Source organism: Haliotis rubra, unplaced genomic scaffold, assembly GCF_003918875.1.
Source record: "Haliotis rubra isolate DU_JTF1 unplaced genomic scaffold, ASM391887v1 Scf81, whole genome shotgun sequence".
Lineage (NCBI taxonomy): Eukaryota > Metazoa > Mollusca > Gastropoda > Lepetellida > Haliotidae > Haliotis > Haliotis rubra.
Window position 1 is genome coordinate 482,194 of NW_025767535.1, and position 144,179 is coordinate 626,372.

Sequence of the window (144,179 nt, forward strand, 5' to 3'; positions counted from 1 at the left end):
ATTACTTTGAACGCCAATATCCAACCGTTAAATGCGTTTCATTTCAATTCCACACTATTCATGCGGCGTGAGATGATATCGGATCATGACACAGATTCATCAAAACATTACTTCCTATTGTAAAACCAAGCAGACATCCATTTACACAAATGTGAATTACACATGAGGTTTATACTTTCAAAACTTGTACAACCAAAGCAATTTGTAACTTCCTCTGTCACGTATATATGCGGATAAGGCATGAACCGTTCATTCCAGTGCATATTTAGTGCCAGGTTGTACACTTGATGCCTCTGTACATATTCTCACGATTATTTATTTGTATACGACCTACAAGCACTTTGAAAGGTATGAAAACAGACCTACAAGCAACTTAAAAGATGAAAGGTTTGACGAGAACTTAGCATATATAACCAAACTAGATCAACACTAATTATTCTCATGAGTTCGCATGAAGGTCGATATAAGACATCCCTGATATTGTGAAAGGATTGGCGGAATTAGCAAATATCTTCAAGATCCAACCTTAATAAGATGAATAGCACGTGAATCCAGTGAGCTATACAGGTGTCTGAGAAAATGATCCATGAACCATTAGAAATACATGAACCTAACTAGAATTAGCTAAATACTAATTTAGCCGCACAAAAGGGTTGATAATAGATATAGACTTAATTAAACGAGTTTGCATGAAGGTCGAAGTTACACATCCCTAACATGTCCATAATTATTTTCATGTAATGGTGAAACTCTAGGACAAATCAAACTAGCTGTTGGTCATGCCATGTACTGATGACGGCAATAGTTATGAAGAAAGGATTAGTATCTGAATGTCAAACATTTAACATGAACTTCATTTTAAACTTGATACTGATGTATTTGTAAGACCCAGGGCCATTTCATCAGACAATAATAACTTACGACTATCTTAGCGCTAAGAGACCGTCGAAAATCTAGGCCCAGAACCATTAATGAAGTTTCGTCGTCATTATACAGGAGTATGAGTGAGTGAGTTAAAAAAGTCACACCGAAAATATTTCAGCGATATCGTAACTAAAACATTCGCCAAATGGCAGTAAAACAATTAGAACAGCTAGAGATTTAGAAATAGCATGCAACTTAAAATATATCACATAACGATGCATCACCTGACTCTTTTTAATCATCCTATTTGATAATCAGTAAACTGCATTCATGCAAACCTTGTTACCTAACACTCTGACAAATCTTTGGCTTGACATCTAATGAACATTATTACCCATTTTCTTCTGGAGCTGCAAAAGAAACCTTCAACGTGATATCCCTTGGTGCATTGTGTTTATGTTGTGCATTCTATAAAACACCAAGAGAACACTGGAAGCAATACAAATTATCCTAAATACACAAATGCATTCAAGGTCATTTTTGTACATCCTCTTGACTGAATAGGGGATATAAGGATGGCCCTCAGTCACCTACGACGTTATAATTCAATGACGTGTTATATTCCAGGGTCACAAGTTTTCCAAGAAAGTGATCCTGGATTTGTCAGCGACATACCAGTCTTTCCTAAACATTCACAGATTGATCTTCTCAGACTTTCACCAGTGCCTTCACAAATACAGTTAACACACCAACAAGTACCTGAAAAAAATCAATGCAGTGCACAAGTTCGCCCACTCATGAACAACTGTGTTGTCCTTAAATCACGGTTATCTGTATGCCATTATATCGTGTTGCCCTGTGTCGTGTCTATTTTACAAACAACGAGATTGGGAAGAATATCACCTAATCAGAGGACGTGCACCGTAAATACCGGGTCCTCAACTGTCTCCTCTTAACACAAGCGTTAGTACTGGGGATCTATTCTTCTATAGAAACCACGACGCGTCTGACGACATTAAACCTGGAACAATGCATAGTTGGATGTCAGTTATTGATACAGATTGGAAATAGCCTTAATTCTCATCGATGATAAAACACTGAATGTTGTTAGAAGAAAAGCAACATCTGCAGGCGTGGGTTCCATGGCATGTAGCCAACTTTTCCATTAAACTTTGAGAGCTAACTGACCTGTCTTTGTAAATGTTCCAGGTGCTTGGCCTTTCATCCAGTAGTGAAATCCTTTAAGATGTGGAATCAGGATTCAGACAGTTGTAATTGGTTTCACATTCTCAGCATGGTTTCGGCACTGTCTGGCGGAGGTCCAAGGATTATATGAGATGAATAAACAATATTTTATAACAAACTGTCTAGTCTTGCTCTTCCATCTACATCTGCCGGATATAAATACACCGCAGAATTCAATTTTACATCGTCTGTCGTCAGTTTTAGAAAAGTGGAGACACAATAAAGAGCTGAGTGAAAGTGAGGAGATTTACGAGTACACTTCAAAGCACAAACTTTAAAGTTGTACCGGTATGTTGGCAAAAATATCGAAGCCGACATCAAACTAAGCACACCTGACAATGCTAAAGTTTTAATGGCTATGGAAAGGACAAGGTATGATAAAGGCCCTTATTGGCCCACCAAATTTCATGATATTCAAAGTTCTACAACATGATAATTTTAGCATAAAAATGCTAAATAAATTGTTGAAATTACCTCCATATGCCTTTTTTATGTTTTAGTGCTGTTTTTTTCCTCTTTGAAGACCTCGAAAGTTTACCTATTTTACAATATCTTCAAAAAACCTACATTTTCATACTTTCAGAGTGATAAAAATGTGTGAGCAAAAGCCTGACCCATCCCAATTTTTTCACCGCACATGAAGAGAGTAAATTAGAATGCACTCCTAGAAAAATGTGGTGGGTCACGCTTTTGCTCATATCAAAATGTTTTAAAAAGTACATTTTTTCTGTTATATGAAATTGCCCCATACAACATCTCAAAAATAAACAATGGCGTAAAGTAATATCTCTGAAAATTATCCGTCACATTTATACAACTATACCAGATTCATTATTTATTTTGAATGTTTTAGAGCACTAAACTTAACTTATCAAGCATGTTTATTAAAACAAATTGAATATCGTATGGGACTCTCAAGGCTGATTACTGTGAGGTAAACAAAGGGTAGTTTTTTGGAGACACCATGTATCTCGGTTGGAAAAGTAAGAAGACATCAGAAGATTTTTCAAAATATGATCAGGCAGCATTCTAAAGGTGAGAATCTTTGTAATTATGCTAGAATTTTATCATATTTGTTCTATCATCTGTTTAGCAAACCCCTCTTTGTCAACTGGCACTGTCAAATAACACTGGCATTCCACAGGATGTAACTGTGTATAAACATACACATTTGAACAAAAATAATGTACCTTGATGTTTTCTAGGATATATGAGGCTACATTAAATATTGTTAGTATAGGAACATTGTATCAAGGGTCTAACAGATGATGAAAAGCAAGCAGACGCCAAGTGACACATTGTTCCAAATGTAATATATAACCTTTAAGTGACAAGCAATGACAGTAGAATTTGTAGCCTATTGGTTACAGTGATGGATTGTGAAATTTTTTTTTTCTGTTATCAGACATGCAGGTTCAAATCCTGGTGTGTGTTGGTTTTTCTTTTTTTTTCAAAAGTTTGGTCAGCCAATTTACAATGTTTAACTTAACTTGTACACATGAAATCCAAATTTAAAAAAAAAAAAATCTTTTTGGTAATGTAAGTTATACTGTTCAAACCAACTTGAATTAACATCATGTAAATCTTGCTTAAGCCTGAAGACACTGACTTTTCCACACTGTCTCGTTGCCTTTGTTCCCACACAATAAAGAACCTGGAGAAGGTAAGCACTGTTTCAAACTGTTAGTACGGTAATTTCTTTAAGTAAATATTTACAAACTGTCCAAAGCTGTTAATTAGTGGTGTACTGATCAAACAAATAATTAGTTTATGGATAATTTGTGGGCTGCCAGTCAATTACCGATAACCAAACCACAAAAATCGATTAAAGCATTCACTATTTCTTCTTAAAAATGTGTTTACAAAATCAATGACTATTGGTTTCAATTGTCATATTGAAACTGAGAACTGATTACCTATGTTTTCATGTGCTCTAACAGTTGTTTTTATCTTATATCTATAATTGATCAAAAGGTGGCCTCAACAAGTCATTATGCTTTTGGAGGTCAATAATTCCCTTCCCTATATTACTATACCATTGACATATTTAGCATTAGAAAATTAGAAAGCACCAATTTCTTGAACATAATGATAATTCTTTTACGATTTCAAATATTTGTTTTCAGATAAGAGAAATTTGCTTGGACTGATTTCAGGAGTGTTATTTCATGAAGATGACAACTTAAAACTTGAGGCTGAAGGTAAGCATAATATGTGTGTTAAAAAATAATCAATATTATTTTTTTTCAATTTCTAATTTAATGTGACAGAATTTCAGAAATACTGATGCCTCAGTGGTGATTAAATCTGCATAAGCCTTCAAAGCCAGACTACTGACATTTGAAAGTAAATAAGTAATGTTACCCTTGAATAGATTTATAATATCAAAGTTTTTAAAACAGAATTCTCTTTTGATATAAAGTCATCTGTTTTTCAGTTGAGAGAAGATCTGGATATGGCAAACACCAAGACAATATGCCTGTTTCCAGCCACTCTAGTGATACACGGTTGAATGCTGCAGTTTTTGACAGTGATTCAGAAACTGATTCAGAGATTGATGACCATGTGGATGAAGAGTGAAAGTGGATGTTTTATATATCTTTGCAGTGAATGAGTTGTGAATAATTACTTTTTGAAGATTTCTGAATACTGACTTTTAACACTTACATGGTGTCAAAATCATGCTGTGCCAAAAATGTAATTTCACCCGAAATGGGCCCCCTTTCAGGTCAAGACCTGAGTTTTAGTGCAAAATGATTGGTTATTGTAACAACATGTTGTGAATGAGATGTTTACTGTATATTTGCAAGAATGTAGTAAATACTGACTTTTAACACTTACATGGTGTTAAAATCAAGCTGTGTCAAGAATGTAATTTCACCCAAAATGGCCCCCTTTGAGGTCAAGACCTGTGATATTTAGGGAAGCATGATTGGTTATTATAACAACATGTTGTAAATGAGATCTTTACTGTATATTTGCAAGAATGTTGTAAATACTGACTTTAAACACTTACATGGTGTTAAATCAAGCTGTGCCAAGAATGTAATTTCACCTGAAATAGGCCCCTTTGAGGTCAAGACCTGTGACTTTTAGTGGGACATGATTGGTTATCATAAGTACATGTTGTAAAATTGGCCTACAGTTTATATTTGCAAAGAAAATTGTGAATAATGAGGTTTTTTTGTAATCAATTGGCAAGTAATTGAATTACTGTCCACAATGTATTGCAACCCTAATTGGGCCCCTTGAAGTTTAAACCTTGTGATTGATGTTGACATGTTTCTTCATCATGAATACCTGTTGTAAAACTGATACTATTTGCATGTAAATAAACTGATAGTTGTATATAAGTCATTATGGCACACTGATATTTCAGACTTCTTGTTATTTTTCACGAGAACTGATAAAACCCATTTTGGGCCCCCTGCATTGAAATTATGGCCACAGATCATTTAAAAAATAGCTTTTTTATGCAAAGCTATCTTGTCTCTAAAAAAATAACATGTGTTCAGCCAATTCTGTTTGTGGGCCAAAAACCGCCCTTATCATACCTTGTCCTTTGCCTTCTTCAAACACAAACTTACACTCATATCATTCCAACATGGTAGTGGTCATGTGGCTGCAAATTCTTTTCTTATCCCAGTCTTCAATGATTCACTGTATTTTTGTACAACACTATTCAATCACAAATGACTTTTCCCTAGCTGATTGAATGATGGCAAAAAGGCCATAATTATAGTTAAATCTCCAATTACATAAATAACAAAAACAAATCCGGAATGCTTTCATTTGAATCTCAGACTATTTTGAATTGTACCAGCTGCATTTCAAGTTGGGAAAATTACATAGACTGAAGTCATCATGTTAATTCGCAAACATGCAAGCGAATCTTAAGATAATTGTTAAGATTTTGAATTCAAAACACAAACATACGATCATTTTGTGGTCAATACTTGATTTATGAATTCAAATATTTCACATGTGTATTGTATTGTGACGTAACTTTAAAGCAAGTGACAATTGGATTGCGACACTCAGTCATTCCAACAGAATCAAATCAATACATTTCTCAATAATATTTCACAAGACTTGTGTATTGTATTGTGTCATTATGTATTTGGGGCACTCAATAATTTCCACAGACTCAAAGAAAATACATTAAACGGCATCATCATTTGCACTCTCATGCGGATTGGTCTTTACATGACATTAGATGTTGTGTCTGTGTGTGATTGTGTGTGTGTGTGTGTGTGATTGTGTGTGTGTGTGTGTGTGTGTGTGTGTGTGTGTGTGTGTGTGTGTGTGTGTGTGCTGCTTCTCGAACACTGAAGGAACACTCTGGAGTTTCCAAAACCCGAAAAGTGGTAATAAACAAAATCCTCCAAAGAAAAGATGGTTTCAAACTAAGCTAACTGAAACAAGGAAGGATATCTGCCAGATAGACCTTTGCTAAGAATTTTGTTACTCAATGTCAAAACATCAAACATCGACTTGGAAAAAAAATGAAAAAGAAATTAATTAAATTCTTGATTCCTTGAAGGCAAAGATTTGGACAGAAAGAAGAAGTGGAACAAGGAAAATAATATAATTAAACCAAATATACTTTTTAAACTGATGGAAAACAATTCTACGGGCAGCTGAATGCAACCAGTGGTGCCGATGGCATCGTAAACTCTCAATGAATACACTACAGTGACGATTATGATTCTGTCCTGCAGATATTGGTTTTAAAGTCACTTTATTTACCTTCACATTTGTTAACTGACACATGAATATTAGTGTGAGGGAATTGCCTTTTTTATGAATATTTGGACAATATTAGATAATCGAATCACCCTGAAAAGTTACATGTCTCAGTCAAATGAGGTTGGTTTTTGCTTTTGAAATGTAACCAGAAATTTCGACTTTTATGCATTAAGAAACCGATCAAAGATGAGAGGACGAAGGTGTCATTGTTTTTATATCAACTGCGAAGACGCTGGTGAAAATAATATCGAAATGTTGATTTATGAAATGGTGCATGTCTTTGTATAAAAAAAAAAAACATGCAAAAAACAATATAAAATAGAATAATTCCTGTTATAAAAAAATAATTGTATCATTTATAGTTGGACAATATAGTAATTTACACAGTTTCTGTTACGATTTTGTAGAAGTTCTAAACACTTATTTGTTGTCAGGAATGTATTACTATCTAATATATTTTGATGCTTTTTTGAGTCAAGTGGAATCTGCGATTTTCTAGAGTGAGTGAGTGAGTGTGGTTTTACGCCGCTTTTAGCAATATTCCAGCATGGTCATCGCATCCTGTCCAACCAGAGGTCATAAAATAGGCACCCAATACTATTTGGCAGCCAGTGTCCCCATTTCGAAATGAAACATCACGTATATTAATCATTATCTAACTATTCATACCAATTACTCTTTACTGTCGTGTGATCACTTGATGAAGTTAGGTATTACACATGTGTGAGAGAGTGAGTAAGTGATTTAGTTTTACGCCGCTTTTAGCAATATTCCAGCAATATCACGAGGGGGACACCAGAAATGGGCTTCACATTATGTACCCATGTGGGGAATCGAACCCGGGTCTTCGGCGTGACGAGCGAACGCTTTAACCACTAGGCTACCCCACCGCCCGCGATTTTCTATAACCGCTATTGACTTATACAGATGAACCTTTGACTTATTACATGGGATTTTCTAGAAGGTATTTAGACCGTGTATGTGGGCAAGCACCTGATCAAGAATTCTTCAACAATATGCATTTTTCAATGATATATCTCAATAACAGTTTTCATGTTAATTCTTTTGGCAACGTTGTTACTATAAATTCCTCTTCAGCTTATACAGTGTTGAGCGTATATCAGTAATGGGGTCCCACAGTGACACAGGTCTGGATCTTTTCCCCACAATTCTTCTTGGTATGCTGTTGTGCTGGATTGGCTGTGTCGCCTATGCCCTGCATGTTTGTTAACAAATACAAATATGTGTCTTTTTTCTTTATTCCTTTACTTAATCAGGTACTTGTGTGGCATAACACTTAATTTGTCACTTATCAGTGATGTCTCGCTGGCATTTAATGTGTTATCACGTAAATCGTATTACCTCTTAAAGACATTCACTGCTTGAAAAGAATAATGTTGTCTGTTGCATTGTCAGGCTTGTATCAACTTACCACGCTAACTGATCAGTCCCCGAATGCTGTGTTGATTCGTCAGCCTCAGAAGAAGTATGTGATAGAATTGCACGTTATTTGACTTTTGATTTGATGTTTCATGGCTTCCTGATCTTTGGCCAACTGGTGAAAAGTCACAGATACTGTTGAAACGAATAAAGTGAGTAATTATCAGTTAAAAGGTACCTTTCAACGGAACATGAGTGGTCCCCACACTTTGCACACTCCCTTTGTGCAACGGGACCATTTATCCCGTGGCAACAAAAGGGTTTAAACCAGCCAACAGATAATATATGTCCTTTTGTCAATATGCTTTATATGTCATCATCCTTTTGCACCCCTAATGATTTCCTTATTAGGAAGAAATGATATAGTGGTTGTAGTTAAATCATTTGAGAATTAATATGCGTATCTCTGTAACGAACGATTTCCTGGAAAGTGAAAATAATCCTAATATTTGTAGTTCCGTCATCATTATTGTCAAAAACATACCAAATGTGCAGAATGTTAGAGAGTGCTAAAGTTAAACATATGGAATGCAAGACATTGCTAATGAATACAGTCTTACATTCGTTACAAGCTATGATGACAGACAACAAAAATCATCTGTTGCATGATTAAACAAATATCGGTTAGTGTTATCTGTGGTAAATCTCGTTATCATCAATGATGTCAGGAAACGAAAATTATCTGTAGCACAATTAACAAGCTTAATTCCAGGTCGTTGCCATCAACAAAATCATGATGCCTGTCATTACACCTTTGAAAATAACTCATTCCTTATCATTACAGACTGACAGATCATGGCATTAGAATTAAAATACATTTCTGTTGACTTAGCATTAATTGATAAGCGATAAATTGATCGTTCTTAATGTTTAATGAAAAAGAACTTGCATTTACCATTGTAATAATGCCTTACATATCCTTTTGGGTTAATTACAGAATCATAATTCTCAGAAATGAAAACAGACTGGCTTGTTAAGACACGCTACCTGTAGGGAAGGACAAGATCTTTTCACAAACCCCGTTGTCATCAATGATTTTTAGGGATCCGCTTAGCAGTATGACAGCTGTTCGACGATGCCAGGAAAAGAAATTCCAGGGACTGACACCTAGAGATACGATGACAAAGCATGTGTTTATGAATCACGTGTTTCCCAAGCCAATTCTAACATGCTAATCTGAGACATCCCGAATGCGTATTTAAGTTGTTTCAATCCTCACCACATGTCTATATATTGTTGCATGTGTAATCGCTTCAGTCACTATTGGGATATCGAGCGGAATAGGTCCGCAATCCATAATTGTGGTGAGAACGTTAACTGACACTCAGGATCCCAGTATTTCATGTGCATGACCTGAATGTCAACGTGCCCAAGGATAGTTGTTCATACTGCGGACCAATGGTCTTACGTGCTCGGTCTCTACATTGGGATAGCTAAAGGTTTGGCATTACCAATATTTGAGAGTTTCACATGTATACCATTTTTTCAGCGGAGATGATATTGTCACATTCGTTGGAAGTCAACTTTAACTTTGGCAAAATATTTGCAACGAGGAGTATAATGTCAAAATGATGCTGAGCAGTTATCAGTTTGATGAAATCCATGGGTTCATTTGAGACTAACAAATATTATCAGTGCTCTTTTCAGATTCATATGAATGATGAAAGGTTTTTGAATACCCGAGAGACGACTGGTCCAACCTTGAAATTTAACGTAAAGACATGAACTTAGGCTAATATTTAGAGTGTCAACCAAAGGACCTATGAAAGTATTGATCTGAAGAGATTCAGCTCGTATCAAAGGCGTGCGCATTTTGAAATATGAAAAATAACCTTTCACAAATAACTTTTTCAAATATATTTAATTTTTCAAAAGAAAATTATTGTTGATGACAATTTCATTATTTTTCATTATAATTTCATAAGGGCTTTGATGTGGCCAAGTCGCACATCTGGTGCAATATGTGAAACTCATTTTGTGATATTGTTGGGATAAGCAAGGTAAAACCATACTCATTTACTCACGACGTCATAATATCACACAACTGGCATTTCTAGCTGACCTAGCATTTCCCTTGGCAGTCATCGTCATTTATTGTGTGCGACCAACTCAGGGAAGATTCTCACGTCTATTCTAATTAAAACTGCTCGTGGGGAAAATAAAGACTTTGCTAGCGTAAAAATGAGTTTGGAGAAAGTTTAGGATCTATTTAAAATGTGGCGAGTGCAGCCTGTGGTTGATTTCATGATATTTGCTCAATTGTTGCAGTTTACCGTCATAGTTTCGTCCAACAAAGAACAGCAGTTCATCATTCCCCAGAGCACAAAAACGATCATTTCACAGCATTACAATGAAATCTATAATCTCCTTTCACATGTCGATATTATGATAGCATGTGGCTAAAGTGAAGGTCTGATTGACGTAAATATATGTTCAATTCATCATCTGAAACAGCACTAAAACTGAAATATCGAATATGTCCTTCATCACGTAACAATGATCCCTTTTGGAATCTCAAAAGCCATCTCTTACATAAAGAACCTAATCTGTTAGGAACGTTAAGCTCGAATGCATCGATTTGACAATTTTCCCATCATTTTCACATTTGCGTCTGAGGATTTTAAACATTACCTTTGCAAAAGGATAATATCAATGCTATGACCACCCAAGAAGAAAGAATATTTGCAAATACCAGCAGGGCACCAGATTTAATATATTATTTTAAGATTAAATACACATTTCCCAACCAATTTTCACACGAGTTGTGTCTTCTATGATGAAGGATAACACATTTCAACAAAGCAATGATAATTATACCCAAATATTTTCTTTTACTGCGGAAATGTAACGTGGTGGCGTGGCTAATGTTTAAAATAGTAGTTTGTATTGCCCGTTAAGCTGCATCAGGTGCTAGCTTCTCCCCTACATGTATGTCATGCCTCTGGTATTTTCTACACGATTTTATTTCAGTGAATTGATCTGCAGTGGTTGCAGGGTTAGGTATTAACGACATCAAAGAACAACTCTTTGCAACCAGTTGTACACATTCCACTCAAACTGACAGAGACGAGACGTTGAAATCGATATATCGAGTTCATTTCAATGAAATTCCATGCTAAACGTATACAAGAATAAATTTCTATCATGAAGTTAGTCCAAGTTGACCTGAGCCTCGTCTTGTCGGAAACATCATGATTGCGGACAATTATATTTATTGAGTTGAGAAAACGGCAATCCATACCCAACAACATGATTTGTTCCCTCAAATACAGAATAAGTATGTACACAGCTTATGTGTATATTTTTTATGGTCATCCGACCTTCCGCGACTCCTTCCTAAGCTAGGCTAAGATACATCATGATGCGAACTTGTTGCTTCAAAGTGACTGAAAATCTATCATAATACTTTCAAAACTTCAGAAAGTCAATGTATGACATAATTCAACATATAATTATAAAATGTGTGTGAAGGGTTTTGCACAGCACTAAGAATGTAACAGGAGACATGGCCACAGAGAGGAAGAATAATATTCTAAAATAGAACTGCTTAAGTGTTGATTGTCATTTCCTTAACTGTTATGAGATCGTGGTTCATTTGTGTTTTTATACCATGTAAACGTATAGTTTAGTGCTTGGCACTTCTGAGTTGTACCAGGATTTACCTGCTTGTTAAACTTGTGTACCGTGTTATTCTAACTATAACTGGGGATGCATATTACCTTGTCCAGTGGCATTCAAGACCTTTATCCCCCACCAGTGAATCCTAGCATTAGTAATCTTAGCAATTGTGAATGTGAATGCCTGCTCCCGAGATCATTGGGTCACCAATTAACCTGTTATATTACACGAAGAACTAAACAAACAACATGGTTTTACCCTCAAATCCAGGAAAAGTACACAGAATAGCTTATGTTTACCTTCTGTACAGTGAGCAGTGCCATGCTAAGCTAAGTTTTAAGAATGGCGCAGGCAAAGGACAGAAATACCTTTAAACACAGACACAAATTAATGTTGAGTCGTACCCTTTGGGTTAATTGCAAAAGTCAACGTATGTGGAACTGACAACGTGTTTTAATGCCAGGAATGCGGTTCAAGAAGTTATTTCCTCCATGAAAAATGTCACAATATCTAATCAAATGTCAGCGACGACTTTTTCCCACCAGGCCAAATAAGACGATCAATCCAACAGATGTGAAAGAATGAGGTCTCACACATCTGACTGGCCGTCTTAATGGGACTGATACCGAGCTTGTAGTAACAGAACCAATTACTTTTACCTCCACATTTCCAACCGTTAAATGGGTTTCATTTCAATTCCACATCATTTATGCGGCGTGAGATTATATCGGATCATGACTTAGATTCCTCAAAACATTATTTCAAATCTGATTTGATAGGCTAATTGAGTGATCTGACAGCTATTGTAGAACCAAATAGACAACCATTTACACAAATGTGAGTTACAAGAAATGATGAAAATAGGGGAGAATATCTGAAATGTGAAACTTGATACTTCATTTCATCAAGCAATAATTTAATTTGCATGAGGTGATTTATTTGTGAGGTTTCAGGACCATCCTCTCGACTGAATGGGATATAAGGATGGCCCTCAGTCACCTGTGACGTTATAATGCAATAACGTGTTATACTCCAGGGGTCATAAGGTGATCCTGGCTTTGTCAGCTACATACCAGTCTCTGCTAAACATTCACAGATTGATCTTCTCTGACTTTCACCAGTGCCTTCACAAATACAGCTAACACACCAACAAGTAGCTGAAAAAATCAATGCAGTGCACAAGTTCGCCCACTCATGAAAAACTGTGTTGTCCTTAAGTCACGGTTATCTGTATACCATTATATCGTGTCGTGTCTATTTTACAAACAACGAGATTGGGAAGAATATCACCTAATCAGAGGCCGTGCACCGTAAATACCGGGTCCTCAACTGTCTCCTCTTAACACAAGCGGTAGTACTGAGGATATATTCTTCTCTAGAAACCACGAGGCGTCTGACGACATTAAACTTGGAACAATGCATAGTTGGATGTCAGTTATTGATACAGATTGGAAATAGCCTTAATTCTCATTGATGATAAAACACTGAGTGTTGTTAGAAAAAAGCAACATCTGCAGGCCTGGGTTTCCTGGCATGTAGCCAACTTCTCCATTAAACTTTAATTTGAGAGCTAACTGACCTGTCTTTGTAAATGTTCCAGGTGCTTGGCCTTTCATCGAGTAGTGAAATCCTTTAAGACGTGGAATCAGGATTCAGACAGTTGCAATTGGTTTCACATTCTCAGCCTGGTTTCGGCACTGTCTGGCGGAGGTTAAATGGTTATATGAGATGAATAAACAATATTTTATAACAAATTGTCTAATCTTGCTCTTCCAGCTGCATCTGCTGGATATAAATACACCGACAAATTCAATTTTACATCATCTGTTGTCAGTTTTAGAAAAATGGAGACACAATAAATGCTGTTTCAAAGTAAGGATATTTAAGAGTGCTCTTAAAAGCACAAACTTAAAGGTTTTACCGGTATGTTGACAAAAATATCGAAGTAGACACAGAATTAGGCACAAAGTTTTAATAGGTATGGAAGGGGTTTAAAATAAAGATAAAAATAACACACACCACTATAAGAATTCCTCGTCATGATTGAACATTGTTTTTATTTAAACCATTTGAATAGTTTCAATTTGAAAATTTACAATAATTAATTTCTTTGCTTTTTCAGCACAAACGCAGTCTATATCATTTCAACAGTAGTTGTCATGTCGTTGTAAATTCTGTTTTCATCCCAGTCTTTAATAAACCACTTTACCACCGCCGATTGAATGATAGCTAAAAGACCATCGTTAAGGTTACATTTCCAAATACATAAAACACAAATTCGATATATATAGCCACATAAAAAAACTGTGCATTGTCAAAATATTATCACAGTTGATAAGTACGATAACAATATCAAAGGTACATATAAGCTTTAATGGAGGCATCATGAGACCATAACAAGTCGGGAGAATTTCAATTGAAAAGTCAATCACAATGACGTCACGAGTCCACAAGCGGGACAGGGGTCAAACGACAATGTCACAAGCTCAATAACGGGTATGTCCACCATCGGCATTGAGAACAGCAGTGCATCGGCGACGCATAGAGCCTATCAAACGTGGAAGGAAGGCTTGTGGGATGTGTCACGCCAGATTCTCTCAAGTTCTGTTGCAAGGTCAAGGACGTTATCTTGGATGAGGAAGACGGCGTAGACGTTGATCCATCTCGTTCCAAACATGCTCTATCGGGGAGAGATCCGGTGAATTTGCAGGCCAAGACAGTAAGTCAACGTTGTGGTGTTGCAAGAAATCCATAGCAACCCTTGCCGTATGAGGGCGGGCATTGTCCTGTTGGAATGTTGACCCAGGGCCATGACGTTGCAGAAAGGGAATTGCCACAGGTCAAAGAATCTGATCCCTGTAGCCCACACCAGTTAAGTTGCCCTGAACAATCACCAAAGGAGTTCTTTGGCGTGCTGTTATTCCACCCCAAATCATCACGGAACCACAACCAAAGCGATTTCTCTGCAAGACACAGGCCTGTGCATAACGGTCTCCCACGCGCCTATAGGCACGTTGACGTCGATCACTATGGGAAATGTTAAACCTGGACTCATCTGTAAAAACAACATTTCTCCACCAAAACAAGGGTCTGCGGACATGATTTCGGCACCACATTCGGCGAGCTTGTCGATGACGTTGTGTCAGGATAGGCCGTATGGCGGGACGTCGTGGTCTGATCCCGTGATGACGTAAACGTTGTCGAACTGTGTTTGGGTGGATACGGCGAAGTCCTGGGATGGTTGGGGCAGTCATCACTGCAGTCTGAAACCTGAGGGGAAGATGGGTCACCCTTATCCATCTGTCCTGTCTTGGCGTTGTTACACGTGGACGTCCAGAACGTGGCCGATCGATGACGTCATTTGTGTTCTGGTAGCGTCTCACCAGTGCAGAAATGGTGTTCCGGTGGCAGTGGAAATGTGCAGCCACTTGTCGTTGAGACATTACCCCACGTACCATCCCAATGGCCTCATGACGTTGTGCAGACGTGAGCCTTGGCATGCTATGCGTTTCAATAGCCGTTTAACTTTTTGAACGATCGCAAGGGCAGGGGTTGAGCTTTCCAAAGTGACAGTATTGTGTGGCATTCATTTGCTCTGTTTCTCTTTCCCGGAATGCACGTGCAACAACGTATTGCACGCCTCGAGGACGAACCCACTGACGTCACGGAACGTGGCACGTGCATGCATGTTGGATACATGTCACTAATCTCTGAATTTAAATCCTTATGTGTCTACACAGGTTTGATAAATTCAGATTTTAATTTTTTGTATGCACAGTTTCTTTATGTGCCTAGTATACTTTCATTTGAATCTCGGACTATTTCGAATTGTACCTTCTGTGAAAATTACAGACACCGAAGCCATCATGTTAAAAGCCTATGTATATATGTAAGTGAATCTTAAGATTAACAGCAGCCGCGAGAAAAGCTGCCAACATCTACGTACACAGTACAACCAGAAATTATTGGGAATTCAAAGATGGTAATTTTTTATTGTTTTCACTCATTACTCACGTATTAAATGTGAATATTAGCAGAACATAACTCCAGATTCAAAGACAGGTGAACAGTTAGTATTTTGTCAAGTCACCATGGGCAGCAATGCAGGCTTCAATGCGGCGGGGCATACTACTGATCAAAGAAGTTAGAAAGTCGTGGTCCATGCTGTCCCAATATCGGACCACCTCTTCTTTCATTTCAGCAATATTTCTCAGATTTGTCTTATTGACACTTTCCTTCATTTTCCTTCACTTTTCTGGGCCTACCTGCGCCTCCCTGGTGCTCAATGCCATATCCATTTGCAATAATTTTCAAAACACGATAAACAGTGGACAAAGGGTTGCCTGTTCTACTTGAAATCACTTTAGCTGATAAAATCAACTTCCTCTTCTCTAAATCATCCATACTGAGGATCACTGAAAATGTCGTCTGCTAGCATGTAAACAAAGGGGGATAACTCTTCACAAACTAATGAAAAAGGATTAATGGAGTTGTTTCTCTTGAATGAAACCAAGCACTTGATAGCTGGTCAAGGTTGTTTATACTAGAAATCCAATTAAACATATTCCTAAAATTCGCAATAATTTCTGGTCATACCTTATATGTAGGTAACTATAATATTCAAGCAAATGCACCTTGAGCGTTCTATTCTAACTACAATATAGAACACAACCTAGACTGTCTTGAGATCTAGATTGTGTGACTGCCGCTGATCATCAAGGCTGGAAGGCAATTGAGAAATGAAAGACTGATTGTTTCCGTCCCAATACACCTGTCAGTCATCAAGTGATATTCTAGGAACCATTACTAGATTCCCAAATAAATGTTGGTTGTCAATAACGTTAGAGGAGTTGTAATTAGATTATCCTAAAGACATAGAAGCTGTTTGGATTGCTGTTATGTACTACTGAGGGTGTAATGGTGTATATATCGCCGCTTCTAACAGTATCCCTGTTACGGGTTAGTAAATTGTGGAAGGAAAGTAGACAATTACTCAGATCGAAGACATAGGTCAACAGCATGATCAGGTGCAAGCCAACGAAATGATCATTGGAATTAATGTCGGCCCTGGTATCTCTTGGAGAAAACTTAGTCTGTTTTGCCGACTTAGACGGCTTGCCCGCATGGCCTTAGTAATAAATATTTTAATAAATGGAGACATCTTCGAATGGAAGCTATTAAATAAACGTGTTATCAATGACGACACTTTTAAAATAATCCAATTAGAATCAATCTAATGAAATATATTGCCACATCGTGTTTGTACTTGAATAAGGATACGTAAGGATCATTCAATTTGTTTTTGGAGAGAACATTGAGAAATCCGATACAGTGCTTACGTGATGACGTAGACATGGTCAGTCGCACACCCACACAACCACACACCAAAACCATCCATCCAACACCCGCACACCCACTAAGCATCATGATGTTGTGTATATCGCCGTATCTAACAGTATCCCTATGACGGGTTAGTAAATTGTGGAAGGAAAGTAGACAATTACTCAGATGTCAAAGGCATGATCATTGCAGCTAATGTGGGTTCTGTATATCTTGGGAAGAGACCTTTTGTCTGTTTTGTCGACTTAGATAGCTTGCCCACATCACCTTAGTGATATATATTTGAAATAAATGAAATAATTGCTTCATTTGATAAAGTAATTAAGAATGGGATTTATTTAATAAACTTATTATCATGACAATAATTTGAAAGGAATCAGGCAGGATCAATCAATACAAATAAATGGCCACATGGTGTTTGTTTAATTTGTTTGTTTTTTTAACGCCGCACTCAGCAATAGTCTTACTGTATGGTGGGGTCTGTAAAGAATCAAATCTGGATCACACAACCTATTGATCAACAGCCTGAACATCGATCCACGCAACTGGGACACGATGACATGTGTCAACCAAGTCTGACCACCCGATTCTGTTATTCGCCTCTTACGACAAGCATGAGTTACTGAACACCAACTCTAACCCCTGATCTTCGCGGGTTGCCACATAGTGTATTTATCGGTAAGACGATAACTAAGGATCAATCATTCTTTGTAGAGACCATTGAATAATACGATACAATACGTACTGTACTTTAAAACCATCCATCCCACACAATCCACCCACCAAACATGCATAACAAATCAATAAATCATTGCAGGCTATTGTAACATGAATCACATTCCACTCCAACATCAAACCGACGACGCTAAAATGAATGGTTCATGCAACGTATTTAAAACTATGAAAGAGGCGTTGAACATGAAGATTGCCTTGGAGTTACAGCAACGCTGCTGGAGTGTTTGCGTCTAAGATAGAATAGCTCTCACTCCATAAACACTGATTTTGATTTACGAAGAGCCAAAAGTTCAATACTTTAATTGTATCTCAATATTTAACCCATATTGATCATCCGTTTTCCGTTACCAAGACAGAGTTAAGGATGCTGATATATTTTGACGACGACGATAATTTAGAGCAAAATAATCTGTCGTGATCGATGTTTAATTCCTGACAAGATTATTTACAAGTAGACAAAAGGATTTCATTTTAATGTCTCTAGATATTTAGCGGTATTGTGGATATAAGAGTATCAAAAGCGTCTCTTTACCAATCCTCCAAGACATCGACCCTCATCGTACAATGATTCAATCAATGAAGAAATCTTCAAACTGTCTGGTTTCATGCCCATTTATCAACTGAGCTGTATTTCTCATGGCTAAGTGGTTACATATAGCAGTGAAATAGCTTTGATGGGTCCTGAGAAGTGACTCTTCTAACGCCTTCTCGAGGTCTACATGGGTTAATCACATGCTCTTTCCAAAACCTCATTTTACTGATACCTACATGACATTAGCTGTTGCGCGTATGCCGCCTGAAGAACACACACTTCCCACACACACACACACACACACGAATACTGGCAATTAACAAATTCATCCAAAGTAAAACCGGCTTCAAAATGACTGAAACAAGGAATGATATCTGCTTTAGTGAACCTTGCAAAAAAAATTCATTCTTGAGGGCAATATAAGTTGTTCACTGGTCACGAGGGGGGCATGGATTGATGTACCCTCGATGTTTGTTTATGTTCCCTGTGCCCGAAACCCGTGGGCCCCAAGGGACCAGTGAACAATGTATTTATATTACCGAACACCTCAATGTTAATTTTGAATTGTTTGAAGCACGGGTACAAATCTTGTTGCAGCCATCGCTAGAGTTTGCTGACAAGAAAACAGATTTAGAGGTATCTCCCTTCCATCGATTTCCATTCGCAAAACATCGGTAATTTCCGGATATCATACGTGATTCAATGTTATTCGAGATAAAGAATTACTACCACGAAGTACCAAATTAGCTGCCATTGACAGCGGGGTACATTGAAATGTTACTCGCTTGTAAGCGGGGTACATTGAAATTAATAGATGAGCGCTCAGCCATTCACAAAACCACATTTATGTGCGAGGTACGAAGATCAATGATATAACTACAAGGGACTGGTATATTTCTGTACTGCAGGAATGGATGTTAAAGTCACTTGACTATAGCGATTACTTGTCATACTCAAAACATAATGAATTCTGGTGAACTTAACCTGGAAGACAAACACCAACTTGCCAGCGAAATGTCACGCTTGCATCCAAGTTATCCGACTCCCTATTCATTAGGTTTGGTACCTCCAAATCCGTTGACAGACATATCCTTACGATACTGTTTTCAATATTTACAACAGTTAAAGCATTTTGTATAAAGTTGTTCTTCACCTTCAGGCCGTTAATTGTATGCGATTCAAAAATAAAGATAATATTTTCACTCTGTATATCCAGCCTGTGTCGATATTTGCAAGCTTGATCACTGTGCTTGTAAGTTGAATGTCATCATCACTGACTTAATTGCTGTTGACGTTGCTAATGTATTTTTCCCAACATTGAATGTTAGAATCCAACTCAATTGTGAACTTCATGCCAGATGTTTTATTGCTTTCCAAATGTAGCTAAGTCTATATAACAATTGTTAATTGTATAACATTACTTTGATACTTCTGGTTTCACACTGAATTCTTTTGTGTCTAGATTTCTTGGTTAACTGGTTGTTTTAGTCTGGAAGTCGAATCGTAAAAAGATTAATACTTAACGCCATCATTCGTACATAAGTCATCCTTCTTAGAACTGTATTCGACACATGCTGGATCAGACACGAAAACTGTTAAAGAAAACTTTCCCACTCCTTGAAATATGGTTGTAATTCGTTCACAATAATGCATTCCGAGCACTCGTTGCATATTTCAGGCTTAGACTAAAATATGAGAATTTAAAATCTTCATGGCACGTTGTTTTTGGTCGCCGTGACCTGCTTCGACAATGTGACGTCTAAATGCTATTATGGTGACATTTATTCTGACTTGGAGACGTAAGACTTTCCCTCACCTTATCGATCGCTACTTACTCCAAACAATCAGAGAGGGTTATTGACGTCACAATCAAATCAAAGCAGCGCAAGCTCACCTGATGTATATACATTTGTTGCAAATACTTGGTCTTTTGTGGTATAACAACTTCTGTCCCTCAAGGGCTTTACCTCAGGTTCCTGAAACCGACTTGAGTTACGGCCGTTAATCCGACATTATCTGGAATGAATGCACGCGATCTTATACTTAAGGTACAGGATCTGTAGACCACTTGGGACAAGCCAGTGTTGTTTGGTAAAAATAAACGCCAACCAATAAGCCGCATGGATGTGAAACAGACATATCTCTTGACTTGTTGTCTTCATTAAAGACTTTTGGTGACTTGCCTTTCCCTAACAACCTGCTGTGCCACACGCATGTGAAACAGCGATCGTCCCAGAATGAATCACATTTACATCAATGTAAAATTCGACTCCAGCTTCTACAATTTTAAGCGTATTTTAGTAGTATTATGGCGTATCAGTTTCCCAAGCTGACATAGGTCTAGACCTTTCCCTCACAACTTTGCATGGTACGTTGAAATAGCTCAGACGGCTGTGTTGTCTGTGATATTGGAATTTTGTGTCTCATTGTTTTATTCCTTCACTTAATCAGATATTTGTATGACATAACACTTGCTGTGCCACCGATTTGATCTTTTCAAACAGAGAACCGATTGAACAGACATGCAATGATGCCTTGTTGATATTTGATTTAATTTCTTAAATATGCCATGCTATGCCACACGCATGTGAATATAAATTGCTATTCATGTGTAATTGCATTCAACATGCATTATAATCACTGACTCTGCTGGGCATGAATTACAAACTTCCATTGATTTCTTTATGTAAATCCTGTTCTTGTATGTTGACGTAATTGAACTCTTTGTTTATGCAAATCCTTTGAGATGCTGACAATCCACAGTGTAATAATTTGGCAGGTCTTAAATGCTTTCTGTGATTAGTAAAGAGAGTTATCGATTGTACCAAATGCTTTTAGTTAATTTTTGTGAAAGAGAAGTTCCCTTCAATACATCTTTCTTTGTACAGAGAGTCATGTTGATCACACTTCACCCAACGGCTACTTTTAACAACTTAGATTCAATGTAGAAATTATTAAGAATATGACTGATACGAATGCTGTTTTGACAATGTTTCGTCTTTGAGCAATTACATATTTTGATGTTCAATCCATTTTGACGTAGAAAAGAAATTGTACACCACTGATTTTAGAAAATATAACATCACATGAACACTCCCTTTGTGTCAACAGTTTGTCAGTTCAAAGCCTCATGTTTTCAGTGATCTAAGTTATCATTGATTTAGCGCCTGTCGCTTGTAAATACAGCAGAAACAGGAAACTGAACAGATCACTAAAATAGTTGAATGGGTGCATAAACTCATTTGTCATGTTTTCATCCATCTCTACATTTGGACTCGCTATAAACCAATGTTGCCCACTACAGTCCATTACAAAATACATGGTCATCTAAATGTGTATACAACATTTGCGAAAGGTACGGGACATGTTAATATCATAAGTTGATTGTTTCCTGTTTGTACGTGCAAGTCCTGGAGTAATAGCCCGATCAAGGACATAAATATGACAGAAAAGATTAAAAAGGGTCATAACTTCTGGGAGAAATCTTCTTATGGGCATGTTTATGAGGAAAGGTTACGTTTTGAATCATGCTGATGTTAAAGTATCAAGAGTAAACTCGCAGAGATGAAAGCGAATAATTCACATGTACAGGTGAAAGGTTCATCACGACCATAAAACATCACGAGAAAATCGATAAATCGAATGAAGCGAATAACTACGTTAAAAGTACATTTTCACGAACCCTAATAATTTCAGTATTAAAACTCATATGGTGTTAATAGCACTTATTGGCGCCTGAATGAGTCAGCATGCTGTTTCAAATGTTAACGTATCATTTCAAATAATAGTAGCATATATCGCTATTGCTTGTACATTGTGACCTGTGATTATCTCTTGGCAAGCATAGTCCAGTGCATAAAACACAAATAGTCCTTTTTGAATAGTGTTCAGTGGAACTATCGTTAATAATGTGTTGATGAAAACATTGAGTATTATTGAACATATCTCTGTAACGATGGAATTTCCGGAAAGTGAAAATAACCCCAATATTTATAGTTTTGCCTTTCGTAATCTTCATTGACAAAGATCTGCCAAATGTGCAGAATGTCAGTGAGTGCTACTGTTAAATATATGGACTTTTGTTGATGAATACAGTCTTACTAATGACGACACACAAGTGTTAAGTAGCGCAACTGTAGGCTGATGTAATCTTTTCTAACAGAATGACAAGTCAAGCGACATCTACATGACAACTCACATTACAATCTGTGATGTCAGGAAACGACAATCAGCTGTGGCACGATAAACAAGCTCAATCCCAGGTCCTTGTAATCAGCTAAAACATGACGCCTGTCATTACGTCTTTGAAAACAACTGTTTCCTCATCATTACTGACGGACATCCAATGATCGAGGGAAAATATACCAGCGCCTTGAGCATGTACTCATTGCGTGGATATGTGCGCTATATAAATATTCTATATGTACATATATGTTATGGTGTTGATAATTAAGTATATTTCTGTTGACTTAGGACTGATTGATAAGTAATGAATTTATCGTTTCGAATGTTGAAGGAAAAAGTGGAGAAAGCACTTGCTTCATCACTTTATTACCAAATCCCCTAAATACTAATATCCTTTTGGGTTAATTGTTGAATCATAATTCGCAGAAATGAAAACAGGTAGACATATTACAGAGTGTTTGAGTTCAAGACATGTTAAGATATGCTACCTGTAGGGAAGGAGAAGATGAACCATTTTCTCAAACCACTGATGTCATCACTTATTTTTAAGGATCCATTCATATAATGTCACTGCTTTTAGACTGATTGGTGGATAATCACATCTCTCTAACAAAAAAAGTCCGGATATGTATTCAAAGGTCAATAACGTCAATACCCCACTTGGCCTGTCTACATAAATTCTGCTGGAAGAAGGATGGCCTTGCAGAGTTCAATGACCGTTTTCAGGAGAACTCTACACGAATCTTTTGGTTATAAAAGGTTGAACCAATTACTTTGAATACGAAAATCCTCAACGTAAATGGGTTGTCATTTTAATTCCCCACTAATCATGTCGTATGAAAGGATTTAAGATTATGCCTCTGATTTATTAATATAAAATTTCAAGATCTGATTTGATGTGTGCTTTCACAGATGACGTTTAATGTTGAATGATACGACCATATAATTATGTGAGGGCGAGTTACAGATTCCAGGGTTAAATGAACCTTAAACTTTAATCGTATCTCTTTTTCTTTATTTAGAAAGATTTGTGATTGCTAAGACCGAATGGAAAGACCAACTGTCAAAGCCTTTAGAACTAGTTCTGTCAGTTCACTATCCGCGTGTTTTACATATCAGGTTGGAATATGAAAGTTCGTATTAGTGCGTTCGTATTGGACTGTTGATACTTTTGTTCACAGCTTGCGCCCTGATTATCGGCACACGCCTGATTTGGATGTTCATGTTTGATGAAGGTTGAATTACTCATATTTCTTCACAATTGTACCAGTACGTGCCTACTTAATATTTGGCTATTTGGCGCGTGGTCCTGTGCTCAAAGCTCAGGTCACAAATCGGTGAAGTTAAGCAGCGTCGAGCTCGGAGAGTCCTTGGATGGGTGACCGTGTTTGGCAGCTTGACTCCTGAGAGTTTCTAGGACTTAAGTCCTGCCCCACAACGAACCACATGTGACACATGTGGTCTCACCTTAGGCAAGTGAGTTTGTTCAACGTTGTCTCTGTTCACTCAGCCGGAAAATGGGTACCCTGAGGAAAAATTCATATGACTATAACCTTCTAGCGCCTAACAGGCATCTTGGGTTATCCGGGGTAATAATGTGCTGTGCCTTGATTGTTAGCGCTATGAGCATACCTAGTGTGGAGTTTGGCGCTATATAAATGGACACATTATTATCATTAATTACCATGATGACCGGCAAGGAAAACCATCGGTCAAGAGCACTTACGACCGTCGGGAACGATGACACAGTCGGGTACGCAATAATTACTGGATCTTCATCTGTCAGCTTTCACCACATGTACAGGTAGAGAGGACCTTTTCCGCTATGATGCCCTGTGAATTTAAGAGATTAAACTGCTATTGCAAACAGGCACGTTTTGGGCACTGAATCCATAAAAATACTTATCGGGCAAACTTCAAATGCCGTCAATAATAATATGCTAGACAGTTTAGAATGAAAAAAGATCTCTAAGCATAGTGCGGGACAAGTAGCCAACATTTCCATCAGACATTGGAAATGCCGCAGGTGTAAAATCATGATTCAAGCAGTTGTAATTGGACTTGGTTACCCTCGTCAGCAATAGTCCCGGATAGTATAGGTCAATGAATTAATTATATGGGATGAGAAAAATATATTGTTATAAATCATTTCATGTTGTTCTGTACCAACGGAAATTTAGGATAACAAAATTAAGATTACAAATACGAATCATTATTTGATATTAGGAGAGTGTATATTTGGTTCATGTGTTTGCTTTATAGCATTTTTCTCAGTTTCCCTGACACATAAAAACGATGGACACTGACAATGGTTTAACACGTGATTGTTGAATAGTACCATGTAATAAAGGGTTTTCTGAATCAGTGTATACTCTCAGTACAATTCTGACTATATCATGAGTATGTGTTTGTTTTCCGCTGCATTTAGCAGTATTACAGCAGTACGACACGCCTGGAAAAGAAAATCCAGTGATTGGCAGCATGCAGTACGATGACAGAGCATGTGTTTATGAATCACTATGAAAACGTGATGTTACCAGGTGTTTGCGAAAAGGTGAGGGTATCCTTCCACCATTGCATCCATCATAAGCATGCACTGGCTGGATAACACCACGGTTAACGTCTTTTGATAAGGGCAGGTGATCGGAAAATTGTTGTGTCCAAAACACAGTGAAGGTAGTGTCGCAGTACAGAATTAATCGCTCAAAGTGATATGAAGTTGTGTTTTCCCTCATATGAACAATGATATGATAGTTACACGGCTAGCCCTGTGGATCATGCCCGCTCGATGAGTTGCTGACTATTTTTTATTTCAACAAATCTTAATATACACGAAAAATGAAAACAGTTTGAACTCATGTTTTACAGATATATTTTCTAGTTATATCTTTGTAACTGAACAATATCTTTCCTCTGATGAAAAGACAAAACCAGATTTCATGACACACCTGCATTTATATCAGGCAACAGTAAAGGTTTATCTGCAGGCAATATCCCAAAGCCTTATGTTGACAGCTATCCAGTAGCATCTGATCGTTGATTGAGAACCCGTCACTGGTTAAGACAATAAAAGTAGTATCTGAGTAGATCAATATAATGTTGCAAATCTCAGTTGATTTGCTCACAAATCGCGTTCTGAATATAGGCAACAAGAGGCTATGGAAACGAGTAGTATAGAGTAAACACTGAAAACACTGCAAAACTATGAAATATGCATAAGTATTAGTATACATATATAGACAATAATACCTTGGTATGTGTAAGGTAGTGTGTCTATTGACACTTTTCAATGTTGTTTTGGCTGCAGACTACAGTTCTACCATATATGTAGTAGATGCAGGAACACCATTAGACAAGTTATTGTGATAGATATTTGTTATTTCATTTGTCCCTGAAATCCAACAAGCGGCGTCGAAACCGGGCTGAGGATATAGTAAACTAATCACTAGTATCTGAAGCGTGATTCCTCATCTTAAAACATTTTACAACCGGAACACAGATCTGTAACGTGTTCAATGTGTGATTGAAATCTTGGCTTTAAGCCAGGAAACCAAGTCCTGGTTTCCCACGTCAATTTAAACATGCTAATGGTTTATCACTGTAGAAATCTAAAATGTCCCCAATGTGTATTTATGTTGCTTTAATGCCCAACACCTGTCCGTGCATTGTTGCGTGTGCAATCTCTTCAGTCACCATTGGTATTACGAGCGGAATAGGCCCACAATCCAGGCTTGTGGTGAGAACGTTAACTGATTAGTAAGGATCCCAGTATTTCATGTACATGACCTGAGCGTCAACGTGCCCAAAGTTAGTTGCTCATGCTGTGGACCAATGGTTTGACGTGCCTTTTCGATAATTCATGGTACCTTTTGATAGCTAAATATTAGACATTACAAGGATTTGTGCCACAGTTTTGTGAGCCAACATTGACATTTTACTTAACAACGACGATCAGGATGTTTATTAGTTGGATAAATCCACGAGTTTAGTTCAAACTGACAAAGATAATCAGAGCCCATTTCGGATTCAAACCAATGATGAAAGGTCTTTGAACACACGAGAGACAACTGGGCCACCATTTAATTACAGTCGAGAACCGTTATGTCGAACTCTGATAACTCGATATCTCGGTTGTCTTGATATAACATCTCGGTCCCGGCAAAATCCTTTATAATTTATCATTATTCAAGCTCATTTAACTCGATACGGATGTCTCGATATTTCTGATATCTCCATATAATTTCATGGTCCCAACAGGCAAACTTACCCTTTTAACTCGATATTTGCAAAGAAACTTTCAACATGTAAAAGGACTGAACATTGGATAATGTTTTTAGTTTCAACCAATGGACCTTTGAAGCAGATCCTTGTGAGTATCTATCTGAGGAGAATCAGCTTGTATCAATGGCCTATGCTGAAACATGAAAAATAACCTTTCACAAATAATCTCTTCAAATAGTCTTAATTTCTTTTAAGAAAATCATTGTAGATGACAGGACGTTAAAAAATATTATGATTTCGTACCAGAGATCTATGAAATGTTGATGCAGCCAAGTTGGAATAAGACGTCCATATCATTCATGCAGAAGTGCAGAGTTCGATAACAGAGATCTGGTGAAATCGTGTCAAAGTTGCCCATTTCGTGATCTTGTTTGAATAAGCAAGGTAATACCATTCTCAATGACATAACATCATACAAATGACATTTATAGTTGACCATTGCAAGCCGTAAGCTTAGCAGACATCTTCTTTTCTTGCGAACAACTCAGGACAGATTCTCACATCTATTCTCATCAAAACTGCTTACGGGGGAAATAAAGACTGGCCAGCGTAAAATTGGTTTGGAGAAAGAAGTATGGCATCTCTATAAAACGCAGACTGCAGCCTGCGTTCGATTTTATGATATTTGCTCAATTATTGTTGCAGTTTACCTTCATAGTTTCGTCCAACAAAGAATCATTTCTCAGAGCACAAAAACGACCATTCTACAGTATCACAATTAAATCTAAAATCTCCTTCACACTTCGATATCATGATAGTGTGTGGATATAATAAAGTTCTGATTGACGTAAATATTCATCATCTGAAACAGCAATAAAACGGCAATATCGAATACGTCTTTTATCACGTAACAATGGTCCTTTTGGAATCTCATAAGCCATTTCTTACTTAATAATGTAATCTTTTAGCAACAATAAGCCCGAATGCGTCAATTTGACAATTTTCGCATCATTTCACATTTGCTTCCGAGGATTTTAAACATTATCTTTGCAAAAGGATAATATCAAGGCTATAACCACCCAAGAAGAAAGAATAATTGGAAAATACCAGCAGGGCATCAGAGGTAATATATTATTTTAAGATTAAATACACATTTCCCAACCAATTTTCACACGAGGTATGTCTTATGTGATGGTGGATAACACATTTCAACAAAGCAATGATAATTAAACCCAAATATTTTCTTTTATTAAGGGAATGAAATCCTATGGGATGGCTAATGTTTAAGATTAGTTTTTAGTTTTTATTGCACTTTAAACTGCATAAGGTACTACCATTCTTCCCTACAAGTATGTCATGCCTCTTGTATTTTCAACATGAATCTGTTTCAGGATGTGAATTGATCTGCAGTCTTTAGAGCATTAGGGGTCAAGAACATCAAAGAACAACCGCACGGACTCTTTGTAACCAGTTTTACACATTCCACTCAAACTGACAGACGTTGAAATCGATATATCGAGCCCATTTCAATGAAATTCCATGCACAACATCTACAAGAATAAACTTCCACCATGAAGTTAGTCCAAGTTGATCTGAACCTCGTTTTATCGGAAACATCACTCTTGCGGACGGTTATGCGGACGTTATGTTCATATTACTTTGTTAATACAAGTTTTAGTAAATGAATAAACGTGCAAATAGTTTGTTTAACTGATTGCATTTAGCTATAATTGAATTGGTCTGTATATATCCACCCAACAGTGAACCCTGGCATTGCTACATGTAAGCTAAGCCATTTTGAAAATTGAATGCTAGCTCCTGAGATCATTGGGACACCCATTAACCAGTTAAATTGCACCAAGATTTAAAGGTTAACAGTATTTCAGTTGATCATAGCTCTGTGAGTTGAAAACACATCCATGCCATTTAATAGGCATACAGCGTGTACACTGACGACTCACCTCCTCCGAAAACTATTGAGCTTGTGCACAGCATGATGAATGTCGCAGGCAAAGAACTCAAATATCTTAGATTAATGTTGAATCGTACCCTTTGGGTTAATTGCAGAATTCATCGTATGTAGAACTGACAACGTGTTGTAATGCCAGGAAAGCATTAGATTTTCAACAAATGATATATTCCATGAAAAATATAGTTCTAAAAAAATGTCACTATATCTAATCAAAGGTCAGTAATGACTCTTTTTCCTACAAGTCCTGTAAAACGATCAATCAGCTGATGTGGAAGGACAGAGGTCTCACAGATCTGATTGGCCGTCTTATTAGGACTGAAGACCAAGCTTATGGTATCAAAACGCATAACCAATTACTTTGACCGCCACATTTGTCACCGTTAAAGGCGTTTCATTTCAATTTCACACCATTCACACGGCATGGGGTGATATCAGATTAGGATATTGGATTTATCAAAATATTTAAAAATCACTGATTTAGTGATATGGCACCCACTGTAGAACCAAAGAGACATCCATTTACACAAATGTGTGTTACATATACCAAGTTTACTAGAAGTTTATGTTTTGAAAACTTGCACTTCCAAATTAAATTTGCAACTTTCTCTGTTATTTACATATATTTTGAGGCATGAAAGTTCACTTTAGTGCATATTTAGTCCAAGGTGTTATTTCGATGTCTATGTACATATTTTCCAGATTATATTTATCTGTATATGATATACATGTTCAAAGCTTTTAAAGATGAAAGGTTTGATGAAATTAGCAAATATTTCACAGCTGCACGCTCAAAGTTTCAAAAGATAAAAAGCACGCGAATTCAGTGAACTATACCATACGAGAAACTGATCCATTAAAGAAGCATTTGAAATATATTAACCCACTTTAATAGATACTAATTAGATAAAATACTAATCTATTTAAAAAGGGTTGATAATAGACATAGACTAAAATGAACGGATGTGCACTGAGGTCGAGATAACATATCCCTAACATTGTGTATAATTATTTTCATGTTTTTTTATGGAAATTCTGAGACAATTGAAACTAGTTGTTAGTCATGTCATCCACCGATGGCAGAGAAAAGGAAATATGTTTGAAGAAAATCTGAAATGCCATGTGTTAAGCTTGAACGGTCATTTATCAAGGAATAATTTTGATAGACTAAGGTATTTGTGAGGTCATAAACAATTGATGAAGCTAACACACCAACAAAGAGCTGAAAAAATGTCAATGCAATGCGATACCACTAATTCGCCCACTCAACAAAAAACAAAACAAAAAACAAACAAAAACAAACTGTGTTGTCCTTAACTCGCGGTTATATGTATATCACTGTATCGTGTCGCCCTCTGTGATGTCTAGATTATAAACAACGAGCTTGGGAAGAATGTCACCTAATCAGAGAGGTCGTACAGCATAAATACCGGGTTCTCGTTTGACTACTCGTAACACAAGCGTTTGTATAGGGGGCCAATTCTTTTCCCGAATCCTCGCGTCTGACGACATTGAACCTGGAACAATGTATAGTTGGATGTCAGTTACAGATACAGATGGGAAAAAAGCCTTACATTTCATCAATGATAAAACAAATGAATGTTGTGAGAAGACCCCAACATCTACAGGCGTGTGTTTCCTGTCATGTAGCCAACTTTTCCATTTAAGTTTGAGAGCTAACGGACATGTCTTTGGAAATGTTACAGGTGCATGGCCTTTCATCGGGAAGTGAAATCCTTTAAGATGTGGAATCAGGATTCAGACAGCTGTAATTGGCTTCACATTCTGAACATGGGTTCGGCACTGTATGGCGAAGGTCCAAGGATTATATGAGATCTATATCTGCCGGATATAAATACACAGAGAAATTCGTTTTTACAGTGTCTGTCGTCAGTTTAAGAAAGGCGCAGACACAATAAATGTTTCAAAGAGCTACGTGAAAGTAAAGAGATTTACGACTACTGTTGAAAACACAAACCAAAATGGTTTGCCGTTATGTTGACAAAAATATCGAAGTCGACATAATATAGAATTAGGCACAATGTTTTTATTGGGTATGGAAAGGGTTTTGAATATAAATAGAAATAACACACACACCACTATAAGAATTCCTTTGCATGATTGAAAATTGTTTTGATTTAATCATTTGAATATTTTGAATTTGAAAAAATACAATAATTAATGACTTTGCATTTTTCAGCACAAATTTGCAACCATGTTATCCAACAAAGTAGTGGTCAGGTGATTGCCAAATCAGTTCTTATCCCAGTCTTTAGGTAACCACTTTACCACCGCCGACTGAATGATGGATATGGTTAAGGTTACATTTCCAAGTACATAAAACACAAATTCGATATACTTTCATTTGAATATCAGACTATTTCGAATTGTACCAGCTGAGAAAAGTACATAAACTGAAGCCATCATGTTAAAAGCCTATGCAAATATGCAAGTGAATCCTAAGATTAACAGTAGCGGCGAGAAAACGTGCCAACATCTACGCATATGTAGGCAACTATAACATGCAAGCAAATACACATTCAGCGTTCTATTCTAATTCCGATAGAACACAACACAGACTGTCTTGAGATCTAGATTGTGTGACTTCCGCTGAAGGCTGGAAGGCAACTGAGAATTGAAAGACTGATTTTGGCTCCGTACCAATACACCTGTCAGTCACCAAGTGATATTCTTAGAACCATTACTAGATTCCCAAATAAATATTGGTTATCAATAACGTTAGAGATGTTGTAATCAGATTAAGCTAAAGATATAGAAGCTGTTTGGATTGCTGTTATCTACTACTGAGTGTGTGAGAGTAATGTATATATTGCAGCTTCTAAAAGTATCACTGTAACGGGTTAGTAAATTGTGGAAGGAAAGTAGACAGTTACTCAGATGTCAACGGCATGATCAGGTGCAAGCCAACGAAATGATCATTGGAACTCATCTGGGCTCTGGTATCTTTTGGACTAAACTTACAGTCTATTGTGTCGCCTTAGACAGCTTGCCCACATGGCCTTAGTAATATATATCTAGATAGATTACGATGTATCTTCATTTGATTCAGTAACCCCAAATGAGATCTCTTAAATATACATGTTCGACTTAGAAAGCTTGCCTTAGTAATATGTATTTAAATAAATGAAGACATCTCCGAAGGGATCTATTAAATAAAGGTGTTATCACGACAACGCTTTTAAAATAATCCAATCAATCAAAAAATATATATTGCCACATCGTGTTTATACTTGTATATGGATATATAAGGATCAATAATTTTTTGTAGAGACCATTGAGTAATACGATACAGTGCACCAAAACCATCTATCCGACACCACGCACACCAAACATGCACCAAACTCCATAAACACTGTCTTTGATTATCGCCGTTTCAAACGTCCCTTACATAAAATATACCTGAATATTTAACCTATATTGATCATCCGTCTGACGTTACCAGGACGGAGTTAAGGATGCTGATATATTTTGACAACGACGATAATTTAGTGCAAATTAATCTGTCGCGATCGATGTGTAATTCCCGACAAGCTTATTTACAAGTAGACAAATGGATTTCTTTTTAATGTCTCTAGATATTCAGCGGTATTGAGGATTTATGAGTATCAACAGCGTCTCTTTTACCAATCCTCCAAGACATCACCAGTCTTCGTAAAATGGATTCACTCGTACATGCACCTGACAAATAACTCGAGGTTATATACCTATCGGTCATGAAGGTATAAAGAAACACACGGGCAAAGTTACTTGGTACATATTCAGATAAAGGTGGTATCTTGTCGCAGGCTCTATAAATAGCTGTCGAGGAAATATATATATATATATATATATATATATATATATATATATATATATATATATATATATATATATACTTTTATCGTTTCAATCAATTCAGATGCTGCGTATAATTTGTTCTTACTACTATTTACGAAATATTCAAACTTTAAATATTAGAGAGAACGAAGAAGAAAGTAGGACAAGGAAAATAATATAATTAAACCAAACACACCTTTCGAAACTGACGAAAAACAATTTACAGGTTCCTAAACGTAACCATTGGAATCGTAATCTCTTAATGGATAAACTACAGGAACGATTATAATTCTGTACTGCAGGAATGGATTTTAAAGACACTTGAAATAGCGATTAGTTGTTTTACTCAAGTCATAATGAATTCTGGTGAACGTAACATAGGAGAAAGTAACCTTGCATACTAAATGTCATACTTGCATCCCAAGTACCAAGTTGTCAGACTCCCCTTTGTTGATCAATGGGTTTTGTACCTCCCAATCTATTGACTGACATATGTATATCAGTGACAGAGAGTTGCCCTCTTTGTCAATCTTTGGACAACATCAGACGATCGATACATCTGAAACGTAAGTGTTTGAATAAATATATCAAATAGCTAAACTATTCTACAGAACTACCCGATAGCCTATGTTTGATAGTAATAGCCGCGGTGGCTGAGCAGGTTAGGCATTTGACTTTGTGTGCTGCCGATAAGGTTTCTGACTCTGAGGATGTGGGTTCGAATCCCGGATCAGACGCAAACCAACAAAGGTACTAGAATATATACTTTACTAAGAAAATGAAATCCCAAATATAACATATGTTACATTAGACAACTTTCTAAATGACATTGTGTATTCGTACCGATAACCATGAATCTTGAAAAATATCAAACCACAACTCAATCAAAGGAACCAGGTTTCGCTTCAGTATCAGACTTGTCTCGTATTTAGGTCATCTGGTTATATTATCTAATGATACCATGTATATGTATATTTAACAGTCAAGTTTCATGAGAGGACTTACTGATGCTGCTGACTTAAATGGAATTATATGCTTAGAATTTGAAAGGTTGTAAACTTGTGAGCCCAAGCAGCCGAGTTTTCCTGATACTCTGTCTGGTACAGCTACTGTTTGTTATCATAATCCCCAGAAGACTGACAACACAGTTCAATCTTTCAGCTTCGTCTTTATCAGGAACTTCAGTTTATGACCTGCTGACAATAAATGGATTTGTTTGTACACCATAACAAGATTTTGCCCAAGACACCATGACGGAAATCTTCAAAATGTCAAAGATGTGTAGGGGCAACATATAAAGTTCATCATGATACGAGGTTAATTATCGTCTTTGAGAACGAGTTGGCCCGTCTCCAGATGCACATAAAACACACGAAAAATCGCATTCATTCAAAATCCATTCCGCTGACATTTAGGGAGTATATAGAAAGTACAAAGTGAACTGAAGACAAAGAATTTATTTCCATATTAGTTAAACCTACATGGGTTGTACGACACAACATATGGATGCCACTTTACGATATGGCCACAGTGTATACTTACGAATATCAGCTTAAAACAGATTAGGATTTCTTGACTGTGTGGACTTAACAATTATAAGGGATTAACATCATCAGGTCGTGTGATGGTGTTTTAAATTGCATATAATATTGTGGAAGGATGTAGATCAAGAAATTTCTTCTGAATATAGCTTTGAATTTACAATGGACATGTGTTTATATGTAACCTTGGTGTCGTCGCTGTATGGCGAGATATTTTAACTCCCTCCCTCATTATGCATGCAAATATTACTTCCTATAAGTATTTTCCCCATATTCCCAGAACCGTGAATGCCCATGTGATTTTTAAGGGATACCAACGATATTCAAGGGACACTGTTAGCTTATCCATAAGTTATTGGGTTTCTTTTGGAATACTTACAATAGTTACATCGGTTTTTAAAATCTATAAACGAATTTGTAAAGTTAGTTTTCACCTTTAGGCCGTTAATTGTATGCGATTCAAAAATAAAGATAATATTTTCACTCTGTATATCCAGCCTGTGCTAATATTTGCAAGCTTGATCAATGTGCCTCTCAGTTGAATGTCACCATCATTGACTTTATTGCTGTTGACACTGCTAATGTATATTTTCCAGCATTGAATTTTAGAATCCCACTTTATTTAACATATATTGTAATCATATTGCAGATGCTTTATTGTTTTCCAAATGTAGCTAAGTCTTTATGACAATTGTTAATTGTATAACATTACTTTGATACTTCTGGTTTCACACTGAATTCTTTTGTATCTATATTTCTTAGTTAGCTGGCTGTTTCAGTCTTAACATCGATTCGTAAGAACACAGATCCGGAACGCCATCTCAGTACTTCTAAGAACTGTATTCGACACACAGCAGGTCAGACTCTTGAGGAAAACTTAACCACTTCTTGAATTATGGTTGTAATTCGTTCCCGATAATGCATTCCAAGCACTCGTTGCATATTTCAGGCTTATACGAGAATTTAAAACTTTTGTTGTTTGTGGTCGCCGTGACCTGCATCGACAATGTGACTTCTAAATGCTATTATGGTGACATTTATTCTGATTTGGAGACGTAAGACCTTTCCTTACCTTAACGATCGCTACTTACTCCAAACAATCAAAGAGGGTTCTGGACGTCACAATCAAATCAAAGCAGTGTACACTCACCTAATGTATATGCATTTGTTGTCCCTCAGATGCCTGAAACCGACTTGACTTACGTCCGTTGATCCGACATTATCTAGAATGAATGCACGCGATCTTAAAATTAAACTACAGAATCTGTAGACCATTTGGGATAAGCCAGTGTCGTTTGGTAAAAGTAAACCTCAACCAATAAGCCGCAGAGATGTGAAACAGACATATATCTTGACTCGGTGTCTACAGTTAAGTCTCTTGTTGACTTGCCTTTCCCTAACAACCTGCTGTGCCACACGCATGTGAAACAGTGATCGTCCCAGAATGAGTCACACTTACATCAATGTACAATTCGACCCGATCTTATATAGTTTCAAGGGTAGTTCAGTAATATTATGGCGTATCAGTTTCCGAAGTTGACATAGGTCTTGACCTTTCCCTCGCAACTTTGCATGGTGCGTTGAAATAGCTCGGACGACCATGTTGTCTATGCTGTTGGAGTTATGTGTCTCAGTGTTTATTCCTTCACTTAATCAGGGATTTGTATGCATAGCACTTGCTATGCTACCGACTTGTTTCTTTCAAACAGTGAACAGATTGAACAGAAACGCAATGATGCCTCGCTGATATTTCTTAAAGACATTCCTGCTATGCCACACGCATGTGAAGCAGTGTTCGTCCCATGATGAATCCCATTCACAACAATCTTTAGGTTCATGTAATTGTAGACATTCACCATTGTTTATTCATAGCGTTAACGTTATGGGTTAATGTTATAGTGCGAAAAATGCAACGTTTCTGCTTTAAATTCGAATCCAGCTTATACAGTTGTAAACATATTTCAGTAATATTATGGTGTATCAGTGTCCCACATTGACAAAGGTCTGGACTTGTTTGGCTGTGTCGTCTATGCCCAGCAAATGGAATTACGTGTCTCACGTCTTGATTCCTTATCTTAATCAGGGATTTCTATGAGAGAACATGGGTTTGTCACTTATTTGTTCCCTTCAAACAGGGAAAAGATGACACGCAATGATGCCTCGCTGACATTTAATGTTCGATTATCGTATCAGCTCTTAAAGACATTTACTGCTGGAAAAGAAGAGGTTGTCTGTTGCATTGTCAGGGGTTTATCAGCTTACTACAGTGAACTTAATTCAAAGTCCCCGAATGATGTATTGATTCGTCAGCCTCAGAAGAAGTATGTGTTAGAATTTCAAATGAGATGACCTCTGATTTAATGAATACGACTCCCATTAACGTCATCATATTTCAAATATAAATTGCTATTCATATGTAATTGCGTTTAACATGCATTATAATCACTGACTCTGCTGGGCATGAATTACAAACTTCCACTGATTTCTTTATGTAAATCCTGTTCTTGTATGTTGAGGTAATTGAACTCTTTGTTTATGCAAATCCTTTGAGATGATTTCGCTGGTCCTAAATGCTTTCTGTGAATTCAATTGTACCAAAGGATTTTAGTTAATCTGTGTGACAGAGAAGTTCCCTTCAATGCATATTTCTTTGTACAGAGAGTCATGTTGATCACACCTCACCCAACAGCATTTTTGAACAATTTAGATTCAAGGTAGGAATTACTAAGAACATGGTTGATATGAACGCTGTTTAACAATGTTTCGTCAATGAGTAATTACATATTTTGATGATCAATCATGTTTTACGGATGAAAGAAATTTTACACTAGTGATTTTAGGAAATATAACATCACATGAACACTCCCTTTGTGTCAACAGTTTGTCAGTTCAAAGCCTCATGTTTTCAGTGATCTAAGTTATCATTGATTTAGCGCCTGTCGTTTGTAAAGCCAACAGAAACAGGAAACTGAGCAGATCAATAAATAGTTGAATGGGACTCGCTATAAACAAATGTAGCCCACAACAGTCCATTACAAAATACATAGTCATCTAAATGTGTATACAACATTTGCGAAAGGTACGGGACATGTTAATATCACAAGTTGATTGTTTCCTGTTTGTACGTGCAAGTCCTGGTGTAATAGCACGATCAAGGACATAAATATGACAGAAAAGATTTTAAAAGGGTCATTACTTCTTGGAGAAATCTTCTTATGGACATGTTTATGAGGGAAGGTTACGTTTTGAATCATGCTGATGTTAAAGTATCAAGAGTTAACTCGCAGAGACTGTTGAAAAGATGAAAGCGAATAATTCACATGTACAGGTGAAAGGTTCATCACGACCATAAAACATCAGGAGAAAATCGATAAATCGAATAACGGGAATAATTACCAGTTGAAAGGAACATTTTCACGAACCCTAATAATTTCAGTATTTAATCTCATATGGTGTAAATAGCACTTATTGGCGCCTGAATGAGTCAGCATGCTGTTTCAAATGTTAACGTATCATTTCAAATAATAGTAGCATATACCGCTATGGCTTGCACATTGTTACCTGTGATTATCTCTTGGCAAGCACAGTCCCCTGCATAAAACACAAATAGTCTTTTGTGAATAGTGTTTAGTGGAACAATCGTTAATAATGTGTTGATGAAAACATTATCTCTGTAACGATGGGATTTCTGGAAAGTGAAAATAACCCCAATATTTATAGTTTTGCCTTCATTGACAAAGATCTACCAAATGTGCAGAATGTCAGAGAGTGCCACTGTTAAATATATGGACTTTAAACATTGTTGATGATTACAGTCTTACTAATGACGACACAAGTTAAGTAGCGCAACTGTAGGCTGATGTCATCTTTCCTAATAGAATGACAAGCACAACGACATCTATTATTCTCATTACAATCTGTGATGTCAGGAAACGAACATCAGCTGTAGCACAATTAAGACGTTCAATTCCAGTTCGTTGTAATCAGCAACAACATGACGCCTGTCACTACACCTTTAAAATAATTGTTTCTTCATCATTACTGACAGATAGATTATGTCGCTGATAATTAAATATGTTTCTGTTGACTTAATTGATAAGTAATGAATTTATCGTTTCGAATATTTAAAGAAAATGAGGAGAAAACACTTGCATTTATTACTCACCGGTTGAAGATATCACTGTTTAATAATTTTACAATGTTATTACACATTGTGTTATAACATCGCGTGATGCCGTTCGTATGACGTCAAAGTGGTTTTCAGTTATGACGTCACAATGCTAATACCTCTGTCACAATAGTATTAGACCTAGCTTGACTCGCGGAAAGCCGAGAGTCATCACACTCGTTGAATTCTTAGGAAGGAAGTACATTGTTCGATATTATTTTGCTAATATTGGGTGAGTAATAAATAAAATACTAAATTATGTCCCGTGTAATACCATATTTATGAAACTCGTGAATGGTATTGGTATGTAACTCGCTTTTGCTCGTTAGATACCAAACCATTCACTCGTTTCATAAATATGGTGTAACAAGGCACATCGTTTAGTTTTCTCTATTTATCTCTTTATTAACAAATCTTCTAAATATCCTTTTGGGTTGATTGCTGAATCATGAGTGAGTGAGTGAGCTAGAATTTAACGTCACCTCGGCAATATTTCAGCCATATAGTGACGAGAAATGTTTTACATAAACAATGAATTAAAGTTGCTAATAATCAGTCATCGAAGCTGAATCATGATTCGCAGACATTTTAAGATATGTAGGGAAGGACAGGAAGAACCATTTACTCAAACCACCGATGTCATGTCAGAGAGTGCTGCTGTTAAAAATATGGACTTGAAAACATTGTTGATGAATACAGTTTTACAGTTAAAAAGCACAGCTGTATGCTTATGTATTTGCTACTTTTTGATAGCCCCTTCTACATGACACGTTTTTTATGGATAACAACTTCTTTTTATTCCGTTCAATTTAAAGAAAAAAAAGAAGTTGTTCTCCGTAAAAACGTGTCATGTATTCAAACTATGTTGGATTACGTATTGCCACTGTGTAAGTCATACTTAAGTGAGATGTTATGAAGGTATGGGAACATTGCCATGAACCCATGATAATTCATATAACACTGCTAAAAATAACTTAAAAGACATTCTTCTGACATTCCCAGCCTAAGTGTGGTAGTATGCTGAGTTGCAGTTTTGTGTGTACTGTAGAGCATTGAGTGGTAGTGTCGTGTGTACTGTGGAGCATTGATAACGTGAACAATTACAATTCTTCTGACAGCTTCTGTCAACTGGCTCAGTTTTACTGCTGTACACGAGTGTATTCTTTATTTGGAACAAGATTTAGTAAATATTGGTAATCTCTTTTGGCCAGGGCTCTTTTGGCAGGAAAGTGGTCTAACCTTAACTTTCATATTTCCTGATAAAGGTTCCCTTGCCTACATTGATCACTACCTACATCACACTACCAGGGAGCATTTTTGACCTCACAATCGGAGCACACACACTCAGTCCATGTGAATGTATTTATTACAAATGTTTGAGGCGTCTTGGTATAACAGCTTGTACTTCGAGGACGTATTACGTGGTCTGGAATGATTGTAAGGGATCTTACACCAATGTTACACAATTTCACCAGTGTAGACAATTATTAACAAGGCAATGTATAGGACCTGATCAACAGGTATGTAAAACATGCCTTCACTCGATGTATATATCAGCGTCTCATTCTGCCATTACGTATCCATTAACAACTTTTTTATGCCACAACCCATGCATGTCAAACAGAGATCGCCCCACGATGGGTCACTTCCACGACTGAGTTATGTTCTTTGGTAGACAGTCTTCCTGCTTCATACGCGTTGTTGTTGCAGTGCAGGAAGGCAACACTAGTATCTTTTATTCCCGCTTATAGTTTGAACATTATTTCAGTGACAGTGCCGTTTCAGGTAGGGATGCTCACAGTGTCCTAACGCATAAACCGTTTCCTCAAACGCTGAATAGCGCATGGCAGTGCTTTAGATGCCACCCTGCCCTCAGTGTTATTGGCAAATAGAAATACAACTCTCAGAACAAACCTGTCGTGATGTCTATATCTGGAATGGTATAATGAATGTATATCAGCCTTTGATTTGTCTCTCATTAGTTTCTTTCAAGCTAGGTCTATTTCGAACTGTCATGCAGTGATGACTCGCTGACAGTTTCTGTGATGAGGTTATTGGCCTCGTGAAGGAAATGATTAACAAGGTTATCATTACAGTTTTTTTACCAAAGCATTTCTTTTGCATTTCAGTGTTATGTTGACTAAGAGTCAACTGACAATACATTTGTCTCAGAAAAATGTATTAAAATAGCATTGTACAGTTTAGAAGGTTTTGTTTCACAAAAAAGATTCCTTGTGGTGTCAAAAATATTTCACCAATGCATTGCTGTTCACCTGTAATTGTAATATTGTGGAATAATGTTAAAAGCGTTCTACACTTCCTTACCAGTTGTATGTGAAATGATGTTCTGATCTTGATGTACCATACACTGACTGACTGACTGAGTTTGGTTTTACGCCGCTTTTAGCAATATTCCAGCAACGGCGGGGGACACCAGAAATGGGCTTCACACATTGTACCCATGTGGGGATTCGAACCCGGGTCTTCGGCGTGACGAGCCAACGCTTTAACCATTAGGCTACCCCACCGCCCCTACCATACACAGCAATGTCTTTGTGTATAGGTTTTCTTGAATCAGGATATGTAAGAAGATGCTGATAGGAAACATTGATTGTACACTGGTAATTTAGATTACGAGGGCTGGATGAAATGTTCTGAAATTATGTCTGGACCCACCTGTCAACCGTGCTTGAGTGCCTTGATCAAACAGGTGCAGATGACTTCCTCGTGAACAAATACCTCTAGCAGCAAAAAGGGCGTCATCATCAGTTGCATCAAGCCTGCTAGACACATTCTCCTCCAACATTGGGAAGATGTGGAAATTGACAAATACAAAGGATTGTCAAAGTATAATACCAAGTCATAGTCCCGCATTGCAGCTATTGCAACAACAGACCTGTGCACATGTGCTTCCGAAATATTCAACAATGTTTACAGTGCAACTGCCAACTAATGAAGATAATCTGTCTTTAGCAACCAAAGTTTCTACCATCCTAGGGACCGGTGGGGACTTACTATACCTCTCCTCTCTGAATGATTAGCCAGCAGGATCTATATCACCCCTTCAGCTCCAACCGGTTTATTTAAAATGTACAAACATACTACGTGCACAAAAGGTGACAGGTGTGAACCCCATGAATTCATCCATTCATGTCAAGTGGCGTTTTAGAAACTGGGTGGCTTCCACATCGTCGTTCGTCCAATAGAACGGTCTGAAATCGCCTTAAATCAGACGGGTGTAGAGCTTGATGTCACGTTCGACGCCACGTCATGGCGATAGATCCGAAAGTCGATCTTTTCTTTTCTTGTCCCCGCTGAAACATTACATATGCCCGACGGAATGTGGAGGAAGTACCGTTTGACCGGGGTTCATTAGGGTGCCTCTCAAATGACTACTAATTTAGCCATTCGTAACCAATATGGAAAATGGGTTTGGAGATGTTTAGGAGTATACATTGTATAACAGGCCAGACAATCACACGTTTTAAGTGTCGAGTTTCTTTTATTGATGTTTTAGTGTCGTTTCAGCTTGTCTTTTACTAATGTCAAGGAGACTTTTGGAACAGTGATATATAGCAGCGGTGGTTCAGTGACCCTGACGTCAGGCCTGTGGGCTGTGAATGAAGTGGCGGTATCAATTTATCCTCACTCGGCAGATAATGATTTATATTTCACTGCTAGATTGGCCAGTTATATAACAAATACCTGATCATGGAAGAGGCTCTTGTTTCCTCTTCAAATAGATTAATATCCAGTAGACCGCACAAAGCCCCAAGACATCACTTATGAGAATATGTATAGTTTATCACTTCTGTTTTTTGTACTGTTCATAACTATCATTGTTGGAAACATATATATTATTTACCATGTCTTTCGGGACTTTATTCCACATTCCTACACATGACATAAATTTATCTTTTCAAAAGACCCTGACGGGAACAACTTTGGTTAGTCGTCTGTCTGGTTCTCTCAAGTTTTCGATCGACTCATTCAGAGACCCTGTACTCACACCAAAACCCTTGGGACAGAATGACTGTATTAAATGTAATTCTCTGCTTTTGAAGATCGCAGTTCAAAGGGAAGTGTGTCTCTTCCAAATCCATCATCCCTAAGCATTTGGACAGACCTTCTAAACAGTCATCTGAGGATAAAAGGATACACAGGGACTTTAGTTAAAAGGATATCCCGTGTTGATCCCCTGCTGTCTATCAGCGTATGTGATTATGAATTGACAACGATTCGGTTGTTCAATTAGTCTTTCACAGTCGTTGTGACGGTGAACCCGTCAGTTCTTACACAAACCGCGTCTGAACTCTACTCCTGTGACGCGTACACCACATTACATTTCATGTGCTTATTTAAAAATAATAATAATAATAATGCATTTGTTTAAGCGCCTAATTTCCAACCAGTGCTGTTCAGTGGCGCTGTGCAGAGAAAGTGGAGAAACTAGTAGGTAGCTAGAAAGAAATGAGTTTTTTGTTTTTATCACCAAACATGTGAACATATGGCAATGTACGTTGTGTTGTCTATTTGTGGTGTCATTGTAATGGAGTTCGACTGTGATTGTATGATGTTCAGAAATTTTTGTTTTATCCTTCAGAGAAGTAATCCTGATCATTCTTTTGACCAATAGGTTGGATACAAGAGAACGATACTTATCAGTTCAAGTGCAATCAGATGGTATGGATATTTGTAGAAAAAAACATTTTGCCAATCAAAATTCTTGCAACATGAACAGAGAACAGAGGAGCACTGAACTGTTATCAAGAGAACTTCACAGACACTTCACAGATACACAACCCCTTTCGTCTGGGTTGTCCGCGCTCTCCTCTCCTCGACTCTCTCCCCTATTTGCTTGTCCTGCCTGCTTTTAAAGGCAGATGAACGACTAACATCTGCAGTCTTCATGGACGTAAACTGCGTAGGTCGGCAGTTGTCATGGACATACTCTGCTTTGACAAGCTCGACATATGCCCGACAAGCCTGCACACCAATAGTTTAACACATTTAATCACTAAGTGGTTTATGATTATATCTTTCGTAGCAGAGGAAATCTCAAACATATTTCATGCAAATAGTTTATACTGTCAAACCACCAGGGAGCTTTTATTCTTTGGAGAATAGAATATCCATGAAAAATGTTAACATCTACGTTTAGATATGTTTATAATATGGTAAGGAAAGTGCATTCATTCGCACTGAGGAGAGCCATGTGTTTGTCAGTATTGTGTCCGTGTTCGTGGAAAACCTCTAAAATGTAAAGTGTTGAAAGCAGAATTAAAGTACTGCCACAAACATGTATCCGAGTAGAAGCAAACAGACAGACCTCTTTAATATATTTGATAAAGATAGCCATAAGCTTGTGTGCGTGGATTGAATTGAATCTCATCGCTCTATATTGAAGGCCACAATTCGTTGGAAGCCTCTACACACATGTTGAGATGTTTTCATGGAGGTTGTATGCTATAACTGGGTATTTAGCAGATAATAGGCTTTTCGGATGACATATAAAACGTGTAGTTAGATCAAAATGTGATTTGTTGTTCGATAAACTTGACATTAATGGATGATAATGTTTTTGATATTTCTTTCATTTGTCAGGAGAGGCTTTCACTTGATTACGAAATACAGTAGCCAACTGCTCATAAAGTAATTCGCACTGATAATTCGACATTTAACAGTCCCGAAACCGTGGTTATGCTCTATAAATGACTACAGCACTATCGTTACACTTTTTGTTCTCTGCCTGCAATCAGACCATTTAACAGTTAAAGCAATTTATTTTGTCCTTATCATTATGTTGAAGTCAGAACTATCTTTGCAAAACATGTCAGTTTCGGTATAAATTGTTTCCCAAATGAGCAGATAGAAATGAAGGGCATTTATTACAATGTTTACCACAAACCACCACTTAAAATAGAATAAGGAATTCAGGTTACATAAATTATTCCCTTTAAAGATGAAGGAGAACTATAACATTGTTGAGGAATATTGGCCTCTACTGGAAGTTATCTTTTACACACGGGAATCAAATGGGTTCCTCCAAATGATGTCAAGGTGAAGTGATGAATAATGCTACTAAGTTTGGCATTTGGAGGTGTTATTGACTTAACACTTAACATTCAGGGGACGGATCAGTGACAGTGGAGCCTTTTTATCATGTTCATAGCTCATTGATTTGGGAGAGTATTTTCAGCAATACAACAGACCAAATATGTGATAGCAGGAAAAACAGGTAATGATACTTTTGCGATATCTCAAACATTTGTCACGGTCGACTGTCTTGAAAGTCCTTGTGCTTCATTCTTCCAGCCAGGAAGCAATGTTGAAAGCAGACCAAAAGAAAGAACATAACAGGTTCTGTATGCACTGAGCCATTGTCTCTCTAATATATCAATGACTTGCTGAAACTACTAAATCAAAGCGTATGAATAAAAACAAACTGTAAAACAAGCTCTTTGTACCCGGTGGGTAACGACTGTGCGGTGCGGAGTTTGAACTTTAGACACTAAAGGAGGTCACTCTAAATTAATAACTATCATTACCTCTCATGGATATTTTATAAGCGCCTGAATCGATTTTCTGCCACTCCCATTCAAAACTGCTGCCACTGACAAATTACTACATACCACATACTAATTTGAAAGCATTATTGTGATTAAGAGCTACACAGTCCTACTTGACCAGTGTTAGCAAAAAGTGTGAATCCCATTTCTGGTGTCCCCCGTAGTGATATTGCTAAAACCATACTCACTCACTCCTTCTGTTAACAAAAGTGCCAATTCCAGTATTGAGAGAAAAACAATGTTGAGGCAAAAGGTACTTATTTGGTACACTAAAATGAGTACCTATTATTATTGCTACATATTCCAAAGTTTGTCGTGCACCCACACGTGCAAGTACTCTGCCCCGCCAGTTACTACATTACACACTTTGGAATTGGAAACTGTTAAATTTTCTAAAACTGTGACTATATACTCCAAGATTTGATGATCAAGAATGGCATTGAAAGTGTGAATGAAAAACAATCACATTGTATCACAAGATTGTATGTACATCGAAACTAAATATTTCAGTTCAGACCATCTCTACATTGAAAACTGGTAGTGCCTGGCCACAGAAGAAAGGAGGTGAGGTGAGTTGAAATTGGGTTTTACGTCGTACTTGTGAATATTTCGCTCATATGACGACGTGCATGCGTGTGTATGTGTATGTACGGCTGCTTGTACTAGCCAAGACTTAAGCTGTGTTTATAGTGCTAGCCCACTGAGATACCATGCCGCAGTGAAGCATGAATATCCCACTCAGACACATTATACTGACTCCGAGCCGACCAGTCCTTGTTGTACCCATTAATGCCGAGCGCCAAGCAGGGACCAACAAGTACCATATTTTAACGTCTTTTGGTATGACGCGGTCGGGGATCGAACCCACGACCTTCCGCTCTCCGGGCGGACGCTCTAACCACTACACCACGGAGGCGGTCTGGGAAGAGTGGAGGCTGATAGAACTGTTTGATGGAAATACAGTGAAACCTGTCTAAACCAGCACTCCACGGGACCGAAATAAAATGCCGGTTTAGACAGGGTGCCGGATTAGACAGTGACGCTCATTTTCCAACATGGCTGCCATTTACGCTTATCAATCTCTCAATCTAGCGTGGACACTCTTAAAAAAAGAACCGCAGAAGCAATTTTTAGAAGAATTTATTGCGTCAGTTAAAGAGCAATTATTTCATGTAATTTCAATGGTAAAAAGGTGGCAATTCACACGTCTATAGACAAAGGGCTCGCCAAAACAACAGCTGCCTTTGTTGTTTCCGCTTACTTGAGTGCACAAGATGGCGTCAAAGTCAATACTTATGGTTTTGGTGTGTGGATTTGTCGGTGTTTGACTGAGTATGTCTACATTACATGTAATATGCATGTTGGTGTGTGTGTGTGGTGTGGGATGGATGGTTTAAGTGTGTGGTTGTGTGGGTGTATGACTGAGTATTATGTCTACATTACATGTAATATGCATGTTGGGTGTGTGTGTGGTGTGGGATGGATGGTTTTGGTGTGTGGATTTGTCGGTGTTTGACTGAGTATGTCTACATTACATGTAATATGCATGTTGGGTGTGTGTGTGGTGTGGGATGGATGGTTTTGGTGTGTGGATTTGTCGGTGTTTGACTGAGTATGTCTACATTACATGTAATATGCATGTTGGGTGTGTGTGTGGTGTGGGATGGATGGTTTTGGTGTGTGGATTTGTCGGTGTTTGACTGAGTATGTCTACATTACATGTAATATGCATGTTGGGTGTGTGTGTGGTGTGGGATGGATGGTTTTGGTGTGTGGATTTGTCGGTGTTTGACTGAGTATGTCTACATTACATGTAATATGCATGTTGGGTGTGTGTGTGGTGTGGGATGGATGGTTTTGGTGTGTGGATTTGTCGGTGTTTGACTGAGTATGTCTACATTACATGTAATATGCATGTTGGGTGTGTGTGTGGTGTGGGATGGATGGTTTTGGTGTGTGGATTTGTCGGTGTTTGACTGAGTATGTCTACATTACATGTAATATGCATGTTGGGTGTGTGTGTGGTGTGGGATGGATGGTTTTGGTGTGTGGATTTGTCGGTGTTTGACTGAGTATGTCTACATTACATGTAATATGCATGTTGGGTGTGTGTGTGGTGTGGGATGGATGGTTTTGGTGTGTGGATTTGTCGGTGTTTGACTGAGTATGTCTACATTACATGTAATATGCATGTTGGGTGTGTGTGTGGTGTGGGATGGATGGTTTTGGTGTGTGGATTTGTCGGTGTTTGACTGAGTATGTCTACATTACATGTAATATGCATGTTGGGTGTGTGTGTGGTGTGGGATGGATGGTTTTGGTGTGTGGATTTGTCGGTGTTTGACTGAGTATGTCTACATTACATGTAATATGCATGTTGGGTGTGTGTGTGGTGTGGGATGGATGGTTTTGGTGTGTGGATTTGTCGGTGTTTGACTGAGTATGTCTACATTACATGTAATATGCATGTTGGGTGTGTGTGTGGTGTGGGATGGATGGTTTTGGTGTGTGGATTTGTCGGTGTTTGACTGAGTATGTCTACATTACATGTAATATGCATGTTGGGTGTGTGTGTGGTGTGGGATGGATGGTTTTGGTGTGTGGATTTGTCGGTGTTTGACTGAGTATGTCTACATTACATGTAATATGCATGTTGGGTGTGTGTGTGGTGTGGGATGGATGGTTTTGGTGTGTGGATTTGTCGGTGTTTGACTGAGTATGTCTACATTACATGTAATATGCATGTTGGGTGTGTGTGTGGTGTGGGATGGATGGTTTTGGTGTGTGGATTTGTCGGTGTTTGACTGAGTATGTCTACATTACATGTAATATGCATGTTGGGTGTGTGTGTGGTGTGGGATGGATGGTTTTGGTGTGTGGATTTGTCGGTGTTTGACTGAGTATGTCTACATTACATGTAATATGCATGTTGGGTGTGTGTGTGGTGTGGGATGGATGGTTTTGGTGTGTGGATTTGTCGGTGTTTGACTGAGTATGTCTACATTACATGTAATATGCATGTTGGGTGTGTGTGTGGTGTGGGATGGATGGTTTTGGTGTGTGGATTTGTCGGTGTTTGACTGAGTATGTCTACATTACATGTAATATGCATGTTGGGTGTGTGTGTGGTGTGGGATGGATGGTTTTGGTGTGTGGATTTGTCGGTGTTTGACTGAGTATGTCTACATTACATGTAATATGCATGTTGGGTGTGTGTGTGGTGTGGGATGGATGGTTTTGGTGTGTGGATTTGTCGGTGTTTGACTGAGTATGTCTACATTACATGTAATATGCATGTTGGGTGTGTGTGTGGTGTGGGATGGATGGTTTTGGTGTGTGGATTTGTCGGTGTTTGACTGAGTATGTCTACATTACATGTAATATGCATGTTGGGTGTGTGTGTGGTGTGGGATGGATGGTTTTGGTGTGTGGATTTGTCGGTGTTTGACTGAGTATGTCTACATTACATGTAATATGCATGTTGGGTGTGTGTGTGGTGTGGGATGGATGGTTTTGGTGTGTGGATTTGTCGGTGTTTGACTGAGTATGTCTACATTACATGTAATATGCATGTTGGGTGTGTGTGTGGTGTGGGATGGATGGTTTTGGTGTGTGGATTTGTCGGTGTTTGACTGAGTATGTCTACATTACATGTAATATGCATGTTGGGTGTGTGTGTGGTGTGGGATGGATGGTTTTGGTGTGTGGATTTGTCGGTGTTTGACTGAGTATGTCTACATTACATGTAATATGCATGTTGGGTGTGTGTGTGGTGTGGGATGGATGGTTTTGGTGTGTGGATTTGTCGGTGTTTGACTGAGTATGTCTACATTACATGTAATATGCATGTTGGGTGTGTGTGTGGTGTGGGATGGATGGTTTTGGTGTGTGGATTTGTCGGTGTTTGACTGAGTATGTCTACATTACATGGGATGAGAGTCGTTACTGACATTTGATTAGATATTCTGACATTTTGTTAGAAACACATTTTTCATTCAGGAAGTAATTTCTTAAAAAGCTAATGCTTTCCTTACACTACATGTTGTCTTTACGTTGAATTCTGCAATTAACCCAAAGGGTACGGCTCGACATTAATCTGTGACTTTGTATGAAAGGTATTGCAGTTCTTTGCCTGCTACATTCATCATGCTGTGCGCAAGTTGAATAGTTTTCTGAGGAGTTGAATCGTGAGTGTACACGTTGTATGAGTGCCTATTACATGGCATGCCTGTGTTGACAAATTACAGGGATGTGATCAACTGACATGCTATTTCCCTTTAGTGTGATTCAGCAGGCTAATGGGTGACCCAATGATCTCAGGAGCGGGCTATCAATTTTCAAAATTGCTTAGCTTAGCAGTGATAGGATCCACTGGTGGGGAACTTGTATATTGTTATGGAAACGTTTATTTACTAATAATTGTGTGAATCAAGATTGCCGTGGTCCAAAATAAAAGTGCAACTTCTTTTTCACATTAAGGATATATTCATGAATTTGTGTCAATCAGATTCAGTCAACAAAAACATATCTCAAAGAGTAAACCACTTAACAGACAAGTGGTAAGTAGGTATACCTATGAAGTGCCATCTAAGCACTAAACTATATCTTTGCATGATCAATGGTCATTTATGGAAATGACAACAAACATTTAAGTACTCTCCGAAAAAAAAGCATAGGTGATTTTGAGAATATTGGACTCGTGTAGCTGCGGCAAAAACAATACATATACTAGTATACTGTTTCTTTCCAAAACGTCATCTTTGTGTTATTGTAAACCACTTTGGCGCCAAAACTGTTTCCCTTGTTTTAGAAGCGTTTGAAGAAATATTCACTAAAACGTCACGAAGAAAACATGGAAGAAAGCGGAAAAGCATGCGGTAGCGATCACTATTCAAGGTAAACGTTGTGTTTAATTTTGTCGTCCGTTTTTGCCTGGAAAAGTGGAAATCATCATGCCAGGACTGAGTGTTGCCAATCGAAACATCGCCATAGACCGCCTTGAAGCTGGGAAGTCGCAGTCTGCAGTTCACTTCAACGTTCATCAGAGAACCCAATAAAGCCGTTGGGATCGTTTCCTGCAGACCAATTTCTCTCGAGAAGAAGCTGTCCAAGAGTCACCACCCAAGCCACACCCGGGCTGCTCACTTACGTCACTTGCTACAGCCGTGGAGGCTGCACAACGCATCCCTGGTTTGAGAAGAATTTCCTACCAAAATGTCAGGAATCAACTGCGTGAAGTGGGGATTCGACCAAAATGGCCAGTTGTCGTCCCTGTTTGGAGAGACTTCCATCAGCGCAATCACGATTTCTTCCTCACCGGCGAGATGGAAGACAGCATGTTTACCGTCGGAGAAATGAACATTTTGCCCCTACATGGATTCGACATGGTAGGGGTTGAGATATCCATCACAGAAAGAAGCATTAGGCCTTGCACGTCACATTCTTCCGGTTATGGACCGACAGAGGGAGTTGTTCCAGCATGACAACGCTACAGCATGCGTTACGGTCCGCTTCCTTGCCAATTCTAACGTCAATGTCTTGCCATGGCCTTCCTTTTCACCAGATCTAAACCCGATAGAACATCTATGGGATAAACTCGATCGACGTGTACGTCAACATCAAAACAGGCATCAGGCACTTCCACAAATGGCCATGGCATTGCAGGAAGAGTGGGGAAGAATACCGCAAGAGCGATTTCGTCGATTATCCAGTCTGTGCCGAGCAGTAATTACTGCCAATGGTGGCCATACTGATATTGACGCAATCGTGTGGATTCAAGTGAACAGAAACAAAATAACAAAGGCGGCGGTTGTGTTGGCGAACTCTTTGTCTGTAGAAGTGTGAATTTTCATCTTTTTCCCATTGACATTACATGAAATATGTCCTCTTAAACTAACACAATAAATTCTTTAAAAATGGCTCATGCGTTTCGTTTTTCGTAAATAGTGTACATATGTCAGTCAAAAGAATGGGAGGTACCAGACCTGGTGAAGAACAAGAGGGAGTGGGACAGCTTGGTACTTGGGATGCAAGCGTGATATTTCGTTGGCAAGGTTGTTCTGTTTTAAGTTAAGTTGACCAGAATTTCATTGTGAACTTGAGTAAAATATATAATCGCTGTATTTAAGTGACTTGAAAAGGTTCTTTGTTTTTGAAAAGTGTATGTGTATTGCATTTATATTGCGTTTTCTGCAATGAACAAGAAAGTAAGTTTGGAAGTGATATTTTCTGTAACTGTCAATGTGTGATGAAGGACAACTGCAACACATTTGAAGAATAACAGAAAAATGTTTTTGTCGGTGTTCTTATCGTCGTTTTGCAGTGTATCAGGTTGCAGTGAATGTAATGATCTGAATTTGAGCGCAATGGCGATGGAGGCCAAATCTTCAAAATCAGCATTAAATCATAATATGAGCTCATGATATTAAGTGTTTATGACATGTACAATCTGTCATACTTAGGGGATCATTTGTGTCAGCGATGTTTTGATGTATTCAATAATCAACCCCCATCTTCAACAAATAGTTAGATTTACTAGTTTCATTACATTTATATCTTGCCAGAAATTGATTGTGGTCTTGTTTGCTCTTTGAAATATGAAGGCTCCAAAAAGATGAATGTATCATGTAAGGATGACAATCAATCACTTCTCTGTAAAGAACATCAGCATCAATACTATTGTCGGTGTATTCAAAGGACGATTTTTGAGTAATTGCTCACGTTTGTATCCAGATAAAGACACGAACACTTAATCCAGTTCTTTATATATTAATGACAACATTCATAACAATAATATCCTCTGTATAGAAACGTAACTACATCAAACAGAATACGACTTTGAAATAAATAGATGAATTGTAAACATATTCATTTCACGTATCTAAATACAAAGTTACTATTTGATTATACCTGTTTTGTTGCATGCAGCTCAATGCGTCCTATAATTTAAACAATGTAATCTTTGGTTTTATTGTTCAAGTTACATTCATTTGTTCCTCAGAATTCAATTGAAGTCACATTCACGAAATGACTACTGTCCTCACCCGTTTGATTCAAAGGGTTTACGTAATGTATAAACAGATATTGGCGTATGAGTAAGTGCTATTTCATAAATGAAATATTAGAAAACAGCATGTGGCAACACGGAATAACTTTTATTGCTGACAATGAACGATCATAAGCTCAGTTTAGATGATTTTGGAGATGAAACAGATAACAGTAAAATATATCATTTATAATCCTTAACGACCAAACTTGTTTTTGAGTGTAACCTTGTGTAATAATGGATTAGTGTATATATGTGAATTTGGTCTCGTCGCTATGTGGCTGAAACAACGCCGATGCGACGTTAAAACTAAACTCACTCACTCATTCCGCGATCGTCTTTGAAAGCAGCAATTAGGCTGCACTTGCAGCCAACATCATTTGGATCATTGCGTTATCACTCTTTGCGCTGCATATGTAAAGACCCGTGAAAAACTTTCAGATTGGTCTTCAGTAACCTGTGCTTGCTACGACTAACGGGGTCGGCTCGCTGACTTCGTTGACATATATCATCGCATCCAAATTAAATAGATGGATGCTCATGCTGTTGATCACTGGATTGCCTGGTCCTTGTTACAGACCGCCAAATAGCTGGAACTTTGCTGAGTGCGGCGTTAAACAACCGTGACGCTGATGGCTGTCACCGACGTCTCATTTTACGGTATTTGTACGAACATTGTGACTCTCTCATTACATAGAACGCCCCCGATGATGCATCATGAACATAGTAGTCCCGCATTTCATTAAATGCTATAACCGATTATCACAAAAGGTACAGAAAACAACATCACCACAATGCATTTCGTGGTAATACCTTGATACAACTGCTCATAATGATTATTGTTTCAAGTTACGCTCAATCACCGCTAATGAAACATTCTACCATGACTTAAGTAAATACTGGATTGTGATTGGTTAATTAAAGTCAACCAGAGGTATATAACCACGTTATCGGTATCTTTTTAAAATCTTTAAAAACGCGGTTATGGTAGAATGGAGATAAACATTATGTGTTGGAAAATCAGAGGTATATAACTAAATTATAATCGCTCTAATTTTTTTGTTTGAAACCTCATTCAACGCGTTCGGTTTTAAATAAATTTAGAACTATTATAATTTTGTTATATACCTCTGATTATCCAACACAGTATATGTTTAGCTCCTAATTGTAGAAACAAAATACAATGTGTAGAAAAATTACAAATACAAGTAAAGTTTCAGGTTACGAAATAAGGATTACACATCAGGAGGGATGTTGATACGTTATGGAGAAATATTGTATCCTGTTTCCCCCCCCAATTTAAAAAATATATTGTATCTATACCCTGTAAATTATAGTTATTTATTAATTATTTGAGGCGGAGTGGCGTGATGGTTAAGGCGTTCGCTTGCCATGCTTACCATACTGAGTTCGATTCTCCACATTTGCAATATGTGCAGCTTATAATCTTATAGATACCCAGGGCGGTGGGGTAGCCTAATGGTTTAAGCGTTGGCTCGACACGCCGAAGACCCGGGTTCAAATCCCCACATGTGTACAATGTGTGAAGGTCATTTCTGGTGTCCCCCCGCCGTGATGTTGCTGGAATATTGCTAAAAGCGGCGTAAAACCAAACTCAGTCAGTCAGTCAGTATAGATACCCTGATACTGATGTTGTCTTTGTTACTAATGCCTATTTATGAGATCTGATGCTGATAGGAAAAATGTGAACCTTAATCGTGAAGTTCTAGTTTTACACCTTTGAGTTCAGTCAGTGTAGAAAAGAATTTACACAGATACAGAGTTGATGTGAGGGATAAATTGTATAGGTATAACAAGTGCTCTCGTCCTTTAGCGTTCACAAGATGAAACGTTATCCAACTCCGCGAACGTCGCTGATAATTGCAGTTTATTTCATGACTCCCTGTTGTCTACTTACGTGAGACTGTGTTGCCAAACTGTGCACTTTTATGGGATAGGCCAGTCACTGAGCAGTAATTAAGGAAGAAATCATTCCCTTGGGACAGTTTATATTATTTGCTAAAACATCTGATTGCCAACCACTTTAAAGCCAAAAAATGTTTCATTCGGTTAGAAAACACATACGTTAAAACGATCTGATGTAGACAATTTATAAATGGCGATGGTTCTAGTGGTATCAGGCCAACTATCTCCCGAAGACTGTCTCAGATCACTCTTAAAGGAAAAGAGATAGCATTTTCAAAGGTGGTGTGTGCTGGTGAGAAGATAAGGTGAAGCTGTTGTTTTGAGATATTAAAACTGTGAATCTACTTCTATGAAGTACTGGTGTTTACACTCTAGAAAAGAATTTACCAAATACACATAGTTAGGGTAAGGTAAATATTGTACAGGTATAAGTGAGAGCGTTTCTTTTGTTGTACAGCCGCTATCTTACACAGCGGACGCCTCGGTAGTTGATGATTGCAGTCTATTTAATGACTCCCTATGGTCTACTTGCATTGACACAAATGTGAAACTGTGTTGCCAGCATGTGTACACATATGTGATAGGCCAATTACTGAGCAGCAATTAAGAATGAAATCATTCCCCTAGGTCAGCTTATATGACTTTGCTAAATATCTGATTACCAAATATTTCAAAGCCCTTCATTCTGTTAAAACGCTGATACGTTCAAACGATCCGAGGAAGAGACTTTTGTATAAATGACGATGACGTCCCCGGACAACTGTCCCAGATCACCCTTGAAAGAAACGACAGAGCATTCCCAAACGTGGTATAGTGATGACATGACCAAAATCATGAAATCTTCATGATTATCTTACATACGCCACAAACAGATGGGATACGGTACGCTACGTTTACAACGACCTGGCGGATATAACAAACTGACGGATATAACGAACTGGCAGATATAACAAACTGACAGACATAACAAACTGACAGATATAACGACCTGACGGATATAAGGAACTGACGGATATAACAAACTGACAGATATAACGAACTGACGGATATAACAAACTGACGGATATAACAAACTGATGATATAACGACTTGGCGGATATAACGACCTGACGGATATAACAAACTGACGGATGTAAGGAACTGACGGATATAACAAACTGACAGATATAATGAACTGACGGATATAACGAGCTGACGGATATAACGAACTGACAGATACAACGAACTGACAGATATAACAAACTGACGGATATAACGAACTGACGGATATAACAAACTGACATACATAACGAACTGACGGATATTACGAACGGACGGATATAACGAACTATCTAATATAACGAACGGGCGGATATAACGAACTGACAGATATAACGAACTGACGGATATAACAAACTGACGGATATTACGAACGGACGGATATAACGAACTGACTAATATAACGAACTGACGGATATTACGAACGGACGGATATAACGAACTGACTAATATAACGAACTGACGGATATTACGAACGGACGGATATAACGAACTGACTAATATAACGAACGGACGGATATAACGAACTGACGGATATAACAAACTGACGATATAACGAACTGGCGGATATAACGAACTGACGGGTGTAAGGAACTGACGGATATAACAAACTGAGAGACATAACGAACTGACAGATATAACAAGCTGAGGGATATAACGAACTGACAGATATAACGAGCTGACGGATATAACAAACGGACATACATAACGAACTGACGGATATTACGAACGGACGGATATAACGAGCTGACTAATATAACGAACGGGCGGATATAACGAACGGACGGATATAACGAACGGACTAATATAACGAACTGACGGATATAACGAACGGACTAATATAACGAACGGACGGATATAACGGACAGACGGATATAACGAACTGACAAATATAACGGACTGACGGATATAACGAACTGACGGATAAACGAACTAACGGATATAACGAACTGGCTTTCCCCAGCTACTTGCTGTATATTTTAGTCGAGATGCGTGTAATGGAATTAGTGGACCCTTTGAGTTCGTTATAGACGTAGTTAATTGTGTATGATGAAAGCGAGCAGGGTTTGGACCAACAAGGGTTTCGCTGACAGAAATATGTAAATTCAAAGGAAAACGATTTTGTCATAAATCTATTAAAATACATACGGTTTCAGATGTTTCATTTCGAGCGCACAAAGTCGATTAGAAGTATATACTGTTTTAGATGTTTCATTTCGAGCCCATATTGTAGTATCGTTTTCTAGGTCTATATGTAACTCCCTTATTTCCATTGTCACTCTGAAAAATCAGATCCATACACAATGAACCCAAGAATTAGAATCTACCGCAGATCTGAAATCGATTCGGTCTGTATCTTTCATTTCAAGATTATTATCAAACTAAAACGAAATGATGATACCCCATGTTCACCCCTGAATCTTTCTTCCTGCGTTTTAGCAGCACATAAATTCCCGGACACCAACATTTCCTGAACTGACAAGAGGTAACATTGCTCAATATAATGCTTACTTGGAGTAACTGATTGACTCTTTTTGAGGCGCTACAGTCACATAGAAAGAATAGAATGAAACTAAATTAACATCTCGTGGACACATATTCAAACCCAGAAGATGAATGAAAAACCACATATTTTTTGGTGTACATTTAAGCTGTACGTAAAGTAAGGGATTCAAACATATCTCTGATCAATTGACCAGAAGAGACCTTTGGAAGAGAATGCTGACTTGGCAGAACTGATTGAATCTCTTCACACGCGGCAGTCAATTTTAAATATGAGTCTAGGTTTCCGTAGAAGGTAGCATGATGATTATTGGCTTGACCTGAGTAAGAACTATGCCGGTCGAGTAGCATTAAGGATTCGTATTGAATACGATGTACGAAATCAAGACGCCGTCTAAATAAGAAGGCCAAAAGAAAGCGCCAGCAACGCGAGGTACGAATAATATTCAAACTGACATGCGTCTGTCTGACCACATCTGAACTTTGTGAATCAGTGCAGAAAGCTACGTATCACGTTTAATAAAATACGTCTGTGGACAATTCAAATATACTCATGCCAATAATGGTTATCACCCCTCCCCCACCCCAACCGCCCACACACCCCACCCCCTCTCCAATTAGAAAAAATGAAGGGGGTGACAACCATTATTGGCATAAGTATAGTTTTGAAGGGCGGTGGGTAGCTAATTGGTTAAAGCGCACGCTCGTCACCACGAAGACCCAGGTTCGATTCCCCATGTGAGTACAATGTGTGAAGTCCTTTTCTGGTGACCGTCTGTGACTCTTAACTCACTCAATCACTCTGGTGTCCCCCGCCTGGATATTGCTAGAATATTACATAAAGTGGCGTAAACTTTAACCCCCCCTCTCTTAAATAGTTTTGAATGTGTTCTTTACCTATTCCAAATTGAAAATGAATGACTACCTAAAAGTAACTGTTCACGAATTCCTTGGCATTGTTGTAAAATTCATTGGCATTGTTGTGGAGCAAACGTACATCAATTCTTTTGGAAGAATCATGTATGTCATATCCAGACGGAATTGTCACAAACGTGTTAAAATCTCTATTACCACATACCATCCAATTAGGACCAGAATGTGATTGGGCGTATAATGCTGCTTTGAATTGTATATGGTATATCACAATAGCTTAACATGGTAATAAATCAAAATGACAATGATCTTTTATCTTTACCATGATCTCAGAATATTGGACCACGTAGGACTCGGTCATTATACAGACATTGTATGGAAATTGAATAATTATTAACTGCGATACTGACATGCGTGATAGAATGTCACTCACCAGACAAACGATTTGTCCCACCAAGCACTGAATCAACTTCCTATGTCTCCTACTCTTATCCATGTAACGGAACTCAACTACATAATGGTTTTGAGAAATGGAGATGGGAACCGTATAACACACAGACGAGGATCTATATATTTTCACATGCATCCTCATTTGTTCTGTGTTCAGTGCTTTTGATAATCAATCACTTTACAGAAGCAATATAACTTCTGTCTTGTTTTGTCTCCAGCCATTTTCATCACCTGATTACGGCATGTCGCTGTGCAGAATAAATGCCACCCATAATACATTGATTTAAATGCTGATGACTGATGAGCAGTGATATTTAGATGGCATTTTCGACGTATACTCCGTGCAGAGTGTTGAGAATAGCTTTCTTGATCTTGCAAATTAGATTCATTTAGAAACCTTTAAGATTTTGATTGAATGTTATCAGTTTGTATGGCTGATGTGTGACTGATCAAGTCGGATGTCTTATAAATGATACATGCATATGGATTCACAATTACGTGAAATGATGAATAATAATGGTGTTGCACAATATTGACCAACTAATACAAAGGAAGTTACAGCTGTCACAGTGGTACCTTTTGTAATTGCCACCGTTCAAGTGAAGAAGAAGTATGATTACTTTCGCAGAGAATAAAGTACACCGTCAAAGTATATCATTCCTTGTAACTGTCACAAGCTATAATACATGAGCAGAACACAGGGAAGAGCTCCCGAGAGATATAGAACTGTTTTCTCTGTGTATCCAACCGTATATCAGCAGTTCAAAGGCTCGTGAATTGTTCAGTTGATAAATAAGGTAACGTGTGATACTTATCAGCAAAAATAAGCAATTGCACAGGATACAGTTTTTGCTATTGATACAGAAACTTTGGAAACGACTTCCACAAAGGTTTTGAAAGGTTTACTGACTCTTTGGTCACTTCGATTTGTCACGTTGATCATTACTATGACGCTCCTTGAAATCTTGGTATAAAGAGCATGTGCGGTTTAGGCTAACGCTTAATCTCTGAATATATATATTTTGATTGTAACACGTAAACACATGTTAATTGAAAAGTAGCCCCAGGGATCAGGTGCTGTGAATCGAAGACGCCGAAGTCTGGAACTGTATGAAAAACATATAACCACATTTGTCTGAATCAAATAATGTTTTCCGTGAACGTCTTCAACGTACAATCCCAAGTCTACGAGGCAATCCATGATATATGTTTGTGTATATATTCATGGGATACTGAAGAATCGCATTCATCCAATACAACTACATTCATAGTTTGAAACCTCATCTCAACACACACACATCTCATCCACTGACCTTGGCAATTGCTATCTGGGCATCTGTGTGACAATCTATCAAGCTTTTGCTACAAAAGGAACAAATAAAATGGCGTCACCGATTGACGAAAACAAGAAGTTTTATTCATCGTTCATAAGAACTATTTTACAACTCACGCCTTGAGACATCGTTCAAATGATCAAACATTGGTGCCAGCGAGGTATCGTTGCACGACAGCTCGATCCACATCCTGCTCCAAAGACTCAAAGGGGACAAATCAATTCCTTTGACATACAAATCAATTATTAACAATGCCAGACTAGGTTCAATTAAATGGCATCATAAAAAGGTATAAGTTTTGAAACTTTTCAAATCTGAAAACAATTCCAACGTTGATCTTCACATTTTATCTTTCCTATTACCTAGTGAATGTAAAACGCCTATTCAAGAGAATAACCAGTCGCGAGTTTCCAAGAAGAAAAGGTTACATAGGCGTGAGAGGTTTTGTGGTTAACATGCATGAGGCGTTAAAACATCAAAGATACCAATCCGATAGAATATGAGCGTTCAACCTTTGGATTCTAACAAACGAGGGACACTGCTCCTTTAATCTTTATTAATGACAGTAACACCTCTTAAACACAGCTTTTTTAAGAAGATTATATACAACACCAACAAACAGTTCATATCAGAATGCAATAGTTCATGTCAGAATTCAATTAATGGCCTTACACGAAATGCAAACTTGTTTGAAGCATGAAAAGAGGACGTCGACTGATAACGATAGACGTCCAATGTTCTGTCACATATGTTATGCTCTTCATTTCTCCAATTATTCACCAGCAGATGCTCTCACCTCGAAATTTAACAGTCGTATTCTTTGTAAAATAAATTCAGATTTACACGTTAGCTACTTCCATATGTGTTATGTGTAACGTACTGCACAGCTAAATTATGAAAGAAAATGTACTCTTCTGTAAATTATACATCAAGAAGTATAAAGCTGTTGTGGGGTATGTTCTGTTTCACTCATTTAGTCCCTTTCTTCACGACTGATTATGGTATGTGAACTGATCATGAAGACTGACACTTGCAGGTCTACATAACGAGACGGTCAAGAATATGATAACGAGACTTGATGTGCAAAAATGACATTACAAGAAGCACCTGCGATATATTTTGTCTGGTTATTGCAATTGAAAGGACAGCAAGCAAGTGCATATTGTCACTTGCATCACTTGCCAAAAAAGTAGAAACAAGAGCTTCAGCCAAAACCTCGTGACTCTTTTGAGCTCTTGACAGTTTGTGTCTTGCCCATTCATGGCGGAAGCATCATAATTGGAGTTTCAAACTCAAATACATTTTGGCAGATCAATTAACGTAAAACATGTAAGGTATATGCTATGCTATATAGAAAAATTCAATTTTTACCAGACCAAATTCAGAAGATAACATACGTTTTGGGTTGGGTCATTTGTCTTTCGTATTTATGAAACGCCTTTATATTTCGCAAGAACAAATATTTAAAAAAACAAACAGACACAGGATTCCTGTGTAACACGCCCGACCCTGCAACCACATTGCAGAAATGAAGTGGCATGTGCCAACTTTTACTACAATACTTTAAATGCCTGTTGGTTGGAATAAATCTGATAATCCCGTGTAATAATGAAAAACCAATCATAGGTGCTGTATTTACTCGAGTGTTTACACTTTGCTTCTTGTACCACAAATGACAATGCCGAAAATCTTCACATAACCGTGCTTTGACGAGCTGGGTGTACCCCAAACCTGAAACTCACCACTTTCAGCAGCTGACATGTAGTGATATAACTGAAATACCCAACGACCGCTAGATCCAGCCTTTTGGACACATCTAGTTCACCTAAATACGTTTGCTTCAATTCCGCTTAATTTGAAAAGCGCTCAAATCTTACATTTCCAGTATGCGAAATGAAGGTCGATATCAGAACTCGTTCTACAGTAGACAAATTACCCGGGAATGGTACATACACTTCTCTTCCGAAACCAATTCCACTTTAGTACCACAGAGAGGTAGAAGATATACTTCACCAAAACTAAGACCAAAACCCAATTTATTTTTTTAAATTTTGTAGCTTTTTTCGCACTTTTGTAGCTTTGAATTTCTGTTAAGTCATTACTCTTAAACACGATACAAATCCAAGTCTGTTGAGGGAACATACATTTAATAGTGGAAGTATTTTATATTGACAACATATTTTTTTTAGCAAGCTGTATCCAACCAAAATATATTTATTAATAACCATCAAATATTCTGTTCAAGCCTCTTCACCATCCTGCACTTCAGTTTCACCTATCAACAAATTATTCATTTACATATTGAACAAACACAGTAGCGTGTTTACTGATTCTGTTGACACTACAAACGACACATTTAACACCCACGAGAGGCTCAGAACAATTGTTCTGCAGTGACAAATGATCAATAAATAATGGTACAAGAGGTATGGTTTACGTCATCGTCATTGTCACAGATCTGTCAAATGCACACATTGTCCCATTTTGTGACCATAAACATTCATGGACCTCTAAACATGGTTGACGTGGTGTTCAGTTAATCCAATAAGCAACGATATCACTAGCGACATTGATGGAAACTTTCCTTGCAATCTATGATGTAAATTAAAATAATCAGGTGTTTCACGATTATAAGGCTTACACCAGGGCGTTGTCATTTGCAAATCATGGCACCTGTCGTTACCATTTTGAGAACAACAATTTCAAACACGATTATGGTTATTTATTTAATGAAAGGGAAGACTGCAAATGTTGGAAAACACACACCTAATAATTTAACTATCTTCCATAACTACTTACAGGGAGATCATCACTTATGTCCTCATAACGTGGGCTCCATTAAAGAACGCAGAATCCGTTTGAAAGATATTTGAGTCAATATAATATGACATCATCATATTTAGTCGGCTGATATAAGACAGATGTATAACTTTGACAGTTAATAAATAACTGATGTTTAAAATGCTTTCCCAACTTTGATCCCCAAGCAGACAGTGCTGACTATTTCTGATACCCTGTCTGGTGGAACTGTCTCTTGTGGTAATCCTCCCTCCTGATGGGATTATGAAACAAAGGGTATACTATCACCGTCAAACTTTAGTCGTATGTCAGTAGATGCAAATGGTCTGCCTGTACAAAATAACATCATTAAGATAAGATCCACCGAACATCCACCACGACAAGGATGCCTTTTCAGAAGCAATTTGTCCTGTCTGGCTATCGTCACATAGCTGAGTTAATTTCGCGTTTATTTAAATTTTATTTGACGTTCTGACCCGGTATTGACTGATTAATGTCCTGGTCGCACGTAATGTACACTAAATAAGTTAATATACAAGACTTTTGTTGCATTGTTGCATCAACTGAAACGTCTGTCAACGTGTGGTATATGGTCGCATTGGGAATTAGCTCATAATTAAGATGAAGTATGCAAAGTTGAGTTGAAGCTTCTTTAGTTACATGACAAACAATATACTAGACATAAATGAGGTGAGCGAAGTACCTGCTCAACCCCAGGGCGTTTCCTACGAGCGGCATTATCCTGCTCGCGGTCGTCCCCACACAGACAGTCGGAATACCGGACTAGTACTCTTTGACAATGTATATGTGAGCATATATATATATATATATACAGTTCTTGACAACAATGGACAGGCGACGACTCAACAATGGACAGATAGAAAAACAATAGCACTTCCTTGACTAGTTGATGTGATTGCAGACACGGCCAAGGGGGATGACCAATAAAGGTTATAAATGTCATATACAGTAATTAATTGCCTGACAATTCAATGTACAATGCGGAAGTGATAAGGATTGCATAGAATACAGATTAGCAACATATAAATACATACAATAAAGTCTCACATGTCCTGAGTACATAGTTTTTACTTTTTAAATATATGGACGATGGCTGTCCTGAATTAGTCCCTATAACAATTCATTAATATGGACTCATTGATCCAGATTAATATGGGCGACTACGGCTATGTGACACTAGTTTACACTGGACAGGAGAAATATCATAAGATCATCTTTATGTGTATTTACGCGATGTAGATGAATACTTATATTACAGAAACAACAACATGCCATTACTTTTCAGGTGACAGAAGCAAAGATACCCTGTCTTTCGAAGCGTGAATATTGTTTGCATTCTTCAGTCTCACAAGGACGATATTTGCTCAGGGAATTATATCTACACTGCCCATTATCCATGGCTAAGTACTTCTGGTAACTTGGAGGGTTTCTACATTAATGTACACAGAAGGCATCGGAATCGCTGGTAAGAGATACTTGACAACGTACTTCCCTCAATGGTTGGTTGGGTTGTTGTTTAACGCCACAATCAGAAATAGTTTAGCAATATGGCGTGGGTTGCATGGCGTGGGAAGCATGGGTTGCTGAAGACCAGTTCTAACGCGGATCTTCACTGCTTACCCTCAGTGGTAAGCCAGTCGATATTATTGATATTCTTTGTTTGTTATTCACTGTAGGTCATTACCCCATTGCAAATGTAGATATTCGAGCTCACATATGCAATTACATAACTTCTAACCTTTAAGGCATGTAATATAATAGTGAAAGTGTTTTCATGGTTTCAATATGGCACACTGTCATCTATATGTTAAATTTACACAATGTGGGATGGACAGTCATTCTATATTTTACACATTAACGCCAAATGTAATAAGTCTTATGATATGTACCGACTTCTCCATTGAGTGTGTGAAAACGACAACGGTTGCATGGCGTGGGAAGCATGGGTTGCTGAAGACCAGTTCTAACGCGGATCTTCACTGCTTACCCTCAGTGGTAAGCCAGTCGATATTATTGATATTCTTTGTTTGTTATTCACTGTAGGTCATTACCCTATTGCAAATGTAGATATTCGAGCTCACATATGCAATTACAGAACTTCTAACCTTTAAGGCATGTAATATAATAGTGAAAGTGTTTTCATGGTTTCAATATGGCACACTGTCATCTATATGTTAAATTTACACAATGTGGGATGGACAGTCATTCTATATTTTACACATTAACGCCAAATGTAATAAGTCTTATGATATGTACCGACTTCTCCATTGAGTGTGTGAAAACGACAACGGACATGGGAGTGCAGTCCGAGGGTGGATACAGGCAGAGATGTCACAATGAGTAGAAGTTGGGTTTCTCGTTGGGTTGGTTTATCTGAGGGTAAGATGCTACAAAGTCATGACTTGTAAATCAGAACATGTGTTTACCGGAGTGTGTCAGATTGGTTTTAAGTAACGTTTAACTGTTTTGTGTAAGAGCATATAAGAACCCTGTGAGCATATCAATGTATCCACAAAACACCCAATCGATCAGATATCGATGTATCTGTTATGTTTATGTCAGACCCAGATTGCGAGACTGGTTCCAGCGGGTCGACGACGAACAGCAATTAAGAAATGATAGACAGACTTGAGACAATTCTAATAAACCTGTCACCTTAGAGGAGCCTACACGAAATAAGCTCACGACTATTACCTAGTTCCGAAAATAGTAATGGTTAATGCCATAAAGCATGAGCCAGGGGTGTAATAATGAGGTTATCTTCAACTGTTGAAAATTACTCTATGAATGACATTTGCGTGAGAAGGAAACGTTTATCAAACAATAACACATTAATGATAATCGGCCAGATCATTAAAGTGTGGACATACTTCATAAATAATGACACACATTTAAGGTAAGGTGCTTGGACAGTTGCATCTGCAGTTACTCATGGCAAGCTTACAGCAAACATGAGAGAGCTAGAAATCTGCAAACTTTGTACAAGACAACGTTGTAAGTATGAATAGTTCGTTCCTTTCATATGGTATATCTACGCCACCGAATAATCAGGTTTGACTATCAGTTGTATCTTTGGTTACTCATGACAAGTTCACGGCACACATAAACGAGCTTGCAATCTGAAAACTATGCCCAATACAATGTTGTAAGTTATCCTTGTATGAATATTTCGTTCCTTTCATGTGGTATATTAATGAACCAGTAATGGAAAACGCCAACGGATAATCAGTCTTGCCCATCTGCCACAACAGGCCCCGTAGAGCGTAAAGCAACATACATGCCCATTGGCAATGTCCACCATTCACCTTATCTAGGCCTTTGATGGTGAAAGCTGGATTGAAAAACGTAGCTCTAGGACAGGTCTATTTGTGTAATTTAGGTCTACTGTGTACATTTATACGCTCTTAAAGACATCGGCAAATGGGAAATGTAGACGTCATAAGCTGGATCTGATGGTATATTGCTCGACATGAAGGGAAATGCACAATGGGAAAATATACGACATCTCGCTTGTCATTCAACTTGGTTCAAAGGTTTCTATTATTTTGACATTTTATGCATAGTCCAGATAGGAATGTGAATATGGTTACTTAGTTGTTTCTTTGAAACTCTGGTAGAAGGATGAGGGATAGTCAGCTATCTTTGTAGACAGAAATAGGGTCATCTCATAGTCTAGATGTGTTGCTTATATATAGGTGATGGAAATAGAGCTATACTAATACAGACTCAGAATTTGGCGATACCAACGGCATTATCGGAACACAGTGGAACAAGATGAAAAGGATTCGAAGAAATTAATGTTCTGTCGAAGAAATTAATGTTCTGATCGAAGAAATTAATGTTCTGTCGAAGAAATTAATGTTCTGATTCTTGAAATATGGTAATGAGCTTATACCAATACCTAAGTGTTATTCTTACCACGATGGAGGGATCAGTTGCAAAACAGGTCTGGGGGTTCTTGTGCGTCATGTTCATCGTTTCCATAACGAGATTCTACCATGAAGTGCGCGAAATCGGTTCGTGTTAGTTCATGAGTATATAGTTTCATGATTTCTAGATGGTCCCAAAATACTTCCCCTTCGATCTACAAGAAGCCATGGTTCCTTCCATAAATGCTTAGATAGATCAGTTTAACTATGTGAGAGAAGGGGGTGAATTCCGGCCTGTGAACCCATAATGGCATAATATTTCGACAAGTTTGTAGAACTTCCTACTTCAGATTTGAGTAGAATAACTGTATATTTGCAAATATTAATATGAACATGCTTTTTCCTGTGAAGTCAAAAGGTGAGAGGTACATTTGTAAACATATTGCCTTGAACTAATTCGTGTCTTTATTACCATCCGTGAGAATCAGCAATCTACCCGAGAGATAATGACCGAATACAGGATCAAGTACATACAGCCATACAATTTAAGCACCGAGGTTAACAATTCCTGAATATGCACAAGCGGGGTCCACCGAGTTTAAACAGTAAATATGACAGTAACTTTAGGGGTGGTGAAACACGCCAGTAGCATTTAGGTAGCTTAAGTGTCTTGGTTTTGGCTATCAAGTATTGTTATTCACAAAAAGCAGTTCTTGAGAATGATGAATCATGTTTGGAGAAACTTCTTGTTTCCTCTACCCATCCAACATCAAAGGGAACTTCTTGTAATCCCTGAGATACCTGTCAAGCAGTAACAAGCCCCAAAGGTAAGCAGATGATGAAAACTTTTCTTGTTGGCATGTGACATTATGTGCTATAGTCATATGCTCGTACAATATCTTATAAGTCATTACTTCAATACCTCCTTGGCTCATGTATTCTTAATGACACTGCTCTAAGACCTGACAACCTCACTAGGCAGAGATAATAGATTTAACAATGGTTTTCTATCAACTAAAGTGGCACGATTTATACAGGTTCGGGCATCTTATAAGCAGAACAAAATGTTTTTCGTGTGATACGGTAATGTGAAGCATTGTACAAACACGTACTCAATCTACTTAAAGCTTACATTAGGTCAGTATGGTCTTCTCGGTGCGAACAGGTGCACTGCGATATAAAACACTAATTGAAGTGGAAGTTCGATATGAACACAAGCATTAGAGAGATGTTTCAGTTGCTATTGTCGTAATTAAAATCCGTTTTAGCCATCCAATTAGTAATATTTCACAAAAAAACAATGTAAAACATTGTACTGGAACTCCAGCTCTCTTTATAAGGGTGTTGCCGCGGACGGGGTAACACAGTGCACATTGTTTTCTATATATTCGCACGTTAGAAGTTGTGTTTAGTAGACACTTACCGAAATCATTATTTTTATGAATTAATTATTCCAACCAAAAGAATGGGGTATTGTTCAACTTGTAAACAGTATTTCAGTTATTTCATGATGTCTCTATTTGAAATGCGAGGAAAGCTCAAGGTATCAGAGGTTTTCAGCATAGGAGGGCAGATAGGACATTATCAATCCTTATTTGTATGTGAATGTTGTCTGACTAGACATGTATATAGTAATGATTGATTGCAGCGTGTGAAGTTCTGTCAGTTTTGCTCAGTCAGCTTTATTCGTCATCAAGGTCTCTTTCAATCAACTGATCCTGGAAATGTTGGTATCCTGGGCTTTGCTGCGTCTACAATGTACAAAGACAGACTCGATCAGTACTTCCTTCATCTCCAGTGTTTGAATACGTGGTAATAAGATGCTATTTCGGTTTCATTGCATCCTTTTCACGTGTGGGATGATTGGTACAAGCTGTCTCTTGGAATTGTATCTTGCAAAGTTTATCTGAGTTCTCTGGTCGCCCTGCGTTGTGCGATTATTGCGGATCATGTCAATTGAGATCCTCGGGTTACCTGTACATGTAGTTTATAGTATCAATAAATGTGTGTTTAAAATAAGATTCCAAACACAGCATACTATTTAATCGATATAGTTCAAAATGGAAAATACGTTTTATTTCAAAATATATCTGCCAAAAGATTTCTGTGGAAAGGTTAAAAAAAGAAAATAAAGAAATTGCATCTTTCTGTTTTTCTGTATTTAAATGGCAAAATTAATGTTATTATGCCCTATTCTGATTGGTCCATTCCAATCACATGCATGTATTGCTATTAAAAGTATATACATGTGTTTGTACGTGTTGACACTTAAACGTTCCTTAGGGTCTTAAATCATATTTGTATAAAAATATTGACTGACATGAATTTGGTAAGTGTTTCCTTCCTCTTTGTGCTGTGCTGTTATATGGGATATTGGTGTTGTTTGAATCTGTTTAATTCCTTTCTTTCCAAAAGTGATACTAAGAATACAAGCAGATACGAGGTCTCGATTGCCGTCACGGTGGATACAGCAAGACGTACATCTCTCTCTAGTTATAGAATCAGCATATGTGTGCACGAAATGAAATATCAAATATCGCAGAAACATTTATTTGAAATAGTAAATAAAACGGCATCTCTATTTTAAAAGATTTCTGTAAAACCCTTTCCAACTGAATGTTCAAGTAAACTACATCTTTATGTATTTCTTTTCGTGTGACCTCTCATTAGGCTTCACCAATGCTACTCTGCCCTTTTGTGACTCCAACGTACATCCATCTATTCCAATTACAGATTTGATTAGATTTGTCCATGAGAAACATGGAGACACAAGAATTATTCGTAATGTTTCAAGAGTTTTGAGATCAAATGAGTAAATTATGACGTCCCATTGAATGTTCTTGTAGACTCCGCGATGTAAATATAATGTATGATAAGTCGATCCCAGAGAGCGAGACTCGACCTTTTACTGCAAGCAATTGTACTCCTTGCGCTAAAGACACAACAGTGACAAAATCATAGGTATCATTGATGGTTCCACACCATAGAGGGTCATTTCGGGGTCAGTTGTCAGGGGACATGTTTTACAGATCTCTCTCTCTCTCTCTCTCTCTCTCTCTCTCTCTCTCTCTCTCTCTCTCCATTACAAAATTCGTTCCCATCCTCAGATAGTGAGTGAGTTGGTTGTACGCCGCTTTTAGCAGTATTCCAGCAATATCAGGGAATCGAATATGTAGGGAATCGAACCTGGGCCTTCGCTGTGACAAGCGAACGCGTTAACCTCTAGGCTACCCAACCGCCCCCTCCCACCAATCCTCAGATACTCAGATCATGTTCACATTATTTTTTGAAGCTCAGCAAAATGAATCAATTTTGAGTTTGGAAGTTGTTGACAATCACAGAGATCAGACGTGTTTTCAAAGTGACATAAGCTGACACAAGGGAATGAGATCCTTCTAAATTGCTGTTCAGTGACAAGACAGGTAACCTATCACATAGGTTTATATAATTTGACATCTCGACTTCGCATCTAAGACGACATAAGTAGACAACAGTCTTTCACCTGACTATCATCGTCAGTCAGCTATGGAGACTTCGCTATGAAGGAGAGAAACGGCTATTACTCCAGATCGATCTTTCCTCTGCGCCACAATCAGCAATGCTCTCAAATCATACCTATGTAAGTGTTTCCTGATAACAAAATCTTCATAGGAACATTTTCATATTTTGCAAAAAGAATAACAGTAATAAATCGCATGAACTCCAACGGACCTCACTTTGATCTCCGCTTTCAATGTGTTCCTTGCATCATGTCTACATGTACATGCCGTTTTTGCTGGGTGAGATCTAATGGAGGTGCAGCCACTGCTCACAGAGGTCTATGTATCAAGCGTGTTCCAGATGGGAGCGAAATCCAGACACCACAGCTCGTCTACCTACGACTGCAAACCAACACAGCTACCACACATGCTTCGGCAACAAGTGCATCAGGTTGATAATATATTACCTAATCGATTATATCTTAATTTACAGAAGTTATCCTTATCACCACAATGGTTTTTCAGTCAAAGTACATACATTATACTGAACAGCAAAAGAAATGCAAGTTTCGAAAGGTATCTCATAAAAGTGAAATGAAATCTCATAAAAATGTTCATATTTATGGAACGTTCAAGGTAAAGTAAGGTAATGATTCCAGATAAGATGATGTCATCCAGTTGGACGTCCATACGAAACATTCTCACAATAACAACCACAGCAAAACCATAATTTAAGCACGTGCATTGAGGGTTCTGGATGGAAAGCATGCATTTCAGTCTGATGTATCCTATATAAAGGTTTGTGTCAAAGACAGTTGAGTGTTGACGCTAGGAGGTGTACACGCCACACAAACGATGCCTAGAGTAACGACTGAGCAGAGGGGAATGGCCATTGGAATGTTGCTAGGGGGTAGCTCTGCAATCGCTGTAGCTAGACAATTGGGCTGTCATCTTACCACCATTACACGACTTGCTAAACATTATCAGCAAACCAGTACTGTTGCTGATTGTCCCCGTACAAGACGGCCACGAGTGACAACTCATGCACAAGATTGGTTCATCCGGGTCACTCATCCAAGGAACCTAACTCAAGCAACAACAGTAACAGAAGCCTTAGTTAATGGGCCAAGGGGAGCAGTGTTCAGCGATACGATTAGACTTCGTCTTCGGGCTGCTGGAATCCAATATGTGGTCAACACTGTCAGCTACGTTTACTGTGGGCCCATGTTTGCTGTACATCCTCAATTACAGTTCTTTCAACAGGACAACGCATGTCCTCACACAGCAAAGGTGTCGATGGGTTATCTGGGGTATGTCCATTTGACAGACTGTGATCAATTTGAACTTATTGGAATGCAATGTCAACAGCAACTTTCAGCTATTAAATTGTTTTCATAGAAAGTGATAAGATATAATTTTGTGTGTTTTCTATTAACAGACTTGGCAATAAGCCAGACTTGCGTTTCTTTGCTGGTCAGTATGTTATAAAATATATTGAAAACAGGCTATCCATGATTTATAACAACTAAAACCCATTCATGTCTGGTGTCTGGAAGTTGCATTTACATATTGTTGGCCCAACAATAAATGGGGAAGTCGGAATGAATTAAAATGTTTTTACAATTTCAAATATGTTATTTTCATATAATGTTAAGTACACAGAAAAATCAGTGGCTTTGACATTTATGATAAATTTTCAATTGTTTTTATTGTCTGCTACATTTCTTTCGACAGTAAGAGATGGTTGTTGAGATTTACACGTATAATATATGACATTAGAATACCTAGTTTGAATAAGTAAAATCTTGTTTTCCCCATTTTCGTTTCTGTGAGTTGAAAACTCACAGTTTTAATGTATCTTCTATGAGAACGTTTGAGAGAAAATCAAGTATCCTCAAAACAGTACTATTTTCAAACACCAAGAATATAGTGAAGAACACAATTTCCCTCGAAATATCCAACTTGTCTTGACTACCTTCGGTAAGAGTCAATAATACTGTGCCGGCTGCATTTTCATGCATTATGTATCGTTGTCAAAGACTTGAAGGTGATTTTCGTTAAATCGCTTTATACAAGGTTAACTACATGCAATCATGTCATTTGAAGCATGGCTCGTATTTGAGCAACATGGGATCAACATGATACTGATATTCAGGAAATACAAAATAGCTGCACAGGTTCAAATAGGCACCCTGTGGTAGTGAGTGAAGAATGCAGAAAAGATAACAGAAACTTAAGGGGAGTGGAAACACGCCATTAGCGGATAGGAAGCTTCAATGTCTTGACTTTGACTATGAAGTTATTCACAAAAGCAATTTTGAAGATTGATGTTTTAACTTTGCTCACAGTTTGGAAAAACTTCTTAGTCTTGTCAGAACGTTGGTCTCCACTCATATAACATCAAAGGGTGTTAGTTATAGTTTCTGAGCTACATCTCCCATAGGAACAAAGCCCAAAGGTACTCGGAGATTAAAACATCGTCCTTTGTTGTCATGCAGCATTACGTGCTATCGGCGTAACATGATAATAATTGTTGCTACTTCAAAATCCCAGTCTCGTGTTCCTATTGATACTGGTCTAAGTAGTGACAACCTCACTAAGTAGAAATTACTGATAGAATAATCGTTTCCTATCAAACTGAAGAGAAAGATAAGTATAGACATCGTATATGCAAAACAAAGGTTTCGTCGGATGATGAATAAGTTAACGAGAAGCATTGTTCAAGCACATACTCAATCTAGTTAAAGTTCGCAGTAAGTCAGTTCGTTCTTCTCAGTTGAGAAAGTGAGTAATGTAGAAGCTCAAACTGGCCACATACATTGTACATAAAATAGGCAGGTATTTCAGTTGCTGTTACTCTAAATAAAAGTCTCTTTAATTATCGAATTGTACTTTCAATACCCTTCCATAATCATAAGAAATAGTGGCGCCACATTCAATGTAATTAAACAAATGAAGTGAAGCTGAAAATGCAGTCTGTCTGTAAAAGGTTTCGCTAATATACACGTCATGTGTGAATTGTTGTTTGAGATTTGGGGTTAAGACTACTTTCGTGAAGGCAAATATTTTGCAAACTGAACTGTTCTTTCACTTAATACGCATATCTGATTTGCATAGTCCATTTCAGAACATCAAGGGCCAGAACATTTACATTGAACAACATTAGCAAAATGTAGGTATCCCCGGGGTACATTTATTCTTGTACCTTTGTTCTTAGTAAATCATGCATATGTTGAAATGGTGCACGCCACTGATGCCTACAGTTTGAAATGTCTCTGCTTTGACAATTTCCAGTTACGCATGAATGGATATCAAGTGTCACGTGAACTGTGTAATATACATCAATCCACGTGTACCTCAAATGTATTTATAACACTTGCTCAAATATGTCTGTTTTGCACACACATGAATGGTGGACCTAACACACAAAGTATGAACTATCGCTACTATTATCTTACGTGTATGTTAGTATGGGAGTTAGGATAACCATATCGCTAACGTTACTTTGTTCAAGGTAGCCCATATCTATTTTTGTCAAGGACGAACTTTGTTGTACACTGCTGGACTAAAGGCAGTGCCAATTAGTATGGGAGTTGTTCTCCATTCACAACAAAGCACATTAATATTTTAGCCAAATAGACTGCGTGGTTGCATAACATTTACATAGAATATTGACCCTGACTAAAATACTTCAAGTCATTACAGCATGTTCACCAACGAAAATAGAAGAACGATGTCAAAATCAATGTAAAGCATATTGTTGAAACACTCCAATACTCTTCATTAGCTTGTTTATTCCTCGTAACCGTGGACAGCATAAAGACAGGATGTCGTGACATGGCATTAGTTCAGAGGACTATAAATATTGACACAAGGCTTGATTAAACATGTATGGCGGACGATGAGTCTCGTTAGAGCATTTTTACCCGTTTTGTCCTGTAGACCTGCCAGAATCTGCCCTCCGGTGGCTTAGCCGTTACGGAAGTAGGGGACAGAATGTCAGGAACGAAACATACTTGGTATTGTTCCACATGTCTTTACCTGTGATGTATTGGGAATTGGTTTTAATGCTCTCTAAAATGGTCAACACAAGAGTGAGGTGTGAAGAGCCAGAACGCCTCACAAAGCATATTTGTTTTAATTGTTAACTTTCCAGGTGAGAAAATTCGCAAAAAGCAACTGGGGAAGTCAAGGAAGTTTATCTCATAGATGATGAAATAGGGTTAAAGCCACATTTCAGTTTGATTGATCTGATGCTTCTATATTTGTTTTTCATGAAACCCTCTAAATGAAACCCTCTTTCTGATGACTATCGAACTATGGACGTATCATTTCATCTTCTTGCTCAGCATCTACAATCGATTGCGTAAAAAGATGAACGTAAAAAGATAGTATATAAATGCATGTAGTTCTCAATGCAAAAACCAGATATATTGTTCATACATTCACATTTCTTTGAAAACATTAATAGTCAGTCAAATTGTCTGATGAGAGATGAACCTCATCTGTCTTACTTGACCGGTTCAAGTCTTATATTCAATATCATTTTTACCTCGGGCCCATAACCATGCAACAAGATATATGAGCGTATCTATACATATGTTTTCGGCATTATGAAAGACTTAATATAAAAATCATATAAACATTATATGGTATTAGACTTCCAAACATCAGCGGTTTTCATAATGAGATACAAAACATGACTAAAAAAGCATACACGGTGTGGAAGGTTCTAACCAAATCTCTCATTGTTAATCATTTATAAGCATAACACTTGATTTATCACTTATTAGTTTCTTTGAAGGAGGAAATGGATCGAGCTGTCGCACAATGATACCTCGCTAACATATCTGTGCAATCATGTGGACAATCTTCCAACAGAAACACAAGCGTGGGTTCAACAAACAGCATGCGAAATGATGAATAAAGCTTTCTTTTACGTCATTGGTGCTGTTTCAGTTCGTGCAATTTGTGGCGCAACTTCATTTGTCCTTGATTGATCAGTATGAAGCGAGGCATTGATTAAGTGTCACACAGACGCACTGCTGACGATGCGTCCTGGTCAAGGGAACAATGCCTCCATCACAAAAGAAGTGCATGTTGAGACTACGCTTAAATGTAATTGTAGGAATGTATCATGACTACTTGTCCATTCATATAAGAGTGAAAAATCCCAAATACTTAATGTATTGAAGATGTTGCTTGGACTGTATAATACTGTATGCTTTTCATAATATTTGGGGCCATATTTCGTGGACCCTTACCGAAAATATGTCTTTTTTTCATTATGTTTGTTCGTTGTGGTATTTGCAGTGGAAACTTACCGGAAATATTGCCGTGGGTTACCTAATGCAACAGAATGACATATTGTATTTGGGGTACCGCTCCAAACAGTACTTTACTTATATCACGATGTCTCAACCTCACTGGAATACAATTCTTGGTATAGCAGAATAGAAATTTCAGAATTCAAAGTTTGTTTGCTGTGATGGAAGTACGTGTACATGTATTAAGTCCGTGGAATGCCACCATGCATGAACAAGTAAAATGTCCACAATTATAGCACGCAGATTACTTGTCCAGTCATTAACTTTTGATAACGATGATAGCACAAAATCAGTGACAACATTCAGTGCAACAATGCAACACTATTTTCAACCGGGAGCCCGTTTATGTGCACAGCCTGCTGCTTTGTTTCATTTATGGACGAACGTAGATGAACTGTTTTTCGTTTAGTTAACCAATCAGAGATATAACCCATTTACTACTATAAACTTCTCCTGTAGCCATAGCTTGCGACAGCTACATGTACAGTAATTCTTTGGAATTATAGAATAAATGACTTACACAATAGAACCTGTTTCATATCTTCCTGGCGTGATTCGCAAAGGGCAGATGTTGGATGGGGCCTGCCGGTCTCAATATTATTCACACCTCACGTCGCTTGCGCCTCCGATAGTCCTAATTGAGGCGCTTTAGTCTTGATTTATTTCACAGCATTCAATACGATTTTTGTATGCAACACAACCAAAATATATCTTACTTAGGTTAAACCAATAATCCCTGAGCAAAATCTTGGACGGATATATCATAATTGATCGCACGCGAGAGGATACTCAGGCAGTTCCGCCTTGTCAGCATTCTCTTCATCAAGGTCTCTTTCTGTCATTTGATCCTGGGAATGTTGGTATCCCTCGCTTTGTCTGCGGCTACAATGTTCAGTGTTAATCTCCATGGTTTGAATACGTGGTAACAAGATGCTACTTCAGTTTCATTGCATCCTTTCCACGTGTGAGATGCAGGCAATTCTATGGAATTATTTCTTGTAAAATTTCGGTTTATCTGAATTCTTCAGTGGCCATGCGTTGAGTTTATCGAGCCAATTGTGATTCTCGGGTTGCATGTATATGTAGTTGATAGATGGGCAAAAATGAGATTCTAAATGTAGCCTACTATCTAATCTGTATAATTCAAAAAGGAAAATATGTTTTATTCCTGTATTCATGCGTTCTATATGCCAAAATTATTTCTCTGGAAAGGTTGAGATGAAAGAATCTTTCTGTATTTATGTATAAAGGACAACATCAAGGTTACTATGTCCTTTCCTGATACAATGGAACAATGTATTTCCATTAAACAGTTTATAGATCTATCTGGAAAGCATGGTGACACTAAAAACGTTTGAGAAACTTTACTATTGTTTTGTAAGATGAGTTGGTGAAACGGAAATATTTTCTTCAAGTTTCATTGAATGTTTTGATGACTCCACGACGTATGTTGATTCAAGATATATAAAATGTAAACTCCATAGAACAATCAGACTCAACAGACTACGCGTAAGAGGCAAAAGAGTGAAGAAGATTTCCTTACTAAAATGTTAAAAAGTTAAAAGTTAAGATGTTCACCAGAATGAAAAAGTTTTGAAAGTTGACAGAGATCATAATGTTTAATCAAGTGAAAGATGCTTACACAAGAGAACAATTCCTTCTTGACTGCTGTTCAGTGACACGACATGTAACGTGAGACGTGTACACAATTTGACTTTACAGTTTCACATCTCATTCGACATAAGTAGACAACAGGGAGACATTGATCTGGCTGTATCAATCAACATTGGAGACTTCGCTCTGTAAGAGAACCGGAATTACTCTAGATCTCTACTATACGTTCACGCAACACAAACTTCGCAACTCTCTCAAATCATACTTGTATAAGCGTTTCCTTACCTCGATTCTGTGTAGTAACAGGGCATTAAGTTCTGTGTGATGGGACTCAAGGGTTTTTAACACGAATACTACAACAAAGTCAGTTTGACATCTGTCATATTTGCAAATAAGGAAACAGCTTCAAATTTCATCGATTTCAAAATATCAGGAAGAAATTCAACATCAAATTGTATAACTATAAAGCACCAGTGACAAAGTGAGTGAATGCGTGAGTGAGTGAGTGCGCGAATGAGTATGAGTATGGATAAAGAGTATGAAGTGTTTTAAATGTCATCTAACAGGATATGGCCGGTGAAGATCCGGGATATAATTGATCTTCAGCAACTCATGTTTGTCGTAAGAAACGAGTAACGGGATCGGGTGGTCAGACTAGCTGACTTGGTTGACACATGTCATCGTATCCCAATTGCGTAGATCGATGCTCATGATGTCATCTACTGAGTTGTCTGGTCCAGACTCGAGTATTTACAGACCGCCGTAATATGGAATATTATTAAATGAGGGGTTAAACTACTAACCAACCAACCAATCTAAACATAAAATCATGTTGGAGACACCACAATAGAGAGATATGTTATTGTACCACTCGCCTTCATTTTCAAGATATGAAGAACATATATTTTATACAATATGAACAGTTTCCTAATTTTCACCAGTATCATTCTATTTACCTTGTGCAGTGTTATTATCAGTAATCGTTCGTAATGCGAAACCTATACCATTACTGCTGTATTGAGTAATGGATACCATAATGCACTAAGAGCCGAGTACAGTAGAATTGGTATCATCAACTCGAAATGTTCACTTCAACACGGACGTCGTTCTTACTGTAACACAAATACATTTTTTCAAACCGCCCAATAAAATCGGACGTTGCTACTGAGATATTCTGTAAACAGTCTCTTTGTCCTGTTTGTAACACTAAGTATGTTTATTATCGGATGAAAGTTGTGTTGGCAGTTCCTTGCAAGTACAGCATAATTGTTGCTTTGAAAGGCGACCAGTGACAATTGGAAAGGATGGTGCATAATTTATTTAATCTTACCTTCATGTGAAATATTTTAATTTCATTGGTCAATGACGCTTTAACAAGTTTCCGTGTCACCCCTCCCAGGAGGGTGACAACTGGAAGAAATATTACCCGCCGCCACGGTAACCGCCAAACTCTCCACCGAGAAGCTGTTTTGCTAACAATCGTATGACCTCATGATATGACGCATGCAGTGTCCGGGGTTCGAAAACCGTTCGATTAGCTGTTTTTGAGTTCACTATGTGCAGATTTATTTTACCGACTTTCACTGCTTTATTTAAACTATTTTATACATTGAATCGTTTGTACACTCAACTTAAACATAATGAACCATTTTTAAAGTAGTGTTAAACCTGTCAGAATATGTTTCACTGATTTAAAAATTCAAGTCGAGGGGCAGACGCCATTTTGTTTACATGTCACATAGTCGGTAGCGATCTTTAAAATAAATATAGCGATAGTTTGTACATTTAACATGGCGGTAAGATAAATACGTTGTATGCTTCTCCCTCGGGTAATACGGTCTGATGTACGCCTCTTTTTCATCGGTCTCATGTACGTCTCTTTGTAGCAGTGTCATCCCTCGCCTATCCCTCATCTACGCCTCTTTGTAGCAGTGTCATCCCTCGCCTACCGGCTCGGGTGACACTGCTACGAAGAGGCGTACATCAAACCGTATTACCCTCGAGAGAAGCATACAACTTATAGTATTGGTGTCTGCTTCGTACCACAAATATAAAGATGTGTTACATGTTGATTTTCTCTCAGGTGAGTAATTCCGTGTTGTGACTTCTCATTTTCAAATTTCATTTATGAAATATCACTTTCAGTATTATGCTTTGAGTAATTACTTTGATTCAAACGAACGAAGGCAGCACTCATTTCACACAAGTGAGACCAAAGACAATGTTTGACGAAAACGAGCTATAAATATTTGTATGAGGTGCATCGACGAACAATAACATTGTTTGGAGATGCATTTATGCAGAGACAGAGATGTCTGCTCCTAAAAGGACATGATGAAATAAGTGTTGTTATGTAAATCTTTAAATAAATGATCTCGATATTACTGCTTATTACAGTTCAAATACTGTTGAATATTGTTGCTACTAATTGCTAATGAATATTTGTATAAATAAGAAGCCATTGATTCACTCGGTTGAATATATCAAATTTCAAAACATATGTTTAATACCACAATGATATTTACTGAAATACTATATTCAATTTGTTACCACATTTAAGCTACATTTATTTATTTGTTCCATTCCACGTCTGAAATAAATAAATGTATTTGTTTATCTTCGATATTGTTTTAGTCGGGGTGCATCACACATTATCCATAAATAAGCTTATCATTGCTTATGATTTCTTTATCTTTTAATGCAGATATGTTGAAACAAGAAACTTACAGAAGAGCGCACTGATTACATTCCAGCATGAGATACGTCTTGTGAGATACATAATGCGAATGCCTCTGGTAGCATGGACTACCTATAATGTTCAAATAAATATATTCAGCTACCTTCTTAACCTGTTTCATTCAGAGTGTACATGAGGATCAACACATCACAATGGCATGGCATTGAACGTTATGTCCATTAGGTAATCTGTCTGGGACTTCATTCATTTATCCCACATCATGGTAATTAATGCCAAGAACATATGTGAATGAGAAATGCGAGCTATAGGTTAATCACATGGGGCGATCCCTGATGGAAGAGGTGACAACGGAAATATATGTAGTCTATGAATGTACATCGGTAATATTAAATGTACACAACTTTCATATTGTCACGAAATTGGAAATGCCGTATCACATATTTCGCTTGCTCCAAATTATAAATACAGATAGAATGGAAAAAATCATTATAAATGAAATTAGGAAAATAGAAATATACGAATGTACAGCCATAATTGCTCTACAGCTCTAGAACTCACCTTCTTTTGTCTTAATGTGAGATAAGAAAGGCCACACAGAGGTAAAGAAGATTCATAAAAACTACTACAGAAGTTCCTCTGCGACAGACATCCCCAAATCCTGTTCAAACCAATCTTTCATCATGACTGCCATGCTACAGATGACAGCCAAATCTCAACGTTACAGCATGCATACACAGAACACATTAATCAGTAAACAGTCCACTGTATTTACATCTCCACAAAATTTCTATCATGTATATGTGTACACTGATTTCACCTATGGTGTGTCGAATACATTTTGAAAGCAAAGTATATATTTGTTACAGGGAATGTGTTAAACCAGGGATTTCACGTAATCCCTAAATGTGTCAGTGATTTCGTGCAAACACTGTGACCCCTAGGGATTTCATGTACATTTCCTTAAAATTTCAATGGATTTCACGAAATTAGTGAAACATTGGCTTAAAACGGTAAAACCATCCAACAAATACAAATACAATTGATTTTGTAACCCACCACACATATATGAGGTCTGTGAATGAAATGACACTTTTTCGGCCTTCTGTGCTAATGCTATTGTGGTCCATACTGTAAATATGGGCCATACTGTAAATATTTGTAATATGACACCACCTTATTCTGAGATTCTTCATTATACCATTTTTCATAATCCCGTAAGTATCTTCCATTTAGAAATATGACAGTTCGAGATATTTTTATGCTGAGAGAGAGTCAGCATTTACCACAAGGACAAATTACAAAGTATGATATGAATACTCATCAACATCAAAGAGGAAGTAGATGTGCATCATCAAGAATACATTAGAGTTTATTGGAGATCGGAGGAAAATCATCACACACGACGTTACCACCGTACAGTTCTGTAGTGAAGATAATAAATGATCATGATATGACTGGAAAGTGCTTATGTTTGCTTTTCAGCTTTGCAGTCATGAACATGTACTTAGACTAATGTATACTGTCATGCTTAATATATTTTATAGAGATTGGAAGAAGGAAATGTCAATATGCATTTGTCACGTGGTATACGTATGTGTATGCTACTTAACGTTGTCCGAGACCTCCTTCATCGTCGTTTGCAAGGCATGAATATATCGCATATGCTGTCAGAACTGTCTAATCACAACTTGGCAGCTACTAATCAGAGGTAAGAAACAGAACAGATCACCCTTTTTCCATGTATGCAATATGGAAAAAACAAATAATTGTACTGAGAATTTAAAGAATGGTAAATGGACTATTTAATGTCTAGCAATATATGGTGTAAAATCAGTTCTTGAGTCCGATCAGATAAAACAATATTCCCTAAAACCTGTAGTTTGTTCTATGAAATTGATAGTCTATGTAAGCATTAACACATACATTTTCATAGTCTAAGTTGCTATACAAAGTGCGCATGTCTGCTTGCAATACCTGATATCAACGTCCATCCAGCTACATCCACCAATCAATCGCTTTTTCACTGCACTCATGTTCCAAAATATTCGTTACTGAAATATTTAGTTTCGAGCTTTGAAATATCACAAATATCGAAACGCGCATAGATCCGGGTAACACTTGTTCTTCAGCAACCCATGCTTGTCGTAAGAGGCGTCTAACGAAACGGCTGGTTAATTTGGTTGACACATGTCATCGTATCCCAGTTGCGTAGTTCCATGCTCATCTTGTCAATCACCGGTCCATTTATCTGGTCCAGACTCGATTATTTACAGTCCGCTGTCATATAGCTGGAATATTGCTGACTGGGGCGTCAAACAGCAAACAAACACACAAACCAAAACACAAACAACGAATCTTTGTCTTTGAAGTATATTGGTTATATTCATTTCTGCGTTATGTTTACTAAATAGCTCGAAAATTTGGCAAATACCTGGATGCAATACTTGTATATGCACACACAAATCCATTACTGGAGACAGTTTGGTCAGCACAACACTCTGCAATGCGTGTAGTGATGAGTGACAAGACGTTAGATCGTATAATGAATTATGTCTTATGTGATACAAATGTAATATTCATAGATATAGGGATATCCATATGTTGCGTGTTTGGCACATTTGCAGATTACACATAAATAGGCCTGTCAGTTTACTACTTTGGGTGGCGTTTGTATGTGCATAATGTAATAGAATATGTGTGACAAACTGACGCTTTTACACTCAGGACAATATGGTCATTTTGGAGATATAGGACAATTGTTCGCAAGAACTGCAATTTACACAATCAAAGTTAAGCATTCATATTTTGCATACATTAACTGTTATGGTTTATGACTGTTCTGTCATTGTATGATATAAAAATAGATATGAGTATATTCAGATGATTACAGATGTGACATTACCTCTCAATTATGATCGTTTCCTGTCATAAATGGTTTGAAGGAAACACGTTTCATTTAATACGGAAACGATATCATCTGAAGAAGCATTGTTGTTTACCAAACATTTCTAAACATTCCAGTTAAATCACCTTTTCTATATTAGAATTATTATTATTATAACCTAATATATGTAAACAAGTCAGATCGATGAATGTCCATCTCTAATGGACATCGTGTTACTAAACGACAGATTCATGCCTCCTGTGTGAACATAGTGGATTTAACTTTTATTGTGTACCGATAACTTACTTTTTGCTACTTGTCACACGATGTTAGGGCATTTCAAAAGCGTGGTATCAAGGAACTTATAAACACTACATTCATGGAAAAGAAACTGTAACCTCCACTGCACTATAATACATTATTTTCCATCACATACTGAAATAGATATCAAAATCAGTGAGCTATTAACCCTTAATGTTGCAGATCAACAACCACGATTGTGATTGGAGTGTCCTGTCAAGTCAGACTTTCATCCCACTTTTCATGGCAAGAACAGTGAGTGCGTGAGTGAATTTAGTTTTAAGCCGCTTTTAGCAATATTCCAGCAATATCACGGTGGTGCACACCAGAAATGATGTGAAACACACATCTGATTGGCTTTCCTCTAGCACTAACATGTCGTCTTACAGCATTTGTAAGAGTACAACCCCTTCACTTACGAACTTACTGTGTCCAGCAAAAAAGCGGGTGAGAGCTGACGCCCTTCGATATGTTGTGTGCAATTTGTACTTTTTCATTAATTTTCAGTTGCATAAACTTTACTTGGGAAATCACTTGCAGTTGTGCATGACCGATCATTAATGAAGAAGTGAACAGAGTTCTAAGAATGGCGCCAGTCCAATTTCATTACGAAATTACAGAATTGTAAGTTAGCGGAGCTTTTTGTATGCAAGTGCAGGCAAACCTGCCCTTGGCAGCTCAATCTCTTGTAAGTTTAAATGAGATTGTCCCTGTTTTTATGAAATAGATACAGTTTGTTGTTAGCTTTCAACACTGTCGTGGTTTTGAAGAAATACAATGCTGTTCAATTTTCTTAGAACAAATTGTCCAGCTGTCTCGGTAATGTCAAACAAAGTGGTGCAATGAACACCCACCCTAAGGTAGGGGTGGACAGACTGACAACCTGAACACAATTAATCACATTTCCGGGATGCCGTTCATAAACACTTCGAAAATGCACAAACGCATCATAACTGGCAGATTATGCCAGAATATGTAAAATTCTGACTGCACTTATCACATATTATTCTTTTCTATTTTTCGAAAGCTGAACATTTCTTGGCTCTCTATTTATGGAAGCACACTGACGCAGACCAAACCTAAATTTGGATACAAACATATTAAAATGACATTTGTTTTGTTGTTTGAAATTCTCTTATGACAAAATAGTACTCTTTTTGTGATATTGTGATTTTATCTTAAAACAATGAATACAAGGATACAAGAACATATGGGGGATTACATTGATCTTTCGAGACCAAAGATAATAATTATTGGCATGATATGTTACAGTGAGACCTTTAAGCCCTATATGCCATCAAATCTGTAAACATTTAACGGTATGGGAAACTGTCGATGACAGACACTATTAGTGTCCCCCTAGGCACATTGAAGTGGGGGACTTCCCTTTAATCTTTCGATTTTTGTTTCGCGCCCTGAACTTTCCAGCTTATTTCCTGTCTTTTTTCTATTGCTGTGCTTGATTTTATAATTACCTTTTTTATGTTCAGGATTTTACCCTATTATAGGGTCGATGAGGATTCTGTTACATCATCTTAAAGGACATACATAGTTCGGTTGTCATTTTACCTCAATTTTAATGCTTGAATTGAAATCTGCCGACACAGCGCTACTGATCATTGCTGCTTAACATGGAAGATGTGTCAGATTATATAAAAATATAGATGAAGCCGAATTGTCCAAATTTCAGCGAGACATACAGATACGTATTGATTCATGAGTTGATATAAATATGCACCTGTGATTATCCGCTGTTATTTCAGTCTGTAATACCTCTGCCTCTTCATATTGCATTGTACTAATGCTAGAAGGTCGATATTCGTATTCTTTGTATTTCTTCAACTACATGATTGGTTCATCTTGATCAGCCTTGAATGGAAACCTGGACGTAAGCTAGTCACCTTGAGAACACTTGGTCAAAAGACTTGCGTTTGAGTAAACAAATTGTACGTGACAACGGCAATATTTCAGCCGTATCGTTACGCCATAAGTTCATACATTAATAATAAATATTATCATGGCCACGTCATTACTCGAGTCTTCTTGACGTTAGTTAAAGAAACTCTGCATTAGATCATTGACAGCTGCCTGTTCGTTTTGTGTTTTCATATAATACCCTGCAAATATCATTCTGTTTTTGTCTGCTTATGTCCTTTTCCTTTGACGTCGACGCTGCTTCATGTTTACAGCTGGTCGATCAGCCTTTTTTGATGCGGTGGCTGTTCTGTTTCAATGCAAATATTCCTTTGCACAAAACACTGTCATGCATTGAACTTCATAACAGTGGTTGCATCTCATATTTGTTTTTACTATATTCCGTTTGTCTTGTATGCAAATTCGAGGTGGAATGGTCCTAAAGTGCTTCTGTTCAAGAACGTCCTTGAGAAGTAACGTCTCTCAAAGTCAGCTTTAATATTACAGTAAACATGGTTCGTAATATGTTCAAATAAACTGCATGCATTCTGAAATGAAACAATGCATCTTTCAATTCTACAATCACTCATGACTTGCTACGGGCCTGTCGTCCAAATGTTGCATCCATATTCGGCTGATGCATCTACAGAATCGATAGAAAACAGCCACATTAACAGCAATGATACACAAAATTATGCTATTTTGCATTATAGTGTAATATAAATATAATGGTCAGGAAAAAGATCCGTATAGTAATCTGTTATCTGGTGAATTCAGGTTTCATCCGGATAGCTCTCATGGGTGTTTAAAAGAAGAACGTATAAGCTACGCTTCCGCTTTTCATTGTCGATAGTTTTGGAGGTGGTATGTGTGTGTGTGTGCGTGCGTCATGTTTGGGGTTCTCGTACAACAAGGAACAACACTGGCCGGTAACGCTTGTTCAATTAGGCCAACATTTACTTTTCATTTGGAACACACCAGATGATTGTCAACAACGTGCCCCGGTTGTTCTCAAACATCTGATGTCTTCAATGCGTCTATAATACATCGCCGTGGCATTGTCTTTATCAACGGAAATAATGGAAATACACGATACTGACATCCTTTAATAGGCTTGTTACAAATCCTCCTGTCTTAAGGCGTCTCATGTTGCCACGTATGACGTTTGTCTATTATTTGTTATTATGAAATATTGATCAGACGAATGCCAAAATAAACATATTTCAACGCCACTTCAGAAGAAGCACAGTTCAGTTTTGTCAGCAAATGAAGCAAAGTACATACTCATGGTTCTCAAATGGGTTGTGTTTCTGACATTGAGAGATTTGGTATTTCCTCTCGTGATGATGAAAATAGCTTCCTTCATTGTCACAGCATTCGGTGTCATCTTCTTCAGTGTTGGCTAATCCTACTTCAACATCATACATGTATGTCCAGTCTCAAGTATCCCTAATGCAGCATAATATGAAAACCCCTCTCGGCAAAATGCATGCTAAAGTAATTATCCAATGAACTTAGCAGTTGTTTTCCATCTAACTGAAGTGGCATGATATATATAGATATGTACCTGCTGCAAATTAGAGGGTTCTTGTAACAGTAAATATGGGGCATTGTTTCCAAGATGTACTCAGTTCTACGTGTTGCTTGAATAGGTCAGCATGTTCTTCTTACTTGTGTCAAATTAACTGAGATAAACGAGACTATTTGAAGTAGAAGCTATAAATGGTATCTTTGTGCAAGTACATGTAAATGCACCTCGCAGGTGTTTAAGTTCCTTTTGGTGTAATTATCATCCTCTCCAGTTATCGAATTAGTATATTTTCAAAGGAATATTTCTTGTGTAATCTTGAGGATCGTTTCGTTCACATTTGAACCCATCATTACGATCTATTTAATCTTCCAGAGGGTAATTGTGAAAACCTTGAGTCAGAGTCAATGAGTTTCTGAACTAAAACGTATAACGAAAGGGGTGAGTTTCATCATTTGTCATGTTAGGTGGATCCAAGAACGACATCGTTCTGGTTAGAAAAGATAAAAAAGACAGTTGGTGCCAGTAGCTGTGCTCAAACTGTTCAAATGGAATCGCGGCTTGCATGTTGCATTGATAAATGATGATGATTGAAAAAGTAATTAATTTTTATTTGTCATTAGACGGTTTCCACCAGAAGATATTATCCTTTTCAACTCTTTACCAGCGTATTTCTTCACCTTATCGTGGAATAAGAACCAAACAGGAAACAAACAATGCATTAGCTGGTCGGGTGTCCTTGTATGTTTCAGCACGTTTTATAGACATGTCATTTCCATCTCATTTCCAGTTGACGTTTCCAGGTGCTTACCTATATTTGTTTGTTTCCGCGTATAAGGAGGTGCATGTGATTTGTGACAAATGGGACTTTGAACTCGTTTAACCATTATTGATTTGTTTAGTTTCTACTCTTGGTCTGCTATACTGGTGACAGGCTCTCAATCAACGATACGCTGCTTATGGACCATTGACAACGTTAGGCTTTGAACCGACACGGGGTGTTTTTGCCAAATACATTTTGCTCGAAGAAATTCATGGATTTAGTAACATCAGTGTGTACAAACAGGGGTGAAACATGTTTTATTTACTTTTTATGTTGCTATTAAATCCACTTACGTCGTCATGAGTTAAGCTAATGGTTTGAGTATCATCAATTTTGCTCATCTCGATGGAGAACCAAGTTCAATTCTGTCAATGTCTCCAAATGAAGAAATCTACACGCCATTGTACTACATGTTGAAATCAAGTGAAATATATATACATATAGGTGCCGCAATACATCATATTGTTTCCATTAAGAAGAGAAAGAGAAGTTAAATTATCGGGATAAATTGACCCTAATGTAAAGCAAATCAAAAGAATGAAAACAGTAGTTTATTCGGAGAAGCAAAAAAGTATTTTGTTGTGCTGATAACTGATGTCTGATGACGTTTACATGGGCGGTCATTTTCATGATTCTGGCATACAATCCTAAAGAAATCACATACGTATCAGTACCCGAGCACAGTGTCAATATCTTGTGCAACCTACGCCAAATGAAAGATAATCTCTGATTTTCCTCGTTATAGAATGACGTTGGGGTATTGCGTTCCATTCTTGATTGATAGCTCGTTTCAATACCTCAGCATTCAGTAATGGAAGATATTCTGCGACGCATAATGAGTGAGTGAGTGAGTTTAGTTTTACGCCGCACTGAACAATATTCCAGCTATATGGGGGCGGTCTGTAAATAATTGGGTCTGGACCAGACAATCCAGTGATCAAAAGCATGAGCATCGATCTTCGCAATTGGGATACGATGTCATGTGTGAACCAAGTCAGCGAGCCTGACCACCCGATCCCGTTAGTCGCCTCTCACGACAAGCATGGGTTACTGAAGATCAATATTCTAACTTGGACCTTCACGGGTCTCCCTGGGATTGCGACTTGGTCCCTGGTAAACCAAGTGAGTGTTTCTACCATTCCTTGAATTAAGACATAGTCAACGGCATGTGCCCTTGCATTGTAGTCCATGAATACTGGCCGTCTGTTCCAAGGATTGTGATGCGGTGGGGTAAGCTACTGGTTAAAGCGTTCGTGTGTCACGCCGAAGGCCCGGGTTCGATTCCCCACATGGGTACAATGTGTGAAGCCCATTTCTGGTGTCCCCCGCCGTAAAATTACTGGAATATTGCTAAAAGCGGCGTAAAACTCAACTCACTCAGAGGATGGTTATCGAAATGTGGTACAACAACCCTGGCTGTGATGTCAGTGATGTACACGCCACATGACATGAATGGATGAATTCGTGTGATTCTGTTAACGGCCCATTCAAAGAATATTCATATATCTTAACTTTTGTACTCGTAGTATATTTGTACATTTTAGATAGATGGCTAACATTACGTAAAATCGCTTGCAACTGAAGGGATGGTATATATCCTGTTGGAGAACCGTGCAGGAAGAACTATTGTAGGGATGAAATATCGCCAATGTCACACTGTATCCACCCTAGGTGTTGTCACTCCTGGTCGACCTGATAGTCGACAGATGACGATCAACATCTCTTACAATAGCCGCAAGTGACATGTCAGCATTTCGCATACCAATAAAGTACCATCGTGGAACAGTTGTCAATGGAGGAGCACGTGTATATCTAAAATAAATGATTGGTGCGTATAGTGAGTGAGTGAGTGAGTGAGTGAGTGAGTGAGTGAGTGAGTTAAGTTTTACGCTGCTTTTAGCAATATTCCGGCAATATCATTGCACTAAGGTTACCTTAGTGACTAAAGATCACCTAGGCGCTTTGTGAAAGGAAGCACAGGGCATAAATCAGTGAAGACGCTTTTAAGAATATTCAACAATATTAATCATTAGACTACCGACGTCAAGTCAACAGGAACAGCAATGCACAGATGAAATACATTTGCAACAGTTTTAATACATGTACTTATGAGACAAATGTACATGTATGGTCTGTTGACACAGAGGCGACTATTGGTCAAGTTTATACTCAGATACCAACCAAATACCGGTATGATTTGGTAAGAATCTGTGATAAAAAAGACAACCGTATTTATTTTTTTCAACACTATTTTCCGAAAATCTCTTTTAGAGAGTCCAATGGGAGTCCATTTACTTGATTACACAAAAAGTCAACGAGTCAAATGAAAGGTTAATAATCACTCATTATAACATACAAATCTCAGGTAAAGAATTCAAGAAAGGGCAGTTTTGAGAGTTGTATTTCAATTTGCTAATAACACGAGGGCATTGACAGCGTCATATTAGGCACTTTAGGTCATGCGCTATTCAGCGTTTGAGGAAAAGGTTAATGAGACATGTCACTGTGGGCATCTCTATGTTGAAAAACGTAAACATAGTACTATAATTAAAATAATGTTCAAACTCTTCTGTAAAAGCGGGAAGAGCACACATAGAAATCCATCGGTCCTGAGTACATAATTAGATGAGTTAATCCTTGCACTGAGGTATGGTTTTAGCCAGGGACCAATCGGTCTTTCGTAAAGATTGATGACATCTTGTCATTAGTAAATACACGAAATTGATATAAGCTTAATCGATACCTGGTAACGTTCAGAAATTTTAGTGAGTTCAGTAACGTTCAGAAATGTTAGTGAGTTACAATGTATAGTCACATCGGCGATATGTCAGGAATATCGTGACTAAAACAGTTTAACGTTAATAATAGACAATGTTATAGTAAAACAACTGTCGGCAAGTGACAGTGAAATAACTGGAATCTCACAATTGAAGACTGAAAACTAGCGTGTACTTTAAACATAATATCACTATTTAGGACAATACAATATAAAAACGGGCCACAGAACGCCATCACTGGGGATAGATTACCATACTAGAGACTATGGTGACTTACAGTACTTTTGCGACCTGCATAAAGCCTGACTGGATTTACATCATTCCTTCGGGTGTTTGCGGTTTTTGTGAGAATAATCTACACATTAAAAAACTATTAAAATCACAGATGATGAACAATACTTTGAATGAGATATGTTGAGAAGGGCGAAAGAACTTAACACTTCAATGCGATGCGGAAAAATATTATATAATCAATCTTTTGACCAAATGTTCTCAAGAAGAACATGTTATGTCCAGCTTTCAGTTCAAGGTCGATCAGATTGAACCAATTACGTAGTTGAAGAAATTCAAAGAACATAAATTACGACTATCGACCTGTTGCATTAGTATAATGCAACATGAAGAGACAGGGGTATTACAGACTGAAACAAAAGCGGATAATAACACAGGTGCATAGATATTAACTCATGAATCAATCAATATGTAATTGTATGTCTCGTTGAAATTGGAAAGTTCAGTTCCCTTTTATCTGAAATCCTCTCAAACGCAGATGCTTCGTCCATGTAAAGTAGCAAGGATCAATAGCGCTGTGTCAGCAGATTTCAATTTCAAACATTAACCGATGTATGTATATCGTTTAAGCTGATGTAACTGAATCCTTATCGACCCTATAATAGGGTAAAATCCGGAAAATAAAGCGGTTTAGTATATAACCAAACACAGCAATAAAAAACGATAGAAAGTGAGATTAAAAGGGCAGAGTCCGAAACAAAGATGCAAGGTGAAAAAATAAAGGTAAGGCCACAACGCCCACCGGAATGTGCCTGAGGGGGACACTACTAGTGTCTATCATTGACAGTTCCCCAAACTGTTAACTGATTACAGATTGAATAGCCCATAGGACTTGGAGGTCGCACTGTAACATAAAATCAAATCATCGCAATAATTTTATGTAAGTGGTCTGGAAAGGTCAATGTAATCCTCATGTATTCTTGTATCTTTCATTTTAAGAAAATATCACGATATCAAAAGAAGAGTATGTAAAAGAACCAATGCGAATTTTTCATAAGAGTGAGTGAGTGAGTGAGTTCAGTTTTACGCCGCTTTTAGCAATATTCCACCAATATCACGCCGGGGACACCAGAAATGTTTTCATAAGAGGATTTCGAACAAACAAATGTCATTTCCATATGTTTGTATCAAAATATATTTCTGTACTGCGTCAGTCTGCTTCCATTCTTATAATCACAGAGCCGAGAGGTGTTATTTTTCGAAAAAAATAAGAATAAATAGCGTTAAAAAGTGCGGTCTGAATTGTACAATATTCATCTCACAAATATGATGCATTTGTGCGTTTTCGCAGTCTATCTGAAAGGCACCCCGGAACTGTGATTAATTGTGTTCAGGTTGTCAGTCTGTCCACCCCTACCTTAGGGTGGGTGTTACAAGACCTAGTTTGTTTTTACCGAGACAGCTGGACAATGTGTTCCAAGAAAATTGAACAGCATTGTATTTCTTCAATAACACGACGGTGTTGGATGCTTCAAGTAAAACTTTATCTATTTCATAAAAAAGGGACAATCTTATTTAAACTTACAAGAGACTGAGCTGCCAAGGGCAGGTTTGCTTGCACTTGCATACGAAAAGCTCCACCAACTTACAATTCTGTAATTCCGTAATGAAATTGGACTGGCGCCATTCTTAGAACTCCGTTCGCTTCTTCATTAATGATCCCTCACGCATAACTACAAGTGATTTCCCAAGATGTGTTTTTACAAATAATAACTAATAATTTAAAAAAAACTACATTAAATGGTATGGTTCTTGGAAAGTGTGACAGACTCCCATTACAGCATTTGTACATGTCAAGAGTGATCAAATTCTGGTGTAGACTTATACATATGCCACAAAATAGACTCCCACATCAATGTTATTTAATGTTAAGATCACTAGATAGCTTAGGCTATAATACCTGGGTAACAAAATTAAGGCACATCCTGTTTCGATATGGATTTGGTTAAGCTTGGCTAGGCTAGACATTGGAAATGTTGAATATTGTGTGTATCTATTCAAGCTACGGCTAGGTGATAACTTAAAACAGCCTTGGTTCTCATCAATTACTGAATCTCCTAAATGTATATTTTACAAGGAGTTCAAAACTTTGTTAGATGTTGAAAGATATTTGTGTTGTGATATCCCTATGCATTTAAGAATTGCTATATCAAGGTTTAGATGCAGTAATTTTAATACGGCTGTTGAATGTGGCATTTGTAATGGAATTGAATATAACGAAAGGCTATGTCCTTTTTTGTAAAACCAGACGCCAGCATTATATAGAAAATGAATATCATGTACCATTTATTTGTAATGCCTATGATATACTTAGAACAAAATATATAACAAAGTTCACTAAAGAACCACTTACTTATTACTCTGTCGTAAATCTTTTGCAAAGCAAAAATGATGCTGTCATATACAATGTTGGCCCCTACTTATACCACGTACAGAAATTGATAAACTCCTTTGTATAGAAGGGCGTGAACTCTTTGTTTGTTGGACACAGTAAGTTCGTAAGTGAGGTGGTTGTACTCTTACACATTTTGTATTTGACAGATGGCATGCTAGTGTTGGAGGAAAACCAATGAGATTTATACGATCTCGGGTATAAAACTAATGAAAGGCAGAATAATTTCAAGGCCTTTCTGAGTTCGAAGTCATGATCATCTGGCCCCGATTTCTCGAATCAAACTTAAGTTTGAGTTTTTACTCAAATTTGAGAAAACAGGAAAATGCATCCCCAAAAATGAACTGATATCGATATTAAACTTAAACATAGTAGACAATTTGAGTTTGGTGGATAGATTGATTCAGTTTGTGTGGGCTTTTTTATTTTAAAAATACAGTTGAGTTGATAATTCAGCTGTTCAATTTGTCAAACTCAGTTTGTAATTTTGTTTCGAGAAATCTGGGCCTGATCCTGGTATGCCTTAAGCACACAACTTTGGCAATGAATTACGTAATTTGAATTACGATCAGGATCGATTCATCGCATCGTTTATCCTTATCAACGAGAAATACACTAATGTAAATGTACTGCAGAAATCTTCTGATGTTTACACACAAGAGATGTTCAGTGTTGTGTCTTGGGCAAGGGTTCAATTCCTATCCTAGATTAGCAGGGATTATGATTAGTTGGATGTCATCATACCAATGCTTGTGGTTTCAGATATATATATATAACTATATAACACTATATATATACTATATATATCTATATATATACTTTCACGAGACACGGAGAATTCTATGTAAAACAGAAGAGAGAGATCTAAAGCATATGCATGTATGCAAAATGTGAATGATTAACGTTGATTGAGTAAATTACGTCTTGCGCTCGATCGTTCTGTATCCCCCAGACGGCTATACAGTCCTGAGTGTAACAAAATCAGTATATCACCCATATATCATTACTTTATGCAGATGCAAACGCTGGGCAAAGTAGTAAACTGACAGGAGTATTGGTGAATAATCTGCATTTGTGTCAAACACGCAAAGTACGCATATCCCCATGAATACTGACGAATGCTGACGAAACGGTCTCCAGTAATTGACTTGTGTGATGCATATACAATTATTCCATCCAGGTATTTCCACAATTCGACATATTGGAGTTAAAAAATGTTGCTTGAAAAACATAGCGCGAAGAGGGAATATGACCAATTTACTTAAAACGCAGAGGTTTTTGTTTGTGTTTTATTTGTCTGTCTTTTGCAGTTTTTCAGCTATGTGACGGCGGTCTGTAAATATTCGAGTCTGTACCAGACAACCTAGTGAATGACATAATGAGTATCGATCTAAGCAATTGGGATATGATGGCATGCGTCATACAAATCAGCGAACCTGTCCAGAATGTATTTCAAACACCATACATACGAACTCTCGGCAGTTTGGGCGTATGAACGAACGCGGTTAACCACATTGCCCTCTCCAGCGAGTCGCACCTTAGGTTTTGTGTTTCTTAAACATGTACATCGTTCGTGGCAAATTCATATTGGCATATCCTTCGTGTAATCTCTGTAAAATATTTACAGCATGTAAGCATACATTAGTCTTAGTGCATGATCATAATGCATTGCTGGAAAGTACATGTAATAGCCCTTCCCATTCATTTTATGATCATGGATTATCTTTACTGCAGATCTGTACGAAGGTAACTTCGTGTGTAAAGAGTTTTCTTAGATCTTTATTCAACTATAATGTATTTCTTGATCATGCAGATTTACTTCCTTGATGTTGTTGAGTATTCAAGTCATTCTTCCTATTAAAACAAGCACATCTTCGACAATAAGTAACAACAGAGAATAATGTCGAACCAACCAGGATAAGTTTCATCTTATCTCCCGTCGTCCTTGCATTCATCATTATGTGGCATTTCCTGTAAAGCCATACGACCTGTATGAAACTGTTGTTGTGCATGAATGATCATAGCGAAGGTGTCGCTTGTATGGTCACGTGGAAGTTACATGTATGTCTTTGAAGATTTCATTTGTCCTCGAACAGAATCAACAAGAAGACTCCCACTGCAGATTATTTGTCTCTGGCTCTCTGTCAGCATAAACATCTAAAATTGTCGTATTTCGAAATGGAGAATAGTTACAAATTTATGAAAAAAATGTATTACATCAAGAATACAGTGGTGTGACATTACAAATATTTAGGATTGGTATTAACACCAAAAGCAGTAAGGACTTAAACCAAAACAGTATTAGTTCCTCAAGCAAAACAGGTGGGTCACAGTATTCATATTATAGGTTCATGCTTGAACTGGGATGTTTTAGAGTTGACGAAGACATTCCGACCTGGATTTGATAATGTTGAAAATGAGTTCATGTCTTACTTTATGTTTAGCATTATTGATTACCGAATCAATATAATCATCCAATGTATCATAAGAATCAGTAACTAATATTATTTGTTAGTTTAATGAATTGGGAATGTTCTAATACTTTGTAAAACTAGCTGAATATATATATTTGGTCACTCCATCAGTGAAACTAGCATATACATATGCATAGTAGAAAATATAGAAATAATTTGAAAACGATAATAGAAATCTGCTTTTTTGAATATTCTATGGAAAATGATGTATGTCCTCTGTGCCTGTTGCCTTTTCACAGAAGAAATCTCTCTCTGTGTGTATGCTATGATCAATAATGTTTTGAGTTTTGCTTCAAGTTGGGGGTTTGGCTGAGCTGTCTTCTGTGACATTCAGTCACGATGTAAGGTTGGTCGTCTATTATGAACTGTGAATAAGATGTTGGGATGTCTGTCGTAGAAAAACTTAGGTAACATTTTTCATGAATCTTCTTTATCTTTGTGTGAGCTATCTTACCTGACGTAAAGGTCAAGACAAAAGAAAGTGGGCTACAGAGCATTCTGGCTCTATAATCTTTCTATTTTCCAACTTCAATTATTATGACTTTTCAATCTATATTTTTGAGTAAAGAAAACAACGAAAAGTGCGATACACTGATTCGTGACAATAATGTTTCTTTTATTTTATATTATTTATGTACATTCAGAGACGACATTTGTAGTCGTTGTCCCCTTTTCCATTAGGGATCATCCCATGTGATTAACCTATAGCTCGCATTTCTCATTCACATATATTCTTGGCACAGATGACTTAAATAACCATGATGTGGGATTTATGCATGAAGTCCCAGACAGACCAGCTGTCACCTTATAGACGTAACAGCCTATTGACTGACAATGCCATTGTGATGTGTTGATCCACCTCTGCAGTGTGAGGAAACTTGGTTAAGAAGGTAGCTGGGCATTTTCATTTGAAACAATATACTAGGTAATACATACTGCCAGAGGCATTTGTATTCTGTATGTCAGATGGCTTATCTCATTCTGGAATGAGTGTGCTCTATTCTAATTTTCTTGTTTTAAACATATCTGCATTAAGGGACAAAGAAATCATAAGAAATGCTAAGCTTGTTTAAGGTTGATGTATGGTGGAGGCTGAAGAAAAGAGATTATTGAAGATAAAAAATTACGTTTATTTCTTTCAGACGTTTTAGTTCTAAAAATAAAACAAACAAATAAATGTAGCTGAAATGTAGCAAAAAAACTAAAAATAGTATTTCAGGAATTATTGTCACAATATTTAAACATACTGTGTTTTGAAACTTGAAATTTCAACCGTGTGAATGAGTGACTTGATAATCAGGCCTGATATTTATACAAAGATCCACTAGCAATTAGTAACAACAATATTCAACAGGATTTGAAATAGTAAGTAGTAATATTTAGAACATAAATTCAATATATACATATCACCAGTTATTTCATCACATCCTTCTACGAGCATACATCTCGGTCGGGATCAATGTATCTTTAAGCAATGCTATTGCATTTCCCTATTAAAGGTCACATGCAACGTAAAACACAACTTTGCAGATTCTGATACCTTTCGGTATGGACTTATCGAAACAAAGCGTCAAAAAATGCAAAATCAACTTATAAAGTTGAAAAATAACGCGATGAAAAAAAACGCGCGAAATCGGAGTTCAAACGTTTCACTAATTTTCCCCAGACTTTTCTGGGGAATACGGGTTTCAACAGCTGGGCTGCGCTCATAGCACGTGCGCAGTGAAATAGGTTCGCGCAACTTGGAAGCGGGCTGTCTGGTGAATACTCGGTGAAGGCTTTGGTGTGAGCTATTTTCATAATGTTTTGTTGATATCTCACAGGCGCGAGCCCTTTATATGTTATGACAGTAAATAAACTGTTTATATAATTTCATTTGTCTATTTCACCACACGTTCTTCTTACCGAGTCACTTTCTCAGTTCGATACTTAAAAGCAATGTCATTATTTAGCGTTGACACAATTTCTAACTGTGATATAGATATGTCGTTGTCACAGACAAAACTCAATGTCTTGTTTTATTGACACCTGTGTGTCTGCCTGCCTGTCTGCTAATGACAATATTCAATACACAACTGCGATTACTGACCACATGCAATTTGAACTTAACACCAATCAGGCTATACACCATAAACAAAACGCATTGATTTATGGCCCGAGTTCGGTCTCTGTCACATTATGTAATTACACAGACAGGCAGGTGTGATACTTGAACACATGACATGTTATGATGTCTGTTGATTGCAAAATGTTATACACCAAAAATGAGCATGTATTTACAAAACCCAACATCTCTATATATACACACACAATGAGCCGTGCAGGCGGCATCTGCTAATGAACCTGCCGTTACACTTGAGTGCACACCCACCCGCTCTGACTGGGCTCGATATCCCGGCTGCTTCGTTTCGAGGGAGGTAAACCCAAGTACAAAATATTGCACTTTTGATTTGCGATTATACGCTTATAATTTTGCTCATTTGTTTTTTTTCATAATCAGCAATGCATATTATATGTCATGAAGAAGTGATAATTGTGTTTTAATTATGTTTGATTTTTTGGTTGCATGTGACCTTTAACAATCTTCATGGCTCGTCTGCCTCATACAATGTTTCTGCGCAAACATGAGGGAAATGACTACTGCCTTTGTTCGTTTGAATCAAAGAATTTATTCAAAGAATAAGTATGAAAAACGCGATAAATGAAATATTTGAAAATGACAAGTCAAAACACGGAATTCCTCATCTGGAAGAAAAACAACATGTAACACGTCTTTTATTTCTGTTTCGAAGCAGAAACCAATACAATAAATTATGTACCATCCTTTCACGCCATTTGCCACTGATCGTCTTTCAAAGCAACAATTAAGCTGTACTTGGAAGGAACGACCAACACAACTTGCATCCGATTACAAATATACTTTGTGTTACCAACAGGACTAAGGGACTGTTTATTTCATATATAAGTAACAGTGAAAAACATCCTCATGTAATTGACAATAATTCGAGTCCCATTTTACAGAGGGGGTTGACAAAGGTATTTGTATTACAATAAGAACAACGAGTTACTGATACCAATTCTAATGTGCTCTGCTCACAGTTCTTCCTATGGGTTCCATCAGTTATGATAAAAGTGAAGAAGAGATAATCACCATAGATCATGCTATTCATAACAATAGACTTGATACAGCTGCAATAGTTTAGGTTTGACGTTAATGATTACCGATATTGAAACGGCATCAAATAAATAGAATATTATTGGTAGGAAATAAAGAAACTGTTAATATTGTGTATATATTATGTTCTTGATATGTTGAAAATAAAGGAGAGTGATACAATATGGGTAAAATGTGTATAACTCTTCTTTATGGTGTCTCCGCCATGATATCATTTTTGAATAGTGCTAAATATTGCAAATGTTGCAATATACATACATGCTCACTTATTGTGTTAATCGCTGAATCAGGAAGTACAGTCCCACTCGAGTTTTATTGATATCATAATTTTGCAGTTTCTGTTTCTGAATTGTTAACATTGATGCGATTTAAAGCTGTTTTCTACTTTGCAAATATGAAAAAAGTCAGACTGACTTTGTTGTAGTATTCGTGTTAAAAGCCTTGGGCCCCGTCACACAGAAACGAATGCCCTGTTACTACACTGATTCGAGGTAAGGAAACACTTATACAAGTACGATTTGAGAGGGTTGCGAATTTTGTGTTGCGTTTAGAGTAATTCCGGTGCTCTTCCAAAGCGAAATCTCCAATGTTGATTGATGAATACATCCAGATCAATGTCTCGCTGTTGTCTACTCATGTCGAATGAAATGTTAAACTGTAATTTCAAATCGTGTACACGTCTGATAGGTTCCATGTCTTGTCACTGAACAGCAGTCAAGAAGGACTTGTTCAATTTTGTAAGCATATATGACATTATTATTACTGACTGTCATCAACTTTCAAATCCAAACGGGTTCATTCTGTTGAATCTCTTAATTTTATAACTAGAAACATCTGAATATGGAAATCTTCTTAACTCTTTTGCGTCTTATGCGTAGTAGAATCTGTTTCGGGAGGGTTGTCAAGTGTGATTGTTCTTTGAGGTTAACATTTTATATATCTTAAATTAACAAGCTTCGTGGACTACAAAAAAACATTCAATGAGACTTTAAGATATTTCGTTTAACCAACTCATCTCACAAAGTAATATTAACGATCCTCAGAAGTTCTTAATGTCACCACTCATATACACTTTTTGATGGAAATACATGCATGTTCCTTTGAACATGGCCCAGTCTAGAAAGGACATATTAACATTGGTGTTGCCCTTTAAATAGAAATACATAAATATGCAGTTTCTTTACTTTCACTTTTCCTTGAATCTGTCCACAGAAATCCTTTGGCCTATATGTTTTGAAATAAAACGTGTTTTCCGTTTTGAAATATATCTATTAAATACTGTATGTTAAATTTGGAATTTCATCTTTAACCCACACGTAGTGATCCTATCAACCAGCTAAACATGTAGGTGTAACGCACCAGTCTCAATTGGCACAATACCACAAGAATCGCTCACCGCAGGGCCACTCAAGAACTCAAATCAACAGAAACTGCAAACTGCAAGAAACAATTCCATGACACTTCTTGTATCATTCATCCCACACGTGGAAAGGATGCAATGAACCCGAAATAACATCTTGTTACCAAGTATTCAAACCCTGGAGATGAAGGAAGTACTGACCGAATCTGCCTTTGTACATTGTACCCGCAGACAAAGCCCAGGATACCAACATGTCCAAGAATAATTGACGGAAAGAGACCTTGATGAAGAGACTGCTGACAAGGCGGAACTGACTGAGTCTCTTCTCGCTCTGCAATCAGTTATCAGTTATATTACAAATATGTCCTTCCGGGATTCTGTAAGATTTTGCATAGGGATTATTGGTTTAAGCAAAGTAAGAAATATGCCGGTTGTGTTGCATACAGAATTCGTTTTGAATACTGTGAAATAGATCAGGAATCAAGCGCCTCAATTAGGACTATCGGAGGCGGTAGCGACATGAGATGTGAATAACATTCAGATTGGTAGGCTCTATCCAGATATGCACTTTGCGAATCACGCCAGGAAGATATGAATTAGGTTTTGTACAGTGAGTCAACGGAAATGTCAAACAGTTACTGCATTTGTCACAAGTTATTGCTATATACGGAATGATGTACTCACGAAAGAGAGTTTTAAAACCACAATGGACAGTAAGTACATAGGGATATTTTGTGCGCGTTTGTTTGATTGATCATTTTAAAAAGTAATATGTTCCATGTCATCAGTAACATTATATTTACCTGTAACGTCAGTACATCGCTCTTTAAGAACCTTTTCAGTAGTAAATGGGCAATGTATGTGATCGGTTAACTAAGCGAAGAACAGTTGAGCTATTTGTCCTCCATAAATGCAGTATGGCTACACACATAAACGGGGTACTGGCGGATAACAGAGTGTCCGTTTCTGCTCTTTTTGTTGACCGTTCACTTCAACATTATTTAGGTTTTCTTTGTGACATTTCACAGACTTTTACGTTCATAGGAAACAACGTTGAATTCTGAAATTTATATTCTGCATTACAAAGAATTGCATTAAAGTTATTCCCAACCAACTCAAAACATCGTAAAGCTTACAATGATATAAAATGCAATTTTAATGCAATGTTTTTTCAACATTAAGAAACAATGATAATTTGCTCCACTTTCACACTAGATTCTGGATTTAAAATAATTCATGTACAAAGGGGTAAGGGGTAGAGTATTTTGTTTTTACTACAGTTTCCTCGCTATAATCATTAAGAAGTTCAGGTTTCCGAGACATATGAGTCCAACACCTAAAGGTTTCAGTGTTCGCCCTGTCGTCCAAGACGGCGCAATTCGCTATGCAGAAGGTTTGCGATAGATCCAGTTCGCGTAGATTTTGTTTCAAGGTTTGTCTACCGTTGCTCCTGGGTTTCACGAAAATGGCCAACTTCTGAGATTCCAATCGTTCCTTGTACTTTCGGTTGAGATTTCTAATATATGCGAAATTATGTTTAAAGCGGCACGCCGATGTGTCATTCTGTAACAATAATTAGCCCACAGATATATCTTCGGTAAGTCACGACTAATACTACCTCCAAATATCATGGAAAAAAAGACAGAAGTTTACAGTACAAGTAACACCTTTAATACATGAAATATTTGTCTTTTTCACTCTAATATCAATCGACATGTATTTATGATATATTGATACAATTACATTTAAACTTAGTCTAAACACGGAGCTCTTTTGTGGTGGTATTATTCGCTTGAATCAGGAATGCATCAGTGTGACACTTAATCAATGTCTCGCTTCGTACTGATCAATCAATGACAAATGAGTGAGTGAGTTAGTTTTACGCAATAAATTCATGGGCTTCACACCAGAAGTGGGCTTCACACATTGTACCCATGTGGGAAATGGAACCCGGCGTGACGGGCGAACGCTCTAATCACTAGGCTACCCCATCGCCCCAGATCAAATTACAAGAACTGAAACATTACCAATGACGTGAAAGAAAGGCTTACTCATCAGTTCGCATACTGTTTGTTGAACACACGCCTTTGTTTATGTTGGAAGAGTGTTCACATGATTGCACAAATATGTCATTGTGGTGTCATTGTTCGACAGCACGATTCATTTCCTCCTCCAAAGAAACTAATAGGTGACAAATCAAGTGTTATGCTTATCAATGATTAACAATGACAGATTAGGTTACAGGCGTCCACATCATGTATGGGTTTTGATTCATGTTTTTGTATCTCTTTATGAAAGCAGCTGATGTTTGGAAATAAAAAACCGGGGTAATGTTCATGTGATTTCGAATTATCTCTTTCATAAATGCTGAATACCTATGTGCGGATGTGCTCAGCTGACAGATGATAAGGTATGGTCATGAGGTGATAATGATATTAAATATGAGATTTGAACCAGAGAAGTCAGATAGCTGAGTGTCACCTCTCAGTAGACACTTTGATAAACTGTTATTTTTTTAATGACGTGTCTATGTGTGAACAAGATATCTGGTATTTGACTTTGAGAACTACCTGCATTAGCATTATGTATCGTTTTATGAACATGTTTTGTATGCAATCGACTTGTTTTCTACAACATCTACATTGTTTAAGGAGAATTCGTCTGGGACAGTTTTCTCTCTCTACAAAGTAACCTATCCTACCACAAGAAGATGAAATGAACAGTCCTTTGCATCAACCGATCTTAGTTTCATAGTCATCAGAAAAAAATATATTTTTATAGTGCTTCAGGAAAAACAAATATAAATAACAAATATTCTCAATGTGTCTCTTAACGGTCATTTATGACATAAACGTAGACAGTTGTGTACTTGTGAATGTTCTCACTTTAAAATTTAACAGCGACATGCTTTGTATTCTGGCTCTGCGCATCTCCCTCGTGTGTTGATGATTATACAGAGCATTAAAACTCATCCTCAATGAGCACAGGTAAAGAAATGCGAAAAAATGTCAAGCATATTTCGTTCCTGACATTCTGTCCCCTTCTTCCGTAACGGCTAAATATGTTTTGCAAACGGAGCACCGATTCTGGCAGGTCTGCAGAACCAAATGCGTCCAAAATGCACTAACGAGACTCATCGTCTGCCATACATGTTTAATCAAGCCTTGCGTCAATATTTGTAAACGTCTGATCTGACGCCAAGCCACCACACCCTGTCTTTATGCTGTCCACGGTCACAACGAATAAACAAACTAATGAAGAGTATTGGAGTGTTTCAACAATATGCTTTACATTGATTTTGTGAAAACATAATTCGCTATATTGGATGTCACCTAAAGTAAATAGGAAAATTGACATCGTTATTCTATTTTTGTTGGTGAACATGCTGTAATGACTTCAAGTATTTCAGCCAGGATCAATATCCTGTGTAAATGTAACGCAGCCCTACTGTCTATTTGATTAAAGTATTTATACACTTTGTTTTGAATGGAGAAAAACTCCCATAATATTTGGTTCTTACTTTTGTACATCAGTGTACAACAAAGTCCGTCATGTAGTGAGTGAGTTAATATTTAACGTCACATCGGCAATATTTCAGCCATATCGTGACGAGAACAATTAATTTTATACATAGTAAGTAATGGTAAACTGTAAAACCTGTCAACGAAGGACAGTAAAATAACTAGATTATCACAGATTCGAATTTAAAACTAGTAATTAAATCTAAAACATTTCAACTATAGGGGACAGCACAATATAAAAATAGGCTATAGATCGCCAACAACTGAAGGTAGATCACCATACTAGGGACCATGGGGACTTACAGTACCTTTGCTACCTCCATGGACCCTAGTTGGATTTACACTCTCCCTTCAGCCATTGGTGATGGAAGAGAAATCTAGCAATAAATTAAAAGCACACATATTCTACGATTAAAAAGGTGACAAGGTCAAATTTACTTCAACCCCCTTTGAGCCTAACACTCTCAGTTACTAATCTAAACTACCAACAATAACATATTTAGCTATTTACAGATCAGTCAACAAATCTAATTCTTTTAAAAAATCAACTATTAAATGATAATGAACATTATAAAAAAGATCCTTCAATGTTTTGACATTGAAATACTTATCCCTTGTGATGGAATATTCAACAAAGTCCGTCATGTAGAAATATAGATATGTGTTAGCTTGAACAAAGACTGTACGCCAATCCTACTTCCAATACTCTAACATACACTGAATATATAAGTAACAATCGTGAGATCGCTTGTGCTCACGCTTTGTGCGTTTGGACCATCGTCGATGTGTGAGCAATCAGAACTGTTTCTGCCAGTGTTAGTGGCGACACTTATGCTACGTTTTTAGTCATTATTCACAACAAAAAATACACCTGAGGTACACGTGGATTGATGTATAATACACAGTTCATGTGACCCCTGGCATCCATTCACGTGTAACGATTTTGTAATATTGTGGAAAGGTTTTAAAAGTATAGTATACTAATTCGATAATTAAAGAGGGTGTTGATTAGAGTAACAGCAACACCAACACCTGCCTATGCACAATGTATCCGTGCAGATGTACCAGTTTAGACTTCTAAGTTTATGTCGTTCTCAAACCGAAAAGAGCGAACTGACATGGTGTCAACTTTAAGTACATTGAGTATGTGTTTGAACAATGCTTCTCGTTAAATTATTGATCATACCATGAAACCTTCGTTTTGCATATAAGATGTCTGCACCTACTATATTTATCTTCAGTTGAATAGTATCAAACGATAATTCCATCAGTTATTTCGGCTTAGTGAGGTTGTCATTACTAAGGCCAGTATCAATGAGAACACACGAGACTGCGATATTGAAGTAGCAACAATTTTGATCATGTACAGGCATACGCCGATAGCAAGTAATGCTACATGACAAGAAAGACCGATGTTTTACTCCCCGAGTACCTTTGGGCTGCGTTCCTGTACGAGATGCAGCACAAAAACTAAGAAACACCCTTTGATGTTGTATGAGTGGAGATCAACATTTTGACAAGAATAAGAAGTTTATCGAAACTGTCAACATAGCTGAAACATCAATCTTCAAAAGTGCTTTTGTGAATAACTTGATAGTCAAAGTCAAGACATTGAAGCTTGCTATCCGCTACAGGCGTGTTTCACCTCCCTTAAGTTGCTGTTGTCTTTACTGTTTTCTTCACCCAGTGCCCCAGGATGCCTATCTGCACCCGTATAGCTGTTGCATACTTCATGAATATCAGTATTATGTTGATCACATGATGCTCAAATACGAGCCATGCTTCAAATGGCAGGATTGCATGTAGTTTACCTTGTATTACCCGATTTGACGAAACTCACTTCAAGCCCTTTACCACTATGTATATTCTTCATGGGGCCGATACGTTATGCATGTATAAAAATGGAGCTAATATTGTTGAATCTCACAGACGGTAGTCATAATAAGTTGGACATTTCGAGTGAAAAGAATGTGTTCCGTGTTTTCCTTAGTTTGTAGACTTAAAATAACTCGTAGTTGTGCCATTCGTAACTCGATTGTGTACTCCATACCTCTACGTTTTCACCTGACTGTCAAAACCTTCCCATAAACAGTTCAAGAAGCAGGAAAAGAGAGAGTTTTCTGAGGTACAAATGTGAAAAATAAGAATTTACTTAATTACAATGGGTTTTCTAATGCCGTTGAAAGCAACGTAACAAAAATTAAAATAGTATCAGTGAAACAAATTGTGTCCTAAAACGTCAGAGCCACTCATTTTCTATGCACTTAATAATTTATGAAAAATACTTGTTTGAAATTGTAAAAATATTAAAAATTCTTTTCCGAGCTATCAATTGTTAGGATATCGCTCCCATCTGGAACATGCTTGATACATAGCCATCTGTGAGCAGCGTCTTGGACTCCATTAGATCTCTCCAATCTATTACAGTATGTACATGTAGGTCTAATACAAAGAGCTCAAAAGCAGGTCCCGTTGGAGTTTATAACTGTTATTCTTATTTGCAAACATGAAAATGTCAACATAACATCGTTAAAGTATTCGTAATAACCCTTGAGTATAGTCACCATGGAACTTAATACCCTGTTCCTATAATGATTTGTTGTAAGGAAACACTTGTACAGGTATGATTTGAGAGCTTTGCGAATTTTGTGTACCGTGGCGTAGAGGAGAGATCGATCTACAGTAATTGCCATTTCCCTCCTTCATAGCGAAGTCTCTATCGTTGGCTGACGATAACTGTCAGTTGAATGACTCCCTCTTGTCTACGTATGTCGACTTAGATGTTAAATCAAGATGTCAAATTATATAATGCATGTGATAGGTTACCTTTCTTGCCACTGAACAGCAATTTAGAAGGGACTCATGTCACTTTGGTAAAACGTCTGATCTCTGTGATTGTCCACCACGTTCAAACTCGAAATTGATTCATTCCGTTGAGCTACAAAAAAATAGCGTTAACGGGATCTGAGTGTCTTAACGGGATCAGATTTTTCTTAATGGAGAGAGATAGTGCTGGTGGTCTCTAGCAGCTTCTTCTTCAAATGTCCCCAGACAACTGACCCCCAAAATGACTCTCTAAGGACACCTACCAGCATTTGCAAACATTGAAGGACATTTTACACAGACCTATGCCAATGAGTCTGCTGTACATCTGTGGTATATGGTGTGGTCTTTGTTCATCTCAGCCAATATTCATATACAAATATCAATGACTCTCAGCAGCTTTTTACTATATCCTCGCTTGTCATGTTCACATAGATGTGTTAATGAAAATACTAACGGGATCGGGTGGTTAGGCTCGCTGACTTGGTTGACGATGTCATCGGTTCCCAATTGCGCAGATCGATGCTCATGCTGTTGATCAATGGATTGTCTGGTCCAGGCTCGATTATTTACATACCGCCGCCATATAGCTGGAATATTGCTGAATGCGGCGTCAAACTAAACTCACCCATGAGGTCCTGATGCAGCAATTTCATTGAATTTGAAACCCGATCTGAACACATCACCCTTTTGTGGAAAAAAACGCATTCACGTAATCTCATCCATCGTCAGCACCTAATCCACCCCTTTCTTTAAACAGCACAAATAGCTCGAATTTAAGTTTCATCAATGACGCAACAACAAGCCTTATTCGTCAGTTCTGAAACTATTTTCGAACACTCGCCTCTGTTACATTAGGGGATTATTTGATCACGAAATGTGATAGAGGGTTATCTAGGTATGTTTTTCAAAACTGCGGCCTGATTCTGGCAGGTCTGTGGAACAAAACATGTCCAACATGCACTATCGAGACTCATCGTCTGCCAAACGTGTGTAATCTTACCTTGGGCCAATATTTCGAAACGTCTGATCTGACGCCAAGCCATAACACACTGTCTTTATGCTAAACAACGTAACACGATAACGACGAGAACTGGGGTGTTACAGCAATAAGTATGCTCACATTGATTTTGTTAAAACAAAAATCGTTGTATGGGAAGCCACCTAAAATAAATATGACAATTGAAAATCTGCATTCTATTTTTGTTGGTGAAGATGATGTAATGACTTGAAGTATTTTAGATAGGATCACGCATAATTGCCGTGAAAGTTCAATGCAACTGCACTATCAATTTGGATTAAATATCTTTGCTCGTTTTAACGGATGGCTTTTCCGATTGATTCTGAAATAAAGCATCCAAAACTTTATACGTTTTAGTACATGTATTATTGCTTTTATGAATATTTATGAACAATTCATAAAATGACCTACTGCATAACAATGAAACATTTTACACGAAACGAAAAATACATCTTCATCTGTTACATTACCAGTATGGGTTTTGAAAAGATTACTAATTTGAACATTGAAGACGAACTTTAACATCTGTCTAATGTTTGTGTTCATATGGAGCAGTTTAAGTCTTAACTAATCTAATAAAGTCATCGAGAGTGTTTCCAATGCTGTTTTGCTATAGCGTAACCATCTGCCGAGATGCATGCAAAATTTCACGAAAATAGTCAAATAGTTTAGGAAATAATCACTTTTAGTGAGCATGGGGTCGGTCTGGCGAAAGGCTTTTACCGCGACCCGTGTTCGTTGCCAAACAATTAGGCTAGAACATATTTATGTGTATATACATAAAAACCATGGGACGACGAGCACCTTTTAACTGCAAGTAGGTGCTTCTCGGCAAAACCGAGACCTGCGGCAGGAAATGCACCACCGACTATTGCGGCATTCACATGATGTCCATCCGAAAGGGTTTCGTCAACTACACGTGCGAAGTATGCGGCAAAGGCGTGAAATGCCATTATCGTCGCTGCAAAGCCCACCGAGCGGACGTTGTCCGAGGCCATCTCATCTACTTGACGAAAAGAGACTACCTCAATGAACATGACCGAAAGCTGAGAATAAAAATCAAAATCCCTTTTATATTTGTTTAAGTCAGTCGAAGTTGAACTATCGAACATATTCAAGGGGTTACTAACATTTAACAGCGAGACATACTTCGCACACCAAACAAAACTACTAGCAGCTGAACATAGCGATGAAAACCCTATTAGAGATTTGAAATCGCTTCTGAACATAGTGAAACTCAAAACCCTATTGGAGATTTGAATTCACATCTGAACATAGCAACAATGCTCACCATCCGTGAACTGAAAAAGATTGCCAAAAAAGGCGGAGTGATCGGTTACTCCTATTTGAGGAAACCTCAGCTGTTGAAATTGCTCGACATTCCTCGCGTCGACGAACCTCCTCAACCCACCGTGAAACAACTCAAGCTCCTATCGAAGGAGCGTGGACTCAGAGGTTATTCCCGGGCGAGGAAAGCCGAGCTACCCGAACTGCTGGAGGAACACAAACCATTAGAACTGGAATTCGTGCCGACATCAAACCGCAAATCGACAACAAAGTCGGCGAGGAACTGATTGATCTGGTAAGCCCAAAATTTCGACTCACGGTGAAAATGTCGCTGGAAAAACAGCAGACGGACGGCACCACCGAGCACGTCCAGCCCTACTTCAGAGGCAGACAAGAAGTCGCGACTCAGCCCGAGTCTGTCGACGCGTCCATCGACACCTCGTTTGCAAAAATACGAGAATCTCTGGAACGCTACACCCACATGGGCTCGGGCTGGGTCGTGGACACGATCGACACGGTCCACCTGGACATAGCAAACTACGTGCCATTCAAAGGAGGGTCGTTCCTGGACCTGCCACCATACTACAAGAAAAAACAAGCCATGGTCAACGTCAAAATCAAAGGCGTCGACTGTTTACCGGTGGCGATCATAGCCGACATACATCCGGCAACCCATCATCCAGACAGACTTTCCAGCTATCCCTCCATCGAGGAATCCGGCCTCAACTTTACGAGGATAGACATGCCTACTCCCATCTCACAATCACTCGAGTGGAAAAACAAAACCCTCTGGCTATTAACGTCTTCGGACATGAAGGGAACACAACTATTGTGAACAGGATAAGCTCCGTCCTAGATAAAACCGTGTGAAGGATCAATTTATTTCTGATCGAAAAAGAGGACAAGTATCACTATGCGACGATTAAAAGTCTCAGCAGACTGTTGTACAATCAATTGAAGCACGCCAGGAAAAAACACGTTTGCGAACGGTGCCTCCACGGCTTCACGCGAGCCGACCTGCTGGAATCGCACTGGAGGATTGCCGAGGCATGGGACAGACGGCCGTCCAAATCGACATGCCCGGCGATAATGACAACGTCTTGAAATTCGTCAACCACAAGCGTCAAATGTCCTTGCCTTACAGCATGTACGCGAAGTGAGAAAATCATCAGGAAAAAGCTGTACACCGTCGTCCCCATGCGCATGACCCAAGACGACTGGTGAAAAGAAAGCTAAGAATTGGCACGTGTGCGACGAACGCCTGAACGGGGATGTCGTGAGAGATCACTGCCACATCACCAGCAAGTACAGAGGTGCCGCTCACAACGCATGCAACTTGAAGCTCAAAATCGATCCCAAAACCATCAAAATCCCTGTCGTGTTTCACAACCTTCGCAGGTAAGATTCCCACTTGATCATGCAGGCCATCGCAAAGGTCGACGGCAAAATAACGTGCATTCCCAACAACATGGAAAAATACATCTCCTTCTCCTTGGACGGTCTGAAATTCATAGACAGCGTTCAGTTCCTGATGTCATCTCTAGACAGTCTTGTCAACGCCAACGACTTGGACGACTTCAACATCACCAATCGATACACCGACGCCGAGACTCGACCTCTGCTGCCGAGGAAAGGAATCTACCCCTACGAATACATGGACGGCTGGTCCAGGTTCAATGAGACGCGATTGCCCCCCATCGATCGCTTTTACAGCAACTTGACCGGCTCGTCCATCACACCGGACGATTACTCGCACGCAATTAATGTGTAGGACAAACTGGCCTGGAAGACTCTGGGCGATTACCACGACCTGTACTTGAAAACGGACGTGCTTCTGTTGGCCGACGTGTTCGAGATATTCAGAAAATCATGCTCGAAACAGTACGGCCTGGATCCCGCGTGGTATTTATCCTCCCCCGGTCTCTCTTGGGACGCCTTGTTGAAAAAGACTGGCGTGGAGCTGAAATTGCTAACAGATTACGACAAGCACCTGTTCGTGGAGAAAGGCTTGCGAGGCGGAAATTCCATGGCCTCCAAACGATACGCCAAAGCCAAAAACAAGTACGTGTAAGGTCACGACCCCAGCAAACCGACCAAACACATACTCTATCTTGACGCCAACAACCTGTACGGCTGGGCCATGAGTCAGTATCTCCCCACCGGGGGATTCAAATGGGTCTCCTCGCCCGAGATGATCAATAGGAAAAGCATTGCGCCGGATTCGAACAAAGGCTACGTGCTCGAAGTGGACTTAGAGTACCCCCGAGATTCACACGATTCGCACAACAGCCATCCGCTGGCTCCCGAACGATTGACAGTGAACCCGGATTGGATGTCCGACTACCAACGAAATTTGCTGGGAAACAAAAAGCCGACAGTCAAAGTCGAAAAAATTGTGCCGAACTTGATAAACAAAACGAAATACTTCGTTCACTATCGCAGCCTGCAGGTGTACACGTCGCTGGCAATTAAACTCACAAAAAGACACAAGGTGCTCGAGTTCGATCAAAGTCCTTGGATGGAGCCTTACATTCGAATGAGCATGGACTTGCCAAAGCTGGCCATCAGCGATTTCGAAAAAAACTTGTACAAACTCATGAACAACTCGGTGTTCGGCAATTGGCAGGGCTACACATGAACAAAAGCCACATCAAATTCAACAGGCCCGTTTACGTGGGGATGAGCATCCTCGACTTATCCAAACACTTGATGTACGATTTCTATTACAATGAGCTGAAGAAACAGTACAGTGACAGGTGCTAAGTGCTGTACACAGACATGCATTCCCAGCTCATGGAAGTCCACACCGAGGACGTGTATGAGGACATTAAGAAACACATGCACCTGTACGACACCAGCGACTACCCCAAAGACCACCCTATGCATAGCCAAGTCAACAAAAAAGTGCCTGGCAAGATGAAGGACGAATGCGCTGGCACGCCGATCGCCGAATACGTCGGCTTGAGAACCAAGATGTATTCCATCAAGAAAGCCGCCGCCGCGGAAATCAGTACGGCGAAAGGCGTGAAAAAACACGTGGTGAAAAAACACATCAAGCACGCCAGATTCAAGGAACCCCTGTACAAGAATAAAACGTTCAAACAACAGATGAACATGCTGAGAAGGGACGGACACAGGATATACGGACTGAGAATGAACAAGACTTCGCTGTCTCCCATGGACACGAAACGATGGATCGCCATCGACGGAGTCACCACTTACGCGTACGGGCACAAACGCGTATCTAATAATTGAACGCTCACGCACACATGCCTACATACATCATGGAGAAAATTTATTACAGCCCGTGTGGGTACTGGAAAGTAGCGAACGCCATCCCGAAACTCGCCAAAGCCGCTCGAAGTCTCGGAAGAGAAGGCCAAAGCCTGGCTTACAAAACAAGCCATCTGGCAAGTCTACCTGCTGGCGCCTTGATACATGCCGAGAAGAAAATTCGACATTTCTCAACGCCGAATCGCGTTCATCAAGCCGACCTCCTTTTTCTCCCTCACGACTGGGTGAGGCATAAAACCTACAAGTACGCCCTGACAGTCGTCAACGTCGCCAGTCGCTACAAGGAAGCCAAACCGTTGACAACCAAAGATTCGAAATGAAGTCGCCAAAGCCTTTGAACGCATTGCAAATGCAGTCGCTTGACCTGGCCTGCCGTATTGCAAGTCGATCCCAGTCTATCCTGGGAGCCATGTCACAACTGCTGGCCAAGCACAAAGTCAAGGTGAGACGAGGTATAGCGGGAGCTCACCATAGCCAAGCCATCGTTGAGAGATTCAATCGCACCCTAGCCGAACGCCTGTTCTCGCACCAATACTCGCAGGATTTAATCGATTTTGGAAACAAAAACATGAAATGGGTTGTACGCTTGCCACGAGTGGTGGATGCCATCAACAACGAAGTCCCCAGACTCGTGGGCAAAGACTCGTCGAAGCCATCAAAATGAAATCAGTCGAATCATCACCAGCGGTGGCGGCACATCACGATAAAACAGAGAAAACATTACCCGACCGTGTCAGTGTTAGGTACTTATACCAGCCGGGCGAATACGAGGGAGACAGCAGAATACGCGTCACCGATCCGATATGGTCCATGAAAACGTACAACATCGACCTGGTCGACATCAAAGACGGCGAACCGAACTTGTACTACTTGAAAGACGGGCAGCCGAGAGCATTCGTCAGAGAGGAGTTGATGATCATACCTCACGACACAGTCCCTTACACATCACCCAACGTGTGATGATAGTTTCTCGTCATGATTTTTTATCAGTCTTGCATTCCTATTTTTCTGCTTAATGTAGCCAGCCACCCGTACACCGAGCCGAGAGAGACACACGCAAACGCGCACGCACTGCGACTCATCCGCCCACAGCGCTCGGAGGAGCAACCATCCCCGAGGCGACCCGAGCCCTTTTCCTGACCGACCCCATGCTCACTTAAAAGTCACTATTTCAGAAACTATTCGACCGATTTTCATCAAATTTTGCTTGCACCTCAGTAGTAGTATACACAATGGTGGAACAGGATTAGGGACTATCCAAGGGTTAATTTGAAAAATTAAGTCTTGGATAAGGACATGGTCCCGTTCCACCATTGTGAAACTACTACACTGGACGCTTTTGAGCAGCAACTAATAAGATATTGTACGGGCATATGACAATAGTCATTGTTTTTATGATCGCCCAAATTTTGGGCTTGTTGCTGTTTGACAGGTAGCTCAGGGATTATAAGAAGCTCTCTTTGATGTTGTATGAGTGGACACCAACATTCTGAGAAGAACAAATAGTTTCTCCAAACATGAAACATCATTCAAAATAACTTCTTCTGTGAATGACAATTCTTGACAGTCAATAACAAGACACTTGAGCTACCTAAACGCTACTGGCGTGTTTCATCAACCTTTAAGTTCCTGCCATCTTTACTGTTTGAACTCAGTGGACCCCATGCAGCTGTTACATATTGAGGAATTGTTAATTCCGATATTATGTACATCCTATGATGCTTAAACTGCATGATTGTATGTACTTGATCATGTATTCGGCCAGTATTTCTCGGGTCGCTTGCTGATAATCAAAGATGGTAATCACGATAAGTTTAGTTCAAGTGATATGTACGCTATTTAAGTCTCACTTCTAAGAATTCACAGGATGTTCACATTAATATTTCCAAATATAGAGTTATATTATTTCTAAAATCGAACGTTTATGCCGTTATGAGTCTACTTTCTCGTCTAAACAGGCCAGAGGTGACCCTCCTTTTCTCACCATGTTCAACGGATCTAACCAGTCATAATGGAAAGGATATGCACTATCAGTAAAACACCATGGCTTCATGTAGACCAAAGGAAAAGTACTCTTGGCCCATCAAGGAATCGTAAAACTATACTCATATTTGCCAACCTAAGCCAGTTTCGCGAACTTAATGAAACTCGTTATTGGCTGAATCCCGTTACTGAAACGATGACCATGACGGGGAAGTAAGGCAAAACCCATCTGACCTATCTCGCAATTAATCCCCACATCGTAGTTACATTCACTGTTAGGTATTCACATATGCTCTTTACTATATTGCAAGAAGTGGAAGCCGAGAAGATCCGTGTTAGAATTGATCTTCAGTAACCCATGCTTGTCGTTAGAGGCCACTAACGGGATTGGACGGTCAGGCTCGCTGACTTGGTTGACGCATGTCATTGTATCCCAATTGCGTAGATCGATGTTCATTCTGTTGACACTGGATTGTCTGATCTAGACACGACTATTTACAGTCCGCCGACATAAAACTGTAATAATGTTAGTGCGGCGTAAAACTAAACTCACTAACTCATTATTTTTACAATATCAAAGACACGATTTACTTGTTTTCAGTAATGCAAATCAGTAGAAATGTTTTAAAAGACTGAAATCATAGGAATGATTATTTTACAATTTTACACACTCTACAACAGTTTTGTCTCGTTTTAATAGTTGAAAATGGTTACTTTCAATGGTTTATCTTTGTCTCAAAGCAGAATTTTATTTCAACCTTTCTTTTGGACATCTAAATCACTGTTATTTTTTTATTTCGGCATGGACAATTTACCTCTTCTGGAAAATATACATTTCACCTAAATATGAATGCATTTGAGAATTTTTTTCGTGATTTGCATAATTTGTGTTGTTAAGATTTCCTGTCAACTAATGCCTTCTAACATATCTTTGATAGTTTTTAGGTAATTCATAAAGGTAGGAAGGTAACGTTTCTTTTGTCAATTAGTGTAGCTATTCCCAGCTACACATCAATGCTACCAATCAATGCCATGAAACAAATACGATCTATCGCTAAACTTTTCACACAAAGTTTACAGTCTGTGTGTAACACAAAAATAGGATACGTCCTGGTGATTTCGGGGTTAACAGGTTTCCAAAGTCAACCATTCCGACAACCTGTTAACGATACAGCCGAAAGAGAGGTGTATCGGTAGCGGGTAAAAGTTTCTTTTCAATTCCCTTCCTTGGATCATCATTTTGTGACTCCAGGATACCCATACCTTGTCGTTAACACCCGGTATCCTCATTTTACATATTGATTAATAAAATGCTTGTGGTTTGATCAGAATCACACAATGGACCATCAAAACGTTATTTCATAGCCTTCAAGAAACTCAATGGATAATGCCATACGTTATTATCAACACCAAGACTGTTCGATGACTCCCATCCACCGTGTATGTGTAATTCCTATAGATAATTTATATCGGTTTCCTAAGCCGGTGCTCTACTTAAGGTCGCTTACTCTTATACAGGTAGTGTCTTTACGGACTTGGCAAAGATATGCATTTCAACAATCTCGCTGATTATAGAATAACTGAAGTAATATCAGCCACTGGGGTAGTCTAGTGCTTAAAGTGTTTGTTCGTCACGTAGTCAAATCGTGAAGTATACTGCAGCCATGGATTATTGTTACTATCATTATTTATATTATTATATATATAAGTATTATTATTATTAGTAGTAGTAGTAGTAGTATTAGTAGCATAATTTACTCAACTCAGATATTCAAATACCCAGATATGAGAGTTCTCGTCTGGCATCATCTTTGACAAATGTGGTGATAGAACATTTAAGCCGGTAGTTGTGACCCTCTTCGAGAACTGTTCATTTTTTCTTTATGTATTGTTTTATTAAAAGAAGATGAAGCACGTTTTGCCAAAACACTGAATCTCATTTATGCAGATGACCGTATTTCCATGGACAAAGATGACCGATTATCTCTCATCTCTGCACCAGAGTTTCAAAGAAACAACTAAGTAATCATATTCAAAGTCCAATCTGGACTATGCATAAAATGTCAAAATAACAGAAAGCTATGAACCAAGCTGAATGACAAGCGAGATGTTTTCAATTTTCCCATTGTGCATTTCCCTTCATGTCTAGCAATATATCACAGATCTAGCTTATGACGTCTACATTTCCCATTTGCTGAAGTCTTTAAGAGCACATGTAGATTTAATTTATGTAAGGAAACCTGTCCTAGAGCTACGTTTTTCAATCCAGCTTTCACCATCAAAGGCCTAGATAAGGTGAATGGTGGACATCGCCAATGGGCATGTATATTGCTTTTACGCTCAATGGGGCCTCTTGGCAGATGTTCAAGGTTGAATATTCGTTGGCGTTTTCATTAATGGTTCATTGATACACCGTATGAAAGGAGCGGTATATTCATACAAAGATAACTTACATTGTCTTGGTAAAGGTTTCCAGAATGTAAGCTCTTACATCTTTCACGTAAGCTTGTCATGAGTAACCAGTGAGATTGCAGTGACTTATCTCAGACGTGTGCAATTATTAATGAAGTATGTAGTATGTACATTCGGGCTCTGGTCTTTCATGTAACAATGGTATGCGGTCATTGTTTAAGCACGAGAAAGAGAGGATGAAGTGTTGGTATGATTGAGTAACATGAATATGTAAATAACGATTGTCTAATAAATCATCTTCAAAATGCCATCTGAAAAGTAATGACATGTACGTATCCATCTACATCACCGGATTACACATCTAGATGATCTTATACTCGTTATATTCTTCATATATATCGGTCATTCTGCCCTGCCCATGTGTAAACTAGTGTCACAGAGCAGAAGTCTTCTACATTGTACGTTTTTGTTTGTTTGTTATTTCACGCCGCACTCAGTAATATTCAGCAATAAGGCGACGGTCTGCAAATAATCGAGTCTGGACCAGGCAATCCAGTGATCAACATCATGAGCATCTATCTACGAATCGGAATACGATGGTCAGTGTCAATCACGTCAGCGAGCCTAACCGCCCGATCCAGTTAGTCGCCTTGTATGACAAGCATTGGTTGCTGGAGACCAATTCACGGGTCACATTAGTCAAGATTAATGCAGTTTCTATTGATGACGACAATGTCACAGGGATGCAGAAGTGCTAAATATTCATGTATTCAGTACACATATACATTCAGTACGACCAGGACATTAATCAGTCAGTACGTATCAGTCAGAATAAAATTTAAGTAAATGCGAACTTACTCCTTCGATGAGACGATAGCTTGTTCTGTAGACAGGACAAACTGGTTCTGAAAAGGCATTCTTGTCTTGGTGGGTGTTCGGTGGGTCTTATCTTAATGATGTTATCGTGTACAGGCAGACCACTTGAATCTACTGGAGTTAGACTAAAGTTAGTATACCCTTTGTTTCATAATCCCATCAAGATGGAGGATTACCACAAGAGGCAGTTCCATCAGACAGGGTATCAGAAATAGTCAGCACAGTCTGCTTGGGGTTCAAAGTTGGGAAATGTTTCCAATAACTGTAAGAATATTAAACATCACAACTATTTATTAACTGCCAATGTTATAAGGTATTTTATGTTAACAGACGAAATAATATGACAATACTTTAAATTGGCTCAAATATCTTTTTATCCCCCGCAACGCGTTTTGCGGGGGGTATTAAAATGGACTCCGTTCATCCGTCCGTGCACATTTGTCTTTTCCGGAGCAGAACTCTAAAACCGTTCAACATTTCTTCTCCAAACTTGGCACATACATGGATCTGGTGGTGTACTGGTGCCTCTTGGTAGTTCTGGAATTCTGAATAAAATATTTTTGGCGTTTCCATGGCAACAAGTTCGACTTAGACTGAAATTGGTGGTTGTGCTCTTTTCTGGAGCAGAACTCTAAAACCGTTCAATGTTTCTTCACCAAACTTGGCACATAGATAGATCTGGTGGTGTACTGGTGCCTTTTGGTAGTTTTGGAATTCTGAATAAAATATTTTTGGCGTTTCCATGGCAACAAGTTCGACTTAGACTGAACTTGGTGGTTGTGCTCTTTTCCGGAGCAGAACTCTAAAACCGTTCAATGTTTCTTCACCAAACTTGGCACATAGATTGGTCTGGTCGTGTACTGGTGCCTTTTGGTAGTTTTGGATTTCTAAATAAAATATTTTTGGCTTTCCAAGGCAACAAGTTTGACTGAAATTGGTGATAGTGCTCCTTTCTGGAGCAGAACTTTAGAAACCTTTCAATACTTTCCTTCCACTTTTCTATATACACACCTAAATATTTGACATAATCATAACTCGTAGACATAATCATGAAGAGTATTTTGCCATTGCGGGGGATATTGATGACTTTGTCTTCTTGTTGAAACAGATTCTGCATTCTTTCGAGATCTCGTTGCAAGAGCGACGTTTGAGGTCACAGGTGATTATCTCCTTCGAGATAGTTATAGAAGATAGTTAATACTTATGTGCCTCTTTCTCAACATATGCAACTTTCCCTTTCATTAAATCAATATCCATAATGGTGTTTGCAATCGTTATTTGCAAAATGATTTGCAAATGACAACGCCAGAATGTGAGCTTTATAATCGTGATACAGCTGCTTATCGTAATATTACGTCATAGATTGCAACCCTGTTTAGAGTTCCATGAATGCTTATGGTAAAAAGCTGTGACAATGTGTGCCTTTGACAGATCTATGACAATAACATTGACGAAAACCATACCTCTTGTACGAATGTTCTGTATTGACTTTCCAGAAATCCGAGTCGTTTATAGTGTCAACAGAATCAGTAAATACGCTACTGTGTTCGGTCAATATGTAAATGAATAATTTGTTTATAAGTGAAAATGAAGTTTAGAACAGGGAGAACCAATGAATAAACTATTCGACGTTAGTTAGTAAACACGTACTGGGTTGGATACAGCTGGCTAAAAAACGTTGTGAGGAAAACAATTCTTTCACCATTAAATGTCCGCTCCCTCACCAGTATTGGATTTGTATTTTTTGTAAAAATAATTAAACAGAAATTTACGGCAAGCAAATTTAAATGTTGGAGTGAAAAAAGTAACAAAATTGCATAAAAACGAAAGGAAACTGCCAAATAGATTTTGTTTCTCGTTGGAAATTCTATCCTCTACCTGTCGGTGCTACTTGAGTGGGATTTGGTTCAGAAGAGTTTTATATGGGCCATTCCCAGGTAGTTTGCTGTGGAACGAGTTTGATATCGACCTTCATTTCGCCTTCTGGAAATCTAAGGTTTGAGAGCCTTTTCAAATTAAGTGGAATTGAAGCATGCTATTTAGGTGAAATGTATGTTTCCTAAAAGCTGGATCTAGCGGCCGATTGGTAATTCAGTTGTATCACGCCATGTCAGCGGCTTTAAGTGGTGAGTTTCAGGTTTGAGGTATACCCAGGTCATCAAGAAGGGAAGACATCCAGCATTGCCATTTGTGGCACTTGAAACAAACCCTTAACACACGAGTAAGTACAGCACTTAAGATCGTACTTTTTATTTCATGTCGACAGTGAGATCCACATGTCCAGACGCTAAATGAATTTACTGCTGCTTTGCATGAGGAATAGAACAAGATTCCTCAGAATCAAATCCGGAGATTGATCCAAGGAATGAGGAGGTTGAATCAGCTCTTCTTGTGCAGGGAGGTTGCACAAGATACTGTTTGAAAGTCAGCATTTAAAACTTGCAAGACATTATTCTTCAATTTCGTGAATGTGTGCATGGTACTGACAGTTAACCCTATTCAAGAAAAGCTAAATTCGTAATGATTTCTTGAAATAAACCAGAATAGGCCATGGTAATCTTTTTCCTTCTCAACACTTTTTTTTCTCTACAAAATTCATACGGCATGGACATCTTTGACACATTTATGCACAAGTTCATTAAAGTTGCTCAGTCTGAGAAAATACGTGTGTTGCTTAATAAATTGCACATGTATATATATCACAGTACATACCACACAGTTTTACGTGAGTTGATTTGTAATATATGTATTTTATGAATTTCAGCTTGAAAACTCCAATTATTTAATTGCGCTTTACTTTCAAGATACAAACTGTCAAGTGCTCAAGACAGAAATGAGGTTTTGCTTTCTTGCTTTGGTTGTACAATATGTTGTTTTTTTGCAGGATGTGCAAGTGGGAAACCTTGAATCTGCTTGCTTGCTGACGTCACAAAAAAAGTGGCCAAAACATCGCCTGTGTTTTTGTTTTGTTTTGTTGTTGTAATTTGATCATTTTAGGTTATGTATCATTTCTGATTCGCTGGTATTGAGTAGAATACTGTAGAATTATATCAGTGTGTGCATAGTCTCTTTAGATGATTTTGCGGGCATTATAACCGCAATGTTTAAGTGAGCATGCTTTTCTTCGAACGAATAAAAACAACCATGTTCAATTCAGTCTCAATATTTTTAAAACTGTGGACATCACTATCACTAGGTAAGGTTGCAGTTCTTTCGTCAGATGTTTATAACAATGAACTGAAAAGTAACTGTCATTTTAGGTTTTCCAAGAAAAAAACATATGAAATGCAGGACTTCTTCACCCATAGCCTTCTTTTGTACAGTCTAGTATAGCGCATTGGAAATTAAAAACAGTCAGTGGCAGTTCAACAACCTAATCCAACGTGAATGTTTGTTAGTATTTCACTGAAAAGTTCATTTTCTTCCTTATTTTTTCTCTGCATTACGTTCGTCAAACTTAACACGTGTAGAAGTGGCGATCGTGAAAAGTTTGAAAAACTACAAATGATATCTTAGTTAAATTTTGATGTGAGGTAAACTGCTAGTAAATAACCCGGGAAATAGCGAAAATTATATCATATGTGACAGAGCATTGGACTTCAGTCGTAGTGAGTAGTTTTGTGGTTGCCTGACCCGTCAGCTGATGTCTCTTTTCATCCAACAAATTTGGTTTTCGTGAAGGGCTATTAAGTTTATTCTGATTGTGAACTGGTTGTTGGTGTCTTATATAATTTTCTTCACAAAAGAAACTATGTTTAAGAGATGTTACTGTCATCCAAAATGTTTTAAGGAGCAGTGCCCCGCGCCTATCACAATTCAAAGGTTTAAAGCTCATGTTCTATTAGATCAGTATTTTTATGTGTTACCGCTATATGAATATATAAAAACAAAAACTCACGCGTATCTGTAACCTGTTTCGTTGGAAAATGCCGACTAGTTATTCTCTTGCATTGACGGATTATATTCAGTAGGTACACATTATGAAAGATAAACTTTGAAAATCAACTTGTTTTAAAATTGAAAGTATTAAATAAAATACCTTGTATAGTGCCATGGAAATTAACCTAATCTCGCATTGTTAATAATTGTATGTCACAGGGCTTGATATGTCCCTTGTTAGTTTCATTGGAGCAGGATGTGGATCGAGCTGTCGTAGAACGATTCCTCGCTGACACTCACGTGTGATCATTTGAACGATCCTCAAGGCGTGTGTTGGAAAATAATGAACAGAAATGACGAATACAACATCCTTTTTTCCGCCGTGTCTTTAGTGTTGCCACTTTATTTGTTCCTGATTGGTTTGTAGCAAAGGGTGGATAGATCGTCACACAGATGCCTAGCTGACAATCGCCGAGGTCAGTGGATGAGATGTGTGTTGAGATCAGGTTTCAAACTATAAATGTAGTTGTATTTGATAAATGTGAATCTCTCTTGCATCATGAATATTCCATGAATATATACACAAATATATTTCATGTATTCATGCTATGACTTCTACTCATTGCTTCGTACGTTGAAGGACGCTCACAGAGAACATTATTTGAAACAGAAAAAGTGATATTTTTTCCATGCAGTTCCAGCCTTTGTGTACCACCGAAAATGCTCTTCCTATCAAGATCAATGGCAAATATGATATCCTGTGTAGTTCCTGTTGTTTTGCTTATACGTACCATAGTTGACTGTCTTTTCAGAAATTTGTTTCTAGACAACCAGAAATGGGGTTCACACACTGTAGTGATGTGGGGAATCGAACCCGGTTCTTCGGCGTGGCGAGCGAAAGCCGTAACCAGTAGGCTACCACGCCAACCCTTAAAACTATTTGAACTCAGATGTATTGTAAAAATATACCCTGATGCATAGCTTTCTGTCGTGATTTATAAGTTCAGATGGTGGTCAGAGGCATGCTCTTTCGTTTGGCCTTTCTTATTTCGACGGAGTCTTGAGTTTTGTACTACGTATTCAATACGTATCTTTTAGGCTACGCAACCGGCATAGTTCTTACTCAGGTCAAGCCAATAACCATCATGCTTCCTCTTACGAAAACTAGACTGACATATTTAAAATTGATTGCAGCGCGTGAAGAGATTCAATCAGTTCTGCCAAGTCAGCATTCTCTTCCAAAGGTCTCTTCTGGTCAATTGATCTGGGATATATTGGTATCCTCCACCTTCTGTACAACTTAAATTCATTTAGTTATAAGATTCATTTAGTTATTCCTTCATCGCGTGAGTTATCCTCGAGTCCACGATGTGTTAATTTAGTTTCATTCTATACTTTCCATGTGATTGTAGCGCTCAAAAAAGACTCAGTCAGTTATTCCCAGTAAGCAGGTTCTTGAGCAAGGTCTCTTCAGTTTAGTCAGGAATTATTGGTATCCTGGGCCTTATGTGCTGCTAAAACGTGGGAGGAATTCTTTTGGCACCGGGTCGTAGGCAAATATGTGGTTAATTCTACTTCTTGGGTTTTCTGTGTATGAATATGATTTTGGTGTGTGACAACAGAAATTGGGGAGTTGCATGTAAACCTGGAAATCGATACTTATAATATGGGCTAGAAATGAGACATCTAAAACAGTACATACTGTTAATTGATATTTTGGTCTCAATATGACACATCTGTACCAGTATAATTTTTTAATTTATTTACTAAAAATATTGTTTTGATTCAAATATAAATATTTATGGGAGCCAAACCCTGCAGGTCCAAACCCAATTGCCTTACATCACATACAATAACGAACTCAAAGGTTCCACTAATTTCGTTGCATTTCGACTAAAATATACGGCAAGTAGCTGGAGAAAAGGGAATTTCGAATTCATTACATCCGTTGTAACCGTGTTCGTTGTAAACGTAGCGTACCGTATCCCATATGTTTGTGGTGTATGCAAGAGGTTCATGAGGGTTTAGTACCACATTTCACATTATTTTGTCAACACCACATACCACGTTTGTAAATTCTCGATCTTTTCCCTTAAGTGTGATCTTGGGCAGTTTTCCGGGGATGTCATCCTCATTTGTAAAACCTTCTCTTCTTCAGATCGTTTTAACGCATCAGTTTTCTTTTAACAGAATAAAGCGTTTTTGGCTTTGAAGTGGTTGGTAATCAGATGTTTTATCAAAGTCATATAGACTGACCCTAGAGAATGGTTTCCTTTTAATTGCTGCTCAGTGATTGACCTGTCACTTAACTGTACACAATTTGGCCACACAGTTTCACATTTGTGTCAATGCAAGTAGACCGTAGGGAGTCATTAAATAAACTGCAATCATCAATCAACTGCTGAGGCGTCCGCTGTGTATGATAGCGGCTGTACAACAAAAGCAACGCTCTCACTTATACCTGTACAATGTTTCCTTACACTAAATATGTGTATTTGGTTAATTCTTTTCTATGATGACTGGACTCAAGTGTGTAAACACAAGTAGACGTAGGTTCATATTTTTCATGTCTGCAACAGCTTTAGATCTCATACATCGGCATTTGTAACAAACATTGGACATCAGTATCTATGACTCCGACTTTCTTGTGGCGAGGGACACTAAATGAGTGAGCGAGTCAGTTAAGCTTTATACCGGTTTAGCAATATTAAGGCACTATCACAGCGGGGGACGACACCGTAAATGACCTACACATATTTCCCGTGTGGGTCCGAATGCCTTAACCATCAGGCTACTCTGCCATCCTTGAGTAGACGGTAAGATAAACAATATCTTGGGCCTGTTGAACATATAACATTGAATCAATTAGGATAGGAACGATAATGGACAAGGTATGTATAATAATAATGATAAGTTTGTTAGACCCCTAGCCGCGCTATTATATATCACATGTATCAGCGAAGACAACTGTGTCTTTCGTCTCTACCAACCTAATTAACATTAAATTTCTGCTCAGTATCAGGATGTTCTCCCCCAAACTTTAGATCTTGCACTTGATAGCTTTCATATTATGTATATGTATGATCTGTGATATTTCTCATTTTTATTTATATGTATGTGCCGTCCAGTGTGTCTCATAGGCCATACTGGTCGGGCACTGTATAATATATTTGTGTATTTTAATTGTCATTGTTTTACAGTGTGTGACACGGAAATAAGCTAATTTTCTTCTTCTATAATATTTCTCTTTAGAGCGAGCGCGCGTGTGTGTGTGTGTGTGTGTGTGTGTGTGTGTGTGTGTGTGTGTGTGTGTGTGTGTGTGTGTGTGTGTGGACTTCACTATATCCTATTAAAATCTCTAATGATGTGTGATTGATGATGATAAGTTACATGACACGGTTTATGGATAACTTTTTTATTCTCCTTCATCATCCAACTTCTTTACACGACGTTTCAGAGCTAATTCTTGCTCCTTCATCACCTGATGAAGCAGCAAGAATTAGCTCTGAAACAGTGATGAAGGAGCAAGAATTAGCTCTGAAACGTAGTGTAAAGAATAGAAAGGAACTTGTTATCCATAAAACGTGTCATGTATTCGGGTCGGGTAATTGACCTGATGAAGGAGCAAGAATTAGGTCTGAAACGTTGTGTAAAAATAAACAAAGAATAAAAAAAGAAGTTGTTATCCATAAAACGAACATGTATTCATATTCATCCAACCTCTAAATGCCATTCAAAAACTTGATTATATGTTCTTTCGTATCGTGAAACTTTAACGTTTCCTTCACTTTGTATTGTTTTTATATAATGATATACTAACAACTATAACCATTACAGTTGTATCAAGGTATTGATACAAAAATACATTACGGGGGTGTTGTTTTCTTTTGCTTTTGTAATAATCGGTTATGGCATTTGATGTCCAGAGCATGAACCGCGAGTCGACTATATTTGCAATACATCATCGGGGCTGTTCCAAGTAATAAAAGTCACAATGTTCGGACAAATACCGTTTTCAATCATTATGCGAAATAGGATGTCAATGATGGCAATATGCGCCAGGGTTTGGCTCGCAGCTGCTTTAGATATGCTTTGTTTTGTTTGTATGTTGTTTAACGCCACTCTCAGCAATATTCCAGCTATATGGCGGCAGTATGTATATAATCGAGTCTGGACCAGACAATCCAGTGATCAACATGAGCATCGATCTATGCCGTTTGGATACGATGACATGTGACAACAAAGTCCATCCGATTCAGTTTGTCACCTCCAGTGACAAGCATGGGTTACTGAAAACCAATTCTAACAATTCTTCACGGGTCTTTAGATATGCAGCCAGATGAGTGTTTAAGCAATGTTCCAACTGGTGTTGGTTGTTCCTTGCAAGTGCAGCCAAATTGTTGTTTTTAAAGAAGACCGCTGAGTGAGAGAGTTTACAGTTAGCGTTGTGTCAGCCATGTAGCGACGAGACTAAATTTACACATATACACAGATGCTTTATTCCACATTGTCACACTCAAAACCAAATTTTGACGACCAGACCACGACTGGTTGGTTAGGTTTATAAATGGTTTATTGTTATGTTATCTGCTGCATCTCCAAAATCGTTTAAACTGTTTCTTTTGATCGTTCATTGTCAGAAATAACATACGTTTTTCATGGTTCAGTAATTCCGCGTTGTCGCATGCTGTTTACTAATATTTCATTTATGAATTATCACTTACTTGTACGTCAATGTCAGCTTAAAATTTACGTAAACCCATGGAATCAAACGGGTAAAGACAGTAGCCATTTCGTGAATGTGACTTCAAAGGAATTCTATGTAAGAAATAAAACGTGAATGTTATTAAACAGCCTCGAACAATAAAAACAAGGATTATATTGTTTAAATTACAAGGCACATTGAGCTGCATGCAAATAAACAGATATAATCAAATAGTAACTGTTATTTAGATACGTGAAATAAATATGTTTACAATCCAACTATTAATTTCAAAGTCGTATTCTGTTTGATGTTGTTACGTTTCTATACAGAGGATTATTGTTATAAATGTTGTCATTAATATATAAAGAACTGGATTAAGTGTTCCTGTCTTGACACTGAAAACCAATCTGGATGAAAACGTTCGCAATAACTCAAAACTCGTCTGTCGATTACACCGGCAAAAGTGGTCATGATGCTGGCGTTTTTACAGAGAAATGATTGATTGTCATCCTTACATGATAAATTCATCTTTTCCAGCCTTCAAATTTCAAAGAGCAAACAAAACCACAATCAATTTCTGGTGAGATATAAATGCAAGGAAACAAGTGAATCTAACTATTTGTTGAAGATGGGGTTGATTATTGAATACATCAAACCATCGCTGACACAAATGATCCACTAAGTATTACAGATGTTACATGATATAAACAATTGATATCATCAGTGTATAATATGATTTAATGCTGATTTGCAAGATTTACAACCATCGCCATTGTGCTGCTCACGGAATCAAATTCAGATCATAACAGTGAGTGAGTGAGTTTAGTTTTACGCCGCACTCAGCAATATTCCAACTATATAGCGGTGGTCTGTAAATAATCAAGTCTGGACCAGACAATCCAGTGATCAACAGCATGAGCATCAATCTGCGCAACTGGGAACCGATGACATGTGTCAACCAAGTCAGCGAGCCTGACCACCCGATCCCGTTAGTCGCCGCTTACGACAAGCATAGTCGCCTTTTGTGGCAAGCATGGGTTGCTGAAGACCTATTCTACCCCGGATCTTCACGGGGCCTGATCATAGCACTCCACTGTAACTTGATATAGTGAACAACGACGATCAGCTGACACTTCCAAGTACGACAAGGAGCCTTTTCGGCTTTGTTTGTTTGTTGTTTAACGCCGCACTCAACAATATTCCAGCTATATGGCGGCGGTCTGTGAAAGAATCAAGAATGGACCAGACAATCCAGTGGTCAACAGCCTCAGCATTGACCTACGCAATAAGGATACGATGACATGTGTCAACCAAATCAGCGAGTCTGACCACCTGATTCTGTTAGTCGCCTCTTAAGACAAGCATGAGTTGCTGAAGATCAATTCGAACCCGGATCGTCAGAGGTTTTAGATGTGCACCAAGATGAGTGTTAAGGCAATGGTCCAAAGTCTTATCCGGATCTTCACGGGTCGAAAATGATTAATGCCCATGTCTGACAACTGAACCTTTTCCACTTGCAAGTTTTGAATACATGAACTGACAAAACAGGTTGAAAACTGTCCAACAGAATGTATTCCATCTATGAAAAATGACCTTTTAATAGACTGTATATTTTGAATAATAGAATATACCTTCATATGAAAAACCCTATCCGTCTGTGTAAAAGTGGACTGATTGTCAAGTATCCAAAACATAATCAGCGAAATCCTTTTTCACCCTTTTTAAGCAATTTCTTATGTTGTTTAGTGGCATAAAAACGTCTGAAAAGAAACTAATACTACTTCACGATGATATAAACATTTCTTATTCCCCCCAAATAATTTCTTCAATTTATTCAAATGTGTTCTAGTTGGCCGTCATTATACACCTTTACTGAGCTTATCATTTCCTAAACTGCTTTCTCCTTTAATGCCGATATATTTAATACAAATGAACGTGATATAGAAACACAATAGACACAGATAACACCCTAACATAATGTCACAGGCGACAGTGACTACGAAATCACAGCAAAAATAACTTGGTTTCCGCAAGAACGGAAACTAAGTTATTTTTGCTGTGAATGGCTCTGGTAATAGAGATTACCTACAATGTTTCATATTGACAAACCAGGCTACCTTGTCAGCCAGTTTCACTAAACCCTGTATGCGGCTCCAAATAGCATCCCAAAGCCATTTGCTCTGATGGGGAATACGACTGCGCCTGGCAATGTGAATTACGTATAATGTTCAAATTAATTAACTCAGCTACCTTGTAAGACTATTTAACTGACACGGTTCACGCGGCCCCAGACGACCCGATGCCCAGACTAGTGAGTGGTGTCCATCATCTGTCTGCCAGCTTTAAACAACTTAGGTCCCATGGTGAGGTAACTCGAGAGCACAGAACACTCTTTCTATCGTCTTTTGTTGTTTAGGCTGTTTTTTTATTGTTAATTGGTTTATCCAGAATACCTTCTTCAATTTTTTAAAGTGTTTGTCTCAACATTTGAGTCTGTGGGATTAAAAAAAAAATATCAAAAAATATCCAAATTTTGATATTGGAAGAGAAGAGTAATTATTGTGAATCATAAGAATGAATGACTGAGTTTTCGAAACTCTGTAATATTTTCAAAAATATGTTGACATCACCTGTAGAATGCGGTTACCTCACTATTACAATCAACCTGACATCATTTAATAGTCGTTGCTTGGTGACAGTGCAACAATTGTATGGACAGTCTGGACATGCCTCTTTTCCATCTTTGAAGCATCGAATATATAGGATTTGTCAATTTTTCCAGTGTAATATCTCGGCAAATATCAGCCTTTCTCCATTATGAGATGAGAGGTAACTGATATTGCACTGGAAACATTAAATATCCTCTATATTTAATAAAATGAAAGTACAAACAAAGCACATATTCACTACTGACTTTAATACTGCCCAGTTGTCTTTGACTTGTTGCTTATTTGTTTACAAAATGCAGAAATCAATGACTATTTCTTCTTTGGCATTTCGCACTGCAGTCTGCAGACATGTTTCACATAATGGCCGCATCATCGTCGCCACAGTAGTAACAATGTTGGTAGTCCTCAAATTTCAATCGTTAATAAACCAAAAAATTAATTTGACTTAGTCAAGCAGTATTTGCAGAGGTGTGGTATTATAACAAACAAACACACACTATGTTTTGGCATAATTTAAGTCAGTCATGACAGATGGATATGATCATATTATTCAAATAATACAACTGCAACGTAAATAAGTTAATATCTAATGAAAATGCAAGCTTACACATTTATAAGGTCCAGATAAACCACGAAGGGAGCAAAAAATGTGGTGTATTTTTTCCATTTGTAACATGTCATAATTATCCCCTTACGTTTTTCTTTATATTTTCATAATTACGTAATCTGAAAACTATTACAAAGAGATTTCTTAAATAATATGTATGGTTGTCTTTTTCCGGATACCAGTGGCTTTCCGCTCGGTAACGTAATACAACAGTGGGAAATACCTCCGTTTTCGAAGCTGCGTATGAAAAACATGTGAGGCGATTCGTTTGATGGCGGGTATCGTTCGAAAACTCTGAACATCAACAATATCCCTGTACCCTTGCCAAGAGTATTTTCACAGTTGTAAGAAGCGATATTTTATTGAATAAAGATTGGTTTCTAATGACGCTTTTCTGTCACAGTCTGCTACGAGGATCGTGATTGGTCAAAATCACACACGTGACCTAAGGCAGCCAATCATACTAGAGCAATGGATACCGTCCTCATAAAGGAAAACCTTTAGATTCAGACGAAAGGTTTGGGTAAAATTCTACTATTCTGAACGGGTTACGCACAAAATCACTATCTATACGTATATTATGGACCTTAGTGGACGTATCGTGCTAGGTTATGACCTGTTAAGCGGTAAGCAGCAGCTGTGAGGTTTCCACGGATGACCAGAAGTCGGGAACGGTTGTTCCCACAGAAAGCACCCCACATCATGCAACTTCCGCCCCCGAATCTGTCAACTTCCTGTACACAACATTGGGCATACCGTTCACGACGTCGTCTGCAGACTCTATGCCTGCCGAATCTGAGGGTAAACCTGGATTCATCGCTAAAGACGACTCGATTCCAGTCTCTCTGGGTCCATCGGAGGTGACGTTGGTCCCACAGCAGACGTTGACGTTGATGAAACGGCGTCAATATTGGACCACGATATGGACGTCGAGAATGGAGATTGGCAGCCCGCAACCGATTTCGAATGGTCTGTGAGGACAGTCGACCTCTAAACATCTCAGCCCTGGTTTGTGTAGCCCGACAGAAATATGTCATGTAGGTGACGTAGGACGATTTGACGGTCTTCTGCTCGTGACGTCACACGTGGACGACCCGACCTTGGGCGATCAGAAGTGGTGCCAGTTTGTTGTAGACGACCTCGCAAGTCATACACAGTACGACGGCTGCATCCCATTGCTCTTGCGACGTCAATAACTGATCTTCCCGCTTGCAACATGCCAACGGCACGTTCACGTTGCACATTTGACAATCGTGGCATTTCAAGTACCGTTAGAACTGTGGTTTAAAAGTGTTTCTTCACTTCTTGAGGCCAATGCAAACACGTGCATATGAAGAAAACTTCGATGCGAAGATCACGTGATCGACTGCACGTGCAAAACCTGATTTGGCACTAATGTCATTTGCACGACGAATGGATGTGTTTGAGTGGGTTTTCCTAACGTTTTTCTAGAGTCGAAAGATAGGGAACCCATTTCGGATACATAGATGTATCATCAGAGAAAAATTATTCATTATTTTTCAAATTACATTTTGTGAAGTTTCTTTTTTGATATATTAGCCTTATACATCGTGTCCGAGCGCGAAGTTCGAGGCGACGTAAGCCGAGATGTCACTTGAATTACATTACATGATCGCACAATAAAGATGGAAATAGTAAGTTATAATGTACGTTTGACAACTTTATCAGTACTGTTATTGAATATATTCTTCAGTTTATTCACTTTGTTTAATTATTATCTCGAAAGATCGTTACTTTCCCAGCAGGCACATCAACGTTGTTTCAACGTTGAGAATAGAATTGATCCTCAACGTTGAAAATAGATTAAAATAGGTTGTATATGAAAGTTTTTTTTTGACGTAGATATCCGACTTGGAATCAACGTTGAAGTTTGACCGATTATCAACGTTGAGAATAGGTTGATCCTCAACGTTGAAAATAGATTGAAAATAGGTTGTATATGAAAGTTTTTGACGTAGGTATCCGATGTGGAATCAATGTTGAAGTCTGACATATTATTAACGTTGAAAATGGGTTGTTCCGTGGTTTGTGTCTGGGAGGTATTACGCTTTCCTGTAAATAGACTCGCACTTCATCTTTAAACTACAATAAAGTAGCACCAAACTCCTGCATCCAGCTAAAATACCCAAAAAGCTACCTGCAATAAACTGTGTTCAAACAGAAAATTGCAGTAAAAAATATTACCTGATAAAATGCTTGGCTCAAATTCCACATTCAAATAATAATGTTCATTTAAGTTTTATGTCAGTTGGACGTATAATTCAAGTAAGAAGAAAGAGTATTCCAAATTAAGAAAAACTATTTACTGTTGTATTGTTACCTTGAAAAGGTGAAAATTGTCCCGAGAGACATTTTGTCTGAATTTCAGCTCTTCGACAGACCCTGAATAAACACAATGCAATTACTTTCACCATGAAAGGGATCCAAGATGACCAGGAACTATACCTGAAGACAGCACATAAAACAAGTCACTTTTCATGAAATCTTTATGAACACACACGCACACAGAAAACGTGGTTTAATGCATAATGTAAAACATCACACATGACATAGTCTGTAGGTGATCTCTGTTGTGCTAATAACACAATATCATCTGCATATAGCATCAAAGTGACATTTACGCCACCAATTTCAATACCACAGTTCAGATTTTTCAACACAGTTACAACTCCAAAAACACAATTATCAGCTCCTCTTCGTTTTGCCACTCCCTGCCTGGCGGTCAGGTGGATACTTCAGAAACGTTCCTAACTCTTTCTTGAAATTTGCTTCGGATGCATTCCCATCTCATTCCCTTGAGATAGGACACATTCTGAAATTTTATATTTAAATACATGAATAAGTTATATGGAAGATATATTGTCTTAAATGATTCAAGTATTTGTTTAATCAATCACTTGAAAGGTTCATTTCACTGCTGTAACTTGGCATGTGAACATATGAACAGCATCAATACAAAATATGACAAAAGTGTAAACAATTTATATTTTCAACCGAAGGAATGGAAGTTTTTTCTTAAACATTTTCAAAGAAAATCCTCAATTGCAAGTTGATTATTTAATTAGACTATGAATTACCGATAGGATGAATTAGACGATGCTTTACTGTCATATATTATTTGCTATGGTCATGATGAAAATGCTGCACTTGGTAATTAACTTACCAGAGATGATTGAATACAACCTTGTATTCTTAAAGAAAACTTGCCGTTTGCCCATCAACATTCATTCTTGACATCAAATTGTTTGACATTGTCCTGCAAAACAATGGAAGATTGTTGTTATTCTGTCAGATTCAGTTTTCTTTAGAGATTCTCGGAAATGATTATTTCAAATTAATAGGAGTTGAACTGATGTAGCAATTTTGCTAACAGGAGTCATAAATTGTAACAAAAGCCATTTTACATTAAATGATAAGAAAACAAAATGGGTGGTGGTTCACAGGTCAAAGAACAAGTCTATTGTGGGAGGTCTCCCAACACCATTTGTTCCCAAACACAAGGAAGTATGGATCATGGAGTTCTGAAAACAATAATGAGCTCTCATAAGTATGCAATATATTCTCTATTATCTACTCTCTCTCTCTCTTTGTCATTTGTACACTCATAAAACTCAGATAAATAACTTAATCTCTTATAGGAACGCTTAGAAAATCTCTCATATAATGAATTATGTGTGCGTATTATCTGCGACGTCATAACTATGCTTCTCTGAATCATGAACAATAAAATAATGAGATTAAACTCTACATTGCCAGAAATAATCTATCATACCCTGAATAATAAGACATTGAATAACATCTCTTACAACTCCAATCTACACTCAAAAAGACTTAAATGTACTCGTAAACAAACATCGCTGGCACACGCAAATTCTTGGAAACAGTGCATCTCTGACTCTCAATTCCAAGAAATGGAAGTCCTACTCTATTTGACCAAAGGGGTGACAGGTGGCCCAAACATATTGAAATGTAGGTCATACACTGAAAATAACTCTGATTTAAAACACTACAAATATACACCTTCTCTCTAATATACTCGATAGATGATCTTAACAAGGGAACATGTACATAAAATGCTGATATCTAACAACACCTGTACTTTAAATAATGGACTCTTCAAAATCTCAGTATGTTTCACTGCACACATATTAGATTGCAAATAATGCAAAACCTACCCTTTGACAATAATTTAAAACATCATATTCAAATTCTACAGCTGACCAAATACCTGAAGAGTGTGTTTCCCAGCAATAAACATCTCTATATATCTATAAATGTATGACTTCTGTCCTCTCGCGTGCTATCTTGCATCCAGCTGTTTACGGCGAAAACAATATGGCGCCAAGCAAGGGAGTGTTCATTAAACTAAACATCTCTCAGGAGAAATCATTGTCAATTTTTTTTCTCTTAAATGATCAACCTTAATATATAAATGAAAATAAAGACCAACTTTTATCACCAAAAACCCAAACATTATCACAAATATTCAAAACAGGTGGTAATGAAAGAGCATTATCATCTTTCTCTTAAACTTTTTGTGGTGTATATACTGGAAACAAGTGAAATGTTAAAAACGTGTTACCTTAGCCTTGCTCCTTTTATATGATCCACAAAATTGCTGCCACCCAGTCTTCGAAGATGAGATTTCTGCAAATTCCATTAAAATAATCTTATTTCATAATTAAATGTTCCTTACATTAAAATTACTTTTTTGTATGTAAGATTTTAACCTTTACGAGACATGAATTATCATATCCCTTCCAAACAAGTGTAAGATTGAAAGTCTGTGGGTGCAGTTTTGTTAATTGTCCCATCAAAGAATCATTAGTGAAGTTACACTTTTTGTAAATAAATAAAAGTTCAAATAAATTATATACAATTTCATCCTTCAAAGACTTTCACAAGACATTTTAAAGTGAAAATTTCCGTTGCATTTCCTTACGCCATTCTCCACCACCCCTCTCCCCAATAATATACATATACTATTCACACTTTGCTAAGGATCAAATCATGGATTCAAAAGAAAACTATGATGTGGGGTCAAATTGGATTTAAATATCTAAGCTTATTGTAAGCATGGTTCCTAGGTTTCAGCATGTCATTTCACCTTACGGATCCCATACCTGCTATTGACAGGTGTTATGTACTTATCAATGACTCGTTCCATGATTTGCAAAATGGTTGATTGGTGCCATGAAAACCATTTTTATGGTTACTCATGTATCAGGTGCATAAGGTTAGATTAAAGTGACTGTTTGCCTAAAGAGGGGTTACCATATTATTATTTATCCAGTTTTAAATAGATACAATTTCAGATTATGAATTTACGTTTGAGTAAAGTTGTGAATCTTTGTGATCCTTAGCAAAGTGTGAGTAGTATATGTTGAGAGGGTTCAGGGCGTGCTCAATGCATCATTTACTGATAGATCTATTCAAACGAACAAATGTTCATAATAATGGGATGCAATATAAAATGTTGATTAATCCTATCCGATTTTGTATAGCCGCCCTTAGGGATCGTTCATAATGTATGGCTTTGGGGTGATGTTGATTTTTATGTACAATGTGAATTACACACACCCCCACCCACCCACCCCCACTAAAGTGTATGAGTATGTACAGAATAAGAGACGGCCCACCCTGCATGTCATGTACATTATCTATGACGCCCTCTCCCCTTCCCATAATTTCTAAACATAGTGCGTGTGTACAAAAATGCTGACCCCTTAGCTCCCCTGAACAAAATGGGTGACACACCACCCCACCCTCCAACCCTTACAATAATCACCCCCACCCGCAGCCATATATTTAATTATGAACGGTTCCTTATATTGATGTACTTCATTGATTATTTGAAAATGTATATTTGCAAAATTCAAATCAGGTGATGGGTACGAAAGGAAATCTTATTCGATTATATAATAAAATGCCAAATATATGCATGCAAATATATTGAAAAATAACAAAACAAGTTCATGGAAAACACGGGCTTCAACTAAATTTTGAGAAGCATATACTGTGACATACCGGTAACCTTGTGAGATAAAACATGAGCCCTAATTCGGAGTTTCTTGCTACTGCTAGATTTAAACGGCGTTCCTACGTTTTCATTATACATGAAGGACATACTTACCAAATAAACACCAGCATGCCATGAAGATGGTGAAAATAGAACGATATTGAGTTGAACTTCGCCAAAGTGAACTGACAACGATCAGCTGCCTTTGCGCGCGCGATAATTGTGCACATGTCCGGATATGGCCAAACGAGGGCGATCGAAAGGTCAACATCTGGCTTGTGTTTGAAAGCAAATTGTCGGGAATTATACAATTTTCACAGTTTTGTGGGAAAATATCAAATGTAATGCAATTTGGATAACTGATGACTTTATACCTAAAACTGCGATTTACGTAATATTTCCGTCCGTTGATCGATGCACAATCAAATAATATATAAGATTATATCTGTCACTAGCTCGATCTTGATCTTTTATGAAAATAATGTTCCGAAATGATAGTTGCTAAGTTGGATACCTATTACCAATATGAATTATGTATCAAATTTGCCAAGGAAACAATTAGTTGACAATTTGTTGGTTCCTTACGTTGAAACAACGTTGACAACTAAACGAATCTCGACTAACTTTCTTTGGTCGCATGATAAACGTTGAATCAACGTTTATGAAAGGTTGATCAACCAAACAACCAAAATTCAACGTTGATTCAACGTTGATTCAACGTTAATGTGCCCGCTGGGTTGCTCTTTGACAACTTTGATGTGGACCCGTTGCCGAAGCATGTGTCCGAGTGTTGTTTTTGTCAATAACATTGCGCAAAATAGCTTATATTTCTAATAATGTTGATAATATATGGTCATTTGAAATGTAATAAGTGTTTTCAGTCATTGATATTGATTCGTAATCGTGCCCACGATTGTTCTACAAGTGAAATATTTATTTCTGAACCAGTGCAGATAGACGACTGATTTTAATATCGGGTATGTCAGTCGATCTTCTTTTTAATGTAGGTTTGGATACCTAGGACTCGGCGGTAATTAAAATCACTTCTCATTGAAATTTTATTTTTATTTGCCATTGCCAAAAATTAGGGTCGGCGGATCCGTAAACCAATTAATAAAAAAACCCGGCCTTACCGAACCATGTGTCAGTATCGATATCACCTAGCACTCACTAACCAAATCTATGACACCACTTGATACCTCGCACAGATTACAAGCAGGGTATTACATATTCCATCAGAGATAAAATGCAACATAAGTGGATACCCAAATTGGAATAAAAAACTCACATCAAATTAAAACAACTATCGGTTACACCTATTCCGTTTTCAGACCATATTTAAAGAGGTCATTTTAATATGATCATACATTGGTCATAGTAGATATACAACTGGATATTTATTGAAAGGCGAACATCCTCCGTTTTGTATCCCTTGTGATGAAAGAATCACGGGCGAGCATGTCCTTCTTGACTGTATTGATTTTCCATCACAAGGGATAACTATTTCAATGGAAAAACAGTCAAAGATCTTTTTTTTTAAATGTTAATTGTCATTCAATTTTTGCTTTTTTAAAATAAATATAATTGTTTAGAACATTTTGATTGATATGCTTTGTAAGTGGATAAATGGTATTTTATGATTGGTAGATTAAATTTGTAATTGAAATTTTTATATATCCTCAGAGGTCAGTAAAGTATTGCAAAATTATTCTCCTCCTTGGAGGGTTTATGAGGCCACGTCTTTAAAAATGTATTTATTGGTACCGCTTTTTAATCGTAGAATACGTGTTCGTTTTATTCGTGTCTAATTTTGTCATAATCGCCAAATTCCGAAGCGATGGTGTAAATCTAGCGAGGGTCTGTAAAGGTAGCAAAAGCACATGTTCTCCAGTGTGGCAATATACCTTCAGTTAGCGATCTACAGCCCGCTTTTATATACATTGCTGTGCACAGAATAGATAAGTTTTAGAATTAAATGACAGTTTCAAGTTCTGAATCTATGATATTCTAGTTGATCTATTGTCTTTTATAGACAGAATTTACAATAAAACTTTTTTTATTATTAATGTATGACATGTGCTAGTCACGATATGTCATAAAAACTGCTGAGGTGAATTTAAATGCTATTTCTATAACTCACATACCATGTGTGGCGTGAACTAGAATCCTAAAGTTTCAAAAGTTCAATGCAATTTTAATGCATTTACAGTAGATGGAATTACGTCGGGTTCTTTTGGGTTGCTTTATATTGTGTGTTTAGAGAAATATTTCGTGAAGGCTGTGTAATTGAATTGGGATATGACGTAATGATGTGTTTGTACATTACCACGCACACAAACACCGCAGAATTGATAATGTAACAAAAACGTATGGTTCGGCATTGACACTGTTACTTTTAGTTTACATGAAGTATTATTTACTGAGTATGGTTTAAAGATTCGATCTGCAATATTGACATACATTCCCCTATTGTTCCATCATTATACTACAGATACGTGGAAAAGCTTCCTCTAGATATGAATCAGTTGGACAGAGTTTAAACGAAAAATATGTGTCCACCTAACAATGATGGAAACTTTATTTTCTGTTTGGGCAGCTTTGATTGAATTTTGATGACAATCTGGTTGCTTCTTAAATACATTAGTTCATGATTAGTAAGTACAAGCATCTCTTCTCCACAGAAATACATACACGCCGCAACTGCCCTTTGGCTACAGAAGAATGGGGTGTACGGGAATGGTGTATTTGATTGTTATTTTGTTATTTGCATCGAACAGATCTATCAATCACTTTTCTCCTCCTTGGGGCACGCAATTCCAGTTTTCCATGCAAACATGTTCCACTCTTAATTATTCAGTTTCGATGTACATTAAATCTTAGTAATGTGATAAAATTTGATTGTTATCAATTCACAGTTTCAATGCCATTCCTTGATTATCAACTCATGTAGTTTGTTGGCTATTTTCTTTCCACTTTTGTAATTAAGAGCAGTTGAAATTACAAGGTAAATCTAATTCTAAATCGGAAACAGTTATTTTTGTGACTAGGCATAGAAGGTTTTGCAAGAATCAACGTTAACAGTTTCCAATTCCGAAATGTGGCTTGGAGTACTTTTCGGCATAAGGTACTCGTACGTTCACGTATTGATGCATGACAAACACGAAATGAATTATTAGATATGGCCAAGTCTGTGGCAAGATGTCACTTCATAAGGAACACTGTCAATTGGATTTCCATATGTCGCATGTTGGTGTTACGTCAGCATGATGTAACAATATAAGTCTACATGCATGACGCACTGAAATTATATCTTTCCAGGCTATAATGTCCTTTTAATGATGTAGGATCACCATCCGGAAATTACCGGAACTTTACACGTTCAAATAAGAAAAACGATATGTATATATACTTTGCAAACATGTTATGCTTTGGATCTGGCATGTCTAAATATACTGTAAGTCCAAATGCAGAAGGTGATGAAAAATTATAGATGTGAGAGTTTAATGAATTTCACCCACTGTAATACAATGTTGATATTTTATTTAATTGTGAAGCAATAGTGTTACTGTATAAGCTTAATATTTTATGAGACATCAGTCGGTTTCAATTTTTGTTAAACAACAATGAATTATAGAATCACAATCATTTGTACCCCACCCCTGGAAAAACAACCTAAGTGTATCTCGCAATATGAATATGAATAAGAAACGGTATTTTACTTTAGGATATGTAGCAATATTCATACGTAATCATTCATACTCACTTTAGTGTACATTGTAAGTCCCTTTTGCCTCAACAGTCGTTTCTCTAAATATATATGTACTTTAATTTGTATTGTCACTATCAATGGTCCAGTGGCATCGTGTAGTTTCTAATAACAACAATGCTTTCAAACCATTATGCAGTATGTAGACATTTTGTCATAGACAGCAGTGTTCAATGTGAGTAGCAGTAAATCAGTTCAGGCCCTGGTAAAATATCCATGTGTGGTGATGACAGTTAGTAATTTAGAGTAACCTCCCATAGAGTCTAAAGTCCAAACTCGGCACCATCACTTTACACAGTCAAGGAGCTTGTTTACACTCTTTGATGCATGATAAGATCCGAAATGCTTTGAGGTAGTCTTTCTACAAGTCCTTTAACAATAAATTAGAGAGACGATGGCGAAATGACAACTTCTACGACTTGACCTGCTCAGTGCGGACGGAACCTGCTACCTGAACCATTTTTGCGACTGATTTCAACATTGTTTCTTGGATGGAAGAATGGAGCACAAGGCTCTTTAAAAACTTTCGACTGTGACAAATGTTTGGGATATCCCCAAAACATATTACTTATTTTTCACTGCTGTCACATATTTGATATGCTGACATGGTAGAAATTCATTTTCCAAACCAATGAGCTATTAACCCTATAAACAGACACCACTTTCATTGAAGTATACGATCAGTCTTTAGTGTGAAGTCAATTACGCCCCCAATTTGTTCCAGATGACAAAAATAGTAATCATTTCACCTTGACAATATGTGCAGGATGTCCTTTTCATTCCAATCAGCACATTTCAGAAAACGATTTATACCGAAACTGGCATGTCTTGCACCATATACTGTAGATAAGGGCAAAATACATGATTGCTTTAAAAGATAATTGGCCTGATCGCAGGCAGAGAACACAAAGAGAAGATATAGTGTTGCCATCTGTGGAGCATAAAGACAGTTTCGGATCTGTAAAGTGTCGGTAAGAAATCCTTTATGAAGACTTGGTGATCGTGTTTCGTAATCAAGGGAAAACATGTGCGTGAAATGAAAGAATTACCGAGCACAATATCATCCATAAATGTCAAATGAACAACAACACATCAAATTCAGGTATGACTACAGACTTCCAAGTCATCCACATAAATACCATCTGCTAAATACCCAGATATTATACACAACTTCGATGATAACATCTCTAACATCTCAACATGATTGAAGAGGTTTCAAAATGTGGGCACAGAATTGAGACCTTATACATTTGTTTCAGCCATCTGTCACAATCTTATGGAATATGTCATGACAGATGTTTTCTCGACATGGTATTTCTGAACATGATGCAATCGCAGTCGAACTCAATAACGTATCATTACCTTGTAGATAACACAGCGTACATTGTCAATATATTCAAATGTTTGCTGATAAACAATCACATTAATTCAAACGTGTTGTAAGCCTCAAAGGAGTAGAGTTCAGACACAGCTTGTGTAAGAATTGACAGGTTCACCGTCACGATTGGCAAAATCAAAATCACATACGTTGATAGACAGCATGGATCAAAACATGGAATATCCCTTTAACTTATATCCCTGCTGTCCTCTTATCCTCAGATGACTGTTTACAGGGTCTGTTCAGGTGCTTAAGGATGATGGATTTGGAAGAGACACAATTTCCTTTGAACTGCGATCTTCAAAGGCCATGGCATTACATTTAATACAGTCATTCTGTCTCAGGGGTTTTGTTGTGAGCACAAAAGTATCTAAATGAGTCGATCGAAACCTTGAGAGAACCAGAGAGACGACTAACCAATGTTGTTCTCGTCATGGTCTTCTGAAAAGATAAATTTATATCATGTGCAAATGAGATACAACGTCTCGAAAGACGTGGTAAAGAATATTATTATGTCATCAATGATAGTTATCGAGACAGTAGTAATAACGATTATAACTGTTGTCATTAATGATGCCTAGGACGTAGTAGTGTTTGTATACTTCGTGTGCCAGTCTACATGAAACCGAAGTAAAGAGCCTCAGGTATTTGTTAGATAATTGGCTAATCCATCATTGAAAATAATTCAGGGTCTGCCAAATGAATACAACTTGATTTACTTTGGAGAGTGGAAATATTACACACCGGCCACTGATGATAGTCCAAGACTATGTTCCTCACTTGACGTGATGGTCACTGAACCACCAATGTTATAATCACTGCTCCTAGTAAAAGAAACGATGAAATACTACCAATTAAATCAGCAAAAGAAACACGAAAGGTAATAGGTTACAGTTGTCGGCCTTTGTTATATGCTCCTCCTGTCAATTCCCTGTTTCGTTTTATAAATGATTGTTTAGCTGTCGATAGTAGCAACCACTGCGGTTCACTGCCAAATATTGGATTGTGCATAACTCTCCACAAACGCAGCTCTAAATACATGTGTCGTCAATATGGCCGTTCAAATTAGCGGTTACCCTCGTCCGTTAATTTCTATGTCATGTGTAAACCGTGACAGAACTGGTTTGGTTCTGTCAGTTTAGAACCAATGAGAAAGGGTGAGAAGTAACATTGCGCAAGATCAGCTTAAAAGATATGATAAGTTGAGTATTTATTGTTCTCAAAACAACTGTTTACCCAGTGACACGTTTCAAATTTATATTTCCACTACACCCTTCTTAATTGTCATAGTATTGAAAGTGTTATCTTCTGAAGTGCGTTCACTGTAATAATTAACGCTACATCAATGCCCATACATAGATGTCCAGTCTCAACTATTCTTATGATGTTTTTTTTTCTGAGCTCTGTGCAAACTTCACCAGGCAACACTTTAAACTATACATACAACCGTGAAAACGGTAGTTGCTCTTCAACTAGCGTGTCTTTATGGATATAGATAGGTACGGGTATCAGCAAAACAAAATTCATGATTGCGTTTAAAGAAGTGATCAATTCTACTGAAAGCATGGCTGGGCAACTTTGTTCTTCCTGTTTGTTCCAGGGTTAAGTGTGATAAATGAGAGCGATTGAAGTAAAAGCTGTAAATTGTACCTCTGTAAGGCACATAAAACGGCAGTAAAGTTGCTGTTACTGTAATAACAAAATGTCTCTCCAATGATTGATTTATACTATCAAATGAACTGTGGAATGTTTCCGTTGCATGTGAACCAACATTTACTAAAGCTTTAACGCACCAAACCTATATATACGATACACACACACTGTAATATTCGATGATGGTGCCGAAGACTTGCGGTTCGTTTAATGGTTTTATTATTTTAGGCTGATAAAGAGTTGTTAATAAAACTCTCTTTCCAAATGGTTCTGTTTACTAGATTAAGTATCACAGAATAACACGACTTCCGCATTCTCTTTGCAAAACACCAAACACTAAAAAGCCCATAGTTTTCGTTTGTTAGGTCTTAACTCGTCGCATCTCATGCAAGTACAAAAACGTGATAGCAGTCTCTGTTTCGGCGCGAGCCTGCGTGGAGCCGCCACGGGTGATGATCTTGATGACAGTGGGAAATATTCAAATGCCAGTTCCCTTCTACTGATTTACCGTTTTAAACCAGGAATAAACTTGACAAGATGAAACCGCTTCACCTGTTGCATATCTAGATCTATGCATATTTTAATATTTCCAACAGCTCCAGTGTTTGGTGTCCTCATTCAACCGCATTTGATGTACAACTGAGCATGTTCTTTCTGCAAAGATTTAAAGAGCTTCGTATGAATTTGTATCAAAGTTAACCAATAAAACTTAAGTTAAGGAAGTAGTAAAAGTTTCGAAAATTTTCATGGTAGACATGTTGCAGCTGTTTCCAAATCTGACGCATCATTGACCAAAAATAGTTGGTGCAGTTCCGTATTTTGATTTGTACCATATGTTGCAATGTTTTTCAGTTGAACAATTGACTTGCCGTTGCCGTTGTCATTCACCTGTTTTAAAAAACATGTTACGACCACAATCGTAATTCGTAAACATAAGCATAAGCTTATAATACAGTCGGAATCGTATTACGGACTCTCAGGAGAGATTTATTGCAATTCTGAAAATGTCTTTATTAACACGTTTGCATGTACGTTTTCTAATTATATTAATTATATTAATATTATTAAGAGAGCGTTCTTCATAAAGATGGACCTTATTTCTGAGACACTTTTTAGAACATGTTTACCGATGAAAAGACGCAAGTCTTTATACGCGTTTCGTTAAAGCTTACATCTTTCCTTCTTTCCATCTTAAGTTTTGTCTAAGTAGGGAGTAAAGAGAAAGAGCGTGAATTCTAAATACAAAAAACACATCCCAATAAAGGTCGATGTGCATTACGTTTACATGCAATGTAATGCTGGTTTCTGTCTGAAAGCACAGTGTCATTAATTGGATGCATGTGCATCAACAAAATAGAACATTGATGTGCATTTTCATATTTACTCAAGGTGGCATCCAGTGTAAAGAATTATTTTTCCACAAATCAATGCAATGCATATTGTAGAAATCTTCAAGCACTCATAAGCTTGTTTTCGCGATGGTTACCGTGAATAGCATAAAGACAGGGTGTGGTGGCTTGGCGTCAGATTGGACATGTGCAAATATTGACACAAGGTTTTCATTCAACATTGATCCTAGACGAGGAGTCTCGTTAGTTCCTTTCGGACCAGTTTTGTTCTTCAGACCTGTCAGAGTCAGTTCTCTGTTTGCTAAACATACTTACCTGTAATCGTTACAGAAATAATGAGACAATGTTAGGAAGGAAACATGCTCCACAACAGCTTACATTTTTAACCTGTGCTGCATCTTTCCTTCCATGTTTTTGTTTGAAATGGGTTTAAAGCTCTAGACAAACATAACGGAAGCTGACGTAAGTGAATGTTTGTCTAGAATGTCTAGAATGTTTGTGAATTCTCCCCAGGGAAACAATTTGCGAAATGGTATATCGTCGGGTTTCAGATGTCCGTCGTATTTAAGCTTGTGTGAACTGTCAGATGACGTCTCTGTGTTACATATTGTCTTCGCAAAGCAGTATTTGCTGTTAAAAATATCTTCAATGTTTTGTGTGTTTTTTTATTACGGAATATGAAAAGTGGAACAAAGTTCAGGAAGTGAGGATTGTCGGGTCCAGACTCGATTATTTACAGACCGCCGCCATATGGCTGGAATATTGCTGGATGCGGCGTAAAACTAAACTCACTTACTGACTCAGGAAGTGAGTTTAGTGTTAGTCAACTGGCTGTGGGTGTGGACATTGAATCTGCCTTTCAAACTGTCAGGGCGTCGCAGGTAGAAACCCGTGTATTAACTGTAAGCCAAATACGGGCTGCTAGTACAACTTCATATAAATAAACAGTGGTATTGCGGCCTTAAGATGAAAGAAAGGGGAAATGCGGTGACATGAGTATCATGTTCAAGTTACACAATACGTTAAATCACGTTTGTCACTTGGAATCTGTGGTCTCAGGTGTTGACGTTCGCCATTTAAAAGCATGAGAATAGAAGACTAATATGTGTCTGTTTGCACCATGGGAGTTCCGAGTCAGATATGATTCCAAAACACATATGCGTAAAATGCAACTCATTGAATCATGCTGTCCTGGTTGGAGAATTAGTTGATGGCACGTCCTCGTTCCCTGATGGAGTTTAAAAGCATGAGAATAGAAGACTAATATGTGTCTGTTTGCACCATGGGAGTTCCGAGTCAGATCTTCTTCATCCAGTCTCATCGGACGTCTCTTCATGTCTCTTATTATATTTCCAGTAGTGTCGGTGATATTACACTTAATGCCTAGTTTTCTGCAGAAGGGTTGTGTTGTATAAGCGAACGAGACCTTTTTCCTTTAGATCAGTTACAAAGTTTGGTGATGAGTCAGTCATCGTCAGTGTTTGATAGCTTGATATAAAAACGAAAAGCAATAGACGGATACAATTTGTACTTTACTAAGAACGTGTAATCTCAAATATAGCATATGTTACATTTGACCACTTTCTAAATGACATTGTGCAATCATAGCATCTATTCGTTGTTTAGTGAGGCAGGTAGGCCACCCCATTTCTCCATGGATCGCAGTGTTTGACGTATTGCCTGGCAGGCCCAAGAAAATCTTGCAGGCTCTGTTTTGTACGTTGCTGATCTCACGATGGCCATACATACCCCAAATTGGCGCACAATACAATAGGATGGGCCGAACAGTCGAGCCGTACAGTTTCCTGTCATAGGCCATATCACCGCACAGTCTGTACTTCGTAATAAGTAATAATAATTATGAATCACTGTTTTGGAAAGTATGGCTTTGACTTTTTAATTTGTGCCATATAGCTGGAATACAACTCAGAGCATAAGTAACCAACAAATACATCTGTGTATATCTGATATACATTTTCATGTGTGTTCCCTGTTCCATAGCTATTTTG